This window comes from Heloderma suspectum, chromosome 2, assembly GCF_057233095.1.
Source record: "Heloderma suspectum isolate Gila_16-S chromosome 2, 16-S_ref, whole genome shotgun sequence".
NCBI lineage: Eukaryota > Metazoa > Chordata > Lepidosauria > Squamata > Helodermatidae > Heloderma > Heloderma suspectum.
In genome coordinates, this window is record NC_139459.1 from 55,326,701 (window position 1) to 55,470,879 (window position 144,179).

The 144,179-nt window shown below is 45.5% G+C and overlaps 1 protein-coding gene across 1 annotated transcript; it reads left to right on the forward strand.

Moving 5' to 3' along the window:
- The first annotated feature begins 30,690 nt into the window (after positions 1-30,690).
- Positions 30,691-113,830, forward strand: LOC146352263 (uncharacterized). The gene is made up of 8 exons (XM_084829649.1): positions 30,691-30,892; positions 61,675-61,791; positions 63,519-63,703; positions 63,798-63,884; positions 99,406-99,553; positions 103,167-103,225; positions 113,462-113,546; positions 113,638-113,830. The coding sequence occupies exons 1-7, from the start codon at positions 30,691-30,693 to the stop codon at positions 113,495-113,497; spliced, it is 834 nt and encodes a 277-aa protein (XP_084685775.1). The 3' UTR covers positions 113,498-113,546; positions 113,638-113,830.
- Positions 113,831-144,179: the final 30,349 nt, after the last annotated feature.

Sequence of the window (144,179 nt, forward strand, 5' to 3'; positions counted from 1 at the left end):
TAGTGTTTTAGGGAGTAGGATCCTGCAGGAAGATTTGCAATTCAGGCCACCTGGAGGGAGGAGGAGATGTAGGCCATTGCAGGACTGAAGATGCCAGGCCAGAGGTCTTATCAGAACTCAAGGTCGTAAACCAGTTCAGCCTGCCAAAGGGCCAGCACAGCTGGAGAGATGTGAAAAACCCAGCTCATCCTTCTTGAGGGAACGGAGGGGGGATGAAAGAACTAGAAGCTGGGCAGTGACTAGATAAAAGAGGCAAACAGCCACCCTTTTTTGTCCTTCGGTTTTCATTCAGTCCGGGTGGAAGGTGCTGGATACAACAAAGGATCCTACCACGAGGTGTGAGTAGCTAGGCTAGGCCAGGTAGACTTTTATTGTTTTATTCTATGTTGGGTTTCCAAACAGGGAATTGGTACTTCGGGGAATTCTAAATTGTTCTTTGTCTTGTTTCTCTTCCCATTTCCTTACCCCTTCATTTGTAAATAAATATCTACCTCAAACTATTGCTGCTATTTCTTTCCTGGGTCAGGGCTAAATTCAGTGGCTGCTGCTTTCCTCTCAAGGTTGGGAGAAGGTTAGGGGTTCGGAGAGGTGGTGGCAGCTGATCAAGGTGGCTAGTAGAGCCTGGGGGTCCCACCTTCCTTTACACTGAGGCATCACAAAGGGTAGAATCCAATGAAGCACCTATGCCCCCGCTGACTCCTTTCCTCTCTGCCAATTGCCTCCTGCAAGAGGTGAGTCCCACCGATTCCATTGCACAAGTAGGGCCCACCGCTTAGTCAAGGGAGATTTAGTGCTTCCTAGGGGAATCCCTGAAATGAGCTGAAACATTCATTTTGGGAAGGAGGCAGGTCAGTGGAGCTCCCTTAGGCAAGCTCCGCCAACCTGCCTCCTTCCAGAAAAGAGCATTTCTGCTCGTTTTGGGTTGCCCAAATATAAAATGTAAAATACAGTACAAATATTTAAAAGGATCAAATAAAACACAAAACAACAAACAGCACAGGAAATGCTACAGCAGCCATAAAAATCTAAAACATGAATAAGCAACTTGACCGGAGATTCTCACATTATAAGTGATATAAACTGTTAATGGAAAGGCTATATACAAGGAAATGGTCTGTTAGTACATGTGAACTATGGGTTAAAGCCAGTGTTGCACCAGAGGACATCCACACATGCAATAGTACTTCCTTGCTCCCCTCCCCCCTGCATTCCCCTGTGCACCTCCCAAATCTGCTCCAGATGATCCTCCAACCCTCTGGAGCAGATTGGGGGGGCACACAGGAGGATGCACGGGGGAGGGAACTCTATTCCACCAGCAGTTTCCATTCCACAGGCAGAAAACCAGCATTGGATCCAATCTGTCTTTATATATTCCGATGATGCAATTCAGTCAGAATGGCTCTGACAGTTTATTTCATGTGCTTCGTGATGAAAATCAGACCACCCTCTTCCTGTCTCACACATGCATATAATACACACAATGAGTGATAGCACACCAGAGGTATCATACTGTTGGCTGCAATTGCGAATTGAGTTGACATGAATGGGGTACACAGAAGGAGCTCTATCTACCATTTGCAAAAACAGCCTTTCCCTAAGTTGGGGCCTGTTCCATATAGCTTGGCATTTAATACTGGACTTTTGATTACAGAAACATCACATTGTTCCCTCTGTGGCATTTATTTTGGATTAATCGCTGCCTTCTAGTCAGACATATCTGATGCGATTACACTGGAAGGCTCTCAATGCAAGCTGTTAGAATGTGAATTGTTACAGACTGCACATGTTTATTTCATGAAGGTTGCCAGAACTCTAAATTAAGTCTCAGGGACACTGACGAATGTTCAGTAAAGGGGATAAATCGACAAGGTTTTAATTAGAATTGCTTTACAAAACCTATCGAAAACAAAATGGTTGTCCACCTTGCAAGCACTGCAATTATCCTATATAAAGGATAACCAGATGCATTTAGGATTGGACTGCTGCCTTTATAGGACATTTAAGGCTATGGTTCTATGCATGCCTACATGTGACTAAACCCCATTGAACATAGTGAGATTTACTTCCAAGTAAGCATGTGTCAGATTGTAATGTAAGAAATAAAAATAAATTTGGCATGTGCTTAGGCTCATAAGAAGAATACAGATTTTATAGAGGTGTCATAAAATAAAGGTCCTTGAAACTATCACCATTGTTGGTATGTCTCAGCACTGTAGCCACAACACCTTCGTTATTAGTAGAAGAAGTCTTCAGAGAGACTTGCTGGTGGTTCAGATGTAATGTCAAGTCTGTGAACAAGCCTGGAATGAGCTTCAGGTTGGCACTCTGCCTTCTCTCCCTCCCTTCTCCCTTCTTTCCTGGATCATTGTGTGGGATGTATGAAAAATTCATTTCAGTTCATTCATGATCAGAATTTACACTGTTCGCACTTCCTGAACTCAAATGCGAGCACAATCTGCAGTCAAAACTCGTGCATTCCCAGGCTTGTGATGCCTTTCGGGGGGGGGGGGGGCTGCACTCAGAAAATGCATTCAAAACTTAGAAAAACCCATATACAAATGTGTGCATTTTTTAAAAATTATGCACAAGTACACTTTAATCAAGGGGAGAGGATTGCAACTTTTGAATATGCAAACAAGCATATTCACATCTTAATTTTCATGCAAAAACAAAAAGGGGGGGGAAACCCTTGTGATCTGATGTGGACACAAGTTGAACCAAGTTTTGAGATGGGAATCAGAACACCTTGATGAGGCTGAGTTTTGCCAATTTCCATATCCCGAATTGTGGTAACTAATCGTTCATCTAAACTGGAAAATTATGATCAAACCCTCATTTATAATCCTGCTTTAGTCCCAAAGCTTGCCAGTTTGGAAGCAACAGCTAACAATGGCTTCCAACAAATGAAGAAAAAAGGGAGGTAATTACAGCATAAGAGGAAGGACATGAGTCCAATTCTTCCCTAAACAATGGGATTTCTAATCAAAAATATGTATTTTAAAGCATAGTTTCAGTACAGCAACACCGTTATATGCCACAGAGAAATCTTGTTTAGCTGCACCTCCCTGCAGTGCGTCTTTTGACAAAATAGAATCATAGAATAGTAGTGTTGGAAGGGGCTTACAAGACCATCGAGTCCAACTCCCTGCTCAATGCAGGAATCCAAGTCAGAGTATCCCTGACAGACGGCTGTCCAGCCTCATCTTGAATGCCTCCAGTGTGGGAGAGCTCACCTCCATTGTCGTATTGCTCTAAGAGTCAGGAAGTTTCCCCTCCCCTGATGTTCAGCCGGAATCTGGCATCCTGTAACTTCAGCCCGTTATTCCGTGTCCTGCACTCTGGATGATCGAGAAGAGGTCCTGGCCTTCCTTTCTGTGACAGCCTTTCAAGTACTTGAAGAGCGCTATCATATCTCCCCTCAGTCTTCTCTTCTCAAGGCTAAACATGCCCAGTTCTTTCAGTCTCTCCTCATAGGGCTTTGTTTCCGGTCCCCTGATCACCTTTGTTGCCCTCCTCTGAACCCTCTCCAGCTTGTCTGCATCCTTCTTAAAGTGTGGTGCCCAGAACTGGACACACTACTCCAGATGAGGCCTAACCAGTGCTGAGTAAAGGGGAACTACATGAAGTAGACCATAAAAAATACATGAAGAAGACCATAAAAACTTCAGAAAAGCCACCCACAGTGGCCTACAACAGAGTTAAGAATGATCATTCTGAGTTAGCCATAACAGGCTGGAGTTGTATGGATACTTTTGGAGTAAGCTCCATTAAACATAGTGGGACTTACAAAAACATGCATAGGAATGGCTACATTGCACAGAATGGTGGTTACTGTGGCTAAAGCTGTATGCAGATGGCCTCTCAAAATTCTCCACAATGATTCCTGGCAGAGAAATTGGAGGGACCATTTCACCAAATTTCACCATGGGGAGGAGAAATTCTCCAGTAGTTTCTCATGGCTGGGGCTCAGCATTGGCAGTAAATAGCACCACTTCTTTCTGTGTTCCTAAGGGTTGTTGTTGTTGTGTTGCTGAAGCTGCAAGCAGCAGCAATTGTTTATTTATTGCATTCTCCACAATGCCCCAGACTTAGCATTGTTCCCAGGCATTGGGGAAGGGGAAATGGTGGCCACCACAAAAATATGGTGGATAATGTTCTGTGCAAAGAGGCTTTTATTTCTGGGGGGTTGCAGAAAACAAAAATCTCACATATTGTCTCAGAAAAATGTCTTCTGACAAATTGCAGCTTAGCTTGAATTGTGTCTCATCTAAAGCAAACATTTGTAGTTCCATTATTTTTATTACCCTGCTTTTCTATAGTAAATTACATCCAAAGTGACATAAGATACGTTTGGCTTCCAATCCAAACTTTCAGAAAAGAGGGGCTGACAATCCCTTGCTTTCTACTTCTAAAAACCTCTACCCCATTGAACTCAGAGGGCCGTATTTCTGAGTAGACATGTATAGGATTGCAATTAAAACATTTTATCATTATTATATAAATTTCAAACACACTTGCATCTTATCTGTTTTATTAAAGAAACAACATCCCATAGACATAAAAACCAGAAAATAACAATTCTTAATAAACATAACTAATTATCTGGAAAACAAGTGAAATATGTCTTTGCTACTATATTCAGAGGCGGCAAAATCCACTTTGTATCTATCTCTGGTAAATGAAAGCTCAGCTGTAATCTTTTCTCCCTTTCTTCAGCTATGAAAATCCCCCTTTTGAAAGTAGCTGGTCAGACTCAGATCCAGATTTCAGCTATGGGAAAACTCAGTAATGGCATGTATTGTGAGCTTCAGCTGAGCAGCTAAGGTTTAGACTGGAGGCAAAGCTGCAGGCAACAAAAAGATTCAAGTGTCCTAAAATGATATCAGTGTAGAGCCTCATATTTATTTTGGCAGTCATCTTATGTTTTTCTATGGCCTTAGAGAGTCACTTCTTAATGCTTTCCCTGTAGAAATATCCATGCTTCTGGCATCTTACAGAGCCTGGCACTGTTTTGAAGCTGGGCAGGCAGGGAACCTGAGACCAGGAGTTGTGCCAAAGGAGGAGGAGAAAGCCTCTTCCTCATAGCACAGGCACAGCCTCCCTACTCAGTTTGCCTGTGTAGAATGAAGGAAGGAAGGAAGGAAGGAAGGAAGGAAGGAAGGAAGGAAGGAAGGAAGGAAGACTAAAGACAGTCTTCACATTTTTTCAAGCACAACTTTATTAGGGATGTACTGTATGAGAATGTCATTAAAGTTCACAAATCATACGAACATCCCATGATTGCAAACCCAAACATAAACACAAGCAGGAGAGCATGTTCTCCAGAAATGCTTGCAAATTCCTGAACTTGCATTTGCACTAAAAAAAGTGATATTTTTACACTTTATTCTATGGGGGGAGGGTGTGCACATTTTAAGTGTGCTCTTTCAAAAACGTGCATTTTTACCATTTGAACTGCATACTTTTCCAGTTCAGCCAAAATGAGAAAAGCACACAAATGTATGTTCATGTATTTTCCCTCAATGCACACATTTTTGTATGTATCTCCTGCCTCATGCGTGCATTTTTGTAAGCATTTTTCTGGAGTGGACTGGCGAACTGCATTACAAAATTCAGAGAACTGTAAAGACTAAAGGATAATTGTGCTATGGTTCACATATTAGTTTGGAAAAAGTGAATTAGATAGGTTTGTATTAAATTCAAACCAAATGAATTTCACCCCCACCCCTAGTGTTTACATCCCAGTTCTCCAGTTAGGGTGGCCTCTTATGCATCAACAAGAAAGTGGAAATGATCACAAAAAAGAGGATGAAAATAGATGCAGATTTGCCTCCCTGCTCTCCCTTCTTAGGGTTCTTTATCTTTAAATTGGACTTGGAGTGGGCAGCCTTTCAAACAGAGGACTGTCCTCTCTAAAGTGGGATATATGGCCACCCTATTTCCAGAGGTTTGCTCACATAGCCTTTCACAGTTGTGTGTGTGTGGGGGGGGGGGAATGGGGTCTTCCTTGGCACCACTTAATAGATTTGAAGGGAAACAACATTTTCATTGCTTTCTCCTTACCCATACATGAATATGTCCTAGCCGTTGCAGTTAATTTCATTTTCATTTTTTCCACTATGCATGGCTGAACATAGATACATTCATTGTATTTCTTCAAGTGCCCTTTTCTTCATAGGTCTAAAGTACTTTCAAATAACTTTGCTTTCAATATTCTTCTCCCATCTTTTTCATGACCATTCAATATTCTGTTCCATTGTCCTTATTGTTTGGAACACATGGAGTCTAGATGTTTTTGTTATGGATTTAGATGTGAGACCTTATTTAAAGCATAGTAAAGCATGTTTGAGCTCGGCAATTTTTTTAAAAAAAATGTACATTTAAAAAAAATGAATCCTTTCACACAGCCTTAAAGTAAGACTTGAATATTGAAACTTCATAGCAGTATTCCACAGCAAATGGCTAGGAATCACTTCCAAATTCTGCCCTAAGTCCTGAAAATGTACTAACCTAAAAATATTACTAGCCTAGCCTCACTGCCCTCACATTCACTAACTTTAAAACACAAGTGAGGCTGCAATCTGATACCCTCTTACCTGCCTGTAAGCCTCATTGAATTAAATGGCATTTACTTCTGAGGAAATATGTATAGGATTGTACTGTTAAAAAAGCATTAATCCTACACATATTTATTTAGATGTAACTCCCATTAAGTTTGGGCAGATTAGGCCTATGTGGATTTAGCTGAAAGGAAACAAGCATACTTGAAAATGATAACTCACCTTGTCACTTGGGTCTAACAGGAATTGCCCAGAGCTGAGCAGCTGGTTCCTCAATTTACTTCACATCTGTAGGTGACAGTAATACACTGGTTCAACCTTCAAGTGCACTCTCTGTGAAAATCTAGAACACTTGTACGAGGCATAAAGAGCTTTTCAACATGAGGCATTTATTGTGTGCTCATCATTCTGTACTCATGGTTGTTTATGGGTTCTTTAGATGATAGCATGACCCACCAGTTTCACCTCTGTTTGTATACAGTACTTTCGGTGTGTTTTTTAGATCAGGGAAAATGGGGTATTATTTATGAAGCAAAAGAAAATTCTGTTTCCACTTGTGTATTTATGCTATTCTGCTAAATTACAGTACCACCTAGAGGTCATGTAGCAGAAAAGCAAGAAAGGTAGGGATGTATGAAACTGACTTACCTTTGTTCCGTCCCTCCACGCAGAATCCTCGACAGAGGGGGAGGCGATCCGGCCCTCCTCCCCAGAAACCTTGATGGCTGGCTCCTCTGCATGGCCAGGCCGCAGAGCAGCCGGCCAGGACTGTCCACAGCCAGATTTCCGGCCGTGGACGGCCTGGTGCGGACACAAATGGCGGCCACCATAGCGCCGCCATTGCTGTCCTTGGAGCCAGCCGTGATAGGCTACATAAGAATTTACGTAGCCTATCACAGCTAACATAAAAAACCACACACACGCAGCGTACGCAAATGGCAGCAGCTACGGCGGCTGCCATTTGCGTGGCGTATTTTTCGCCAACTTATCTTACATCAATATTTACATAAGATAAAATGGCGAAAAAAAGGGGAACGCAAATAGCGATGTGGATGCTATTTGCGTTCCTTCCCCCCCCCTTCTGGCCTGCGTAAATATTTTATTTAAAAAAAACATTTACGTAGGCCAGAACGGGGAAAAATAGGCCACGCAAATGGCAGCCGCCGTAGCTGCTGCCATTTGCGTACATTGCGCCCAGATGCAGCCAGCCAGGAGACCAGCTGCCGCCGCCACCGCACCCACCGCCGCTGCATCCGCCCCAGGTAAGTACTGTCACGGGGGTTCCACAGGGGGGCGGGGTGGCAGGAGGCCGTTCTGCCACGGATTCCGTGGCGGAATTCTCTGCCATCCCTAACTGCTGGTGCCCCTGTCTGCTGAGCTGCGCCCGCCAATCTCCCCCCTGCTCGCTGGCCCTCCAGGCTGCAGTCGAGTGCCCCCTCCCTGCTTGATGAGCAGCCCGCAACTTACCTGGGACTGTTCGTCTGTGTGCCAATTGCCACCTTAAAAAAAAAGGCGATTGGCAGCACTTGCCCATAGAGTTATATGCAAAATAGCTCTGTAAACTAGAGTCTGTGGGCAATTCACAGCACTTTTTGCATATAAGTCTATGTGCTCACAGATGAGCTTCTAAAAACATCTAGTATCGGGGCTTGGCAAATTTCAGCTGCGAGGGCATTCTATAGGGTATGTCCCATGTTGCTATCCATTAGGCTTCAGACTGATAAGAAATCCTGAACAGGGCCTCAGAGGAATGGAGGAAGGAACATATGCAAGAAGCTTAAGTTACCCAGGTCTCAAGCTGGTTAGGGTTTTAAAGGTTAAAATTGGACCTTTAAGGTGTACCCGGAAGGTATTTTGGTACCACAAAGTCAGCTCAATGGGTGGGACCCTCTTCCTATCCTGTGGTGCTAAACATTATTAATGGGATTCTGCTTTAATTGCAACAGACCACAATCAATTTTCCACTCTTTCAAAGAACTGTGAGCATGATCCAGCCCTGTGTGGGCTCAGCTAGGGATGGGAGATACGTCATTATATCCCTGTGATTTCTACCAGATTCATGCTTGGAGCTGCCAATTCTTTTTTCTTTAACATAAATAATGATGGCCTACGCTACACCATGGGCAGGGAACCTTTTTTTTCTGTTCAGGGGTGCAGTCTGTCACTGATATGGTGGTGGTAGGTAGGGCCAGAGACAAAACTGGGTGAGCTGCTCCTTTTCTCTTCTCCTTTTCTCTCACATTCTCCCACCTGTCTTCTCTCTCTCTCTCTTCCTTCTACCCAGTGGGCTTCCAGGGAAAAGACAAATCACTCTTGCAAGAAATTTGAACTTAGTGCATGCAGAGGGCTTTTGAAATTAGGTTGTGGGCCACAGGTGTCCTATAATTATACCAATATGAACCACCCTATGTGCCAAATAGGAAATAGCTGTGCATTTATCAGGTTAACCATGTATCAGATGATCCAGACACACCATGTTCAGAGGGAGATTCTTTCATCTGATGTTTGATTAGAACCTCACTTAAATAGTTGTCTCATTCTAAACATTTCTGTATCGTAGTTGCTTAAACACAGCAATTATCTTTATTTCCGCAGGAAAGATAGAATTCAAACTCTTGGTCTTTGACTTCTTACTCATAAAGAATCCACTTACAAGCCTTTCAAGAATCAACCTCTATAACCTCATGGAACAGTTGGGCTTTCATGGCTGGTTTCTTGGTTGCTAGCCACTTAATCACCTTATTGTCCCCAGGAAATCTGTGTGGTGATCATGAGAAGGTTGACTTCTCCCCATGAAAAGACATCACACATTATATTCAGTCTTTGCACACTGTATCCAACATTATATTCTTAATTATGTAGACCTGGTAAAAAAAACAACAACAACCTGCTCTTATGTGAGTAGTTCATCTCAGGACAATGGGTACTATTATCTTTAGTTCATTTTAATATGCCACGAGTTTTATTCAGGCCAGCTACTTCAAGCATTTTCTTTTCTCCTATATCTGACTCTCCCACTATTCCAGCCTCTGGTACCATATCCCCCTGTCATAAGAGTCCTAATTTCCCCCAGTTCCTTTTCTGGTGCCATTGTATAATCCCTGCACCATCAAGTCATGTTTCAAGTAGGGCTGGTCTTTTTTCTCTCCAAAAAAGGCCCTGGCCTTTTAGCAAATCCCAGAACATGGAGAAGTGGGGAAGTCTGAAGTGGCTTGTACAATTTCAGGGAGAGGAGAGGGGGCATACAATGGCGATGGCGATGTGTCTTACTGTAGCAGCCATATCGGGGATCAGACTAAGTAGCCTCATGCAGTCTCATGCTTCATGTTCTTGCTGAGCTCTTTCTCCCTTGAATATATTGTTGTAAGCTGACGAGACACAGGAATTCCTTATCTTGTCAAAGGTCATACAATTGTATATCTTGTTCTCTGCTGTTCTCTTCTGTTCTCTCCTTATCATGGCTACCCTATAACCCAGTTCTTGTATTATAAACAATGGTGCTAGGAGAAGAAATGTTGAGGACTGCAACCCCACGCGGGAGGGGGAGGAGGAGCAGTTTCATATGTGTCACAATGTCTATAAAACCAATGTGCTAATGTATTTCAGGGCTTCTGGCTCTTTGGAAATGATTCCAGCCTTAAGCCTGCGCGTTAAATAAAGAATCTCTTTTTCGTTCACTCCGTGGTCTCTCTGACTCTGGGTTCTGCAACATTACCTTCCCCCTTTCTCCCTCCACTTTTATTTCTTTTAACTTTTAATAGCCACTGGCTGTTCCTTCTTAGAGCACCTGATGTGCACATGCATGCAAGTCTCCTCATCAAAAGCACTCCAGGAAGGAAGAATGACTAAAGCCAGAGCTCTGCTGCTGCACAGGCAACAGCTTTTGGAACCAAGAAAGAAGATGTTAGAACCCCCCTTGTTGCCACTGTAATCCCTTCCCTACAAAACTGTCTGTTTCAGAGCTCAAATTGTGACTGCAAAACCACAGTAAAACTGGCCATCCCCAATTCATCCCTGTGAAAACTGGGGCAGATGTTTTGGTCCACCCTTGGTGTCAAGACACTGCTCTGGCATTATTATCGATACGTGTGGTCATACTTAATTATCCCTGTATTGCAGGCAGGGGCAATGTCTGGGGATTGGGGGGTGGAGGTGGGGAGGGCACATTGCCCCCTGGAATCCATTGGGGGCTGCACTTCACCACCACCGCCCCTGAAATTGCTGCCACCTGGCTTCCAAGAGCACAATCCTGCTTGCAAACAAGGGAAGGGATGTGCCTTGCTTGTGAGATCACTCGTTTTTTTGCTGTCACCATTGCAGCAGCAAATTCAGTGGGAGCAGGGAAGCTACAAAATGGCCATGGTGGGTTAGAATGTTGCCCACCCTTGCTGTTTGGCACCATATGTCTTAGGAATGGGCCAGAAGTATCATTGTGGCAGAGATATGGGATCAACACTGAGCAGCACATGTGGCAGCGATGTGAGAGGATTCCTCTTTCCGTTGCACTGGCAGCTGGTCCCACCTTTGTTGAAACATTTATTTATTTATTTATTTATTTATTAAATTTCTTAATCGCCCACCTGGCCAGTCACCCGGCCAATCTGTGCGATGTACAACAGTACAATTTAAAACAGTTAAATTACACATTAAAACATTGTCTAAAAATATCCTAACCCACCCCAAATGCCTGCCTGTGAGTGTTGCTACTTCAATTGTGGCCGTGTCGGACAAGGCAGTTTGCTGGTTGGAAGTGTTGATTCTTGCGCTTAATTCTAAGGCCTCTGATGCTTCTGATACCAGCAGAGCATTCTGCTAGGTAAGGCGTTTCCCCTTGCGCTTAGTGGTAAATGAAGTGGAAATATTCAATTATTCACTGCTTGGCTCACACAGGATAGTGTGGCAGCTATTCCTGTACAAGTCTTTTCTTGCACTGAAAGAAAAGACAGGATCATTGAAACTCATTTACTTCTATAAGATAAATTGAATATTAATGCTAATGAGTGACTTCTGTAGAAAGACTTTGCAGCACTGCATATGAAGGGCTAGTCCACGCTTGGGTTTTGACACAGATCAGTGGTGGTTGTTGCCAATGTGACCGGTGGAGAAGAGTTAGCGGAGGTGGAGCAACGGGGGTCACTGGAGGCAGAGCCAAGGACACCTATTTTGCTACACAAGCCTTTTGCTACATAGTTCAATCCACCAACCCCTTCCCAGACTTATCCAGGGGAAAAACACAGAGAAAGCAATGTCTTGCAGAGCCCAGTTGTCCGAGATTGAAAGCATAGGGAGGTGGGAGAGCAAGAAACCCATTTCACACACAGGCAAGCTGGGGCAGCAAGCAATTTGATCGAGGAGTGCAAGAGAGAATGAGAGAGAGAGAGAGAGAGAGAGAGAGAGAGAGAGAGAGTGTCTAGGTTACATATTCACAGGTCTTTTAAAAAAGTGTGGCCCAGAAAGCATTAAACAGGATGCATTTAGCCAGGAAAAAATGTGTTCTAAGGCATTAATTTGCACACCAAAAGGAAGGAAAGGATTTTTAAAACCACATGTTCACAATGTGACTGAGATGCATTATATAGCAAAACATAATGGATGCCAAGCATGGTCCAGAATGAGATGACGTAATGTATGCAAAATGGAGGTCAAAAGCAGGCCCAAATTTACAAGCAGTTCATCCTCCCCTTTCCAGCAAATTCATCCAGGTAACAATACAGTGAAAGTAATTTGTGGCCACTTCTCCACAACTGAAAGCAAAGGGGAAGGAGGAGAGAGGGATAAAAACCCATCTCTCTCTCTCTCTCACACACACACACACTCACATCAGTTTCTCCAGAGCATGTAATGACGCAGGCAAAGCGACTTCTAGAAGAGCCCACTTCTGCAACATTTAAAGCACAAGGTAGAGAGCAATAAACCCGTTTCACACACAGGCAAACTCAGGCAGTAAGCAATTGGAGTCAATGACTGATAGAGAGAGAGAGAGTTTGCATCACATAATCACAGTATACTAAGTTCACAGAACCAACAGAGAGCAGGCTTTTCTTTTAAGTAGCTTAAAAAAACACCACCTCGATTTCTACAAAGTATGTAACAATGCAGAGAAAGCCATCTATAGTAGGGATGGCGGAGAATTTCTCCCCGAAACTTCGGGGGGCCGAGCGCCAACGTGTTCGGCCCCCCAAACAAGTTTCGGGGAGAAATCCTCCGAACCCCCCGCCCCCCGCCCCCCCCCCCGGGACGGGACTTACCTCCACCGAATGTCCCTCCCGGTGGCGGGTCCGGCCGGCGGTTCGGCGGGTGTTCGAGCGGGGCGGGAGCGGCAGCCGGTCCTTCGACCGGCTGCCACCACCGCCATTGCAATCAAAGAAAAAAAAAACGCCCCCTGATAGGCTACGTGACGATTCACGTAGCCTATCACGGCTAGATTTACAAAGTCAGCCGTGATAGGCTATGTCAATCGTCATGTAGCCTATCACGGGTGACTTTAAAAAAAAAAAAAAAGCGCGTACGGATAATGGCGGCCCCCATAGGGAGCCGCCATTCCCGTTCCTTATTTGGTCGCTGTAGTCTACGTAAATGTTTACGTAGACTACGGCGAAAATAAGGGCAACGCTATTTGCGTTGCCCTTATTTTCGCTGTAGTCTACGTCAACATTTACATAGACTACAGCGACTAAATAAGGAATGCGAATGGCGGCTCCCTATGGGGGCCGCCATTAGCGTACGCGCTTTTTTTTTTTTAAGTCACCCGTGATAGGCTACGTGACGATTGACGTAGCCTATCATGGCTGACTTTGCAGATCTAGCCATGATAGGCTACGTGAATCGTCACGTAGCCTATCAGGGGGCTTTAAAAAAAAAAAAAACTTTCGCGTTCGCGGCCGGGTGAGGCGGGAAGCCTCCTCCCCGGCCTGAATTTCGGCTGGGACGAGGCGGGAAGCCTCCCCCCCGGCCTGAACTTCGCGGGGGGAGCAGCAAAGCGCCTCCCCCCCACCGCGAACGTCCTTCGACGACAGGTAAGGGACTTTCGTCCACCCCTAATCTGTAGAAGAACCCACCTCTTCAAGTTTTAAAGCAAAGGAGTGGAGAGCAACAATAACCCACTTTTCACACGAGGGATGTCAGAGAATTTCATCACGAATCTCGGGGAGGCCCAATGCTAGCGCATTCGGCCCCCCGAAATCGGTGGCGGAACGGTCTGCCCCCCCGCCCCGCAGGGACGGGACTTACCTTGGGCGGATCTTCCTGGCAGCGGTGGCTCCGGTGGTGGTGCAGCGGCGGTGCGGCGGCAGTGGCGGCGGCCGGTCCAGTAAAAAAAAAAAAAAAAAAGTGATAGGCTACGTAAAGATTTACGTAGCCTATCATGGCTAGATTTTTTAAAAACACCGTGATAGGCTACGTAAATGTTTACGTAGCCTATCACGGCTGATTCAAAAGAAAAAAAAACATGCGCGTATGCAAATGGCGGCGCCCATGGGCGCCGCCATTTGCGTTCCTTACTTTGGCACGTCTTAGTCTACATAAACATTTACGTAGACTAAGATGGCGGAAATAAGGGGAACGCAAATAGCGTAGCGTCTATGCCATTTGCGTTCCCCTTATTTTCGCCGAAGTCTACGCAAATGTTTACGTAGACTAGACGTGCCAAAATAAGGAACGCAAATGGCAGCGCCCATGGGCGCCGCCATTTGCGTATGCGCCGGGTTGTTTTTTTTTAAACTTAGCCGTGATAGGCTACGTAAACATTTATGTAGCCTATAATGGTATTTTTTAAAAATCTAGCCATGATAGGCTACGTAAATCTTTACATAGCCTATCATGTTTTTGTTTTTGTTTTCAACTTAGAAATGGCGGCGGCGGCAGCCGGTTGGAAGACCGGCCGCCGCCGCTGCCACCTCACTGCTGCCGGAGCCGCCACCGCGAGGGAGATTCGCCCAAGGTAAGTCCCGTCCCGGGGGGGGGGCGGGGGGGCAGACCGTTTCACCACCGATTTCGGGGGGCCGAATGCACTGGCATTCGGCCTCCCTGAGATTTGTGGCGAAATTCTCTGACATCCCTAATTTCTCCAGACTCCCAAAACAGGGAAAGGAAAGATTTGGGGCAAATTAATTAGTCTAAGGCTCTCTTCACACCTGGCATTTTATCCCACTACAAACCAATCCTTTTTATTCTGGATCCTTTCCTGGATTTATACAGGCATCTCTCATAGCCCTTCCCTCGGATCTATACCTTTTCATGGCTGCACGAAAAAATCAGGACACAAGGCTGATCATTGGTTCCTGTAACATGATTGATGGCTCCATCCTGCCCCTCCACTCCATAGCAGGTGGGAAGCCAGAAGCCCTTCTAGTGACTGTAAAGGTGGGGGGAATCAAAGGAGTGCCTCCCTTCCTGGCATGTGCGCAAAGGAGGGGGGGGAATCTTGTTTTCATCCCTTAGCTTGTGCTATACTGTTTCCTCATAGCACCCAGGAAAGCTATGACTTACTTATGAGTAGACATAAGATCATGAAGTAATTCTGCAACCCTTCGCACACTTAGTTGGAAGTAAATCCCACTGAACTTAATGGGATGCTCACGACGTTGCTTCTGAGCTTGGTGGCGTGGGGGATCAGATCTGTCTCCCTTCATTGCAGGGAGGCATTTTACTCTCTTCTCCCTCCAGCTGAGAAATGTGCTCAAGCATTTACCTGGCAGACATGGAGATAGTGCAGTTGGCATGTGATTCTTGCCCTCACACCTGTCAAATCTGCTCAGTCTCCTTCTGTGGAAGGAACCCTCCCACCTGTTCTTCCCTCCTTGCCAAGAGGATCCCCACTCAGGATCTCCCAAGTGCAACATGCCCCATAGCCCATCCTCAACACTGTCGTCTCCTGTTCCGTGGTCTCAAAAAAATACTACTTTTTTTTTGTTTGGGGAAAATATGGGATAGGCTGGTGAAAATGATGGGAGACAATCTGGAGGTTCATGGCATCATCTAAATAGCCTGCAAACTTCCATGAGTGAGCCATCTCAATTAGGGATGGTGAGGGTGCCCAATTAAGTCCAGGAATCTGACAGACCTGCTCCTGCCCTCACCCCGCTTGCCGAGCCCCTGCCCCTGCTTGCCCCCTGCCTGCGCTCAGCAAATGGCCTGCACTCACCCCAGTGGCCTTGTCGAGCTTCGCAGTTGCCATTTTTTGAGAAATAAAATGGCAATAGCAAAAATGTGCATCTTTGTGAGTGTACATTTTTGTGTATGCGCGAAAAGTGCATTTTCCAAAAAATGCGCATTTTTGCGCACACACTAATGTGTGCCTTTGCAAAAATGAGCATTTTGCACACAAAAATATGTGCATTCACAAAAATGCGCAATTTTGCGCATACAGAAACATGCACATTTTTGGGATTGCCTTTTTTTTAAAAGGTGACGACGGATCTCAATGAGGCTGCTAGGGTGAATGCGGGCTGCATGCCGAGCATGGGAGGTGCTCAAGAGTAGTCTGGGGACCGGTGAGCAGGGCTAGGGGCTGGGTGGGCATCCGGAGGACCTGGACAGGGTGAATTCACACATCTCTACTCTTAATAGCAGGATCAAAGCTCCATGTGAAGAAGCCCTTAATCAGCCAGCCATAGATCACAGAATGAAAGGTTCTTTACAGAGCACTCCTATGTGTATTTACTCAGAGTTAAGTCCTTTTGCGCTGAATGGAATAGCAGCCTAAGGGTGCAATCCCATGCATGTTTAAACAGAAAAAGTCCTACAACTTCCAGCATTCCCCAGCCAGCCATACTGGCTAGTGGGTGCTTGGAGTAGTCAGACTTTTTTCTGTCTAAACATGCATGGGATTGTACCCTAAATGAGGACCACAATAGTGGAACTGGTGAAAGAAAAGAAGAAAAAAGTTGTGCTTAGGTAAATTATAACACCCACCACCACCAATAGACATCAATTTTAAAACCAATAACATACCAGTATAAATATGAAATAAAACCAACAGTCACTGTCTCTCTCACCTCCTCTTTCCTCTCCGCACACATGAAAATGGCTAGAGTGTACATGGAGGAGCTATTGCACCTCTGCTCAATCTACCTCTGAGCAGCATGCCTACAAGTAGTTCTGCTTAGGGACATCCATCATTTGAATACCCAGGACTTTTGGGACCTGACAGGCTTGGCTTACAGGCTGCCCACCAGGCTTGGCTTACATTTGCGAGCCAAGCCACAGGTTTCTCCCAAACTCCACAAACTTTTTTTTCCACCCTCCCGTAAATAGAAAATTGCGCAAATTCCAGGCAAATTACACAAATTCCAGGTGAAATTAGCACAAATTACACAAATTGTGGCTGCAATTTGTGCAACTTTCTATTTACGAGGGGACACACCCACCCCATGAAAATCTGCGAGTTGATCTGACTCAATGGAGATCGAGTCTGGCCAGCTTGCGGGGAAGCGAGCTGGAATCTGGGGGCCCAAGCTAATAAAAGCTTGGCAAACTCCATCCACCAGAAAGATTCTTCCTACATACCTAGTTCTTCTTGGCCGCTGACTGCCCAGCCAGCAGAGCCCACCTACACAGTTGTAGCCAACGAGCCAGTCAGCAATGAGCCCCTGGGCAAGGACTCCACCTCCGTTCCCTTGTGGAGGCAAGGGGTCTTTTCTCATTGGCTAGTTCAGGCTAAGAGCCTGAACTGAGACTGTTTTTTGGTCTCATTTCCCCCCCTTAATGAAGGGAGCTTGGACCTCCTGGTCCCTGGTGCCAGGCAGCCTCGGAAACCCTTTCCATTCCAGGTAAAGGCTGTGTGTGTGTGTGTCCGTGTGTGTGAGTGCACACATGTGCAGTTTCAAAAATGATGCTGCCGCATTGGACCAGGAGTTTCTGGCTTCAGCATAGCAGCAGCATCTGGCCGTTGCAATCGGAGAAGCTGGAGACAGTGCAGTGAAGATTTTTCTTTTAAAAAATACCATTAGGCAGGGGGGAGGGGGGCATGCACTTGCAGCAGCTGTGGCAGAGGTGGTGCATGGCTTGCCCACTTATCAGAACCACCCTGCTTAGTTGTTTAGTCTAGATCTACACTACTGCTTTATAGTGCTATTGAAATGCACTGATAATGGTTGGGGCACATTTGATATACTGCTTTTGCAGTGTTATTTCCTGCTTTTTATTCCACATTATCCAATGGACTGCAACAAATGTCATCATGTGTCCTATGAGGTATAAACGTGCAAGAAGGATATAGCATTATTGGGATCATAATGATATGACACAAGGTGTAGATCTGGCCCAAGTCTCATATTCAGCAGTAAAGCATTTCACGTAGGAATAGTTAAATCTGTCAGTTTCCGTTTCTCCCAGATAGAAATTTTTAAAATCTCAAAACCTTTTTGTCCCCAGTATGAAGAACTTCGCACATTTTGGTACATTCTTATCAAAACCAAACTGAAACGAAATTCTCTCCTGTCCCTTGTCTGAAGACTTTCAGTCTAGAAACAGATTTGCCACATCATCTGCTGTTTGTGGTAAGAATTACGTCTCTGTGACACTTAGGAATCCCTGTTATATTAACATGTCTAAAATGCTAAAAGAGGGAACATGCCTGTGGTCAGCAGTGGACAGAGTTCACTAAGCAAAACCACCCATGGCTGTTCTGTGGCGATGTCAGGTAGAGAATTCCTATCCCTAACTTTAAGGACCAGGTCGGGAGGTAGCAGTGGAGACAGGGGTTGCCTCAATCAGACTTTGCAAACTTTGCAAGTGCTGATGGTGATGTTATGACCTCGGTGTTAGGAGCACATCATGTCAATGTAAAGTGATGCTTTAATCAGGGACAAAAACTTAAGTTGTGAAAATCAGTGTTCATGTTGGATACTTTCACAGATGTAAAACAAGATGACTGACAAGTTGTATGATTCAATTTCTATTGTAGTGTAAATATACATCCAAACCTTCCTCATCCCTCTGTGTAGCATTTTCAAACAAGTAAACAACTACTGATAGAATGACAATGGCTATAGCTGTGTGCTAAAAGCATTTTTCACCCATTTGCGCACAATTTCACTTGAAATCAAGGTAACCAAAAGGTATTTGTTGTTCCTCTAAAACACCACAATAGGATGCTCATTTTACGTATAAATGCAGTTCAAGGTTAGAATGGCTAACAGCAGGCTTGAAGTGCAGATTTATTGGTCTTGCAAGGCACTGAGAATTCTACAGGTTTGAATAGGGTAAGAAAATAGTTAACAGAGAACTCTGTTTAGTGACTTTTTCTCTCATCCTGGTACCTGGATAGAACTACATAAACCTGCTTGTGTTCATTACATATTTTGGGCTGATCTGCACAGTGGCCTATGGGAATTCATTCACTGTAGATGGGGAAAGAGGGCCCAAACAGAGATGCGTCCTTCTCCTGGGGAAGGGATGTGCTGGCTCTATATATAGTGGCTTGCTTATGAAATATTTAATATTAGTGCTAGTGGACTCTGTGCTCTGTCACATTGTCTCATATTCCACCATTCATGCTCTGCCTTATAACATCTGAATTAGACTTGGGAACATAAGGGGAATTCTACTGTCTGTCTACACCTGGGTTAGCCAACGTTTGGAGGCCATTTTAGACCCCTGGACCATACCCCTTAGTGAGCCACACTCCACCCCCTGCAAGTTCAAAAAGGAGGGCTGTAAAAAATAATAAAGACCCCAAACAGCTGCTACAACGTCCCAAAAGGATCTAAATTAGGGCTGAGCAGAGCCCCCCCAAACCTACTTGGAAGCCACTTCATGGCTTCAGAGTCAGGCCTGATTTGGCTCGGGCTGATTCGGGGCGGGGGGGAGTGACCCAACTTGGCCCTGAACCTTGAGCAGAATTTGGATGCCAAACTCCACTTTGGGGGCCCCCCTGACACCCCCGCACAATCCCCCAGCTCCTTACCTTGCCATCACCTCCTCCGTCACTGCCTCCTCCTCCGATGCCACCACCTCTGCCACTGCCTCCTCCTCCTCCTCCTCCTCCACTGCCACCTCTACTGCCGCCTTCTCCTCACTGTCACTTCTCTACTGCTGCCTTCTCCACTGCCACTTCCGTCATCACTGCTGCCAGCTCCTGAGGCCTGGACATGCGCCGACTCTTATTGCAAAGAGTCACCATTTTTAAAATGGCAACCTTCTGGAAGTTCCTGGAAGTTGCCATTTTAAAAATGGTGTGGCTGGGCTGGGGGTGCCAAAGCTCTGAAGTGCACCAAGCACTTCAGGAAACCCCCAACCTCCTCTGGGTCACTTCGTGCCCCCTCCAGTTCACCTCAGAAGGGGCTCAAAGTGACCCAAAGCAGCCCGCTTCAACTCAGGGTTCGGGCCTCAGGCTGAAGTGGTACACAGCCCTAATCTAAATGAGCTGCTCCATAGCAGCTCTGGACACCATTTTCATTAGGGAGGGGGGAAATTGGGGTCCCCACAAATTTCGGGGGGGGGGAATACTTGTCTACACATTGGCCAACTAACCAGGAAAAAAAAACCTGGCATAGTCTGAAGAGATAGCAACTATATCTACATGTGTGTGTCTGTGTGTGCGTGTGTGGGGGGGTGTTATGATAAGTAAGCTATGGTATTGGGCCTAGTCAAATAGGCATATCCTTTGTGGAATAAGTATATTGAACCTGAGCATAATAGCAATGAATATTTTTGGGAAGAGAAGAGATGGTGCCCAAACCTTTATCTTGTTACCACCTAGCAATAATAATAATAATAATAATAATAATAATAATAATAATAATATAAATATAGGAAAAATATGGTTGTTGATTTTGTTTTACTGTTGAGAGAGCTTTTTCTCCAATGGTGTGATACTTCATCCTCTTTCTTCTGTCAACAGGTTGTGAATTGCCCCCAAGTTATTAAAATGTGTCATATCCAGTATATAATTCTTTCTCCAAATAATTCCATGGTAACTAGTTCCCTAATGTGTCCAGATACTTGAGTTCCTAACACTCATATAAATATGTCTGGCAAATATATATATATATATATATATATATATATGGAAATAATTTTCTCATAGCCTAGACTTGCTTTTAAAATATATATTTATTTGCATCCCATTTCACAGCCTTAATATTTGTGCAACAAAATATACAGTACTGTGAACATGAGATTTGCTAATTGCTTTCTGTCACAAGCTGTAGCTCTAAGTATATATATGTGTGTGTGTGTATTCACACACACATACACACACATATCACACACACACACACACACACATGGATTTGAGTGAAAGCTGTTTACTGATATTTCAGAAGTAAACATTTAGCGGGAAGGCTGCCAGATTAGACACAGAGACCACTGTAGCATAGTGTCATGCAATCTCTAATTTCTCTTCCCACCCCACTTCCTCAAGAATTTCAGTTATAAAAAATTACTGTGTACAACCAGAAGTAGAGAGGGGGCGGTGTAAAAGTTGGAATGGAATGGCCCCTTTATTAAAAAAAAAATGCCCAAAACAAGAGCACGTGTTAGAGACAATTGAGAACAATACTTTTAGGATTGAAACCCTTGCAGTATTAGTATTAACGTCATAATGCCCAGAACCCACACAGAAAAGAACTAAGTGGCCCAGAATGCCAACTTCCAAGTGAGCCAAGCCAATCAAATTTACCAGTCACACATGATTAGATGGGACTGATGCAATAAGCCACAGAAGTTCCACAAAAAATACATTTTGGTACCCATTCTGCCCAATAGCCCATATTCTCGAAAAGATGAAAATAGCCCAAAATGGCAACTTCCAAGTGAGCCAAATCAACCAAATTCACCAGCCATACATAACTGTATAGGTAGGATGCAATGAGCCATGAGACCCCTAGAAAAAACATGTTCTGATATATCTGGGCAGTAGTCCGTATTCCAGAAAATGGCTTGGAACACCAACTTCCAAGTGAGCCATGCCAGCCAAATTTACTAATCACACATTACTAGAAGGGAGTGATATAATAAGCCACAAAACTTCCACAGAAACCAGTTTTTGTTTTGGGCAGTAGTCCATATTCCAGGAAATGGCCTGGGGCAGCAACTTCCCAGTGAGCCAAATCAACCAAATTCACCACTCACACATAATTGTAGGGGCGTGATGTAATTTCATTTCATTTCTATACAGTCCCATAGCTGAAGTTCTCTGTGCAGTTCACAAAAATTAAAGACCATTAAAATACATTATATAAAAACCATTCATGTAAGGACATAAAACAGATGGCATACCCAACAAGTCAACAACATATATCTAAAACAATTTAAAACAATCAGCCATATACAATGCAGGACCTGATCAAAAAGACTCGTTATATGCTGCCAAATGCCTGAGAGAAGAGGGCAGTTTTAACCTGCTGAGAAAAAGATGACAGTGTTGGTGCCAGGTGGGCCTCATCGGGGAGATGATTCCATAAATGGAGGGCCACCGCTGAGAAGGCCATCTCCATTGTTGTAAGCCCCCGAGCCTCCCCCAGAATAAAGCAAAGAGCCAATGTTTCAAGGAAGCCTGATATAGTAGTAATGGGGGACTTCAATTTCCCTGATATTTCTTAGGAGACAAATTTTGCAAAACATGGCCCCTCCAAGAAATTCCTGACTTGTGTTGCGGATAACTTCCTCCTGCAGAAAGTAGAGGAAGGAACTAGAGGATCGGCTATCCTTGACTTCATCCTAACCAACAGAGATGACTTAATGGGTAAAGTAGCAGTTATGGGAACTCTGGGGGAAAGCGACCATTTTATACTTGAGTTCTTGGTTCTAAGGGAAGCAAAAGCCGAGTGTAGTCAAACGCGTACCCTGGATTTTAGGAAAGCTGATTTTAATAAACTCAGAACAATGATAAGTAAGGTCCCATGACAAGTGACTCTAATGATAAAAGGAGTCCAAGATGGGTGGGAGCTTTTAAAAAAGGACATTCTCAAGGCACAATTACAAACAATTCCAACAAGAAGAAAAGGTGGAAGACAACAGAAGAAGCCAATGTGGCTTCACAAAAAGCTTAGAGATGACCTGAAAACAAAAAAAAGCACACATATAGGAAGTGGAAGGAAGGCCAAGCTACAAAGAGTAAAGGCAGGTAGCACAGAATTTCAGGGACAGCGTTAGGAAGACTAAAGCTGAGAAAGGTCTGAGGTTAGCGAGGGATGCTAAAAGTGGCAAAAAGGCTTTCTTCAGATACATGCGTAGTAAAAGATAGAGGAAAGAAATGGTGGTTCAATAAGGATGGCAAAATGATAACAGATGACAAAGAAAAGGCACAAGTACTCAATTCCTACTTTGACTCAGTCTTCTCCCAAAAGAGGTTCTATGAGCCCCCTGGCAAAGGCGAAGTACAGGCTGAAGGGGCAGGATAGCAGCTTGAGATCGATAGGCATATGGTCAAGGAACACCTAATTACTTTGAATGAGTTCAAATCTCCAGGGCCAGATGAACTGCATCCTAGAGTAATAAAGGAACTGGCAGAAGAGCTCTCAGAACCACTGTCTATTCTCTTTGAGAAATCATGGAGGACGGGTAAAGTGCCAGATGACTGAAGGACGGCTAATGTTGTTCCTATCTTCAAAAAGGGAAAAAAGGAGGAACCAGGGAACTACAGACCAGTCAGTCTGACATCAATCCCTGGGAAAATTCTGGAGCAGATTATAAAGCAATACACCTGTAAGCACATTGAAAGTAATGCAGTGATTACTTGAAGCCAACACGGATTTGTCAAGAACAAATCCTGCCAGACAAATCTGATCTCATTCTTTGATCAGGTAACCTCCCTCGCGGACTGTGGGGATGCTGTGGACATAATATGCCTCAACTTCAGCAAAGCTTTTTCACAAAGTGCCCCATGATATCCTGATGAGCCAACTAGCTCAAAGTGGGCTAGAAGAAACAACTATCAAGTGGATCCATAGCTGGCTACAGAATCGGACTCAAAGAGTGCTTATCAATGGGATGTTGTCAAACGGGGGAGAGGTAATGAGCAGGGTACCACAGGGCTCAGTCCTAGGCCCAGTGCTCTTCCACATTTTTATTAATGACTTGGAGGAGGAAGTGCAGGGAATGCTGATCAAATTTGCAGATGACACAAATTGGGTGGGATAGCTAATACCTTGGAAGACAGAAACAAAATTCAAAGTGATCTTGATAGACTGGAGCACTGGGCAGAAAACAACAAAATGGCATTTAATAGGGATAAATGCCAAGTTCTGCACCTAGGAAAAAGAAATCAAATGCACAGTTACAAGATGGGGGATACTTGGCTCAACAACACTACAAGCGAGAAGGATCTTGGAATTGTGGTAGATCACAAGCTGAATGTGAGTCGACAATGTGATGTGGCTGCAATAAAGGCAAATGCTATTTTGGGCTGCATTAATAGAAGCATAGCTTCCAAATCCTGGGAAGTACTAGTTCCCCTCTACTCAGCTCTGGTTAGGCTTCATCTGGAGCAGTGTGTCCACTTCTGGGTGCCACACTTTAACAAGGACGCAGACAAGCTGGAGAGGGTTCAGAGAAGGGCAACAGAGATGATCAGGGGACTGGAAACAAAGCCCTATGAAGAGAGACTGAAAGAACTGGGCATGTTTAGCCTTGAGAAGAGAAGACTGAGAGGAGATATGATAGCGCTCTTCAAGTACTTGAAAAGTTGTCACAGAGAGGAAGACCAGGATCTCTTCTTGATCATCCCAGAGTGCAGGATATGGAATAATGGGCTCAAGTTACAGGAAGCCAGATCCTGGCTGAACATCAGGAAAAACTTCCTGAATGTTAAGCAATACGACAATGGAACCAATTTCCTAGGGACATGGTGGGCTCTCCCACACTGGAGGCATTCAAGATGAGGCTGGACAGCCATCTGTCAGGGATGCTCTGACTTGGATTCCTGCATTGAGCAGGGGGTTGGACTTGATGGTCTTGTAGGCCCCTTCCAACCCTGCTATTCTATGATTCTATGAAAGATAGGACATGTTTAATTACTTTTGTATGAAAACACAAAGTTGAGTTGCATTGGGCTTTGGGATTATATATTTAATTCCAGAATTCTCTTGGAGAAATCTAATTATTGAATTTCCTAAGTTTAGAGCAGGGGCAAGGTGCCGCAAATAGGAAAGGTTTGCCTGATATGCCACAGCTCCCAGAGACAGAAAGGCCAGGGCCACTATATATGGCCCACTCCTTCTACTCACATGTTCAGGCAAATGCCTGAACACTACAGGGCTTCAGTGCATCCCTGTTCTGAATGCATTCAAAATTAAAACTTAATAACTCAGCAAACAAGTAAATGCAATTTGTATCCATATTCCATAGCTGTTTGAAATTAATTTTTTACATTGGGTAAAAAATAGTATCCCATAAGAATTCAGTCAATGGAACAAAAATATTTCAGAAGTTAATTAGCCTAGCTATTTAAAAGTCACAGAAATCCCACATTTGAATGCGTAATAAATAATGTTAATTTCAGATTGCTGTAAATTTACAGATAGCTCTGTCAGCTGCCTTGGAGTGAAACTTGGAAGGCGCAAAGGTTTGACTTGTATTGATGTCATCTATAATTTGGTTGTGTACAAATTCTTTCAAAGGCCTTCTTGCATGACACCAAACGGTAAGTAAACACTGAATCATCCTAGTGGCAGGTAAAGACCACTGCGAGAAGCCTCTCTGTAATTTTAAACAAGAGTAATGCTTCCACCATCCATTTTTTAATACATTAGCCTGAACATAGGGAAATCCAGACTTATGGTATTGTAAAGGGGAAACAGACCGACCTGCTCATGGAGGATAAGGCTTACAGTGTCTACTAGTCATGATGGCTATATATCACTTCCAGAATAAGACACAGTATGTCTCTGTATGTCACTTGCTGGGGAACATGGGTGGGAGGGTGCTGTTGCACTCATGTCCTGCTTGTGGGCTTCCCACGAGCATCTCATTGGCCACCATGCAAACAAAATGCAGGGCTAGTTGGGCCTTTCCAGCATGACTTTCCTTATGTTCTTACGTTCATGGAAGGACACTGCTACGCCTGGTCCAATGGGGACCTGGCACTGGGTATATTCCCCAGAACCCTGAGTGTTTATTGGTGCCAATGGAAGGGCTTTTCTTAACTTACTTTCCATGCTGGGGGGTGGGGATGTGATTTTCAAGGGGGATTGTAGCTCCAGAGGGAAGGGTTAGCCCTCTGTACATTCTGCAACTCCCCCCAACTCAGAGTGCTTTTGGATTAATACTCTATAAATATTTTGAAACTCCATTTTGATGCAAACGTATCCATTCTTGGGGGAGAGGGGTTTGTGCATGTGTGAATTGCTCATGAAAAAACATACCAGCCACTCTCTTTTTTGCATTTCGCACAATGAAAAATTATTATAATTGAAGAGGAAGTACTGACTTGAGATGATCTGGGGTAGGGTGCAAATTAATGTATTTTATTTGTGGTTATTTGGATGAGAAATTAATTAGCTGGCTTTGCTTTCTGTAAAATTTAAATAAATCCTAATAATTATTTCTAAATTTGCATATATAGATATAAATTAGAATATACAAATTGTCCTGTGAGCCTGGCCACCAAAACTTTTAAGGGCCTAGCAATGCCCCTGTGCTCACTTTTTATGACCTATCCAGAACAGTCAGAGTGGGTGGGGGTTTAGGAGGTCTCCCAAGTAAAGCCTTGTAACTCTACTCCAGGTTTTTAATTAAAAATAAATATTTATTAAAGGTTCAGGAACAAAGCAAAGGAGAGAAAGAGACAATACAATGAAATAAAAGTAAATAGTATTTCCAACTGATCTTTATATCCTAAAAAGTGAGTTCAGTAAATTACATGTGAAACAACAGTACCCAATAGCTACCATCCTGGCAAGGAACAGGCAGTTCTTCAGTAGTCCCAACAAAGATGAAAACCTGTTCAAAACTAATCATAATTGTGATAGGGCTAGGGATGTACGGACTGTGTAAAATCCATTCCACCTGTGTTTCACAGATTGTCAGATGCCTTTTGTTCCATCATCTGTCCACAGATGGATGCAACTATTTTTTTTAGTCATGCAGAAAAATACGTAAATAATAATTATATAAGTACTTACGTAAGTATTTTCATAATTTACCTTGCTATGCAACATTTAGCATATTGTCCCCCATTCCATTCAACATTTCCTCAGTAGAAACGTACATATTTTCCTATGAATTTATATGTGTAAATTTCAGGAAAGTAAAAAAAAAACACATCTGAATTTATTTATTTGTTCGTTTGTTTGTTCGTTCATTCATTCATTCATTTCATTTCTATACCACCCAATAGCTGAAGCCCCCTGGGCGGTTCACAACTGCTTGAAAGTCCACGGACCCTGTGTGGCCTGCAGGGGTCACTCCACAGCAGATTCCGCAGGTCAGATTCTTAGAAATCTGAGCTCATTTTAGTCCGCCTCATATTTCTCCAGTATCCCTAGTTAGGACACAAGATGCGGGGGGGGCGGGGGCTGGCCTGGGGAAAAGCCAGCATCCAATCAAATATCTGTACACAAGGATAGGAAGCAACACTTAGCACATGCAAGTGGCTTGAAAAGGTGCAAACATTAGAACTTCTTTTTTTCTTCCTTTCCTCTCAGCCAGTATGGATTCAGGTGAAATGCAGCCTATGATTTGTTTGCTTTGAAGATTATGGACCAAAAAAAAGAGTCTTCCTCTCCTTGTTGAATGGAAGAAACATGGCATGACAAAGGATTTTCAAGAGGTTTCAGTTTTACTGTGATGCACACACATACATCACCAGATGGTCAATATCGAAATCAGATTGATTATGTCCTTTGCAACCAAAGATGGAGAAGCTCCATACAGTCAGTAAAAACAAGACCTGGAGCTGACTGTGGCTCAGATCATGAGCTGCTTCTTGCAAAATTTCGGCTTAAATTGAAGAACGTCGGGAAAACCACGAAACCGTTCAGGTATGACCTAAATCATATCCCTGATGAATATACAGTGGAGGTGAGGAATAGATTTCAGGGATTAGACCTGATAGACAGAGTGCCTGAGGAACTATGGACGGAGGTCCGTAACATTGTTCAGGAGGCAGCAACGAAATCCATCCCAAAGAAAAAGAAATGCAAGGAAGCCAAGTGGCTGTCTGATGAGGCTTTACAAGTCACTGAGGAAAGAAGGGAAGCGAAAAGCAAGGGAGAAAGGGGAAGATATACCCAACTGAATGCAGAGTTCCAGAGAATAGCAAGGAGAGACAAGAAGGCCTTCTTAAATGAACAATGCAAAGAAATGGAGGAAAACAACAGAATGGGAAAGACTAGAGATCTCTTCAAAAAAATGGGAGATCTCAAGGGAACGTTTTGTGCAAAGACGGGCATGATAAAGGACAAAGAAGGCAGGGACCTAACAGAAGCAGATGAGATGAAGAAGAGGTGGCAAGAATACACAGAAGAACTATACAGGAAAGATCTGAATGTCCCTGATAGCCATGATAGTGCGGTCACTGAACTTGAGCCGGACATCCTCGAGAGTGAAGTCAAGTGGGCCTTAGGAAGCATTAGTAACAACAAAGCTAGCGGAGATGGACAGTATTCCAGCCGAGCTATTTAAAATCCTAAAAGATGATGCTGTTAAAGTGCTGCATTCAATATGCCAACAAATCTGGAACACTCAACAGTGGCCACAAGACTGGAAAAGGTCAGTTTACATTCCAATTCCAAAGAAGGGCAACGCCAAAGAGTGTTCAAACTACCGCACAATTGCGCTCATTTCACATGCCAGCAAGGTGATGCTCAAAATCCTACAAGCTAGGCTTCAGCAGTATGCGAACCGAGAACTACCGGAAGTACAAGCTGGGTTTAGAAGAGGCAGAGGAACTAGAGATCAAATCGCCAACATTCGCTGCATCATGGAGAAAGCAAGAGAATTCCAGAAAAACGTCTATTTCTGCTTCATTGACTACGCTAAAGCCTTTGATTGTGTGGATCACAACAAACTGTGGCAAATTCTTAAAGTGATGGGAGTACCAGACCACCTTACCTGTCTCCTGAGAAACCTGTACGAGGGTCAAGAAGCAACAGTAAGAACCAGACATGGAACAACCGAGTGGTTCAAAATTGGGAAAGGAGTACGACAAGGCTGCATATTGTCACCCTGCTTATTTAACTTATATGCAGAGTACATCATGAGAAATGCTGGGTTGGATGAATCAGAGGTCGGAATTAAGATTGCTGGGAGAATTATCAACAACCTCCGATATGCAGACGATACCACCCTAATGGCAGAAAGCGAAGAGGATCTCAAGAGCCTCTTGTTGAGGGTGAAAGAGGGGAGTGCAAAAGCTGGTTTGAAACTCAACATTAAAAAAACGAAGATCATGGCATCTGGCCCCATCACTTCCTGGCATATAGAAGGGGAAGAAATGGAGGCAGTGACAGATTTTACTTTCTTGGGCTCCAAGATCACCGCAGACGGACTGTAGCCCTGAAATTAAAAGACGCTTGCTCCTTGGGAGGAAAGCTATGGCCAACCTAGACAGCATAGTAAGAAGCAGAGACATCACCTTGCCGACAAAGGTCCGTCTAATCAAAGCTATGGTTTTCCCAGTAGTAATGTATGGCTGTGAGAGCTGGACTATAAGGAAGGCTGAGCGCCGAAGAATTGATGCTTTCGAACTGTGGTGCTGGAGAAGACTCTTACGAGTCCCCTGGACTGCAAGGAGGTCAAATCAGTCCATCCTAAAGGAAATCAACCCTGACTGCTCCTTGGAAGGACAGATAATGAAGCTGAAGCTCCAATATTTTGGCCACCTAATGCGAAGAGAAAACTCCCTGGAAAAGACCCTGATGCTGGGAAAGACTGAAGGCAAAAGGAGAAGGGGACGGCAGAGGATGAGATGGCTAGATAGCATCACGGATGCAATGAATATGAACTTGAGCACGCTCCGGGAGATTGCGCAGGACAGGAAGGCCTGGCGTGCTATGGTCCATGGGGTCACGAAGAGTCGGACATGACTGAACGACTGAACAACAACACACACATACACAAATGAAAAAATACATAAATAATTAAACAAATACATATCTAACATTATGTAATTAAACATTTCACCTTCCACCTTCCTCAGGAGCACAGTTTGGATTTCAAATGAATACTGTGAGCCAAGGTTATAGCTTTATGAACAGTCAGAGTGGAATTATATATTAGGTTTGGTAGGAAAATAAACAAAGATAAATATTCATATTGAAATTATACCTGACCCAAATTGGATGCATCTTGCTTCAAAGGGGAAAGGTTTTGTTTTTGTTTTCATAATTAATCTCAGCTAAAGTTGGAGAAAGATCATATATTTGCACAACATTCTGGTTGCATGTATAGAAATTGGCAGCTTAATCCTCCAAAGGGCTGCACTGATAAATTGGTATGGGGAAATGAACCTATGTTGACCATGAACCCTCCAATGTGTGGTATATCTTGTTATCTGTGTGGGAGATGTTGAAAATGATGGCGCCCATGCTAATGTGAAGCCCCAGCCTCTGTACTACTGTAACAATTTGTGTTGGTGACAGGAGTTGTTAGACATATTTAGGCCCCCACAGAAGACCTCTTGAGTGTCCTGCCTTCAGCTGAGGTATAGTTAGCAGGCACAAGAGCGGAAACATTCTCAATAGAGGTGCCAGATTATGCAACATCTTCCCAAGATAAATTTCTCTGTACCATTAGATGCCTTTTGGTTTAAGCATACTTTTCAGTGATCCATTATTTGTTTTTCATTATTGCCTGCCATTTTTAATTATTTGTTTATTATTGGTGCTCCTTGGTCACAGAGAAGAAATCTTATTTTATGATATTTTTAAATGCAAGTTGTTAACCCTCTTGAGGACTCTATTGTGGAGCCTAAAGGTGGAATATAAATGATTGCATAAATAAAACAAAGGCACTATAGCCCAACGGTGGGAAACCTCAGGCCCAGAGACCAAATCTGGCCTTCCTAGAGTCCAACACCCCTTTCCCTTGACCCATCCCCTTTGCCCGAACCACCAGTCCTTTCAGCCCTATTCAGGCATTCACTTACTGGGGAGATCAAACATGCAAGGAGGGAGAGCTGTCCAGCCCAACCCCTCCCCTGTCACATTAATCTCCCTGTACTCCTGGAAGGCGATTGTCTGAAGAGATGAGCTTCCTGTATCCATGGAAGCTCTTCATGTGTTCCAGAACATGGTTTTCCAGCATTCTGGCTCACACCAAGAGCCTCCATGGAAAGAAGAGGCTTTCCTCTTCAGACAGTCACTCTTCAGGAGTAGAGGGCGATAAATGTGACAAGGGTGAAAGGCAAGGCTGGAACATTCTCCCTGCTCACGTGTTTGATCTACCCAGTAAGTGTACACCTGCATAGGGCTTTCTTCATTTTTGGGTGCAGTGTCCTGGACCATGTTTCCATGACAATGGAAGGAGAAGGGAGTAGCCCACCTGCATTTTTGTAGGAGACGCTTTTGGTCTGGGCAAGGCTCCATGAGGGTGTACATTGCACCATTCCAAGTGGCTTCACATAACTTACTTCTTGGTGGGGTGGTGGTTGGAGTAAACGTCATCTGAGTGGCAGGGGCTGCTCAACCAATAAGAGAGCCCCCCCCCCCGGCTCTGTAAGGAAGGTGAGAAGTAGTTACTTCCCCTTGTGCGCATTTGTACGACAAGTCTCCCAACGAGCCCCAAACCTCATTGAACACAATGGGTATTATTTCTGAGTAGACACATATATGCTTGTGCTGGGAAAGGGGGTGGGGAGAACACAGGGATGGGAAACCAGCCCCCTTTCTAACCAAACCAATACTGCACAGGAGTATCTCTATAACGAATCTGTGAATTAGTTACTTCCTAAGGCAATAAAGCAAACAATGGAAAATCCGAGCCTTGAGATGGTGCTCAGCCACAGTTAGGGAACTGGGCTTTAAACTGTGCCATTTCAGTCAAGGGGGATCTCTGTAAGTACTGATGTGGGCATTCAGAGGGCAAGCCTCATTCAGCACAATGGAAGTTACTTCTGAGGAGACACTAATGGGTTTGTTGTGGGAAAGAGAGCAGTAAACACGGAAACCAGCCCCATTTTAACTCACAGGATCTCTATTCAGGGGAGAAGCCTCATGGGAGTTACTTCTGAGTAGACACTAACTGGTTTGTGCAGGGACAGGAAACACAGAGGAAACACCCCTTGACTGCAGTCATGGTCAAAGGCACACCCCTGGGCAGGGCTAGCACACCCGAGGTCAATGCGGGGGTTGGGGCACACAGCAACTATACTGGGGAGAACCCGAATTGAGGAAAAGAAACGGACTTTGAGCAGTCTCAGGATATCTGGTTTTTCCCTGATAAGATCCGGGGCAGGATGGCCACAACATCATGTATCCCTAATGACCTCCACACGCAGCCAGTTCAGAGTAAATTGCTCATGGAAATGGGTCCCTGGTTTCCCAGCTTTTATGCTGTTTTTTCCCCATTCTAAAAAGGTGGAACTGCCTCCCCTAAGGCTTATTTATTGGCACTAAGCCCTTTAAGCTACAATATGCTGGTATTGTTTTGTATTTTGGCCCCTCCCCCTTTGGCTTTGGTCCCACGCCTTTTGGCTTCAGTCCCACCTACCACTAGAATGTGGCCCCCAAGAGCTTTTCCGAAATTGAATTCAGCTCTTGTACTGAAAGAGGTTCTGCACCCTTGCAATAGTCATAGCAGCTGAAACCATTCTGTGTGCCGTTAGAGCTATAATTCCCTGAATTCTACATATTCACCCACGCATATTGGATGACTATGAACATCAGCACATCAACTGAAACATGGCTAAGCCTGATCATGTGAATGTTTGCTGCAGCATACCAGCTTCTAGGATTGGAAATTTAGAAACAACTTGTGTGTTTATTTAGAAAGCTCTGAGAAATATGTTCTTTGAAAATCAAATTCTAAATAGTATTGTAGTCCTTTGTGATTTTCAGGATCATTTTGTTAAACAGATGGGCTGCAGGTTTAGATTTGTTTAGATTCTCTGCTGGTTCCAGCAGAAACCCAGAGAAATCCAACTCAACTGCATTAAAAGGCAGGGGGGGGGAGAGGGAGAGGGGGAAGAGAAAGAGATACAATCTCAGAAAACAAATTGCTAAAGAAATAGAGTTCATTTTCATGCTTTGGTGGGGTTATTTATTACAAATGGTAAAACTTGTTCCATACAGTTAAGCAGAATGAAAATTACTGGGGCAGTATTATTTCAAAATATGGTCGTTTTCCTCATGTGCTTTTTACTGTTAAAATGAACTTCTGATGTGACACCATTCAGCACTGGAGGAAAAAAAATTCTCTTAACATTTTCGTTTTTATGCTCATCTGTACTTTACTGAATTAGATTCTTAGAGTTTGAGAAGCAAAACAGCCAAATCTCACACTATCTAAATCACCAAAGCTCCTTATACTGCAACCAATAAGTTTGTTTTTACATGTTTGTTCAAACATATAAGGTAGCAATAAAGATGATTTTCCCCATTCCAAATCTTGCTTCTTTGCATAGATTTTATCTGCCAGTGTCCTTTGACCTTGATTCGTTCATAATGTACCATTTTCAGGGGACAGTCAGTGGCCATTTACACCAATGTAATCTCATTAAAGGCAAACCGATTACTACATTTGTGTTAAGGACTCAGAGAGCCATTAAACATTTGGGTTCAGTTGCAGTTCACATTCAGCAGCAAGCCTTTACTCTCTGGTTCAGTTCCAGTTCAGACACTAATTGTAAAAAATAAAATAAAAATGGTTTAGTAGTTACTTGAAACCAGTCTTGAACTAATTCTGATACAGTTGAGACAGATTAAATATCATCGGCCTTTTTTTTCAGAACTCCAGTTCTTCACACTATGGGCCCAAACAGGCATGACTTTAAATGTGTGTCCGGCAGCTGTCTTTTCCCCCCATTTTTACTCTACAGCCTGTGGGTGAGGGGTTTAGACAAGTTATCATCAAAAGCATGAGTCCCTGCGCTAATATAAGTCTTATTTCATGGGCAACTGCATTGTAATTAGAATATATTAAGATTAACCAAGCACATTAAGCCAAGCAAGAGTAAAGATGTATAGCACATCTGTCCTCAAATATCCACCATGGCCAACACATTCCCAGTAGAAAGTTTTAGGAAATTAGGGCTGCTATCACTTACTAGGGTGTATGTCACCTCATTACCAGTGGGACTTACTTCTGAACAAACATGGTCCTTGTAAGTCAAATAAGGTGTCATGTGAAAGAAAAAAAAGAGCTAACAGAGAGAAAGGAACTGACCATGAGTAGCAGTAAATGTGCTAGAGAAGCTACACCTAAGAAAGTGAAATCACAATTCAACCTTCCTTTTGCACAAATTGTTACCAGGGTGCTCCATCCAACCCCCTTTGATTATGTCAACCATACTTTATGAAGGAGCTCCATGGACAATACTTTAATAACAAATAGCTACATAGTAAATATTTGCAGCTGCAACTATGGAAGTCTTTATTTTTATTTATTTATTTAGGGAGTAAAGCTATGGCTGCTAGTCAGCAGCTAGCCATACGATACGATACGATACGTTGGTTTCCAGGAACCAGCCTCAGATCCTGCACACTGAGGTCAGTTCCCAGAGAACCGACCTCCCCCACCCCCCTTCACTGCCTCACAAGCAGCATGAAAGGGCAATGGACTCCAGGCTTGGAAGAGGAGCACAGAGCAGTGAAAATGGGGCATTCTGGGGGCATTCTAGCGTGGGGAGGGCAGAAATGCCGGTATAACACATCCTATGTGTCATATGGCAGCCGCTACCCCACTCTGCCTTCCCACAGTTAGATAGCCAAAACTGGATGTCTAGCCACAAATTCAGGGTGGCTGAAGCACGGAGGGGATGATCCCCTTGGCGCTTCTCTTGCCCTGCATTGGATAGGTGGTCACCTCTGAGTTCGGAGGTGGTTGCCTATCCCATAGGATTTCACCCTTAAAAAATGAAACTGATGTTACCTTTTGGAGAAGGAAATGGCAACCCACTCCAGTATTCTTGCCAAGAAAACCCCATGGAACGTATCACAAGGCTAAAAGATATGACGCCGGAAGATGAGCCCCTCAGGTTGGAAGGTGTCCAATATACTACTGGGGAAGAGCAGAGGGAATTTCCAAGTAGCACCGAAAGAGTGAAGCAGCTGGGCCAAAGCCGAAAGGACACTCAGCTGTGGATGTGACTGGTGGTGAAAAGAAAATCCTATGCTGTAAAGAACAATATTGTTCAGGAACCTGGAATGTAAGATCAATGAATCAAGGTAAGCTGGAGGTGGTCAAACATGAGATGGTAAGACTGAACATCAACATCTTGGGAATCAGCGAACTCAAATGGCCAAGCATGTGTGAATTTAATTCAGGTGACCATTATATCTACTACTGTGGGCAAGAATCGCTTAGAAGAAATGGAGTAGCACTCATAGTCAATAAAAGGGTGGGAAAAGCAGTACTGGGGTACAATCTCAAAAATGATAGAATGCTCTCAGTACGAATCCAGCGTAAACCATTCCACATCACAGTAATTCAAGTCTATGCCCCAACCACTGATGCCGAAGAAGCTGAGGTTGATCGGTTCTATGAAGACCTACACCTTCTAGAACTAACACCAAAAAAAGATGTCCTTTTCATCATAGGGGATTGGAATGCTAAAGTAGGAAGTCAAGAAATAACTGGGATAACAGGGAAGCATGGCCTTGGTGTACATAGGGATGTCAGAGAATTCTGCAACGGATCTCAGTGAGGCCAAATGCCAGTGCATTCGGCCCCCTGCAATCCATCACGGAACAAAGCCCCCACCCCCCCAACCCACGAAAGGCATGCGAAACGGAGCACTTACCTGATCCCGTCCGTGCTGCTTTGCAAATGGTGGCTGTCCTGCAGCCACCATTCACTTCTTCCTCTTCAAGCTGTGATAGGCTACATAAAATTTGCGTCCCTGCGGAGGCCATGATAGGCTAGATAAGTATTTACGTAGCCTATCAGGGCAGGGGGTGGGAAACCCCAGCATACACAAATGGCGGCAGCTACCGCCATTTGCATACACTGAGGTTTTTTCCCCCCTGCTATGTAAGGCTATGTAAATATTTAAGTATTTACGTAGCCTATCATGGCAGGGGAAACATTTTTTTTTCTCCCTGCCGTGATAGGCTACGTAAGTATTTACATAGCTTATCACCGCTCAATACAGGGACGTAAATGGCAGCAGCTATGACAGCTGCCATTTGCGTCCCTGCAGGGCTGCCCAGCGGCCGGATGTCCGGCTGCCGGTGGCCGGAGCCGGCCAGCGGCTCTGCGGCTTGGCCGCAGAGTAGAGCTTGCCGGGCAGGATTCTGGGGGGAGGGATGGAGCACCTCCCCCCCGTCGAGGATTCCAGGGGGAGGGATGGAGCGCCTCCCCCCCACCGCGGATGCCCCTCAGCGGAGCAAGGTAAGGGATTCGTACATCCCTAGGTGTACAAAATGAAGCAGGAAAGGCTAATAGAGTTTTGCCAAGAGAACATGCTGATCATAGCAAACACTCTTTTCCAACAGCACAAGAGGCCACTCTACACATGGACACCACCAGGTGGTCAATATTGAAATCAGATTGATTATGTACTTTGCAGCCAAAGATGGAGAAGCTCTATACAGTCAGTAAAAACAAGACCTGGAGCTGACTGTGGATCAGATCATGAGCTTCTTATTGCAAAATTTCAGCTTCAATTGAAGAACGTAGGGAAAACCACTAAACCATTCAGGTATGACCTCAATCATATCCCTTATGAATATACAGTGGAGGTGAGGAATAGATTTAAGGGATTAGACCTGATAGACAGAGTGCCTGAGAAACTATGGACGGAGGTCCATAACACTGTTCAGTAGGCAGCAACTCAATCCATCCCAAAGAAAAAGAAATGCAAGAAAGCAAAGTGGCTGTCTGATGAGGCTTTACAAGTAGCTGAGGAAAGAAGGGAAACAAAAAGCAAGGGAGAAAGGGGAAGATATATCCAACAGAATGCAGAGTTCCAGAGAATAGCAAGGAGAGACAAGAAGGCCTTCGAGGAAAACAACAGAATGGGAAAGACCAGAGATCTCTTCAAGAAAATTGGAGATCTCAAGGGAACGTTTTGTGCAAAGACGGGCATGATAAAGGACAAAGAAGGCAGGGACCTAACAGAAGCAGATGAGATTAAGAAGAGGTGGAAAGAATACACAGAAGAACGATACAGGAAAGATCTTAATGTCCTGATAGCCACAATAGTGCAGTCACTGAACTTGAGCCGGACATCCTAGAGTGTGAAGTCAAGTGGGCCTTAGGAAGCATTACTAACAACAAAGCTAGCAGAGATGACAGTATTCCAGCTGAGCTATTTAAAATCCTAAAAGATGATGCTGTTAAAATGCTGCACTCAATATGCCAATAAATTTGGAACACTCAACAGTGTCCACAAGACTGGAAAAGGTCAGTTTACATTCCAATTCCAAAGAAGGGCAACGCCAAAGAGTGTTCAAACTACTGTACAATTGTGCTCATTTCACATGCCAGCAAGGTTATGCTCAAAATCCTGCAAGCTAGGCTAGCAGTATGTGAACCGAGAACTACTGGAAGTACAAGCTGGCTTCCGAAGTGGCAGAGGAACTAGAGATCAAATCGCCAACATTCACTGGATCATGGAGAAAGCAAGAGAATTCCAGAAAAACATCTATTTCTGCTTTATTGACTATGCTAAAGCCTTTGATTGTGTGGATCATGACAAACCGTGACAAATTCTTAAAGAGATGGGAGTATCAGACCACCTTACCTGTCTCCTGAGAAACCTGTACGAGGGTCAAGAAACAACAGTAAGAACCGGACGTGGAACAACCGATTGGTTCAAAATTGGGAAAGGAGTATGACAACGCTGCATATTGTAGCCCTGCTTATTTAACTTATATGCAGAGTACATCATGAGAAATGCTGGGTTGGATGAATCACAGGTTGGAATTAAGATTGCTGGGAGAATTATCAACAACCTCAGATATGCAGACGATACCACCCTAATGGCAGAAAGTGAAGAAGATCTCAAAAGCCTCTTGTTGAGGGTGAAAGTGGAGAGTGCAAAAGCTGGTTTGAAACTCCACATTAAAAAAACGAAGATCATGGCATCTGGCCCCATCACTTCCTGGCATATAGAAGGGGAAGAAATGGAAGCAGTGACAGATTTTATCTTCTTGGGCTCCAAGATCACTACAGATGGTGACTGTAGCCATGAAATTAAAAGGCACTTGCTCCTTAGGAGGAAAGCTATGGCAAACCTAGACAGCATAGTCAGAAGCAGAGACATCACCTTGCTGACAAAGGCCTGTATAATCAAAGCTATGATTTTCCCATTAGTAATGTATGGCTGTGAGAGCTGGACTATAAGGAAGGCTGAGCGCTGAAGAATTGATGCTTTCAAACTGTGGTGCTGGAGAAGACTCTTACAAGTCCCCTGGACTGCAAGGAGGTCAAATCAGTCCATCCTAAAGGAAATCAACCCTGACTGCTCCTTGGAAGGACAGATACTGAAGCTGAAGCTGAAATATTTTGGCCACCTAATGCAAAGAGAAAAGTCACTGGAAAAGACCCTGATGCTGGGAAAGATTGAAGGCAAAAGGAGAAGGGGACGGCAGAGGATGAGATGGCTAGATAGCATCGCCGATGCAATGAATAGGATCTTGAGCACAGTCCGGGAGAGAGCACAGGACAGGAAGGCCTGGCGTGCTATGGTCTATGGGGTCATGAAGATTCGTACATGACTTAACAATTGAACAACAACAACAACAATGTTACCTTTAGCTAGCTTTGGGTTAATACTCGGGATGGGGGAGAAATCCATTTGGTTTGCATTTCAACCCAATATACGAACTGAAATTCAGTTATCCTTTGAAACTCACACTTCTCTGAATTTTGCAATGGAGTTCAAAAGATTCCATACAAAAATGTGCATATTAGGGGAAAGTCCTCACAAATGCATATATTAGTGTAATAATGTTCCAAAATGCATTAGATTAGGAATTTTGCTTGAACAGGTTGTTTACAGGCAAACTGTGTACAGAAATGCATGTATTAGGAAAAAGGGCACATAAAAATGCTTATGAATTTTCATGCACACATTAAAAAATATTTCTCAGTGTTTGGGATGAACTAAACTTAAGATGGGAAAAATGAGAAATGGAGATAAAATTGACAGATTTGACCATCCCTAGTTAAATGTCCTTCAGCAAAGGAGATCGTTACCTTGTCGTGGTGCTGGAGCTTGAGCACCTCAATGACGTCATGAGCTAAACCGTGAAGGGACACCCAAGACGGGAATGTCATGGCAGAGAGGTCAGACTAAATACGATTCCTGGGGAAGGAAATAGCAACCCACCCCAGTATTCTTGCCATGAAAACTAAATGGATCAGTACAACCAGAGATATGTCGGTATACCATCGGAAGGTGGGACTCCCAGGTTTGAAGATGGCCAAAATGCTACTGGGGAGGAACAGAGGATAAGTTCAACTAGCCCCAGATGTGATGACGCAGCTAGCTCAAAGCCGAAAGGATGGCTAGCAGCCGATGGTGCTGGTAGTGAACAATGAATCCGATGTTCTAAAGATCAGCACACCATAGGAACCTGGAATGTAAGATTTATGAGCCAGGGCAAATTGGATGTGGTTATTGGGAAGATGTCAAGATTAAAGATAGACATTTTGGGTGTCAGTGAACTGAAATGGACTGGAATGGGGCACTTCACATCAAATGACCACCAGATCTACTACTGTGGAAAAGAGGACCACAAAAGAAATGGAGTAGCCTTCATAATTAATAATAAAGTGGCTAAAGCAGTGCTTGGATACAATCCAAAAAATGACAGAATGATCTCAATTCGAATTCAGGGTAAGCCATTTAACATCACAGTGATCCAAATATATGCCCCAACCACAGATACTGAAGAAGGAGAAGAAGGTCAGTTCTATGAGGATCTGCAGCACCTACTGGATAGTGCGCCAAACAAAGATGTTATTTTCATTACAGGAGACTGGAATGCTAAGGTGGGTAGTCAAACGACACCTGGAATTACAGGCAAGCATGGTCTGGAACAAACACTCTCTTCCAACTAGGGATGGCGGAGAATTTCTCCCCGAAACTTCGGGGGGCCGAGCGCCAACGTGTTCAGCCCCCCGAACAAGTTTCGGGGAGAAATCCTCCGCCCCCCCGCCCCCCGCCCCCCCCCCGGGACGGGACTTACCTTCCCTGAATGTCCCTCCCGGCGGCGGGTCCGGCTGGCGGTTCGTCCGGTGTTCGAGCGGGGCGGGAGCGGCAGCCGGTCTTTCGACCGGCTGCCGCCCCCGCCATTGCAATGAAAGAAAAAAAAAAAAGTCCCCTGATAGGCTACGTGACGATTCACGTAGCCTATCACGGCAAGATTTGCAAAGTCAGCCGTGATAGGCTACGTGAATCGTCACGTAGCCTATCACGGGTGACTTTAAAAAAAAAAAAAAGTGTGTACGGATAATGGCGGCCCCCATAGGGAGCCGCCATTTGCGTTCCTTAGTTGGTCGCTGTAGTCTACGTCAATGTTTACATAGACTACGGCGAAAATAAGGGCAACGCTATTTGTGTTGCCCTTATTTTCGCCGTAGTCTACGTAAACATTGACGTAGACTACAGCAACTAAATAAGGAACGCGAATGGCGGCTCCCTATGGGGGCCGCCATTCGCGTACGCGCTTTTTTTTTTTTTAAGTCACCCGTGATAGGCTACGTGACGATTCACGTAGCCTATCACGGCTGACTTTCCAGATCTAGCCGTGATAGGCTACGTGAATCGTCACGTAGCCTATCAGGGGACTTTTTTTTTTTTTTACTTTCGTGTTCGCGGCCGGGCGAGGCGGGAAGCCTCCTCCCCGGCCTGAATTTCGGCCGGGCGAGGCGGGAAGCCTCCCCCCCCGGCCTGAACTTCACGGGGGGAGCAGCGAAGCGCTCCCCCCCACCGCGAAAAAGCTGCGAGAAAAGGTAAGTGACTTTCGTTCACCCCTACTTCCAACAACCTAAGACTCGAGACGACTTTATACATGGACTTCACCAGACGGTCAACACTGAAATCAGATTGACTACATCCTTTGTAGCCAAAGGTGGCAGACATCTATGCAGCTGGTAAAAACAAGACCTGGAGCTGATTCTAGTTCAGATCACAAACTTCTTATTGCACAATTTAGAATCAGACTAAAGAGAATAGGGAAGATTCACAGATCAGTTAGATATGAGCTCACTAATATTCCTAATGAATATGTAGCAGAGGTGAAGAATAGATTTAAGGGATTAGATTTAGTAGATAGGGTCCCGGAAGAACTATGGACAGAAGTTCGCAACATGGTTCAGGAGGCAGCAACAAAACCCGTCCCAAAGAAAAAGAAAACCAGGAAGGCAAGATGGCAGTCTGCTGAGACACTGGAAGCAGCCCAAGAAAGAAGGAAAGCAAAAGGCAACAGTGATAGGGGGAGATATGCCCAATTAAATGCAAAATTCCAGAGCTTAGCCAGAAGAGATAAGGCATTATTTTTAAACAAGCAATGCGTGGAAGTGGAAGAAGATAATAGAATAGGAAGGACAAGAGACCTCTTCCAGAAAATTAGAAACATCGGAGGTAAATTCCAGGCAAAAATGGGTATGATCCAAAACAAAGATGGCAAGGACCTAACAGAAGCAGAAGAGATCAAGAAAAGGTGGCAAGAATATATGGAAGATCTGTATAGGAAGGATAATAATATCGGGGATAGATTTGACGGTGTGGTCAGTGAGCTAGAGCCAGACATCCTGAAGAGTGAGGTTGAATGGGCCTTAAGAAGCATTGCTAATAACAAGGCAGCAGGAGATGATGGTATCCCAACTGAACTGTTCAAAATCTTGCAAGGTGATGCTATCAAGGTGATGCATGCCATATGCCAGCAAATTTGGAAAACACAAGAATGGCCAACAGATTGGAAAAGATCAACTTATATCCCCATAACAAAAAAGGGAAGCAGCAAAGAATGTTCAAACTATCGGACAGTGGCACTTATTTCACATGCCAGTAAGGTAATGCTCAAGATCTTGCAAGGTAGACTCCAGCAATTCATGGAACGAGAATTGCCAGATGTACAAGCTGGGTTTCGAAAAGGCAGAGGAACTAGAGACCAAATTGCCAATATCCGCTGGATAATGGAGAAAGCCAGGGAGTTTCAGAAAAACATCTATTTCTGTTTTATTGACTATTCTAAAGCCTTTGACTGTGTGGATCATCACAAATTGTGGCAAGTTCTTGGTGGGATGGGGATACCAAGTCATCTTGTCTGCCTTCTGAGGAATCTGTATAACGACCAAGTAGCAACAGCAAGAACAGACCACGGAACAACAGACTGGAGTACGGCAGGGTAGTATACTCTCACCCTACCTATTCAACATGTACGCAGAACACATCATGCGATGTGCTGGGCTTGATGAAGCCAAGGCTGGAGTTAAAATTGCTGGAAGAAACATTAACAATCTCAGATATGCAGATGATACCACTTTGATGGCTGAAAGCGAGGACGAGCTGAGGAACCTGATGATGAAGGTGAAAGAAGAAAGTGCAAAAGCTGGGTTGCAGTTAAACCTCAAAAAAACAACAACCAAGATTATGGCAACCAGCTTGATTGATAACTGGCAAATAGAGGGAGAAAACGTGGAGGCAGTGACAGACTTTGTCTTTCAAGGTGCAAAGATTACTTCAGACGCTGACTGCAGCCAGGAAATCAGAAGACATTTACTTCTTGGGAGGACAGCAATGACAAATCTTGATAAAATAGTGAAGAGCAGAGACATCACACTGACAACAAAGGTCTGCATAGTTAAAGCAATGGTATTCCCCGTAGTAACCTATGGCTGCGAGAGCTGGACCATAAGGAAGGCTGAGCGAAGGAAGATAGATGCATTTGAACTGTGGTGCTGGAGGAAAATTCTGAGAGTGCCTTGAACTGCAAGAAAATCAACCCAGTCCATACTCCAGGAAATAAAGCCAGACTGCTCACCTGAGGGAATGATCTTAAAGGCAAAACTGAAGTACTTTGGCCACATCATGAGAAGACAGGGTACCCTGGAGAAGATGCTGATGCTAGGGAAAGTGGAAGGCAAAAGGAAGAGGGGCCGACCAAGGGCAAGATGGATGGATGATATTCTGGAGGTGACGGACTTGACCTTGGGGGAGCTGGGGGTGGCGACTGCTGACAGGAAGCTCTGGCATGGGCTGGTCCATGAAGTCACGAAGAGTTGGAAGTGACTGACCGAATAAACAACAACAAAATTAAATGTAAGGGAAAAACTGGAGGCTAAAATTTCAGGGTTCCTGGTATTGATATCTAGGCACACTTATTTTAAACAGCCTCAGCTTCGCCCTGGTGTTGTAGGCGAGGTTCCTTTGGGAACCAAGATAGAGTGTTCACTTTAACTCAGATTTACTTAAATTTTACAAATAAGGACTAGAACAATGACATAAGTGAAATGCCTTTGTTAAAGAAAAATAAAGAAAAATAAAGTTTAACAAGCACACAAACCTTCCACTCAACAACAAAACTAAGATAAGGCATACTCACACATCCTTCAGCTTTTTGCCTAGCACTCATGGTTGTACTTTACCAGCAAGGGGATCCTCCTTTTTCTGGCAAAGATTTGGAACTTTCATTAAAATGCAGGACAGTCCTATTGGAGGTCCTGTCACCAAGAGAAAGACACCCCTATCTCATTATGCATGGACTTAAATAAACTTGGTGACCTCCTTCTTATTACATATTCTATAATCTTTACATCTGTTGGTCCACATCACATTATAGGTCTTCCTGTTCTCATAAAATCCATCCTTCTGTCCCCCATATCACCTCCTTCCTTAACCTAAGGTGTTGACTACAAAATAGGCCTTAATTCTCCTTTTATGTGGTCAACGGTGCCTTTTTTCTTTCCTTTCTCTCTAGGCAGTGGAATCTGAAATCACAACGTGTTCTTATCTGTGATCCCTTATTTTTTACCCAGTTTCCTTATAAGGAAGAGACAATGGATAAACTTCCAACTGACAAAAAAATCCCGTATAAGTTTACATATGGCATCTAACAAGCTTCTAATGCAATAAATCTTGCTCCCTTACTTAGCCCGTTATGCATTATAGCATTATCTCCCCTATAAGCACCATCTTTTACCCCTTAAACTATGAACTCCTTATATCCCATATTGTACCCAAATGTAAATTGCCAGCCCCAAGAAAAAAATCTTACAACTACTCATTGGAGATCATAGTATATAGGGTCATCATTTTCTGTGGTTGACAGAATTAATGCAGTGAATGTTGAACAACCTCCATTCCTCTGTAACATAATAAGTAACTACTATTTCCATTCGAAATCAGCTCAATACAACTCTGGTGTAAGAAACTGCCCCGAACTAAAGGAAAGTAATCAATGTGCAAATAGTAATTTTAAATAACATTGTTTGATTTAGGGTGGTGTTTTAGTTATATTTGTAGCTGAGCAACTGACTCAAGTTGAATGGTCCAAATGCATGTCCAGCTTACCAGCAACATATTTTTGTGCCTGTAGCCCAAGGTGGCTATTTGCTTTATTGTTATAAAGGAAGACTGCACAGCATTTCATGTGTCTTTGGAATATACAATAGCATCTAACTTGAATTATATGATTAATTTCATAAACAATACCAGGTTTCCATTAATGTATAACATTGCAGGGTCCCCCACGTTATGTAGTGTCATGAATGGTGAAAGATGCCAGTTGAATCAATTTGAGGCTCAAGTGGAAGAGAAATCTGGGTTTCATCAGCCTTCCAATGAAAGCTCATCTAATTTTTTGAAGGTCATGCCCAGTGGCAACATGAATATTGTACAGAGTAAACAGGCCACAGGATGTAGAGAAGTCTCCTGCTGACATACAATGGTATCTGTTTGTTGGATTAAAGTAGAACCAGTGTAATTAGTACTGCTCATTTGGTACTTAAATTGTTCCTGGCACAAGCTAGCTGATGTGATGATGTCACATCATTCAAAACATGAACATAAAACCTTGAAATTATAAGAAAATAGTTACTAGGTCAGACAGACTAGGAATCCAATAGCCTCCTCTTCAACAGTAGCCAGTTTGGGGTGCTTTGGGAAAACTACTTATTCACTCCCTATCATTTCCAGCTTCTGTTCGCAAACCAGCTAAAAGTGGGCTAGATGAAACAATTATTATGGGGATCCACAGTTGGCTACAGCATTGGACTCAAAGAGTGCGTATTAACTGGATCTTCTCAGATTGGGGAGAGGTAACAAGCGGGATACCTCAGGGCTCAGTCCTGGGCCTAGTGCTCTTCCACATTTTTATTAATGACTTAGATGAGGAGTGGCAGGGAATGCTTATCAGATTTGCAGATGACACAAAATTGGGCGGGAATAGCTAATACCCTGGAAGACAGAAACAAAATTCAAAGTGATCTTGATAGGCTGGAGCACTGGGCAGAAAACAACAAAATGGCATTTAACAGGGATAAATGCCAAGTTCTGCACTTAGGAAAAAGAAACCAAAGGCACATTACAAGATGGGGGAGACTTGGTTCAACAATACTGCAAGTGGAAAGGATCTTGTGATCGTTGTTGATCACACGCTGAATATGAGCCAACAATGTGATTTAGCTGCAAAAAAGGCAAGTGCTATTTTGGGCTGCATTAATAGAAGCATAGCTTCCAAATCCTGGGAAGTACTAGTTCCCCTCTACTCAGCACTGGTGAGGCCTAATCTTGAGTACTGTGTCCAGTTCTCTCAACCACACTTTAAGAAGGATACAGACAAACTGGAAAAGGTTTGGAGGAGGGCAATGAAGATGATCAGGGGACTGGAAACAAAACCCTATGAGGAGAGACTGAAAGAACTGGGCATGTTGAGCCTTGAGAAGAGAAGACTGAGGGGAGATATGATAGCGCTCTTCAACTACTTGAAAGGTTGTCACAGAGAGGAAGGCCAGGAACTCTTCTCGATCATCCCAGAGTACAGGACACGGAATAATGGGCTCAAGTGACAGGAAGCCAGATTCCAGCTGAACATCAGGAAAATATTCCTGACCGTTAGAGCAATACAACAATGGATGAAGCTGGACAGCCATCTGTCAGGGATGCTTTGACTTAGATTCCTGCATGGAGGAGGGGGTTGGACTTGATGGTCTAATAGGCCCCTTCCAACCCTACTATTCTATGATTCTAATGCTACAGGTTTGTGTAGTCCTGAGCCAAAAATTCTCCCCACTGAGAACTTTTGTGTCACACTATGTGCCACTGGGGATGGGGTGAAAGGGCTCTGGCAGCTCTAGAAAGTTTGGAGATCTGGCATAATTTTGAGGGGCAAAACTAGGGATGTACGAAAGTCACTTACCTTTTCATGGATGTGATTTGCGGTGGGGGGCTGGCGCTCCGTCCCTCCCCCTGGAATCCTCAATGGATTACCTGGCTGCAGCTCTGGCTGTGGCTTCGGCAGTGGCAGTGGCAGTGGTGGTGGTGGCTCTGGCTGCTGCCAGGCTGCTGTGGACACAAATGATGTCCTGAGTAGGGGAAACCATTTGCGTCCCTATGGTAGCCCGTGATAGGCTACGTAAATATTTACGTAGCCTATCACAGAGAAAACGGGAAAGCAAATGGCATAGGGGACGCCATTTGCGTCCCTGCTTTAGCTTATCACGGGCTACCATAGGGACGCAAATGGAGTCCGCTATTCAGGACACCATTTGCGTCCGCAGCAGCCCAGCAGCAGCTGGAGACCCCGCTGCGGGTTGGCCCGGCTCGCGACTCTGCAGCCTGGCTGTGGAGCAGAGCCAGCCGGTCAGTATTCCGGGGGGAGGAACGGATCACCTCCCTCCCCGTCGAGGATTTCAGGGGGAGGGGAGGGATGTCAGAGAATTCCGCCACGGATCTCGGTCAGGCCGAATGCCAGTGCATTTGCCCCCCCGAAATCCATGGCAGAATGGCCTGCCCCCCCACCCCCCCATGGATCCTCCCCAGGACAAGACTTACCTGGGGTGGATATTCCGGGCAGTGGTGGCTCCGGCAGCGGCTTCAGCGGCAGCGGTGGTGGCTGGTCTTCCGACTGGCTGCCGCTGTTGCCATTTGCACTCTGGTCGTTTTTTGTTTTTTGTTTTACAGACACGTGATAGGCTACATAAAGACTATGTAGGCTACGTAGCCTATCACGTCCCGGTTAAAAAAAAACAAACACGTACGCAAATGGCGGCGGCTACGGCCGCCACCATTTGTGTTCCTTATTTTTCGCTGTCTTAGTCTACGTAAATATTTATGTAGACTATTATGGCGAAAATAAAGGGGAATGCAAATAGCGTAGTGGGCACTATTTGCATCCCTTTTTGATTCACCGTTTTAGCCTACGTAAATATTTACGCTATTTGCGTTCCCCTTTATTTTCACCGTAATACTCTATGTAAATATTTACGTAGACTAAGTCGGTGAAAAGTAAGGAACGCAAATGGCGGTGGCCATAGCTGCCGCCATTTGCGTACGCCTTTTTGTTTTGTTTTTTTACCCAGCAGCCAGTCCGTGACCGGAAATGCGGAGAAATCTGGAGCAGAGCCGGCTGTCGAGGATTCTGGGGGGGGGGAGGACCGGATAGCCTCCCCCCCCGCCGAGGATTCCAGGGGGCGGGAACGGAGTGCCTCCCCCTCTCCAGCAGACATCGCCACCGGAACAAGGTAAGGGATTCGTACATCCCAAGGGGAGGGATGGAGCTCCTCCCCCCCACCGTGGATGTCCCTGGACAAAACCAGGTAAGTGTTTTGTACAACCCTAGCAGGGACACACATGTTGGCCACCGTAGCCACCGCCATTTGCGTCCCTGTTTTTTTCCGTGATAGGCTATGTAAATATTTACGTAGCCTATCACGGCTAAAAAAGGGAACTCAAATGGCGGCCACCATAGCAGCCTCCATTTGCGTTCCTTTTTTTTTTTGCCGTGATAGGCTACGTAAATATTAGGGATGTACGAAACACCTACCTGGCTCCGCGCCGGGCAATCTGTGATCAGGGGGAGGCACCCCGTCCCTCCTCCCGGAATCCTTCATGGGGGGGAGGCGATCCAGTCCTCCCCTCCAGAATCCTGCCTGGCTGGCTCTGCTCTGCGGCCAAGCCACGGAGCCACTGGCAAGCTCCGGCCACCCGCAGCCGGACATCCAGCCGCTGGCAGCCCTGCAGGGATGCAAATGGCGGCTGTCGTAGCCACCGCCATTTGCATCCCTGTATTGAGCCGTGATAGGCTACATAAATATTTACATAGCCTATCACGGCAGGGGGAAAAACTCCAGCGTACACAAATGGCAGTAGCTGCCACCATTTGCATTCGCTGGGTTTTTTCCCCCCTGCCGTGATAGGCTAGGTAAATACCTACGTAGCCTATCATGGCAGGGGGGGGAAAACCCAGCGTATGCAAATGGCGGTAGCCGGCACCATTTGCATATGCTGGGTTCCCCACCCCCGCTGTGATCAGCTACATGAATACTTATGTAGCCTATCATGGCCTCCGCAGAGATGCAAATGGCATCCCTGCATTAGCCATGATAGTCTACATAAGTATTTATGTCGCCTATCATGGCTATGAAGAGGAGGAAGCAAATGGCGGCCGCAGGACAGCCGCCATTCACAAAGCAGTGCGGACGGGAGCAGGTAAGTGCTCCATTTCATGCACCTTTTGTGGGTTGGGGGCGGTGGGGACTTTGTCCCACACGCCTTTCGTGGGTTGGGGGGTGGGGACTTCATTCCTCAATGGATTTTGGGGAGCTGAATTAGGGATGGCAGAGAATTTCTCCCCGAATCTTCATGGGGCCAAGCGCCAACGCATTCGGCCCCCCGAAATCGGCGGTGAAATTCTCTGCCCCCCCGCCCCCCCGGGATGGGACTTACCTTTGGCGAATGTCCCTCCCGGCGGCGGGTCCTGGTGGTGGTTCGTCAGCCTTTTGTTGGGGGCAGGGGCAGCAGCCAGTCTTCTGACCGGCTGCCGCCGCTGCCGCCATTACAAAGTGTAAAAAAACCCAAAAAAACCCATGATAGGCTACGTAACGATTAACGTAGGCTATCATGGCTGACTTTGGAAATCTAGCCGTGATAGGCTACGTTAATCATTACGTAGCCTATCACGGGGTTTTTTGTGTTTTTTTTACATTGTGTTTCGTGGCCGGGGAGACGGGGCGCTTCTCCCTGGCCTGAATTTTGGCCGGGTGAGGCAGGAAGCCTCCCCCCCCGGCCTGAATTTCAGCCAGGCGAGGCGGGACGCCTCCCCCCCCTCGCCTGAACTTCGGGGGGAGAAGCAAAGCGCCTCCCCCCCACCGCGAAGCACCCCTGCGAAAAGGTAAGTGACTTTCGTACATCCCTAAGCTGAATGCACTGGCATTCAGCCTCACCGAGATCCATCGCGGAATTCTCTGACATCCCTAGTAAATATTTATGTAGCCTATCAGCGCCTCCGCAGGGACGCAAATGGCATCCCTGCGTTAGCCGTGATAGGCTACATAAGTATTTACCTAGCCTATCACGGCTAAAATGGTGAAGCAAATGGCAGCCGCAGATGCAGCCGCCATTCGCAGAGCAGCGTGAAAGTCAGCAGGTGAGTGCTCCATGTCGCGCACCTTTCTTGGGTTAGGGGGGCAGGGGGCTTCGTTCTGTCATGGGTTTTGGGGGGCCGAATGCACTGGCATTCGGCCTCACCGAGATCTGTGGTGGAATTCTCCGTCAACCCTTATCTCCAGAGCTTTTCCCATTTTGTATTTAAACATTACGGTATCTATGTGGAGTGCTTACACAGATAAGGGATTTGTCTGTGAGTGTACCATCCTATTACCATGGGTTGGCTTTAGCATGTTAAAATAGTAGCTCACAATACATTTGTCAAATATGTCTATTTCTATTTACTTCTTTCAAACTAGATCCAGAACTTACAGTCAGTCATCACAGACCTTTCAGATGACTTTGGCAGTCAGTAATGTCGAGGCCAACCCCCAAATTGTGAAGAGATCAGACTCTATTTTTCTTATATGCTTTTCCCCACAAAGCTTGGAAAATTATAGAATGATTTCTCTCTCAGCAGAGCCTTATTTTCCATCAATTGTTACAATTGTGGCTAAATCACTATTGATCATTATCTCCATTTGATCAAAAGTGAAATGCAATAAAGGATTTTCTCTTTACTGCTACTTCTTAATAATCATGTTCACTTAATGAAGAATTCAATAGAAACAGCTGTACCTGTCATTTATTCTTTATTTTGTAAACCATTTATCTGGAGCTAAGAAAAGCATTTCAGTGGAAAGATTAATGAGCCCTGTGAGCAAGCAAATACTGATTGCTTTTCCGAGAAACCCAAAAGAAAGCAGTTCTTCAGAGACACCACAAAACAGTTTACGTCAGCAGGCATAGGTAGCATACAGGACCTGAAATACCAGTCTTCAAGGCTTTTTGCAATTATTCTTCTAGGCTTTCTTCGAATTCTATCCATGCCTAATACTGGTTGCATGATGTTCTGTATCTGTTAATGCTTCCTTCATGTCCTACAGTGCACTAATCTTCTGCTCAGTAGTGACAGATTTGTGATGACATCAAATGATGTAGAGAACACCCAGCGAGGAGTGTTTTAAGAATGTCACAATAAATACTTCAGGGCAAAGCAAAGTGAGCTAAAGCTAAGGAATCCATTGAAGTGAAGAGAAACATTTATTTTAGCTGGTTTACTTGTATACATCATAGTGAGAGAGGAAATTTCTTCACATGGCTTCACTCGTATAGAATGGCCTGACAAAAGTAAGTCATGGCTCCACTCCATTGTAAAGACAGACTGGGTTAGCATCAGCCTAGAGCTTATTCTGATTCCTTGTGACATCAATCAACAGGGTTTTATTAATATAGAAAGTTCAATTGTTGAGAGAGCTGTGCACATGTTTCAGGATCTGAAACTCATGGCTGCCCATGAGTCAGACTTGTCCTCCAAACATGGCAATGGCTCATAGAAGAGGTGGGGGGCCTTTTTCACTCCAAGGGCCAAATTCCAATGTGGCTGCACTTTCAAAGAGCATCCCTCCACTCAGAATTAAGCATGAGTATGAGCAGTATGTCTATTCGCAAGCAAGCAGCGCAAGCCTCTGCGTGTCTACTCAGAAATAAGCAGGACAAGCCCCAGAAACAAGCAGAACTGAATCACTCAGCATCTTCCTCCCCAGGCACCAGCAGGTGATCAGAGAAAGGGAACCTTTTCTAGTGTTTAGCAGGGAAAATCTCTTCCATCTGCCAGAAGAGGGAGATAGGCCTGGAGAAGAAGGTGGCAGGCCAGATGGGGAATCCCCATGGTCCATAGCCAGCCCCATGCCTGGCTTATAGAATGGGTTTAAGACCAACAGATGAGTCTATTACAGCTGTGCACAAACGGCCTCTCAAAATTCTCCAGCCTATTTGTGGGCAGAGAAATTGGGGGGACAATTTCATTGAATTTCTCCTGGGGACGAGAAATTCTCCAGCGGTTTCTCACAGACAGGGCTCACAATTGGCAGGGGTTGGAGCACAGCTCCTTTCTTTTTTCCTAAGGGTTTTTGGTGTATTGCACTGCTTCTGTAGGTGGCAACAGTATCAACTGTGTTAAGGCTTCCGCTTTTCCGAGGCAGAATTTTGAATTTGTTTTGGTGGCATTTTTGTGCTTACTTAATCACCATGAGGTGGCTGAGGGTGCCATGTGTGTTTTTCTCTCGATTTCATATCTTTCCATTACTCTGCATCTTCCCAGACCACCGGCACTTCCTGAACTGAAAAAGCCCCATGGGAGGAATTGCCTCATGATGCCTTCCTCATGATGGCTCAGGACAGGAAGGCCTGGCGTGCTATGGTCCATGGGGTCACGAAGAGTCGGACACGACTGAACGACTGAACAACAACAAGGAAGCCAAGGAGGCTACAGGCTGCCACAGAAATGACTGTAGAATGACAGACAGGACATTAATGCACACTCCTCAGCCACCTCACAAGTAAGATAAGCACAAGAAATCCAAACCCATGAGAATTTCTCCAAAATTTCTCCTCCCTTGATTTTTTTTTCAAAAGCAATTTCTTTTCTATCAAACTGAATGAGAATGGTTGACAAAAATTTGGGAGAAATTTTCAGCACAGCACTAGTATCTACCATTGTGTGCTGCCATTAGGGGAGCTCAAGGCCAACGGCATGGAAGTGTGTTTTTGGTAGAGTCTGGAAGAGTGCCCCATCTCTCTAGTCCTTTTCTCTGCACCACTCCCTACTCTCCCAACATTCCATCTCATGAGGATCTCCCTCAGGTTTCAGAAGGCAAATGCTGTTGTTGGACATTAAAAGACCTGAGACAAGATCTAGCCACAGTTAAGCAATTTTAAAACCCAGTGGTTCCAATGGCAGAAATTTACATGCATGCACAACTCTTCAACTGAAGCCTGTGGAATTTGGAAGTGGATATTATCATCTATGCATGCTTTATTGTTTCAGTTTAGTAATCCAACATTTCAATTCAGAAACAAATGGAACAGAATTAAGCAAAGTCCCCTTGTATCCAAAAGAAGTACCTACATCCCACCTATTGAAATAAACTGGATTTAGGAGTGCAACTGGATCTAGGTTTCAAGGCGTTGCATACTTGATGTCTCCAGGGACAATTCTAATTGAAATGCCTTACCGGAAAACAAAATTTGAGGTTCTCAGCAAAATCTTTTTTTTATTATTATTAAAAAATTTTATAACCTTTGTTGAACTTCTTTCAGTCTTCTTAGATTGTGAGCACAATGCACAAACTGTTGATGGGATTTGTCATTTGTGAGAACCAAAACTCAGAGCATTATTTGCAAAAGTTCACACTATTTTTGTAAAAATGACAGTGAAAATGAAGCTTTGCCAAAGTCCTTTTCATCAGAACCCAGCTCTTTGATGACAAGTATGAATATGAGACATGATTGAGCTCCCTAATTTATTAGATGAAGAATCTCTAAGAGGCTTTGCATATGTAGGGAAAAAAATCAATTTTGTTTCTTTCAGCTCATTATCAAAGAAAACTCTATTTGGCTGAGTGCCTTTTAATTTTCTCAAACCAGTTATATTCACATGATAATGTAAAACAAATTGTAAATATAAATTATATTCATCTGACTTACAAGGATGGTAGTTTTCTGAGAGTCCTGGGGGAACTAGCTCATTCTTCATTTAAAGTACTATTCTTTCAAAGTCAACCATGCTTGCTTTTCTAACAATGAAATTGATACTCTATAATGTGAGTTTTGTCATGTAGAATTAATTATTGGCTCAGTTCTAGAGAAGACATCCACTGCTTAGTTCTTTTCTTTTTATTGCTTGTATGTTTTATTTAACAAAAATATTTTTACAGGTCTACATTGCAAGCGGAGATAGGGAAATAAAGAGACGGACACAAGTGCTTGGGTTCAAATTGGGCCACATTTATTGATAAATCTGTAAAGGGTGAAACCCAGGATGGGCAACTGAACTGTGCCCGCAACTAGCTGGCACTGAAATGGGTGAAAACATTCAAAGCCTGTAGAGTGGTGTGTCATCTCACCACCACATAGGGCTACCTCTTTTGGGGGAGGTAGGCCTTTCCCTGTCACCCCCTCCTGGGCTGCAAAGCACCAGGTAGGTGAGGTGAGTCTTCCTCACAGGTAAACCTTATCCCCCCGATGAGCCACGAAACCCAGAGCAGGAGGCCTCAGGCATCACCTGTCATCAGAGCAGTGCCTTTGAATGCTCACCTTCCCTATTCACATCCCCATTGCCTGTCCTAGCAGCCAATGGGAGTGACAAGCCTCTTGGTTAGTCAAACTCCCCTACCTGCACTGAAGTACTTCCCGCAGGCCCCTTTGCAGATCCAACAAAAATATATTGTTTCCTAGATCGGACAGGTGCACACCAACCTGTCTACAAACCTCCCCCCACATCTGTATAATTTCTGGATGAGAAATGATCCATCACTGTACCTATATAGCCTCAAGGCTATTTCCCTGTTAACTTTCTGGTGGGCCCTTTCCACAGCCTGCTGGCTGGCTCCAAACATTCCTCCAAATAATTCTGGGAAGCAAACAAGACCAAATAATAGTTATCCCTGGCCAACAGTGCCTAATAACCTGAAAATCAGCCAAAGCCTGAGAAATGAGGCCCTTGTCTTTCAAACAACAGGTCATTCCTAGGGGTGGACGAAAGTCACTTACCTGTCGTCGAAGGCCGTTCGCGGTGGGGGGGAGGCGCTTCGCTGCTCCCCCTGTGAAGTTCAGGCCGGGGGGGAGGCTTCCTGCCTCGCCCGGCCGAAATTCAGGCCGGGGGGGAGTCTTCCCGCCTCGCCTGGCCGAAATTCAGGTCGGGGAGGAGGCGCCTCGCCTCGCCCGGCCGCGAACGCGAAAGTAAAAAAAAAAAAGCCCCCTGATAGGCTACGTGACAATTCACGTAGCCTATCACGGCTAGATCTGCAAAGTCAGCCATGATAGGCTACGTGAATCGTCACGTAGCCTATCACAGGTGACTTAAAAAAAAAAAAAAAGCGCGTACGCGAATGGCGGCCCCCATAGGGAGCCGCCATTCGTGTTCCTTATTTAGTCGCTGTAGTCTACGTAAATGTTTACGTCGACTACGGCGAAAATAAGGGCAACGCAAATAGCGTTGCCCTTATTTTCGCCGTAGTCTACGTAAACATTTACGTAGGCTACAGCGACCAAATAAGGAACGGGAATGGCGGCTCCCTATGGAGGCCGCCATTATCCGTACACTCTTTTTTTTTTTAAAGTCACCCGTGATAGGCTACGTGACGATTCACGTAGCCTATCACGGCTGACTTTGCAAATCTAGCCGTGATAGGCTACGTGAATCGTCACGTAGCCTATCAGGGGGCGTTTTTTTTTTTCTTTCATTGCAATGGTGGCGGCGGCAGCCGGTCGAAAGACCGGCTGCCGCTCCCGCCTCGCTCGAACACCCGCCGAACCGCTGGCCAGACCAGCCACCGGGAGGGACATTCGGTGAAGGTAAGTCCCGTCCCGGGGGGGGTGCGGGGGGCAGGGGGGGTGCGGAGGATTTCTCCCTGAAACTTGTTCGGGGGGCCGAACACGTTGGCGCTCAGCCCCCCGAAGTTTCGGGGAGAAATTCTCCGCCATCCCTAGTCATTCCCCTCCAAGATGCAGCACCAAATCCTGCAGGGGGACACGCACCAAACCTTGATGGAATAACATGGGTAAGAGGCGCTCCCACTGCATGCCGCATTTGATTTGACAAGCCACTGAATGCAGGCACACCGAGGCAGTCTGAGTGGAAGTCCACAGCCTGACCTGGAAGCCCTCCGACCAGCCCAGAACATCATGCTGTGTCCACATATGAGCACACGCACAGGTTCCCATCCATTCCATCAAGCTAAAGGAAATAAAGAAAAAAAGTAAGAGCAAGAAGAGAATAGGCTTACCACTGGTATCAAGGGAAAGCCCACACATAAGCCCTAAAGGCCTTGCAGCACCATCTGAACACCGCCTTCACTGGATCATGTGACAAACCCAATGATGCAGCTGTCAAAGCAGCCCCAATTTGGAAGGAATGTGTCCCAAAACAAAATTTACCCAGACCAAGAGCAGCCAATGCCAACATTGTAACAGCTTAAAATTGATATTTAGTTAACAGAGAACCATCCAAGTGACAGAACAATGGACCATCCGTGGGCCCCCTTAGGTCCAGAAAAACAGCTAATGCCCTGATGGGGCATAACCCCTCCACCTGTGCAGGAAGGAGGGACACCATTGTTCCCTTACCCATCTGGGCAGTCTTGGACCTCCTGAGCCGAATCCTGACAACATCCAGATGGCCTTGGATATCCAAATATCACAGAGCCCTTCCAGATACATGGATGCCACTACCAGTTTGGAAATCCTGGGGCCACCGAAGAAAGCTGTTAAGGCTGCCGCATGAAACAGTGATGCTTCATAGAGTGAAGCACAGATGGATGGCCACAATCTCTAGAGTCCTAAAAGGAAGTCCAGAGAAAGGGGGTGCCTGGAGTCTAAAGCTGCAAGTGACACCCTGGCCCAACCCTGAATGGTACACCACACCTTGAAATCTGCAGTGCTATCAGGTATGCCCTTGAATTTGGACCAAAAGGCTAATGCAGCCAGGTTACCGCTTATGGTCCTAGCCAAAAGCCCTCTATTCCTGGAATGCACACAGAACTGCAAGAGATGATCCACAGGACGCACTTAGACTAAGTGCGTCTTAGTCTTAGACGCACTTAGCGTCGCACTTGGAGTCGCGTAGGACCTGAAGATCTACCCACCTGCCTCTCCAGAGACACCAGCAGCCACAATACCAGCAGCAAATAGCAGCAGCAGCAGAGGGCAGCAGCTTTAAAGACAAGGGGAAGGGGCAAACGTGGACTATCTGCTCCTTCTTAGCTGCTGTTCTCTTTTATCTCTTTTATATTCTTTTAAACTGTTGTGTATTTTATATCTTAATATTTTAATATGTGCCTGGGAGGACTATTGGGCAACTCAGGGGGTGGGGGAGGTGCCACCATAACTGTGGTCACGGGCAGGGGGAGGTATGGCGTTGGGGGATTAACAGGCCAGCTGAGGAGAAGAGGGGCTAGACACCTTACAGCTATCCCCTCTTCTGGTTCTTTCCCCAACCTGATGGTTCCTGGCAGCCTTACCAGTCTGCCCTCAGGTCTGGTGGTGCTGCTGCTGAATGCCAGGTCGGCCCAAAATAAGACCTCCCTCATCCATGATTTGATTGTGGATGAGGGGGCTGACCTGGCATGTATTACTGAGACCTGGGTGGGGGAACTGGGAGGGGTCACTCTCTCCCAGCTGTGCCCTCCTGGGTACTCGGTGCAGCACCAACACCGACTTGAGGGTCGGGGAGGGGGGGTTGCCATGGTCTATAGGAATTCAATCTCCCTCTCCAGGCTTCCTGCTCATTCGAGTGCAGATCTTGAGTGTTTGTACCTTGTGTTGGGTACCTGGGACAGATTAGGGATTCTGTTGGTGTACCGCCCACCCCGCTGCCCATCAGACTCCCTGCCTGAGCTGACGGAGGTGGTCTCGGACTTGGTGTTGAGGACCCCCAGGATGATGGTCCTGGGGGATCTCAACTTCCACGCCGAGGCCGCTGTATCCGGGGCAGCTCAGGACTTCATGGCCGCCATGACAACCATGGGGCTGTCCCAACATGTCATCGGCCCAACGCATATAAAAGGACACACGCTTGATCTGGTTTTCTCGACTGGGCAGGAGGATGGTGATCTGAAAGTGGAGGAATTAACATCTGTCCCTTTGTCATGGTCAGATCACTTCCTGCTGAGGTTTAGACTTCTGGCGGCCTTTCCCCTCTGCAAGGGTGGGGGACCTATTAAAATGGTCCACCCCTGGAGATTAATGGATTCCGATGGATTCCAGAGGGCTCTGGGGGATTTTCCTGCTGGTATGGCTGGTGCTCCTGTCGAAGCCCAGGTCGCTCTGTGGAATGCAGAGATGACTCGGGCAGTTGACACGATCGCGCCCAAGCGCCCTCTCCCTCTGAGCAGAGCCCGGTCAGCTCCTTGGTATACACCTGAGCTAAGGGCAGTGAAGCAAGAGGGGAGACGGCTAGAACGCAGGTGGAGGAAAACTCGTGCTGAGTCTGACCGAACACAGGTAAGAGCCCACTATTGAGCCTACTCTGTGGTGGTGAGGGTGGCAAAGAGGCAGTTCTTTTCCACCAGCATTGCATCTTCTCAGTGTCGTCCAGCAGAGCTTTTCCGAGTGGTTTGTGGCCTGTTACATTCTGGGCCAGGGAGAGAGATGGTGGAACCCTCGGTAGCACGCTGTGACAAGTTTGCGCGGCACTTTGAGGATAAAGTCACTCAGATTCGTCATGAATTGGACACCACCATTACTGCAGTTCCATTGGTAGAGGCATTCAGAGCACCGTCTGGTCCAGTTTTATTGGATGAGTTTCAGTTACTGAGGCCTGAGGATGTGGACAAGGTGCTTGGCCAAGTCCGATCAACCACTTGTGTGCTTGACCCTTGCCCTTCATGGCTTATTAAATCAAACAAGGAGGGGTTGTCCGGCTGGGTCCAGGAGGTTATAAATTTCTCCTTGAGAGAGGGAGTGGTGCCTGCTGCTTTAAAAGAGGCAGTAATTAGACCACTCCTGAAAAAGCCTAACCTGGACCCAGAGGATGTTAACAATTATAGGCCAGTGGCCAACATCCCCTTCCTGGGCAAGGTGCTTGAGCGGGTGATTGTAGGACAGCTCCAGGCACTCTTGAATGAAACGGATTATCTAGATCCATTTCAATCGGGCTTCAGGCCTGGTTTTGGAATGGAAACTGCCTTGGTTGCCCTGTGGGATGACCTCTGCCGGGAGAGGGACAGGGGGAGTGTGACCCTGTTGATTCTCCTGGACCTCTCAGCGGCTTTCGATACCATCGACCATGGTATCCTTCTGGATAGGTTGTCTGGGTTGGGAGTTGGAGGCACTGCACTACAGTGGTTCTGCTCCTACTTGGATGGCTGATTCCAGAAGGTGGTGCTGGGGGATTATTGCTCTGTGCCATGGCAATTGTGCCATGGGGTTCCACAGGGCTCTATTTTATCCCCCATGCTGTTTAACATCTACATGAAACCGCTGGGGGAGGTTATCCGGAGGTGTGGGCTGAGGTGCCATCAATATGCGGATGACACCCAGCTCTACCTCTCTTTTTCATCAAAACCAGGTGAGGCAGTGGCTGTTCTGAACCAGTGCCTGGGCACGGTAATGGACTGGATGAGGGCTAATAAACTGCAACTCAATCCAGACAAGACGGAGGTACTGTTAGTGGGTGGTTCGTCTGCCCGGCTAGGTGATATTCAACCTGTTCTGGAGGGGGTTGCACTCCCCCTAAAGGATCAGGTTCGTAGTTTGGGGGTGCTCTTGGATCCAGAACTGTCACTTGAGGCACAGGTGAACTCAGTGGCACGGAGCACTTTTTATCAGCTTAGGCTGGTATACCAACTACGCCCTTATCTGGACAGAGATAGCCTAGCTACAGTTATCCATGCTCTGATAACTTCTCATCTGGATTACTGCAATGCGTTATACGTGGGGCTGCCTTTGAAAACGGTCCGGAAACTTCAGCTGGTCCAAAATAGGGCAGCAGGATTGTTAACAGGGACTGGCCTGCGAGCTCATATTACGCCAGTACTTTTCCAGCTGCACTGGCTGCCAGTCCATTTCCGGGCCTGATTCAAAGTGCTGGTGTTAACATTCAAAGCCCTTAACGGCTTGGGGCCAGGTTACCTGAAGGATCGCCTCCTCCCATATGTGCCTGCCCGGACCTTAAGGTCATCATCAGAGGCCCTTCTCCATGAGCCCCTGCCAAAGGAAGTGAGGCAGGTGGCTACTAGGAGGAGGGCTTTTTCTGTTGTGGCACCCCAGCTCTGGAATGAGCTCCCTAGTGAGGTTCACGTGGCGCCTACATTGTACTCCTTTCAGCGCCAGGTGAAGACCTTTTTATTTTCCCAGGCATTTTAGCTTTCTAAATTTTTATCTTTGCTGTTTTAAATCTGTATTTTAAACTCCTGTACTGCTGCTAGGTTTTATTGTGGTTGTATTGTTATATTGTGGTTTTAATGTTCTATATATTTTAAATTGTTTTATTGTGTGTTGTTTGGTTTTAGTTTTTGTGAACCGCCCAGAGAGCTTCAGCTATTGGGCAGTATAGAAATGAAATAAATAAATAAATAAATAAATAAATAAATAAATAAATAAAATGCAGGTAACTTTACAGGAATGCATTATTGCAAGAGTTTTCCCACCCAGGACAGAGAGCTTATCCTTTGGGAGCTGGCAGCACTGATTGACAGTGTACCACTCAATCCCCAAGAACATTAGAACTGCAGATGGACCCTCTGTCTTTTTGTGGGCCCAAGGAGCACTAAGCTGCTCCACCAAGGTGCCAAAGCCCCGCATCAAGTCAGCGCATTGTGTGAGATCCTTGGGGCTGGTGAACAAAAAATCATCCAGATAATGGACCACACTCTGTGCCCCTGTCCTATCTTTCACTGCCCATCCCAAGAAGGTGCTAAACTTCTCCAAGATGGCACAAGAGGTGGAACACCCCATAGGGAGGGCCTGTCCAGACAGAACATACCTTGGAAACAGAACCCCAAAAGGTCAAAATCCAAAGGGTTGATGGGTAAGATGCGAAAAGCGAACTTTATATCAATGCCCCATGCCCGAAAGCCCCAACCATAGACACTGCAGAGTCAAAAGATGTGTAGCACACCAAACACAAATGGTCCAGGATCTCATAATTCACAGAACCACCTTTGGGGAAGGAGAGGTTATGAATTAACCTGTACTCCCCTGATGCTTTCTTTGGAACAATGGCCAGAGGAGAAACCCGCAACATAGGAATTGGCAGTGCTGCAAATGGGCCTAGAGCCCTCCCCGCAGCTACTTCTTGTCAATTTTGGCTTTTATTAGCTGCTCCATGCTCAGAACTGAGTTCTGATTCTTAGAAAATTGGGCCCTTCACTGACCCTGAAAAGGAATTCTAAAACCATCCATGAAACCTTGCTCTAGGTAGGGTTGTACGAACCACCCATCTTCTGTTCTGGGGGGACAGGTCTCAGAGGGGCCAGTTGCACCACTCCTGGCCCCTCAAAATCCCCCAGATTGTCTCCTCATCTGGAGGATTTTACAGAGTGGCACTCCAGCTCCATCACGCAGGCGATACAGTAATGGCGACTGCCATTACCATATTGCTGGGAGAAATGCAGCCGTAAATGGCATATTGGATGCTACTTGCAGCTGTAAAGCACTGTTTTTTACCTAAATAGAGCCGTAAATGGCTGCAGTTATATGTCAAAGTCAGGGCTTTACAGCCACAAGTGGCATAGAATATGCCATTTGCATCTGTATTTGTCCCAGAGATAGGCTAATGGCAGCCGCCTTAAGCGTATTGCTTTGTATAGGGACCTGGAGAGCTGCTCCAGATGAAATCCTCCAGAGCTGGGGGTAAGTGGTGTCATTCCACCATGGAATCTGGAGGTCGGATTCTCTGGAATCCGGCCTTATCTGAGTCCATGGCAGAATTCTCTGAACTCCCTAGCTCTAGGTAAATGGCATCTTCCTTCCTCGGATACCACTTCAGGAGCTGCCGTAGGGGCTCGATCTTAACTGGGCTGGGTCCCTTTGGGAGGAGGTTGTTGCCCAGCCCTCCCCCAGATTTCCTACTACCCTGTTCATCCCGCATGGGGCCCCACCAACTTTAGTCCTGGGACACGTGGTGCATGGGTGCTGTCTGCCACAGATAGAACATTCATGGTAGAACTGGCATGGATTTGGGGAGCAGAAGCCTCTGGAAAAATATTTCCAGCAAAGCAAGCAGTGTTGAACTGCCTGTCCTGCACTTGGTCAAATGGCTGATGTGGGTAGCTGTTTGGCTAAAATGTGACCACTGTCAGATCTAACACCAACTCCTGGTCTGGCTGGGGCCATGAACTGAACCCAGAGGTCCCAGTCCTTGATGTCCCAGCAGATGGAGGGGTTGATGGTGGCCCTCATACTAAAGGCCTCGTTGTAGGCCAACCAGGCCCCTCCCTCATATTCTGTGTACACCTGATAAATAATGTCTATATGTTCAGTGGGAATCCACCCTCACTCTGGGAATTTCTGTTGCAATACACCCATGTAAACCGGGAAGCCTGGCAGCTAATTGTCTCAAGTACAGGCAACTTTCTTCTACCTGCCTTTGTCCTGTTCTTTGTCTCCAGATTTATCCTTGTCTTTAGATTCCAGTTCACAGAATAACAAGGAGATAACATCAATGAACTCAGAGAATTTTATCCCTTGTGGCGGTCATCAGGTGAAAAACTGGTAGTGTAGATGTACCGCCTGTGGGTATAGCATCCTTCCCTACATTAGCATATGGATCTGCATGCACAGAAGGAATTTGAGACTGTATTCCCTTGGCAAGTCCTGCTGGGCCCTGCCAAACCAATGTACAGGCCGCACTCACCATAGAGGGCTGCTGCAAGCCCGCATCTGGCAGTGTAACAGATGACACCATTGCAGGTCCCAAAAGGGGTGCAGCACCAGGGTCCAGCACTGTCCGGGGTGAAGTTGAAGCCTCCAGCACACCTGGGGCACCACGGCCACACACAACCCCCGGAGATGCTGCCAAGACAGGTGGTGAGGGCTGATTAGACACCGCAGATAGAGTCTCACTTCTGACTGCCTTTGGGTTAAACTGTTCTCTGGAAGGTGGAGAAAAAGGCCATTTAGAGCCAGTTGTCCATGGAAACTACCCCCCAAGGCCCCATGGAGCCCCAACCAGGCCAAGTGAGATTAGTTGCAGAAGGTGTCTTACCTGTATCTGGTATAGCCAAAGCTGGGTTTCCCAGAGCTGGACTGGATGACACTGCTCCCACTGCCTACGCCTGTGGCATAGCAGGTGTTGGTCCTTCCTCTGCCAGAGGACCTGGCCCAGAAATCTGTGTCATAACAGAGCTGGAAGACGCCTCAGTGGCATCCAAACACACTGCAAGGGAAAGCAACAATGTGCGCTGGTTCTCCCTCCTAGTCTCTTTGGGCTATGAGTAGGCATGGCGGAGAATTCTGCCATAGATCTAGGTGAGGCTGAATGCCAGCACATTCACCCCCCCCAAATCCATGGCAGAATGAAGCCCCCCGCCCCCCCCCCAAGAAATGGGCCCAGAATGGTCTTTCGAATGGACGTGATAGGCTACATAAATACTTACATATAGGGATGTATGAAATGTACTTACTTTTCCGTGGATTATGTTTATGGTGTGGGGGGGAGGCGTTCCATCCCTCCCCCTGAAATCCTCGACGGGGGGGAGGCAATCCGTTCCTCCCCCCCGGAATCCTCAATGGCCAGCTGTGCTCCGCGGCGGCTCCGCGGAGCAGCCGGCCAGGCCCAGGCCAGAGCCGTCCGCAGCCGGATTTCCAGCTGCAGAAGGCTCTGGGTAAAAACAAACAAGCAAACAAAAACCCCGCATATGCAAATGGCGGTGGCTACAGCTGCCACCATTTGCGTTCCTTATTTTTGGCCATCTTAGTCTACGTAAATATTTACGTAGACTATTACCGCGAAAATAAAGGGGAACGCAAATAGCACCCGCTACCCTATTTGCGTTCCCCTTTATTTTCGCCGTAATAGTGTACATAAATATTTACGTCGACTAAGACGGCCAAAAATAAGGAACGCAAAAGGCGGCGGCTGTAGCCGCTGCCATTTGCATACGCGTTTGTTTTTTTTTAACCCAGCCATGATAGGCTACGTAAATCTTTATGTAGCCTGTCACGTCTCTGTAAAACAAAACAAACCCCCCCCCCTCCAGACTGCAAATGGCGGCGGCGGCAGCAGGTCGGAAGACCAGCTGCCGCCACCGTCAAAGCCGCCACCGGAGCTGCCGCCGCCCGGAACATCCGCCCCAGGGGGGATCCGCGGGGGGGGTGGCAGGCCATGCTGCCACAGATTTCGGGGGGCTGAATGCACTGGCATTCAGCCTCACTGAGATCCGTGGCGGAATTCTCTGACATCCCTACTTACGTAGCCTATCACGGCTAACGCAGGGACGCCATTTGCATCCCTGTGGAGGCTGTGATAGGCTACGTAAATATTTACGTAGCCTATCACGGCAAAAAAAAAAAAAAAGGAACGCAAATGGCGGCTACGGCAGCTGCCATTTGCGTTCCCTTTTTCACCATGATAGGCTATGTAAATATTTACGTAGCCTATCACAGCTAAAAAAGGGAACGCAAATGGCATCCCCTATGCCATTTGCATCCCTGCTTTAGCCGTGATAGGCTACGTAAATATTTACATAGCCTATCATGGGCCGGTGTAGGGACACAAATGATGTTCCCTACACAGGACACATTTGCATCTGCAGCAGCCTGGCAGTGGCTGGAGGCCCCGCTGCGGGTTGGCCCAGCTAGCGGCTCCACGGCCTGGCTGCAGAGTGGAGCCAGCCAGGCAGGATTCCGGGGGGGAGGAACAGATTGCCTCCCCCCCATCGAGGATTCCTGGGGGAGGAATGGATCGCCTCCCCCCACCTGCAGAACCCGGTGGAGCCAGGTAAGCAGGGTTTCGTACACCCCTATCTACAAGCCTCCAGACGTACTTGGTCCCGATAATGGGGGAGGTGTAATCTCCTTATCTTTCTCCACAGCCTCCAAGCATGCAAGAATCAATGCCAAATTGGGTCCCTCCTCCCCCTCCAAGGAAGAGTCATGCCTTCATTGAGGCCTTTTGGCTGGTGAGTGAGCGGCCTTGCCCTTGCCCTTCTTGCCTCCTTGTCCTTTTTTAGGGGGCACACTACCAAAATACTATGGGCCAAAACAGTCGGCTTGAAAGGAGAGCTCCCAAGTGTCTACCAGTATAAGGTCAAACACTTGAAACTCTCCACAACCCTGCCCCGCAGCCGAGTAAACCAATTAAACCCTTGGTGCACTCAGCCTAATATTGTTTATACTACCTAGTGGCAGACCTCCAGGGTTTCAGTCAGAAGCCCTGCTTGTGATATGCCAGGGATTGAACCAAAGACCCTCAGCACACAGGGCCGGTGCTATATCACCAAGCTACTTGCTCCTTTGGATGTTCCTGAATTTAAAACTGCAAAAGTGTCCCCCATCCCAGGTAAAAGGACACCAGCCAAGGAGGGGATCTGCACCCACAGACTCTGCTTTAGCATCCAGGTAGTCCTCTCCACTGGGATGTATCTAAATTTAAGGTAGGGGTGTGCAAAATCACTCCTCTCTGGATTCTCCGGACGCCCTGCCACACTCGCTGGTCCCCGGACCATGCTCAAGCCCCTTCCATGCTTGGCAAGCAGCCCGCACTCACCCCAGGAGCCTTGTCAAGCTCTGCAGTTGCCATTTGGATCGGCAACAATGGCCATCCACATCTCCTCACCCCACCCACCACCAGCGACAGCACCCCCACCCTCGCGGCCAGGCAAGCTGGACATGGGGTAGGACATTTATTTTAGCAAAATGAATTCTAGCCAAAAGGATATTCAGCAACTCATTCTTCTCAATTATACATCTATATATTGAAAGTTGATTTGCATTTGGATTTAAATGATATGCAACCCAGTCCACTGCTATGGTGATACGTGTGTGTGTGTGTGTGTGTGTGTGTGTGTGTGAAACGGTACGGATCTATCGATCCACCTAGCTCAGGATCCTATCTTTGATAGTGGTTAGGTTTGAATGTTTTAAAGATAGCACATAATGGTCCAGCACATCCATTATTCTCCATTGTCATTTGGTTTAAGTATACCAGAAGATCCTGAGAAGGCAGCAGGCCAAAGGCCAGAAAGGTTGGAAGAAAGAGTGGTCTAGAGGAATAATAGGAAGAAGAGAAGAACACAGGGAGGGGACTGATGATGTAATCCTAAGCATGCTTGGAAAGGAAGTCACCCTGAGTTCAGTGTATCTTATTTTCTTGTGTTTCTGCATTAAATTGCAGCCAGAGAGGGAATGGTAAACTAAGAGCGTGGGCAGACAGGCAAGGTGCTCATATTCAAGAGCCAGAAAAGTGAAGAAGGCTGAAGCTTACATAGTTATATGAAATAATAATGCACTATCCAATTAGGACCTCCTGCCCATGCAAATGCTTGTGTCCCTGCAGCCCCCCACATGCCCTCAAAATCTTAACTGGACAGTCGGGGGACTCTCTGGAGTAAATGTACATGGGTGTGCAGGGGGCCTCAAGCAAGAGGAGAAGATCAGAAAGTTCCATAATGCAAGCAGAAGTCCCCTTGTGTAATGCTGAATTTCACCCTAAATGTTTAACAGTAGGACTCCAAAGGCTCCTTTAAACTCCAAACACTGTGAGGTCCAAGGGTGTCTTGTAGAGTTTTGATAACAGAGCAGTGACACACATTGAATACCACTCAGGTTCATGACACTAGAGCTCAGACTACCTGCTTTATCTCCAAAATAAACAGGACACATTTACCTACTTTATAATCCAGCTTTATAGTTGGTTTGCATAATTGCATCTCTAAGCATTTCTATTTGCGACTTAATTTTCCATGATTGCAAAAGAGATAAAATGCAGAGGGAAAGTCCTTTGGGCTGCCACTTTTTATTCCTCCTCTTCTCTTCAAATTTTAGCATAGCATAATCTACTGTATGTCTGCAGTCTAATTTCAATACTTCTTTTTAAAAAAACAAACAAACCAGCTACCTTTTTAAAACTAAGGCCGTGATCCTTAACACACTCCTGCAATAATCCTATTTAAACCAATGTGATTTATTTCAGAGGAGCATTTGGAGGTTTGGTGGGTACATTTTTATAAAAGCTGGAATTGTGCTTACATGATCTGTGCAGTAGGTGTGATGGATTTGATGATAGTTGGGTTGGTAATTACTGAAATAGGGAGACAGTTTGAAAGAGAGAACCAAAAAAGAGGGCAGGCAAAAGTGAAGGCTGCTGTTCAGAAGTGGATTGCAAATATCTTGTTGTCTGGTTTGCCAAACTATTTGTGAATTGCTCTTGTTGCTCTGCTTCAAGCTCAGAATATGGAATGGAATGTAGTTGTATTTTATCCAAGTCTCAGATTTGAATTTGTCTCCCTTCATAGTTGCCTGGTGTGAAAATATTTGGTATAGTTCAGCTTCTCTACCATATATAGTAGCCTCTATATAATAGTCATGTACCATCCTACTCCATGCTGTCAATACCTTGCCCTATGTTACATGCATCTTAAATATATGCCTTTCAGTCACTACACACACACACACACACACATTTGCTTGATCACCCAGATTATGTAAATTAGATCCACAAACTAACAGGCTTCTGCATAAATATGGCTTTTCTGCCATTTAAGGTGCAAAACAATGTGTTGTGTGTGTTGTGGGGGGGGGGGAGTGACTGGAATGCGGCCCTGAGAGTTTCTCTGAAATGGAATGTGGCCCTGCATCTCAAAGAAGTTCAACACCCTCTGCTGTAGAAGGTCCCAGGTATGATCATCAGCATCTCCAGGTTAGGCAGGAGAAATTCCTGCTTGAAATGCTGGAGAGCTATTGTTAGTCAGTGCTGAGTTGAAAATGCAGGCTGTAAGGGAAAAATTGAAGGTTAAAATGTCGGGGTCCCTGGTATTGGATACCTAGGCACACTTACTTTAAACAGCCTCAGCTTGGCCCTGGTGTTGTAGACAAGGTTCCTTTGGGGGCCAAGATAGAGTGTTCACATTCACTCAGATTTACTTAAATTCTACAAATAATGGCTAAGGCAAAGACATAAGCTAAATGTATTTATTAAAAGTGAATAAGAAATATTTAACAAACATGCAAACTGCCACTCCACAACAAAGCAAAGATAAGTCATACTCACACATCCTATGGCTGTATGCCTACCACTCATACCTGTACTTTACCAGCAAGGGTGAAGGGACTCTCTTCTTCTCCAAGAATGACTGGGAAGTCACTGAGGGATGTCAGAGAATTTCGCCATGAATCTCCAGCGCATTCAGCCCCCCGAAATCGGTGGCGGAATGGTCTGCCCCCCCGCCCCCCCCCGGGACGAGACTTACCTTGGGCAAATCTTCCTAGCGGCAGCGGTTCCGGCGGTGGTTCAGCGGTGGTGCAGCGGCGGCGGCCAGTCTTCCGACCGGCTGCCGCCACCGCCATTTCCAGTAAAACAACAACAACAGCAACAAAAACGTGATACGCTACATAAAGACTTACATAGCCTATCATGGCTAGATGTTTAAAAAACACCGTGATAGGCTACATAAATGTTTACATAAATGTAGCCTATCATGGCTGATTTAAAAGAAAAGAAAAAAACTGTGCATATGCAAATGGCGGCGCCCATGGGCGCCACCATTTGCGTTCCTTATTTTGGCACGTTTTAGTCTACATAAACATTTACGTAGACTAAGACGGCAAAAATAAGGGGAACGCAAATAACGTAGACGCTACGCTATTTGCGTTCCCCTTATTTTTGCTGTCTTAGTCTACGTAAATGTTTACGTAGACTAAGACATGCCAAAATAAGAAACACAAATGGCGGCACCCATGGGCGCCGCCATTTGCGTACGCGCTAAAGCCGCCACCATTTGCGGAGCCGGCCGGCCAGGATTCGGGGGGGGAGGGACAGAGTGCCTCCCCCCCGGCCAGAATTTCAGGGGGGGGAGGGACGGAGCACCTCCCCCCCCGCCAGAATTTCGAGGGGAGGGACGGAGCGCCTCCCCCCCCACCGCAAATGTCACCCTTCGAAAAGGTAAGTGACTTTCGTACATCCCTAGTAAGTGATAGGCTCAAAGTAACACCTCAGGTTCAGGGTGAAAGAAGAAAGATAGACCCATATCTCTTCCATGTATCAACTTAAAACACCTTCCCAAATTGGTAACCTCCTTTCTAAAATATATTCTCAAATCTTTACATCTATTGGTTCACATCACATCATATTCCCAGGAAATACAACCTTTTGTCTCCCAAATCACCTCTGTTCTTGAGGTAAGGTATTTAAGCCTCTCTGAGCCTTAGTTCTCCTTTTATGTGGTCAACTTCTCTCTTTTTTTTCTTCCCTTTATTTCCAGACAGGGGAATCCCAAACTAAAATGTGTTCTTTTCTATGACCCTTTACCCAGTTGTTGTTTTTAATAAGCAAGAGACAGTTGATAATCTTCCAAGTGACAAGACGTCTCTTACCAATTTATATATGGCATTTAGCAAGCTTCTAATACAATAGATTTTGCTATCCTAGTTGCCCCTTAAACTCTAGACTCCCCAGACCCCATACTGTACCCAGAAGTAGATTGCAAGGCCCAAGAAAATCATTACGGGGGGGGGGGGGGCTAGATGGACCAATGGTCAGACTCAGTATAAGGCAGCTTCCTGTGTTCTCATGTCCATCTAGTTCATAATTCCTAACCCAGGGGTGGGCAACTCACAGCCTGTGGGCTGCATGCAGCCCCCTATAGCCTAGAGTGCGGCCCCCGCCACTTTCACCCTATTGAAATTTGGTGGTGTAGCAGCGAAATAATTGGAGATTTGCTGGTGAAATTTGACAGCAAAACACTAAAGGTGACTCAAAAGTGCCAAATGTAGCTTGTTTGCAAGCTAAATGTGGCCTTTTTGCATCTCCGCAGCAGTTTGACACCACATTTTGGCAACAAACTGCTATGGGGTATTTTTTGCTGTTGCAGATGGTGTGGCAGCAGGAGTGGTGGAAATTGGTCCCCGGATCACCTAAGTGACCCCAGTCTACACTGACTGGAAGCAGCACTCCAGGATTTCAGAGAGGGGTCTTTGAAGAGGAGACTGGGTAATAAAGAGACAGACACAAGTGCTTGGATTAAAACTGGGCCACATTTATTGAAATATTTGCAAAGTGGAAACCTAGGATGGGCACTGACTGTACCAGCGTCTAGCTGGCACTTTTATGGGTGAAAACTAGGGATGTCAGAGAATTCCGCCATGGATCTCAGTGAAGCCGAATGACGGTGCATTCAGCCCCCCTGAAATCTGTGGCAGAACGAAGCCCCCTGCCCCACCACCCCACGAAAGGTGCGCAAAATGGAGCACTTACCTGGTAAATTTACGTAGCCTATCATGGCAAAAAAAAAACCAGGAACACAAATGGCGGCTACGGCGGCTCCCATTTGTGTTCCCTTTTTTTTTTTGCCGTGATAGGCTATGTAAATATTTATGTAGCCTATCACGGCAAAAAAACAGGAACGCAAATGGCAGTGGCTACGGCGGCCGCCATTTGCATCTCCATTTAGGCCGTGATAGGCTATATAAAATATTTACATAGCCTATCACTGCAAAAAAAGGGAACGCAAATGGCAGCCGCCGTAGCCGCCACCATTTGCGTTTCTGGGGTTTTTTTTGCCGTCATAGGCTACGTAACTATTTACATAGCCTATCACGGTAAAAAAAACAGGGGCGCAAATGGCGTAGCAGCTGCCATTTGCGCCCCTGTCTTTCGCCGTGATAGGCTACATAAATATTTATGTAGCCTATCACAGCCAAAAACAGGAACACAAATGGCAGCCTCCGTAGCCACCGCTATTTGCGTCCACAGGCTCCAGACGCCTGTGAATGCACCCGGCCAGCGGCTCTGCAGAGTTGCTGTGGAGCAGAGCCAGCCAGGTTAGGATTTCAGTGGGAGGTGAGGAGCGCCTCCCCTCCACCGCGAATCACCCCTGTGAAAAGGTAAGTGACTTTCGTACATCCCTAGTGAAAACATACCCAGCCTGAGGGGTGGCATGACAGCATCACCACCCTTCCAGACTGCCCCTTATGGAGGGGTAGACCTTCCCCTGTCACCCCCTCCTGGGCCGCAAAGCTCCTGGGTGAGTGAGGTGTTGGTCCCCCAGGCAACCCTTATCCCTCCGCCCAGCTGCTGAAACCGTTCAGGAGGCCTCAGGCGTCACCTGTCACCATAAGGTGCCTCTGAATGCTCACCATGCCTAAGCTCATTCTCCATTGCCCGCCCTAGCCACCATCTGTAATGTGACCTAGGCTGAGCAAGAATTAGACCAAATTTACCTAAAGGACATGCCCAACCCCATTAACAGTGTGAAGGAGGCAAAAAGATGCTCAGCCCAGGCCAGTTGGACTGTGAGCTGAAATTCCTACATGGCCCCCAAAAGGGCAACTGGTTGGCACTCACACTGCTTAAGGGAGGGCTGGAGGGAGCTGTGCGAGCGAGAGGCTGATGGGAGGGGCACGGAGCATAAAAAGCCTCTCTTGCCCCTCCCTTCGCCATTGGCACCACAGGGTTCTGCCGAAGGCAGTCCACCACGTCTGATCACCCCACCTGCCTGTAATGCCCCCCCCCCCATGGCCAGGCAAGCTGGACGTGGGGGTAGGGCATTTCCCAGCTTATGTATTGGTATGTGGATTTTTATGCTGTGATGGTTTTTAATGACATTGTGATTTCCGATGATTTTGTAAAAAAAAATGTTAATAATAATATACTAATAATAATTAGAATTATTTTATTAGCATTGTTAATGATGATTATTTTGTTAATATATTATTAATAATAATGTTAATAGTGATTATTATTATTATTATCTACTAGGGATGTACGAAAGTCACTTACCTGAACCCGAAAGTTGATTCGCGGTGGGGGGGAGGCGCACCATCCCTCCCCCCAAAAATTCTGGCGAGGGGGAGGCGCCCTGTCCCTCCCCCCCAAATTCTGGCCGGTGGGGAGGCGCCCCGTCCCTCCGGCCACGAATCCTGTCCTGCCAGGACGCAAATGGCGGCGGCCGTAGCCGCTGCCGTTTGCGTCCCTGCAGTCAGCCGTGATAGGCTATGTAAACGTTTACGTAGTCTATCACAGCTGAGTGGAAAAAAAAACCCGCACATACGCAAATGGCGGCGCCCATGGGTGCCGCCATTTGTGTTCCTTATTTTGGCACATGTAGTCTATGTAAACATTTACGTAGACTACGGCAAAAATAAGGGGAACGCTATGGGCGCCGCCATTTGCATACACGCGTTTGTTTGTTTTTTCTCACTCAGCCGTGATAGGCTACGTAAACATTTACGTAGCCTATCACGGTGTTTTTTAAAAATCTAGCCGTGATAGGCTACGTAAATCTTTATGTAGCCTATCACTTTTTTTTTTAACTTGGAAATGGTGGCGGCGGAAATGGCGCCGCAGCCGCCGCTGCCGAATCGCCGCTGCACTGCCGCTGGAGCCGCCGCCGCCAGGGACATTCGCACAAGGTAAGTCCCGTCCCGGCGGGGCGGGGGGGGCAGACTGTTTCTCCACCAATTTTGGGGGGCCGAATGCACTGGCATTCGGCCTCCCCGAGATTCGTGGAGAAATTCTCTGACATCCCTATTATCTACTGTTGTACCAAGTCCCCTCCACGCTTCTCCTGCCCTGCATTTTCAGCTAGACAGCCAATTGCAGCTGTCTAGCCATGGGAGGGCTGAGCAGGGGAGGAGACTGCTGTATGACACGTTGGATGTGTCGTACGAGCATTTCCACCTACCCCGCCCTGGAACACCCCCCAGAATGGCCCTTTTTGGCCACTCCATGCTCCTCTTGTGAGCACAGGCTCTGAGGTCAGTTCCCAGAAAACCAGATACCTTATGGCTGTCTAGCCTCTGTCTAGTGGCCATAGGATTGCTTCCTCCATATATAAAATAATAAATACTTGGAGATGACAGGAATTGAACCAGGAATTTTTGCATGCAAAGCATACACCCTACTACTTTTGACCCTTTCCCTAAATTATCCCCTCTACATACAGACACACAGATGATCAGTGCTGTCAGCAGTTGCAACCTCTCTCTTTCATCAAGATTGCAGATAATTTGTTTGGTTTGTATTTTAATACAAACTGACCAAACTTGGACTTCCTGAATATACCAGAATGCAACTTTCCTTCTATTTTCCCACTTCCCTGAATTTTGCAATGTAATTCCCCAAGCCAAAGGTGTGTACAAAAATGCATACATTAGATCAAATTGCACACAAAAAGGCATATATTGGGGAAATTTAATTACAAAAAATGTATGTGTATTGGGGGCAAGGGGAAGTGTACAAACATGCATATGAACTTCTCTGTATATGAAATTGCACATGAAAATGTGTTCACATTTTTGTGTGGACATCTTCAGAAAGCATTCACAAACTGGCATGAAATGGGACAGAATGAAGTTACGCTTGAAAAAAAATGAAAACATTATAGAAAGCAAAACAGATAGCTTTGTCTGTCCTTAGTTTTTCTTGCTATCCTAAACTACCATTGGCTGTCATTGGAACTGAGTTACTCTGATTTTGTCTTGTGACACACTACTGCATAAAATGTAACAGTTCTAGCCATTATATTGAATGGCCTACTGGCTAGGGATGCTAATGAAATCTGAAATGGACCCAAATGAATCCTGATTTCTTGTAATCCAGTCTGTGAATTCCTTGCCAGAGCAGCATCTGCCCATCAGGTGCATTCCACGGACATGTGACTTTTTTCTTTAAATTTACGGAAGCACCAACTTCTTTATAAATTTAGAGGGACGGGGAGTATTGTGCTTCCTGGTAACATAACAAGCAGTGTGGGTGTTTTGTTTTGTTTTTCAGTTAAAATCCTAGTCTTCTGTTATGTCTCCCATGGTGGTCACTTCCTGGAATTCCATAAAAGGACTCTAGTTCCTTTCATGGGCATTCCAGAAACGTTCTTTGCTGTGAGGTTGCCAACACCCATTGATAGCATTCTTGCCTTCCATTTTATACACACTTACCTGAAAGTAGCTGTCATTGAAATCAGTAGGACTTACTTTTGAGTAGACATGTACAGGCTTGAGCTGTAAATTCCACACGGTTTCTCTGAGATCCCACTGAACATAGCAATGCTTACTTCTGAGTAAACACATTAGCTGTAAGCACATTGAGTAAACACCTTGGCTCCCTGGGTGGATGGGGGAGTCTACTTGTTCAGTTAAGCAGGAGACAGCTGGCTAGGGAATGCTGGGAGTTGTAGGACTTTTTTCTGTCTAAACATGCATAGGATGGTGCCCTTAGTGCCTTTTCCCCCATCCCTGGATAAATTCATCATTCAGAGCTTGGCATGGTCGTCTTTAAGAAGGGTGTTTGTTTGTTTGTTTGTTTGTTTGTTTAAGGAGTTGCTTTAGGTAAGGCACTACTGCTTAGGTGGGAAAGGGGGTCTCCATTGCCTCCAAATCAGAAAGAAACCTTGAAGGCAATTTGCTTTCAATGCAATTCTCCTCCCTCCTTGAAAAGATGCAGGCACAGGCAAACTCAACTCCACGGTTTGCAAACGGTGGACTGGAAAATGCGGACCAAATGAAATACACTCCTTCCCATCCCTTGGACGATGGAATGAAAGATGTCTGACAAGCCACGAAACAGAGTGGAATGGATTTAACAACATCCATGCATTCCTACTACTGGCCCAAAAAACTTTTTGGCAATTCCTCCCTCTCTGTACTTAGGATGTATGAGAAATTTGTTTCAGTTAATTTTTTATCAGGATTTACCTAGTTCACACCTTGCAGAGTGAGCATGGACTTGGATGCAATCTGAGGCTGAAGTCTGTACATTTCCTAGCTTGCAATGTGATTTGCAGCCCCCCCCCCCAATGAATTTGACAGTGTACATTTGAAAAATGTGCATGAAAAAAATGGGTACTTTTGAAAAAAAGATGTGCACAAATTTGCTTTAATCAATGGGAGGAGGATGTGTATATTTCAAAGATACTCACAGTTGATGTGTACATTTGGGAAAACAGTATGAATATATACATGGATTTTCATGCAGAAAAAAGAAAAAAACAAAGCTTGCAATCTGATATGGACTCAATTCAGAATGACCTTCAAGACAGAATTTGGTAAACTTTGGTGAGATCGACTTTTGCTGTTTTGCACATCCCTACTCTGTACCCATGTATACATGCCACATCTGGGTGACTCTGCATGCACCTGATGAAGTGGGCTCTAACCCACGTAAGCTTATGCCACACTAAATGTGTTAGGCTTTCAGGTGCAGCACAATAAAAGGATAGCATCCAATCAATACAGTTCTAAAGAAAGTAACAGCCACAAACACTAGAATGTATTAACAATCCCAATCCATACTGAGATAAAATATATCCTTCATCAGGGGAAAGAGCACTTTAATGCATGAGATATGCACTTGTGTTTTTGAATTAAAAGAGCTAAGTTGTTGTTGTTGTTCAGTCGTTCAGTCGTGTCCGACTCTTCGTGACCCCATGGACCATAGCACGCCAGGCCTTCCTGTCCTGCGCTCTCTCCCGGAGCGTGCTCAAGTTCATATTCATTGCATCCGTGATGCTATCAAAAAAAGAGCTAAGTATCCCTTGATAAAAAGTGCTTATCAGTTCAATACACATCAAAGTCATAAATATATATTTTACTGTTTCCATCTATTACTTATTTTCTTTGCATCTTTAGGCTAGGGATGTACGAATCCTACTCAGCCTTCTGTTCTGGGGCATCGGCGGTGGGGGAAGGTTCTCTGTCCCTCCCCCCGGAATCCTCCCTGGACTGGGTCTGCTCTGCAGCAGCTCCGTGGAGCTGCTGGCTGGGGTCGGCCGCAGATGGAGTTCCGGCCACGGCTGGGCTGCTGTGGCAGCAAATGGCAGCCGTCGTAGCTGCCGCCATTTGCATGCTTGCAGTCAGCCATGATAAGCTACGTAAGTATTTACGTAGCCTATCATGGCAAAGAGCAGGGATGCAAATGGTGGCCACTACGCCATTTGCGCCTCTGCTCTTTGCCGTGATAGGCTACCTAAGTATTTACGTAGCCTATCATGGTAAAGGCAGCCACGCAAATAGCTTAAATACTTATGTAGCCTATCACGGCAAAGAGCAGGGGCACAAATGGCGTAGCGGACACCATTTGCGTCCCTGCTCTTTGCTGTGATAGGCTACGTAAATACTTACGTGGCCTATCATGGCTGACTGCAAGCACGCAAATGACGGCTGCTATGACGGCCGCCATTTGCGGCCGCAGCAGCCCGGCAGCAGCTGGCTGGGAGACCAGCTGGAGCCGCCGCTGCCACCGCATCTGCCATCAGAGCCTCCGGAGCTGCATCTGCCGCCAGGTAAGCTCCACCCCGGGGGGATTCCGCTGGGTGGTGAGCGGGCGAGGCCATTCCACCATGGATTCCGGGGGGCGGATTCTAAAGAATCCGGCCTCACTGGAGTCTGTGGTGGAATTCTCTAACATCCCTACTTTAGGCTATAATCTTATACACTGGAGAAGGCAACCCATGGGCTGCATGCAGCTTCCGGTCTTTGTTGTGGTCCCCACTGGTTTTGCCCACACACTGGTCTTGCCCACTTCCTCTTTTGAAAGAAATTAGACCAAAAAGACAAACAGAAAGACAAAAATAAAACACAGACTGTCGAACTAAAGAATTAACACTATTTAAAAGCATGGCTTCTGTCAAAGGATCCTAAACTGTGATGGATGGACTGAATAAATATTTGGTTCCACTGTAGATGCCACTAGTGAAACCACTGGGACATCACATACTACTGTTTAGTGGCACTGTTAGCACTACACCACATGACGAAGGTCTGGGGCCCTGAAGGTCTGGGGCCCATTCAGACGGCCTCCAAACAGAACCAGAGAGAACTAAAAAGCCATAATGGTACCCCCTCCCAATTATGGAGTAATCTCCCTGATGCCAGCATTGTCATCTTTTTGGTGTCATGTTAAAACTACCCTCTTCTCTCAGGCATTTGGCAGCATATAAGGAGTATCTTTAATTGTCCCTGGCTGATTGTTTTAAATAGTTTTATATCTATGTTGTTGTTGTTGTTGTTGCTGTTGCTGTTGTTGCTGTGTGTGCTATTTGTTTAATGTCATTATGTGAATGGTTTTATACTTTGTATAATGTATCTTAATGGCTTTTAATTTTTGTGAACTGCCCAGAGAGCTTTGGCTATGGGGTGGTACAGGAATATAATACAGGAAATGGAATGAAAAGATACATTAGGGAAAGAAGTGCTGCAGCAGCTGAGGTTTCAGCTGCACTCCACTTTAATTTAAATAATTTTCCCCACAGCAAGAGTGGCAGTGATTTAAACCAATTAGACACCACCTTTGGGCTTGTGCAGCCAATAAGAGCACTGGAGCAGCAAGGGGGCAGGCCAAACCCCATTGCCCACCCTCATGCCACTCTGGTACCCTCATTGACTTTCACATAAGAACATAAGAAGACCCATGCTGGGTCTGTCTGTTCACACAGACAGACCCAATATTCTGTTCACACAGTAGCCAACCAGATGCCTACGGGAAACCCACAAGCAGGACACAAGTGCAACAGCACCCTCCCACCCATGTTCCCCAGCAATTGGGGAACATAGGTATCCCTAGTTTGTTTGGATGCCATTTAGGAATGTATGAGAAGAATTCCATTTCTATAGGGTGAAATCTCAACAGATTTTAGTAGTTTGGTCCTAGCAGATTTCATTCTGTTTTTTTCCAACTAGCATCAACATGATCTATAGCAAGTTGATCCAATACATGGATTCCAGATTTTTTTTTTAATGGAGGCGTCAATTTGTGCAAATTGAATTGTGAGTTTTTAATTATAATTTTTCCATATATTCCATATTTGTCAAATAACATGTCAGTTTCATCCTCCACTTCCTGAGTGAAAGGGAGAGGAGAGCACCAAAGTGGAGGATAAAAGTGACAAGTTCTTTGACAAGTACAGAATATGGGTCTACCTGTCTAAATGAAGCAATGCTGGAGAGGATGAAATTGACAAGGCTATTTACAACAGGACATAGTGGACAGGCAGACTTGTGAAAGAGCACAATATACATACATACATATATACAGAGAGAGAGAGAGAGATACACACACACACACACACACACACACACACACATGATGATCCAATTTGTGCAAATATAAAGACCAAAATGATAAAAATAATATATATTTAAAACCATGATCCCATTTGCACAAATTTAAAGACCATAGATAGAAATATAGATATAGATATAGATATAGATATGGATATGGGACCACCTCCCCCCAAATGTGTCTATTTAATGTGCACAAAAAAGAAAAGAACATTTCTGGAATTGGAAAAAAAAAATCTGCTACAGTCCACCACTGCTCATTGGAACAGAAACACTGTGAAATCCCATTGGGCTTAAACTTAACAGAATTCTCAGTGTTACACACCCCTAATGCTATTATCTTATAAATTAGAGTTGTACACAAATGACTTCTTAAAATTCTTCTCCCTATTTGTGGACAGAGAAACTGGGAGTGGGGGTACCAAATTTCTCCAGTGGGAGGAGACATTCTCTAACAGGTTCACACAGGTAGAGTAGAACTTATGAGTTAGCAGAGGTTGTAGTATAGGTAGGGATGTGAGAACCCATCCCAGCTTGGGTTCTCCGAGCGCCTGCGGAAGTATGGCCTCTGCTCACCCCCCTCCTGGACCTGCACTTGGACTGCCCATAAGTTCGGTGAGTTGCCAGACTCACCACGATCCTGTCCAGTGAGTGCCCACCAATTTTCTGCCTTTGTTGTGTGTGCAAAAAGGAAGTTAAAAAATGTCCATATTTAAATATGCACAGTTTGGGGGCCAGGAAAGCTTAGTATGCACAATATTAGAGGCATTATGTGCCCTCCTTGAAAGCCCTGTAGGAGATGTGACAGGGGGTAATGTTCCAAATCCGGGAAAGAGGTGGAGCTAATGCTGTGCCAAAATCTGCCATCCAATTTCCTTAAAATTTTCTTCCTCCATGGAAGAGGCTTCCATTTTCATTCCTCTTTCTCAGGGCACTTTATAATTTATTTTGAACTTCTTTTGGTGGTGTTTTAAGCTTACCTAATCACTGTGAGGTGGCCAAGTGTGCTGTGCATTTCTTTCTTTCTTCCTCTTATACATCTCTCCATTGCTGTGCAGCTCTCAGGCTGCCCACATTTCTTAATCTGAAAAAGCCCTATGATTTCACAGTGTCTTCCCCTGGACTTTAACTGGAGTGCAGGAAGCTGAGGGGGCTACAGGCTGCCAGAGAGGTGATTGTACAATGAAAGACAGGATACTCATGCAAACTCCTCAGCCACCTCAGAAGTAAGGTAAACACAAGAACCCCAAACTCAGTCCAATAGAATTTCTAATTTTCTCCAAATTTTTCTTCTCCTTTGAATTTCTTTTCAAAGTCAATTTCTTTTCTATCAAATTGAATGAGAATGGTTGGAAAAATATGGGAATTGAGGGGGGCACCTTGCTATTATAAATAGTGTGACAGAGTGCATTGCCCTCATGACACCAAGTAAATATTGGTGTCAATATTTACACCACCCAATACACAGTTTCCAAAGGTGGCTTCTGGCTGAAACTCTATGTATCATCATACAGCAAGTTTTGCTTTTCCCTTTTATTTTTCTTAAAATGAGGATGCATTAAATGAGATGCATTCCAAAATACAACAGTTCCCCTGTGGTGGTTTTAGCAGATTACACAAGTTGCTGCAATTCTTCTTCTTAATTGAGCTTAGCATGCTAAAATTATTGTCCCAAGACCCTTCAACAAGCCAGCCAAATGGAACACAGTTTTCTTTAAAAATCACCTTTCACATAAACTACTGATTTCTCTTCCACAATCTAATCCCAGCCTCTTTTTTTTTTTTTTACAACTTTAGCTTTGCAAGAAAACTTCCAAAGAAAGCTTCAACCCCTTTTTAGAAAAAAAATAAAATAGAAAAGTCACTTGCTTAGTAAGTGGTTATAAATATATTCACTGGTATTTATGATTGCCTTGCATTAATGTAATATATTGAGAAGACTTTCACTCAAAGAATGGTATAGTAACCTTTGTAATTTTGATTATAAACATAAAAGAACATTCCGAAAATGCTGTTGGGAAATAATAACATTTCAAAATAATCCAAATGTCAGTCTCTTACATAAAGTAACATTTATAACAATATTATTGGGTATATTCCACATGCAAACAAATTTTATCTTGTGGCCTTTATTAAATTACACTATGTTTTCCAAAAACCGATTCTGTAAATGGCAATTTGGAGCAATTTCTCTCTGGGGTGTGAGTGTGTGTGTGGGGGGGGTTGTTTACTCGTTTGACCTCACAGGAGGAATTGGTTTTTTTAGAAGAAAGGCAAGCCAACATCAATATTAACATTATTTTATTGTGGGTATGAAGCACTGTGGAGTGTATGATCCCTTCCCCTCTTGACCTAACACACCTTGTTTGAAAGAAAAATATCCCCTAACTTTTGTACTTTTAAAACACTGATTGGTTGGTGCTGTTTGGTGTTGTCTTTTTAACAGACTGATCTATAGAATAGATTTACTTTTTTGTTATTTTTAAATTAAAATTTTGTTTTTAACCTGGATTTTATTGTTAGTAGGAAAGCAACGAGCTTGAGAAAGTCCAGGAGGAAATTCAGCACAGCATTAATATAACTATGTATTTTTGAACATATTTTCTCATAAAATACTCATTTCTAAACATATTATACCCAAATATATGCACTTCTAAATATATTTGATCATGACATTGTAAAAAATACACATTCTGGATACATTTTCAGCTAAGAACAGCATTGCAAAATTCAGGGAAATGAAAAACCTGAGGATCATTATATTCCTATCCTCATATTAGTCCAAGAGTTAAGGATCAGGTAAGTTAGCATCACAATTCACAAAGATCCAATTCTCAAGCATCCCTGCCTAACAGCTCTTTGGACTGGATCCCAGCCAAGGGCTTTGAAATTACTACAAGCCAACAAAGTTAGGCATACTTCAGTTCAGTTAGGGAATAAGAAATTCAATTTTTATCATTTTTGATCATGATTTGATCATTTTTATTAAGTTTTCACCTTCTGGACCAGACTTGAACTCAATCTGTGGTTGAAGTCCATCCATTTCCATGCTTGCAATGTGATTAAGCCCCCCCCCCCGCCTCGCTAATGTATCTGACAGCATGCGTACATTTGTAAAACACACACAAACAAACTTTAATAGATGGGAGAAGAATGCATATCTTTCAACAGTGTGCAGAATTGATGTGTAAATTTGGAAAAATCTGCATGAAAATTCACACAAATTTTCATGTGTAAATAAAAAACAAAGCTTAAAATCTGATATGGACACAAGTCAGAATGAACTTTGAGATGGAATTCAGAGAACTTCAGTGAGTTTTTGGTTTGCTGATTAACACATACCTAAGTTTAGTGGACTCAAGTGGTCCTGGATTGTGTTGTAGTAGTTCACAAATCTTTCATTCCTAATCTTCCAGTGTCAAGAAACAAATGTCTGGAAATCAGAAATCAAAGGCCTAAAATGTTAAAACCCTACATGTCAGCTAAACTGTGCATTGTAGAATGGCCTTAAAATCACTGAGCTTGGATTTTCCATATCAGATTAAATGCCTACATTACTATGAAGACACAGGAACTAGTTAAACAGGGATGTGTACATTGATATTTAATAAAATAATTCCCAGACAACCGATTTACACATTCATGGAAACATGGGAGCCACTTGAAAATGACTCATAGTGCATTTTTAATAAGTGCACCACTTACCTTGGGATGAGATCCTATTTGCTGTGATAAGAACAGCAAATTACTTTTTATCCTGTAAAGCCCTATAAATAATTAGAACACTGGTATTCAATGCTCAATTTATCATCACATTGAACAAATCCAGAAAAATAAAGAGTTCACCTCTTCCTATCCTGCAATGCTAAAATTCTCAAACTATATTCACTGAGAACCAATTCTAACAAGGCTTCAGGTTTGTCTTAAATTACTATATTTAAAGGCTAGAACTGGAGAGAATTGTTAGCAGAAAGCCATATAATTTTGTGCCACTTCATGCAGTAAGGAAAAGGCTACAGCTATTCAGTCAGAAGTGAATCATATAGATTTATACTTGTTCTTTAAAAACAAAGCAAAACAAAATCAAAAATTAAATCCCAGCTTAAAATTGTATGCACTTAGTGCTTTGACAATTTTGGATACATTTTTTTTTAGTACCTTTATTATTTCATATACGTCAACAACATGGAAAATGATATGGGAAATAAAATGTATTTCATTGTGTGCATTCATTTTAAACAATACTTAAGCTTCAATACAGAAGAGTTATAGCTCTCATTTTCTCCTTCAAGAATTAATATGCTATATGAGGAGTCATTTGGGACTGTATTGTGCTCACAATGTCACAGATTTACTATACAGTGGGTCTATCTCATAAATGAAGTTTGCTTTAGGTTGCAAAACATTACAAAGCTCCTGGAATTCTATTTACAATTAAGACCCATGTTGATTAGGCATATACATTTAATCTTTGAGTAAAGTAAATGAAAAAAACTGTAGGCATTTCTCTTTGCAAAGTATGCAGTCATACCATTTTATCAGTTATAACTACTTAACAGTATGAAAGCTTCTTTGGCAATAAGAACTGCTACCCAAAGCATATCAGTTTTTAAACAGGGATTTATAGTGTCCACCATGGGCTAAAATTGAAATTGTTTTCGAAGTAATACCAGAAACACCCTGCCCTGAAGTAGGATCCCCACCTCTTGACATTCCTCAGAGATATAATCTTGGGGCCAGAACAGACATTACTTTAAAGCTGTATCTAGCAGCAATGACCTTTTTTTTCTTTTTTTTTTACTCTTGAGTAGGTGCAAGTGTTGAATATGGGGTCTTTACCTCCCCCCGCCATGTGACGGGCCCAAACACTCAAAGAAAAATATCCAGTTTCTTTTTGGAGGTGAGGTGGCAGGGCCACACGCGTCCCTATATGTGACATGACACTTATCTTAATTGTTAAAAATAAAACTACTTCATAATAGCAGAAAAATGGGAATGATCTCCACCCTCAGTAAATAAATCACATCCCTTATGAAACAAGAAACAAACGTCATTAAAACTTTGCCCTTGGAAAAGCCCTTTTATTATATCCACTTCCTTCATCAGATTAATTCTATTGAGCAAGAAGGTTGGTGTAAGCATGCTACACTGTAAAAGTTAATAAATGAAAGAAATGCGTAGTGTCCCCAGGTGATTCTTAAAGAGAATTTGGTCTGAGATGGCATAGTGCTTTTTTCCCAGTGCTTATTCTTTATAATTCTTATTTAACAACAACAACATGAGTTTAGTTCTGCAGGGGATTTATCTCAAGTTAAATTAATCTCTCATTGAATTCAGTGTCTGGTCCAAAGGGACTTCTTTCTCAGTATATTGTCAAATAGTTTTGTTGCATTAATATGTTAAAGGGTTGCCTTTGCATTTTTCTGTATTTGAAAACTGATAAACAGAGACTGTTTTATATTATCAAAGTATTATATTTAATATTTCTTGGCACCCAGTTTCCTAAGAAACATTCTTGGGAAGGCCACTTTGAGTCAGAAAGGCTGCAGGGGATCAAAACTACAAATGCTATTATGAACCAGGGATGGGGAAATTCAAAATGGCCTAAAATGAGCTCGGATTTCTAAGAATCGGACCAGCAGAATCCACTCTGGAGTGACCCTCACAGGCTGTGCGGAGTCCGTGGACTTTTGGATGATTTTTTTTACTTTCCCAAAATTTATGCATATAAATTTGTAGGAAAATATGTAAGTTTCTGTTGAGGAAATGTTGAATGGAATGGGGGACAATACACCAAATGTTACATAGTAAGGTAAATTAAGTAAATACTTACGTAAATACCTACATAATTATGCATTTATGCATTTTTCTGCATGACGAAAAAAAAATTCACATCTATCTGTGGACAGACAACAGAACAAAAGGCACCTGACAAACCATGAAACACAGATGGAGCACATTTTATACAGTCCGTACATCCGTATTATGAACTTCACAAAATCTAAAAGGCATAACCTAGTGCCTTCAGATATAAAGACTTTTGAAGCCAGAGTATTTAGAGAAATTATTTTTGATGCTAAAATATGGTGAGGGGCAAATGTCAACTGGTTACAGACAGTTCATACTGTTCTTGTTCTTTTTTAGGTCTATATTTGTGGGAGAATCAAAGCCAGATGATGCTGGCTACTTAGGAGGGATGGATGAAGCTGTCAATTTAGTTTCCCTCAGTTTCTCATTTTTCCAGTCTTAAGTTTAGTTCATTATGAAAATTTGCATGTATTTTATGCACATTTCTCCTAAAACATGCATTTTTGTATGCATTCCTGCCTACTATTACTATACATATATTTTGCAAGCAATTTCCCTAATACAATGCACTTTTGAACATTGTTTCCTGTAATATATGCATTTTTGGTAGGCATTTTTTATTGCAACATTTGAAGGAGCGCAAATTTTGAAGGATTACTGAGATTTGGTTCTCATAGAGTTTCAAAAGTGCAAAGTTAGGTACACATTAAAATGCAAACTGAACAAATTTTTCTGACATCTCTGCTTCTCAGGATGGCTGATGGTGATCCTGCCTTCCTTCTCTGCCTTGCTGCAGCCCAACCTATTATGCAGGGAAATGGCTGGTGGAGATTTGCTTTGGGGCTGAGGTACTCTTGCATCTAACCAGAGTCTCAAGGAGCTATCCAAGGTACTGAGACCTATCCCTACAATGGGTCCAGCACCTTGGATAGCTCCTTGAGACTTCTGAGTGGTTGAAACTAAAACCCAGAATGAAATTCCCACCCCACCAAAACTGGAGCCACCAGCGTCCCTACATCTAACTGGTTTTTCTGGAGGTTGGCAGTCTTGCAACAGATCTCACGTCATCCATCAGGTTGCTGGATGTGGTGCTTGTATACTTTGACAGATCTTTGAGCACTGGTAATCGCAGTATTCACTACCCTGGAGACCATATGTCCAGCCCGACTGCAGTCATGAAGATCCGGGGGGAGGGGTTGAGGTAAGCTTTGCCATGACACTGGTCACAGTGATTCTTTATCATCTTCAAGGCCACTGACACTTCTAGGTGAAGACTGATTGAGTTCTAAACTTTATCAGTCACCCTATAGCTGAAAGCTCTGCAAGCAATGTACAATGTACAATTACAAAATAAAATCCACAAAAGTCAAATAATAAAACATATTGAAACAGTGATCAATTAAAAGCAGCAGAGACCAAAACAAGCACTACAACAACTTCTAAAAATGCCACAGACATAAAATGACTTAAAATAGTGCTGTGCTGAAAAATTTTCTGACATATTTTTGACCATTCCCTTTTAATTTAATAGAAAACACATTGCTTTCAAAAAGAAATGCACTGCAGAAGAGAAGTTCAGAGAAGTTCTCATGGAGTGGTTTGGGGTTCTTGTGCTTACCTTACGTGGTTGAGGAATGTGCACAAGTGTCCCACTTTTCATTTCACAACATCTCTCCATCAACCTGTAGTCTCGTTGGCTTCCCAGATGTCTGTTAAAGCCCAGGGGGAGACGTCATGAGGCAATTCCTCCCAGAGGGCTTTTTCAGATCAGGAAGTGCAGGAAGCCTTAGAAGTGCAGAGCAATGGAAAGATGTATAATAGAAAGATAACACACATGCAGGCCCCTTGGTCACCTGGTGGCGAGTGTGTAAGCTCTAAAACACCACCAAAAATAAATTCAAAATAAATTATAAAATGCCCTGAGGCTGAGACATAAAAATGAAAACCTCTTTCATGTGGGAAGAAAATGTTTCACGGTAGAAGACATTGGAGGACAAACTTCGGAACAGTACTAGCACCACTCCTTCTCTGGAGCTTGATATACAACACTGCCCCCCTCACACCAGTATTATTTTGGAGGATGCAAAATGGGGGCCAGGTAGGAATGTCAGAGAAATCTGCAATGGAACAAAATGAGTTCAGATTTTGATCATTCTGACCTGCAGCAGACTGGCTTTTCCCCTGTCAGTTGGATTCCACCGACTTTTGGACCATTCTTCTAACTTTCCTGATTTTGAAGAAATTTTGTCATTAAAAATATACAAAAACATTAAAAACTGGCCAAAAATGTGCATTTTCCCATAGGCTAATGTGTGGAGATGCACATTTGGGGGGGGGGGGTTTGTACATTGGTGGGGAATTAGCATTTTCACAAGTGTGAATTTGAGCAAATGCATATTTGTTCAAACATGCATTTTTGCAAATTCCGGAACTTTTGAAAATCAGTTTCCATCAATGGCTGCACTGTAGAATGAAAGGCACCTGACAATCCATGAAATACAGATGGAATGGATTGTACACAACCTGTACAGCCCTAGGGCCAGGCTGCCAACACAGTTATCACTTGCAGTTGCAGGCTTGCAGCACAACTCCTCCCTCCCTTAAAAAATAAAAAAAAAACCTTAGGAAAAAAGAAGCTGTGCTACAGCCCTTGTCAATGGTAAGTAGGGATGGTGTGAGCATCTGCTTGGGACACAAAGCCCAGCGAGAAATTGCCGGTTCAGCCTTCCAGATGCCAGTTTGCGGACCCAAGCTCTTGCCTGACTCACCATGTGCTGAGTCGGGCAAGAATGCGGGCGCCCGGTCCCTCAGCAAGCCACCTATTGTCGAGGGGGAAAGAACGGAGCGCCCACTTACTACAGCAGCAGCAGCAGTGTGGGGCAGGCTGGTTATTTTACTTAAGTCTCCTACACTTACATGAAATGCCTGTTCCTCTCTGCTGTCACTGTAGCAAGGATGGGGAAGGAGGAGAGGTGCTACTTTCTTCCCCTCTTGTCCCTGCTACAGCCATGTTGGTGGTGGTGAGGAACAGGCTTGCCATTTTATGTAAGTGTAAGACACTTATGGAAAATGACCAGCTTGTCCCTTGCCACCACTGCTGTAGCAGGTGGGAGTGGAGGGAAGAAGGAAGCACCTCTCCTCTTCTCTCCACCCCCATGCCCAGCTACATTGTTGGCAGGGGTGGGGCAGGACAGGCCGGTTGTTTTACGTAAGTCCCTTACACTTACATAAAACAACCGGCCTGTCCGTTGCCGCCTCCACTGTAGCAGGGGTGGGGGGAGAAGATGGGAGCACCTATCCTTTCCTCCCCCCTCCCAGTGGAAGCAGCGGGGACACCCCTGCAGCCACCCATGCCTCGATGCGAGCCTCCATCTTGTGTAAAAATGACAGCTCGCATCGAGGAGCAGGAGCTGTGGGAATTTCCTGGACTGCTCGCCAAGCCCTCCAGGCATGGTGCAGCCCAGCTCACAGGGGTAGGTGGCGGCAGACACTCTGCAAACACCTGTGCTCAGTGGGTGCAAGTGAGTTCTCACATCCCGAATGGTGAGCCCTACCTGTGTTAGAGTTCTTATCCCCCACCCCACCCAGTTTCTCTGCCCACAAATAGGGTGGAGAATTTTGAGAGGCCATATGTGCACAGCTTTACTCGAAAATGCAGCATAGCAGCAGGAATACAAGGACTGAGAGAATAAAAAAGGTCTTCACCTGGCACTGAAAAGATAACAAAGTAGGTGCCTAGTAGACCTCCCTAGGGATGGTGTTCCATAAGTGGGGAGCTACTACAGTGCATAATCTTGCACTTGACGCCGAGCTAGGTCTGATTTGCTAGGTCTGATTTGATTAGGCATCATGTCTCCTTGCTTCACAGGGATGAGCATGCTGCAGAGTGGGCACACAGGGACCTGCACATGCTTCTTCTAAGCAACAGTGCATTTGGTAACATGTCAGTGCAGAATAGCTGTTCACAAGGGTCACATTTCAGGGTGAGAAAGTCAAGGTGCTTGCAGGATGGTGCTGAGCAGTAGGTCCCTAAATCTGTGAATAGGGATGGACAAACCCACCCCCATCCAGCATTGGTGGGCACCTGCTGAAGTGCTGCCCCCACTTGAGCCTCCCCCCCCCCGGACCCGCACTCAAGCCTCTATGAGCCACCCGCACTCACCTTGGATCCCGTCCGCAGGCGCCCATCATTCATGGACCATTTATGCCTCTTATATTGCATAGATCAAGCTTTCCCAGCCCTAATGTGTACATACTTAATTATGTGCATTTCAACTGACTTGATAGGTATAACTGAGACTTGGTGGGATGACTCTCATGACTGGAATACAGCAATTGAAGGTTATAGCTTGTTCAAAAAGAACAGGAGGAACAGAAAGGGAGGTGGGGTTGTTATGTATGTGAAAAATACATATCTCTGCACAGAAATACAGGAAGATGAGCTTGGAGGCTCCATCGAGAGCATCTGAATCAAAATAAATGGAGCAAAGAATAAAAGGAACCTGGTGGTCAGAGTCTACTACTGGCCACCCAATTAAGGAGAAGACGAGGATGAAACTTTTGAAAACAAATTGCCAAGGTTTTAAGGAAGCATGATGTAGTAGTAACGGGGGAATTCAATTTCCCCGATATTTGTTGGGAGACAAATTCTGCAAAACATGGCCCCTCCAGGAAATTCCTGACTTGTGTGGTGGATAACTTCCTCCTGCAGAAAGTAGAGGAAGGACCTAGAGGATCGGCTATCCTTGACTTCATCCTAACCAACAGAGATGACTTAATGGGTAAAGTAGCAGTTATGGGAACTCTGGCGGAAAGTGACCATGTTATACTTGAGTTCTTGGTTCTAAAGGAAGCAAAAGCCGAGTGTAGCCAAATGCGTACCCTGGATTTTAGGAAAGCTGATTTTAATAAACTCAGAATAATGATCAGTAAGGTCCCATGGCAAGCGACTCTAACGAGAAAAGGAATCCAAGATGGGTGGGAGATTTTAAAAAAGGACATTCTCAAGGCACAATTACAAACAATTCCAACAAGAAGAAAAGGTGGAAGACAACAGAAGAAGCCAATGTGGCTTCACAAAAAGCTTTGAGATGACCTGAAAACAAAAAAGGATACATATAGGAAGTGGAAGGAAGGCCAGTTAACAAAGGAAGAGTACAGGCAAGCAGCACAGAATTGCAGGAATGGCGTCAGGAAGGCCAAAGCCGAGAACAAGCTGAGGTTAGCAAGGGATGCTAAAAACAACAAAAAGGCTTTCTTCAGCTATGTGCATAGTAAAAGGCAGAGGAAAGAAATGGTTGTTCAGCTATTAAATAAGGATGGCAAAACGATAACAGATGACAAAGAAAAGGCAGAGGTGCTCAATTCCTACTTCAGCTTAGTCTTCTCCCAAAAGAGGTTCTATGAGCCCCCTGGCAAAGGCGAAGTACAGGCTGAAGGGACAGGATTGCAGCTTGAGATCAATAGGCATAGGGACAAGGAACACCTAATTACTTTGAATGAGTTCAAATCTCCAGGGCCAGATGGAGTTCAAATCTCCAGGGCACCCTAGAGTAATAAAGGAACTGGGAGAAGAACTCTCAGAACCACTGTCTGTTCTCTTTGAGAAATCGTGGAGGACGGGGGAAGTGCCAGATGACTGGAGGAGGGCTAACGTTGTCCCTATCTTCAAAAAGGGTAAAAAGGAGGAACCTGGGAACTACAGACCAGTCAGTCTGACATCAGTCTAGGGATGTACGAAAGTCACCTTTTCACAGCTTGGATTCAGGTGGGGGGGAGGCGCTCCGTCCCTCCCCCTGGAATCCTCCCTGGGCTGGCTCCACTCCGCCTCTTCCAACCCTAGTATTCTATGATTCTATGATTCTATGAACTACCTCCTTTTCCCATGAAAATAAGCTCGGCACAATGGCAGGCACTCATGGACAGGTCCAGGTGAGTGTGGGGAATGTTCAGGAGAGCATGAGAGGGGCGAGCAAGGCCAGAGGCTCAGCGAGTGCTGTCTGGGGGTTCGGGTGTGGGAGGGGAGCCCGATGGACTCCCAGACCCATTTGGGCATCTGAGTTATCCCTATCTGTGAATTCCAAGGTGGCTGGATCCAGTGAAGGGTGGATGGGGGAAGAACTCGACCCAAATTGTAATCTGAACTGATGTAGTCTTGCTCTCCTTCCCTAGTAGTTAGAGCACTCCCAGAGCAGCATTCATGTGCCAGGGAACCAGGAAAATTTAATTCTCCAGATTCATTGTAAGAAATCAGGCACACTCGAGAGCTACTTTTCCCAGAGGCTCTGGCACCTGGACTGCTGCTATGGTAATATTCCAGCCACCATGGATAGAGTTGCCCAAAACACCCCTGATATTGTCTGTTTGGGAGAGAGGAAAGGGGCAGTAGGGCAGGCTTTAGGGGCCTGTGGGAGGTTGAGGGGGACAGGCCCTAAATCACATCACCAGAAGTGTGACTTAAGGTCCAAATTCAGAATTGGGCTAAAAAATATATGTTTTGTGAAATAGCTTACTTTGCTAAGAAAAGGGGAATTCACCTGTCATAATGTTGTTGCCTCTTGGATGAAAAAAGACTGTACCGCGCTAGTAGTAAGACAACCATTACCCCTGGCTAAACTGAAGAATGGCAATGTTATTGTTGCAAAGGAGAAAATTAAACACAGAATGAAAGATCTAGCTGTCCAGAAGACCAGGACTTTATCAATACTTTGAGAATCTCTCAATAGTATTGTGTTCTAAAATTATATTATGATACCACAGCATCTCTGTTCTAACTGACCAGTTTTCCTTTGAGGATGCATTTCTGTCTCTTCGCTTTCCATTCATGCCATCTGGTTATCTGCAAATATACCTGCAAAAAAGACCTCTTAGTTGTGTTCTGGAGAGAATCTTGTCCATTATAAGTTGCATGGTGTTTTATTGTCTTACATGGACAAATATTTTTTTGCAGAAATGGTCAATATCTCAGTAACTAAATTCATTTGTGAAGATAAGAGTAGGCAGTGAATATGTTATCCTGAACTGATGTGGTAAACATGAGGCTCTCTCAAGCGTCCTTTGCATTGGTAGTACAAAAGATAAAGATTAGAAATAAGTTTGCTGCATAGCATCTGGTTAGGTACTGTGCAGACCAATCTTACTAATGTTTTATAGGCCACTCAACATCTGGTGCTTTTATTATTAGTTTGTTTTTACATTGTTAACTATATAGCTGGTTTTATGTTTTCATTTATATATTGGGTATTGTATGCTGTCTTCAAAGCCTAAAAATTGTTTCTCAGTTTTGTAGTGATCAATGGTCATAAGAAATAAAGAATGCTGACTGACCGATCTCATTCTAAGTACCAAGTTCCCCATTCACTACTGAATAGACTATTCAAATTCTGGCCTGGTGAGCTTCTAATAAGATGCTCCCTCATTCTGAAATTAGCACATATTTATACTTTTTTGTGAAGAAATTACTTCATAGCTAATTTAATGTTGTTGTTGTTGTTGTTCAGTAGCTAGGTCGTGTCTGACTCTTCGTGACCCCATGGACCATAGCACGCCAGGCCTTCCTGTCCTCTGCTCTCTCCCGGAACATGCTTAAGTTCATATTCATTGCATCAGTGATGCTATCTAACCATCTCATCCTCTGCCGTCCCCTTCTCCTTTTGCCTTCAATCTTTCCCAGCATCAGGGTCCAATTTAATCTACTGTCCCATAAATTAAGGCTCACAGTCTTAATTATCTCATTGTTATTAAACATTCTTTAAACAATTAGAACATACAAAAAGGGTCAGACATACACCTTTCAGGCTAGAAATGATAAATTTTGAATGATACCCTTGAGCCTTACTCAAAATGTGCCAATTAAACCTAAATATATAATTTTTTCTAGGCATCTACATATATATCAAACTTTTTGATGTGTATACCTTACATAATATTTTTTTTGCTCAGTAACTGATAAGAAAACACTTTAAGTGCATTTTTGACCTGGAATAATACAGTCTCACACCTGTTCACTATTCAAAAAACATTTTGGCCGAAGTGATAGTGCTTTAACTCAGCATTTTCACTTTGGATACCATCCAGGTCAACTTTACCATGATGAACCAGCTGGTGTCTCTGTGTTGTTTTCCCTTCAGTACAATTACTACTTTTCGCTTATTTACCTTTTTTAATTCTTAATTATTTATCTTTAATATTTGGCATTTACATTTCATAATAAGACATCCTATATTATTTTTTAGAAGGTGGAACATTTTTTTCAATAGTCTTCCCAGCAAGTCTAATAAAGCAAAATCAGCTATTTTCTAAAAATCCAGGACATTTGGATAACCACATTTTGAAGTAAATGTATAATACACATTACTATCTAAAGAAAACCCTATAAGACCCTTAAATCCAGTGTATAACATTACCTGATTGCACCACTGTCTTCAGCATTGCAAATGTCTTGAAAACAAACTTTAGTATTCCTTGACTGTCTGAGAAGTAACACAGTTGTAAAGGGGAGGAAGTATTCTTTTTCTAGATATTAAAAAACAAAACACCACACCTTGGACTTGCCCTTCCAACCTCATGGGTTATCACAGAATGTTCTACACAATAGGATCTCATACCTGCAACAGTATTAGACTCTGCACAAGACACAGAAAAGTAGGTTAGCTTTTCTCTTTTTTAAACTGATACATGTCAGGAACATCTATACTTGTTCATTTTCCAGTTCAGGGGTTAAAAAATGAGACATAATTTGCTTCAGAGGCACCATTTAGAAAGAAAGGCATAGAATGATTGAATAGTAGGGTGGGAAGGGGCCTACGAGACCATTGAGTCCAACCCCCTGCTCAATGCAGGAATCCAAGTCAGAGCATCCCCAACAGATGGCTGTCTGGCATCATCTTGAATGTCCCCAGTGTGGGAGAGCCCACTACCGCCCTGGGTAATTGGTTCCATTGTCGTATTGCTCTAACAGTCAAGATGTTTTTCCTGATGTTCAGCTGGAATCTGGCTTCCTGTAACTTGAGCCCATTATTCCATGTCCTGCACTCTGGGATGATCAAGAAGAGATCCTGGTCTTCCTCTCTGTGGCAACCTTTCAAGTACTTGAAGAGCGCTATTGTATCTCCCCTCAGTCTTCTCTTCTCAAGGCTAAACATGCCCAGTTCTTTCAGGCTCTCTTCATAGGGCTTTATTTCCAGGCCCCTGATCATCTTTGTTGCTCTCCTCTGAACCCTCTCCAGTTTGTCTGAATCCTTCTTAAACTGCGGTGCCCAGAACTGGACACAGTACTCCAGATGAGGCCTAACCAGTGCTGAGTAGAGGGGAACTAGTACTTCCCAGGATTTGGAAGCTATGCTTCTATTAATGCAGCCCAAAATAGCATTTGCCTTTTTTGCAGCCACATTGTTGGCTCATATTCAACTTGTGATCTACCACAATTCCAAGATCCTTCTTGCTTGTGGTGTTGTTGAGCCACATATGCCCCATCTTGTAACTGTGCATTTGGTTTCTTTTTCCTAGGTGCAGAACTTGGCATTTATCCCGATTAAATTTCATACTGCTGTTTTCTGCCCAATGCTCCAGTCTATCAAGATCGCTTTGACCGCCCAATTTCGTGTCATCTGCAAATTTGATTAGCATTCCCTAGAACTCCTCCTCCAAGTCATTAATAAAAATGTTGAAGAGCACTGGGCCCAGGACAGAGCCCTGTGGTACCCCGCTTGTTACCTCTCCCCAGTTTGAGAAGATCCCATTGATAAACACTCTTTGAGTCTGATTCTGTAGCCAACTGTGGATCCACCGGATCGTTGTTTCATCTAGCCCACTTTGAACTATTTGTTCATCAGCATATCATGGGGCACTTTGCCGAAAGCTGTGTTGAAGTCAAGATATATTATGTCCACAGCATTCCCACGGTCCACAAGGGAGGTTACCTGATCAAAAAATGGGACCAGATTCATCTGGCAGGATTTGTACTTGATCTATGTTGGCTTTGAGTAATCACTAGGGATGGCGGAGAATTTCTCCCTGAAACTTCGGGGGGCCGAGCGCCAACGTGTTCGGCCCCCCGAACAAGTTTCGCGGAGAAATCCTCCGCCCCCCGCCCCCCCCGGGACGGGACTTACCTTCCCTGAATGTCCCTCCCGGCGGCGGGTCCGGCTGGCGGTTCGTCCGGTGTTCGAGCGGGGCGGGAGCGGCAGCCGGTCTTTCGACCGGCTGCCGCCCCCGCCATTGCAATGAAAGAAAAAAAAAAAGTCCCCTGATAGGCTACGTGACGATTCACGTAGCCTATCACGACAAGATTTGCAAAGTCAGCCGTGATAGGCTACGTGAATCGTCACGTAGCCTATCACGGGTGACTTAAAAAAAAAAAAAAAAGGGTGTACGGATAATGGCGGCCCCCATAGGGAGCCGCCATTCCCGTTCCTTATTTGGTCGCTGTAGTCTACGTCAATGTTTACATAGACTACGGCGAAAATAAGGGCAACGCTATTTGCGTTGCCCTTATTTTCGCCGTAGTCTACGTAAACATTGACGTAGACTACAGCAACTAAATAAGGAACGCGAATGGCGGCTCCCTATGGGGGCCGCCATTCGCGTACGCGCTTTTTTTTTTTTAAAGTCACCCGTGATAGGCTACGTGATGATTCACGTAGCCTATCACGGCTGACTTTCCAGATCTAGCCATGATAGGCAATGTGAATCGTCACGTAGCCTATCAGGGGACGTTTTTTTTATTTTTTTTTACTTTCGTGTTCGCGGCCGGGCGAGGCGGGAAGCCTCCTCCCCGGCCTGAATTTCGGCCGGGCGAGGCGGGAAGCCTTCCCCCCCCGGCCTGAACTTCGCGGGGGGAGCAGCGAAGCGCTCCCCCCCACCGCGAAAAAGCTGCGAGAAAAGGTAAGTGACTTTCGTTCACCCCTAGTAATCACTGCATTGTTTTCAAGGTACTTACAGACTGATTGCTTTATCATCTGCTCCTGAATTTTCCCATGGATTGATATCAGACTGAGTGGTCTGTAGTTCCCAGGTTCCTCCTTTTTACCCTTTTTGAAGATAGGGAAAACATTAGCCCTCCTCCAGTCAGCTGGCACTTCACCCGTCCTCTACAATTTCTCAAAGAGAACAGACAGTGGTTCTGAGAGTTCTTCTCCCAGTTCCTTTATTACTCTAGGGTGCCCTGGAGATTTGAACTCCATCTGGCCCTGGAGATTTGAACTCATTCAAAGTAATTAGGTGTTCCTTGTCCCTATGCCTATCGATCTCAAGCTGCAATCCTGTCCCTTCAGCCTGTACTTCGCCTTTGCCAGGGGGCTCATAGACTCTCTTTTGGGAGAAGACTGAGCCAAAGTAGGAACTGAGCACCCCTGCCTTTTCTTTGTCGTCTGTAGGGATGGCAGAGAATTCTGCCATGGATCACGGTTAGGGATGGCGGAGAATTTCTCCCTGAAACTTCGGGGGGCCGAGCGCCAACGTGTTCGGCCCCCCGAACAATTTTCGGGGAGAAATCCTCCGCACCCCCCCGCACCCCGCACCCCCCCCCCGGGATGGGACTTATCTTTCCTGAATGTCCCTCCCGGCGGCGGGTCCGGCTGGCGGTTCGTCTGGTGTTCGAGCGGGGCGGGAGCGGCAGCTGGTCTTTCGACCGGCTGCCGCCCCCGCCATTGCAATCAAAGAAAAAAAAAAAAACGTCCCCTGATAGGCTACGTGACAATTCACGTACCCTATCACGGCTAGATTTGCAAAGTCAGCCGTGATAGGCTACGTGAATCGTCACGTAGCCTATGACGGGTGACTTTAAAAAAAAAAAAGAGTGTACGGATAATGGCGGCCCCCATAGGGAGCCGCCATTCCCGTTCCTTATTTGGTCGCTGTAGTCTACGTAAATGTTTACGTAGACTACGGCGAAAATAAGGGCAACGCTATTTGCGTTGCCCTTATTTTCGCCGTAGTCTACGTAAACATTTACGTAGACTACAGCAACTAAATAAGGAACGCGAATGGCGGCTCCCTATGGGGGCCGCCATTCGCGTATGTGCTTTTTTTTTTTTTTTTTTAAGTCACCCGTGATAGGCTACGTGACGATTCACGTAGCCTATCAAGGGATTTTTTTTGTGTTTTTTTTTACTTTCGTGTTCGCGGCCGGGCGAGGCAGTAAGCCTCCTCCCTGGCCTGAATTTTGGCCGGGCGAGGCGGGAAGCCTCCCCCCCGGCCTGAATTTCGGCCGGGCGAGGGGGGAAGCCTCCCCCCCCGGCCTGAACTTCGCGGGGGGAGCAGCGAAGCGCTCCCCCCCACCGCGAACAAGCTGCGAGAAAAGGTAAGTGACTTTCGTCCACCCCTAATCACAGTGAGGCCGAATGCCAGTGCATTCGGCCCCCTGAAATCTGTGGCGGAACGGCCTGCCCCCCCACCTCCCCACGGATCCCCCCCGGGATGAGACTTACCTGGGGCGGATCTTCCGGGCAGTGGCGGCTCTGGCGGCAGCTCCAGCGGTAGCTTTGGCGGCGACAGCTGGTCTTCCAACTGGCTGCCGCCACCGCCATTTGCAGGTTTGTTTGTTTTTTTTACAGAGACGTGATAGGCTACATAAGTTTTTACGTAGCCTAAAACGTCTGGGTAAAAAAAAAATGGCGTATGCAAATGGCGGCGGCCATAGCCGCCGCCGTTTGCGTACACGGTTGTTGTTGTTTTTTCCACAGAGCCCTCCATGGCCGGAAATCTTGCTGCGGATGGCTCTGGCCTGGCTGGGCCTGGATGGCTGCTCCGCCGAGCTGCTGCGGAGCACAGCCGGCCATGTAGGATTCCGGGGGGGAGGAATGGAGCTCCTTCCCCCCCATAAACATAATCCGCGAAAGGTAAGTGACTTTCGTGCATCCCTAGTCATCTGTTATCATTTTGCAATCCTTATTTAATAGCTGAACCACCATTTCTTTCCTCTGCATTTTACTATGCACATAGCTGAAGAAAGCTTTTTTGTTGCTTTAAGCATCCCTCGCTAACCTCAGCCCGTTCTCAGCTTTGGCCTTCCTGATACCATCCCTGCAATTCTGTGCTACCTGCTTGTATTCTTCCTTTGTAGCTTGGCCTTCCTTCCACTTCCTATATGTGTCCTTTTTTGTTTTCAGGTCATCTCAAAGCTTTTTGTGAAGCCACATTGGCTTCTTCTGTTGTCCTCCACCTTTTCTTCTTGTTGGAATTGTTTGTAATTGTGCCTTGCGAATGTCCTTTTTTAAAAGCTCCCACCCATCTTGGACTCCTTTTCTTCAAAATCTGATGCAATTTCTTCATAGCTCCGCTTGGCAGTATCATTTGTTCCCACATGGATGAGAAGAAAGGGATACCTGTCAGTGGGCTTTATGAGCACAGGCAACCCTTCAGGCACATCTCTAAACTGTCCTGCCAGGAGACAGCATAGCTGGCAAGTCCACGGGTCTTCTCGACATACTTGAGTTTCAATCCCACACAACAAGGAGTCTCCCACTACTACTACTCTTCTCTTCTTGTTGTTGTAGGCCTGGGTTTCATTGCCTCTGCTTGACTGACCTTCAGCCTCTTGCTCACTCTCATGCAGATTCCCCTTTAATTCTTCCTCTGCAGGCTGTCGTCCAGTCTCATCTTCAAGTACCTGGAAACGGTTCCATAGATCCACTGCTTCCACTGGTGCAGAGTGGCTTCTAGTTCTTCTGCTCCTGTCACCCTTTTCCAAGGAGTTTCCTCTACTTCATTTTTCCTCACCTCAGCATTTCCTACTTCTGCCCCAGCTTGCTGTTGCTCTTCAAGCTTCTGTACTTTGCTTTGCTGCTGTAGTTCCACCATTCTGTCCAGGAACTCTTCATGTTCTCTTATTCCCTGGAGGGTCAACAATCGCTGCTCCAGTCCTCTTACTTTTTCTTCCAGCAGTGTGATGAACTGGCACTTGTTTCACCTGTAGGCCATGTTGTTCTCAGGCAAGAAAACAAACATGGCACACACCTTGCAGGTCACCATGACTGGAGAGTCTTGTCCTTCCATAGCCTCTTTTCCCTTTCTGTGTCTAGCTTTCTGATAGTTCTAGTGTAGCCTGTACCTGGTCCTCTGCTCACTGGATGTTAAAAACAGAGTCCTACTGGTATGGAAGTGTGTGTTACAAGGCAAATATTTTTTTTTTAAAAAGGGGGGGAAGTATTTTTTTAAAATGTTAGGGGCCTCCCCCTTGACCCGCCCTTCTGAACTCCCCTGGCCAACTTCTATTTGGTCCCCCTGTCCGCTTGCTCTGATTGCTCGCTCTCTGGGAGCTTGCTTGCTTGCTTTTATAGTCCCTAGACCAGCTGGAGCAGCTTCCTCTATTCTGTTCTGCTCAGCTAGGAGGCGGGAACCAGACTGAAACTTCCTGCCCACGCAGCTGCTGGGAGTACTCAGGCCACACACCCTCAATTTGGTTGGAGCTCTCAGGAGCACCTTGTCAGCTCACAGCCACGCAGAAGGAAAAGGACAGCTCCCTGGGCTTCCTCCAGCCCACTTACCTCTTTACCTTTGTCTCCTTTCCACTGCAACTCCCCTGGCCAACTTCTGTTTGCTCCTCCTGTTTGCTCCCCCTGTTCGCTCGCTCTGATTGCTCACTCTCTGGGACCTTGCTTGCTTTTATAGTCCCTAGACCAGCTGGAGCAGCTTCCTCTGCATATTCTCCCTTCTGTATTTCAGACCAAATATTTCTGAGGAATATCTCTGGCTAATATTAGTTTTAACAAATAAGCACAAACAATGCTCTCAAAATATACCTTTAAAAAAATAAGGCTGTGAAGTAAACACATTTACCTGGCAATAAGTCCAACTGAACTCAGAGGGGGCATACTTCTGTGTAGTGATGTATAGGATTGTACTGTTAATCCACTGTTAATCTTCTTGCATCCAAGAGTCTTCGAACTTTGTTGTAATTCTTAACCTTTCCCATTTTAATCTCTTTGTTTCCTCTAACTAAAGTCTAAAGCGGTGTCCCTAGTGTGCTTGTGTGGTTGTTGAAAATTTCTGTGCAAAGACTTCACAGGTAGAACATTACTGGCCTTTCTGATTCAAGCAGGGTCACAAAATACAATAACGGTGTTTCAAAAAACAAACGGAGAAAGACATCCTGAATGTCACAATCTCCAACCTGCTTATTGGTCATGTCAGCACTAGAAAAACTACGTAAGATAAACTTCTGAGTTTCTCATGGATTATGATAAATTTCTAGTGTTAATATTCCATGCCTGAAACAACTTATCTCAAAACAAAGCATACCAGAATATATGAAATGAAGCTAAATATATGAATTGTCCTCAAATTTAATTTTTGTTTTTTGAATTTTAAATGTGAAAATTTCCCTCACAATTTGAATTCACACATGTTGGCTTGTCATCGTTTCTTTTCTTTTTAAAGGCACAGCAACAAGTGTGCATTTTTGGCAGGGATCAAATATCACAGTATTTAATATTACAGTTGCAGTTTCAATAGTCTAAAACATCTGTGATGGAAGTGAATTTGCACAGTCTGATAATGTTTCTCAGCTCGTTTCTAAGACACTTAGCTAGGTTTTTGGTATCTTCAGAGAAGATACTAAATTGAGTTCCAAATTATGATAACATCTTGTTTCTGTAGGCATAATAATATATGTACAATTTGAGTCATTTAATTAGTTTACAGTTTATATGGAACAATTTTAACAAAATATTCTAATTTGTACATTAGCTGAATACAAATGAATATTCATGAAGTGAAAACTGCGATCCGCAGTGTCTTTAAATATATTACTTCCCTCTTTGCAGCATATACTTTCAACTTATCAGAAGTGGTTGAATTTGTATTGACAAGTTAGTTAGTTTTTTTTCCTGAAAATGTGGCAAATGGTTTATGCTATGGGATTAGGGATGTACGAAAGTGACTTACCTATTGAGGATTATGTTGATGGTGGGGGGGAGGCGTTCCGTCCCTCCCCCTGGAATCCTGGCTGGGGGGGGGAGGCACTCCGTTCCTCCCACTGGAATCCTCGAACGGCTGGCTGTGCTCCACTGCAGCTCTGCGGAGCAGCCAGCCAGGCCCGGCCAGGCCCGGCCCGGCCAGGCCAGAGCCGTCCGCAGCCGGATTTCCGGCCGCGGAGGGCTCTGGGTAAAACAAAAAACTGCGTACGCAAATGGCAGCGGCTACGGCCACCGCCATTTGCGTTCCTTCTTTTTGGCCGTCTTAATCTACATAAATATTTACGTAGACTATGATGGCGAAAATCAAGGGGAATGCAAAAAGCGTAGCGGGCGCTATTTGCGTCCCTTTTTGATTCCCCGTTTTAGCCTACGTAAATCTTTACATAGGCTAAAAAGGGGAATCCAAAGGGGACGCAAATAGTGCCCACTACGCTATTTGCTTTCCCCTTTATTTTCGCCATCATAGTCTATATAAATATTTACATAGATTAAGACTGTAAAAAGAAGGAACGCAAATGGCGGTGGCCGTAGCCACCGCCATTTGCGTACACGGGTTTTGTTTTGTTTTTAAACCCACCCAACCATGATAGGCTACGTAAAGATTTACGTAGCCTATCACATATTTTTTTTTTAAACCTAGCCATGAAAGGCTACGTAAATCTTTATGTAGCCTATCACGTCTTTTTTTTTTTTTTTTTTACACAAGCCTGGAAATGGCGGTGGTGGCAGCTGGTCGGAAGACCGGCCGCCGGAGCCGCCGCCGGAGCCGCCGCCGGAGCCACCGCTGGAGCCGCCGCCGGAGCCACCGCTGGAGCCGCTGCCGGAGCCGCCGCCACCTGGAAGATCCACACCAGGTGAGTCTCGTCCCAGGGGGGATCCGCAAGGGGGCAGGCCGTTCTGCCACAGAGTTCAGGGGGCTGAATGTACTGGCATTTGGCCTCACCGAGATCCGTGGCAGAATTCTCTGACATCCCTATATGGGATAACAACAGCAGAACTGGACAACAACCACCCGTTTGACCAACATACCTTTAAAAACAAGTTGAAAAAGAGTTGCTACATTCTATATGACTTTTAAGCAGGAGCATCTGTACAGCCTTATTCAAGGTGATTAATTATCTATTGCAACAGGGGTGGGGAACCTCAGGCCCCGAGACCAAATCAGCCCACTAGGGTCCCAATCCAGTCCTCCAGGGTCCCTCCAGGATGAACATCATGGCAAGAGGGAGACAAAGCTAGCCCCATACATTGGCCTGAGAAGGAACAGCTTCAAGGAGCTTGTTTTATCCTTCTCTGCCAGAAAGAACACCTTAATAACTTTGAAACTAAGAAACTGTGTTTTGCTTTTTTCCCTCCTCCTTCCCAATCCCTTTTCCTTTTGTGTCACATCTTTTATATTGTAAGCCTGAGGCAGGGCCTGTCTTTGTTTCTTTTTTGTTGGTGGTGGGGTTTTTTAATGCTTTTTTATACATCAAATTAATATTGAACTTAATTTGATTTGTATTAGAGCTGTGTGCAAATGGCCTCTTGACATTCTCCAGCTTACTTGGGGGCAGAGAAATTTGGGAGACACTTTCACCAAATTTCTCCAAGGGGAGGAGAAATTCTCAACAGTTTCTCCCAGGCAGGGCTCCCTATTCATAGGGCTAGTAGCACAGCTTCTTTCTTTTTTGGTAAGGGGTTTGGGGGGTTTTGTGCTGAAACAGCATCAACTGTCTTGGCAGGCTGGTCCCCAATTTGCATCCACTGCAATGCTGGTGGGGGAAGTGTTTTGTCTAGCTCCAGGGATGAGGTGGTGTTAGTGCTCTGACAAAATCTGTCCTCTGATTTCCTGAAAGTTTTCTCCCCATGTGAAAGAGGCTTCCAGTATTCTGCCTCATTCAGGATTGTAATGTACTGTAGGGATGGACGAATCACTTACCTGGTTTCGTCCAGAGACATCTGCGGTTGGGGGGAGGCGCTCTGTCCCTCCCCCCGAAATCCTCGATGGGGGGGAGGTGATCCGTTCCTCCCACCTGGAATCCTGCCCAGCTGGCTCCACTCCGCAGTGGCTCCGCAGAGCCGCCGGCCAGGGCCGTCCGCAGCCGGAGTTCCGGCCGTCGACGGGCAGCTGCGGACGCAAATGGTGGCCGCCGTAACGGCCGCCATTTGCATCCAGTGAAGCTGCCGTGATAGGCTACGTAAATATTTACGTAGCCTATCACGGCAAGCAAAAAAAACACAGCGTACGCAAATGGCGGTGGCTACAGCAGCCACCATTTGCGTTCCCTATTTTTAGCCATTTTAGCCTAAGTAAATATTTACGTAGGCTATTACAGCTAAAAAAAGGGGAACGCAAATAGCGTAGTGGGTGCTATTTGCGTTCCTTTTTTTCCGCTGTAATAGCTTACGTAAATATTTACGTAGGCTAAAATGGCTAAAAATAGGGAACGCAAATGGTGGCTGCCGTAGCCGCCACCATTTGCGTACGCTGTGTTTTTGTTTGTTTGTTTGTTTGGCTTGCCGTAATAGGCTACGTAAATACGTAGCCTATCACAGCTATGATGAAGAAGTGAATGGCAGCCGCAGGGCGGCCGCCGTATTCACAAGTCAGCACGGATGGCAGCAGGTAAGTGCTCCATTTCATGCGCCTTTCGTGAGTTGGGGGGCGGGGGCTTCGTTCCACCACGGATTTCGGGGGGCAGAATGCAGTGGCATTCGGCCTCACTGAGATCCGTGGCAGAATTCTCTGACATCCCTAATGTATTGCTGTGATGGTTTTGAGCTTACTGAATCACAGCTAGCTTACTGGGCTGCCTGCACATCCTGATCTGAAAAAGCCCCATGGGAGGAATTACCTCATGGTGCCTTCCACTGGGCTTTAATTGAAGTGTAGGAAGCTGAGGAGGCTACAGACTGCCAGAGAGATGATTGTACAATGAAAACCAGGATGCTTTTGCTCACTCCTCAGCCACCTCCTAAGTAAGGTAAGCCCAAGAAACCCAAACCTAACGCATGAGAATTTCTCCAAAGTTTCTTCACCATTGAATTTCTTTTTGAAAGCAATTTCTCTTCTATCAGGTTGAATGAGAATGGTCTAAAACCCTGTGGGAGAAGTCTTCAGCACAGCACTAATTAGTATACAACCAGTAATAAAATATATGTAACAATACATAACGCCTGCACTATAAACATTATAAATAAATTTACCCATCATATAAAGTATTACAATATTACAAGGCAAAAACTTGTATTCTTATCACTATCAAAATGGTATCTCAATTTCATTAAAGAAAAGAAAGGAGTCCATAGGCTTATACTCAAGATTCACGGCTCTACTTTGTGCATACGTCTATCGGCACATTCTGCCCATCACCATTTTTTTATATTTGAAAGAAAAGACATGGCGATTGGCAGGGACAGGGAGGAGGTGAATGGCTCTGGCTGGCAGGAGGGAAGGTAAGCAGCCCCCAAGCCAGTCCCCCCCCCCCGGAATCCTTGTGGAGAGGAACCTCTCTGGAGGACTCCTGGGGGAGAGGAATGGATTGCCTCCCCCTTGCCAGAATGGACGGTGGGGAATCCGTACACCCCTAGAGGCCTGGCTGTGTGCCCACTCTTATTGCAGGGAGTCACAAAATGGCAACTTCCTGGAAGTTCCTGGAAGTTGCCATTTTAAAAATTTTAAAAATGGCAACTCCCTGCAATAAGAGCTGGCGCGCGTCCAGGCCTCAGGAGCTGGTGGCGGCAATGGCAGAGGTGGAGGCAGCAGCGGAGGGGACAGAAATGGCAGTGGTGGTGGCAGAGGCAACAGAGGTGGTGGCGGCAGTGATGATGATGGTGATGGGCGACTCCAGTAAGGACCTGGAGGTGCTGACACAGCTGGGCTGAGGGTGTCAATGCTCCAAAGTGCACTGAGGCGCTTCGGAGAGCCCCTGACCTGCTCCAGGTTGCTTCGTGCCCCCTCCGCTTCATCTCAGAAGGGGCTCAAAATGGCCCAAAGCAGACCACTTTGACTCAGGCTTCGGACCTCAGACTGAAGCAGTGCACAGCCCTAAGAGAAATGTACATTTTTTCCGATTTAAACAACAACAAAAGCTTGCATTTGGGAACATGGGTGAAGAGGTCTGAGCTTTTTCAAGGCTCAACTCAGAGAACCTCAACAGGCTTGAACCTGACTGATTCTTTCATCCTTAGACTGTGCTTGAAAATGGGAGAGACTGTCAGGGACAGATCTCTGGCAGCCAACCCATTCTCTGGCCTACAATTGTGGTAGGCTCAGCTCATAATGTATTCTGGGGAAACTTGACTTGTCTGTTTACAGCACCCACACAGCATTCCAAACGTTGGCAGCCTCACTAATGGCATGAAAAAAATGTGCCTACCATGCTTGTCCTTCTTAGTGCCACTTCATATAATCCAGCTCAGATTATGAGCATCTGGGCTACATTTTCTTTGTGGATACCATATTGTGTAATTGCTTCACTACAGGAGCAGATCTTGCAATTCAGACCAGATCCATTACACCAATGAAAATTTTCAAAGCTGAGGTGAGTATCAGTTTGCTAAATCTGGCTGACATTTGTGCTCATAGCAATAATGTCCTCTTTTTCACAAACCAAATGCAACCCACATTCTGTCAACCCACATGCCTTTCATGACAAGGATATGTCATACATCCAGTTTCTTAAAGTGAAAGGATGTGGTGAAATGGGTTCAAAAATAGGGAAATGGGGGATTTCCTCTCCCCAGCACTGCCACCACCTATGGGGGAACTGCTCCTTCACTGGGCAATCCCACCTATGGGGTTTCTTATTTTTACCCAGTGCTTATATTTCAGGGCCTAAGGAACTCTCTGCCAGGGTTCTCCAAGCTGACCTTTTTCCCTGCCACCCATTCTCTTAGAATACTTTAAAACCTCTTAGTAGCTTTTATAAGAGACTTAGATGGGCACCAACACTAGAGACTAAATGATCTTTTAAACAACAATTTATTAATTGTTAATATTAATATTAATCGGAAGAGGAGCATGGAGCAGCCAAAACAGGGTGGTCCAGGGGGGGCATTCCGTGGTGGGGAAGGCAGAAATGCCTGTACGACACACCCTGTGTGTTGTCTGGCAGCCTCCTCCCCTGCTCCACCTTCCTGCAGCTAGGCAGCCAAAATCGGCTGTCTAGCTGCAAATGCAGGGCAGGAGAAGCATGGAGAGAATGATCCCCTCTGTGCTTAACCTGTCCTGCATTGGATAGGCAGTCGCCTCTTGAGTTTGGAGGTGGCCGCTTATCTCCATAGGACTGTGCCCTTAATGACTTCCTTTACCTCAGGTCAAATACCCTAAACCTCCACTCCAGCCAAATACACTCACAACCAGGTCCAGCTCTTGGGTACATTTTTCCTCTTACATCAAAGATCCTCCTGGTGTGCTAGCAGCTGCTTTGACAGTGTATCTGGGGTTTTGATGCCTGCTTGATTAACTTTCTTCTGGCAAGATTTTAGGACAGCTTCCTGGCACCACACAGCCACCTGCTCCCTACAACTGATCTTGACCAGCCACATATGGTTATCACACAGAGAAGGAAAAGCTTAATATCCAGGCCTTAACTACTCATTTTCTCCTCAGGTTTCTCCTAGTCCTTCTATAACTCCATGCACCAACCAGCAGACCTTCTCCTTCACTCTCTACCCACAGGCTGACTAAATCCTCAACTGTCAACTCCTTAACTGTTATTTTCCACCTAGGTAGAAACTGTTCTTTTCCACCTAGGTAGAAACCTCAGCCTATCAAGACTGAATTTACCTGATCCAGGCCCCATATAACAATAATCAAAGCAATTGTCTCTCTCTCCCCCTTTAGAACATCACTAAGCAACTACTGCACAGGCTTTTGACAGTAACAAAGCAAGGCCTCAGGCCTACTGAGATAAATTATTGCCTCTTAAGGCCACACAAAGTAAACATTACAGAACAACAACCATTATTTACATGGCATTTCTTAACAGGGATGTACAAGAATTTCATGTCCATTCACAAAACAGTTGAACAAGCCCCATTTGCAACCCTAAATATGAATGTGTGCACATTTTCAGAGAAAACATCTGCACATTTCCAAACTTGTGAACCCATTCAAAAAATGTGCATTTCTGAAAATGCTCATTTTTCATTCTTTGCTAAATGGGGAGAGTGTGAACTTCAGGTGTGCACATTTTAAAATATGATTTTTTCTCAGTTTGCGGGGGGATGGTCACATTCGGGAAGGCGAACAAGGCAAACTGAGCTTTGAGGAGGAATTTGGAGAAACTTGATGAGCTTGAACATCACGGTTACTCAAACATTGCATGGTTTTCAAAGAAGATATAATAGGATATGCAGTATACAAAGCTTTTTATTTACTCTATACACCATGAGATGAAACAATATTACTAATGTAAATTGCATTGCACTAGGTTAAGCAACCTCTAGCTAGGGATGGCAGAGAATTTCTCCCCGAAGCTTCGGGGGGCCGAGCGCCAACGTGTTCGGCCCCCCGAACAAGTTTCGGGGAGAAATCCTCCGCCCCCCCGCCCCCCCCCCGGGACGGGACTTACCTTCCCTGAATGTCCCTCCCGGCGGCGGGTCCGGCTGGCGGTTCGTCCGGTGTTCGAGCGGGGCGGGAGTGGCAGCCGGTCTTTCGACCGGCTGCCGCCCCTGCCATTGCAATGAAAGAAAAAAAAAACACGTCCCCTGATAGGCTACGTGACGATTCACGTAGCCTATCATGGCAAGATTTGCAAAGTCAGCCGTGATAGGCTACGTGAATCGTCACGTAGCCTATGACGGGTGACTTAAAAAAAAAAAAAAAGTGTGTACGGATAATGGCGGCCCCCATAGGGAGCCGCCATTCCCGTTCCTTATTTAGTTGCTGTAGTCTACGTCAATGTTTAAATAGACTACGGCGAAAATAAGGGCAACGCTATTTGCGTTGCCCTTATTTTCGCCGTAGTCTACGTAAACATTGACGTAGACTACAGCAACTAAATAAGGAACACGAATGGCGGCTCCCTATGGGGGCCACCATTCGCGTACGCGCTTTTTTTTTTTTTTAAAGTCACCCGTGATAGGCTACGTGACAATTCACGTAGCCTATCACGGCTGACTTTCCAGATCTAGCCGTGATAGGCTACGTGAATCGTCACGTAGCCTATCAGGGGACGTTTTTTGTTTTTTTTTTTACTTTCGTGTTCGCGGCCGGGCGAGGCGGGAAGCCTCCTCCCCGGCCTGAATTTCGGCCGGGCGAGGCGGGAAGCCTCCCCCCCCAGCCTGAACTTCGCGGGGGGAGCAGCGAAGCGCTCCCCCCCACCGCGAAAAAGCTGCGAGAAAAGGTAAGTGACTTTCGTTCACCCCTACCTCTAGCACAACACCAGTAGTATTTGCTGGCATGACAGGTTTCTCTGGAAAACCAATCATGCCAGCAAATGCTAGTGGCATTGTGCTAGAGATCACTCAACTTATTTTAGTGCAAGTTTAGAGTTTGCGTTAGTACTAGTGTTGAATTAGATACTGCCCTTAGTGCTGGCTCCAGGTTTTTGAAGGCCCTTGGGCAAGACACCCCAAATGCCTCACCTGATTCTACCCTCTCACCACTGCTATTACCAGCTAGAGATCTCAGAGGAATCCATCCAGAGCAAGTAGGCAGTGGCTTCTATTGTTTCTCCTTCTTTCCACCGCTGTTGTCTAGGGATGTCAGAGAATTCCGCCACGAATCTCGGGGAGGCCGAATGCCAGCCCATTCAGCCCCCCGAAATCGGTGGTGGAATGGTCTGCCCCCCCACCCCCCCCCCAGGATGGGACTTACCTTGGGCGGATCTTCCTGGCGGCGGCGGCTCCGGTGGCGGTTCGGCAGTAGTTCGGCGGTGGCGGTGGCCGATCTTCCGACCGGCTGCCGCCGCCACCATTTCCAGTTAAAAACAAAACAAAACTAAAAAAGTGATAGGCTACGTAAAGATTTACGTAGCCTATCATGGCTAGATTTTAAAAAAACACAAAAACACGTAAATGTTTACGTAGCCTATCATGGCTGATTTAAAAGAAAAAAAAAGTGTGTACGCAAATGGCAGCGCCCATGGGCGCCGCCATTTGCATTTTTTATTTTGGCACGTCTTACTCTACGTAAACATTTATGTAGACTAAGTCGGTGAAAATAAGGGGAACGCAAATAGCGTAGTGTATACGCTATTTGTGTTCCCCTTATTTTCGCCGTCTTAGTCTACGTAAATGTTTACATAGACTAATTATTATTATTATTATTATTAAATTTATTAATCGCCCATCTGGCTGGTCACCCAGCCACTCTGGGCGATGTACAACATACAATAAAAACAGTTTAAAACAATAAAATTCTACAATAAAAACATTTTCTAAAATACCCTAACCCACCCCAAATGCCTGCCTGAACAACAACGTTTTTAATGCACGACAGAAGCTCATTAAAGAGGGGACATGACGGAGTTCCCTAGGGAGGGAAAAGGCCCTCTCCCTCGTCCCCACCAGTCTAGCTGTCCTGGCTGATGCGACAGAGAGAAGGCCATTCGAGGCTGATCTTGTTAAGCGGCCTGCCTGGTGCTGCTGGAGGCGCTCCTTAAGATAAGCTGGGCCAGAACCATATAGGGTTTTAAAGGTCAAAACCAACACCTTGAATTTGTCCCGGAAAACAACTGGTAACCAGTTCAACTCCTTCAGCACTGGAGTGATGTGATCTCGCCGGCGGCTGCCTTTAATCAGGCGAGCCGACGTGTTCTGTACCAGCTGCAGTTTCCGAACCATCTTCAAGGGTAACCCCACGTAGAGAGCATTATAGTAGTCTAAACGAGAGGAGACCAGGGCATGTACTACCGATGGGAGCAGATGGTCGGGAAGGAAGGGGCGCAGCCGCCGTATCAGATGGAGTTGATACAGCGCTGTCCGGCTCACAGCTGACACCTGAGCCTCCATGGACAGCTGGGAGTCCAAAATGACCCCCAGGCTGCAGACCTGGTCTTTCAAGGGTAGCCATACCCCATTCAACACCAGGTCAACATCCCCCAGCCTCCTCTTGTCTCCCACCAAAAGTACCTCGGTCTTGTCAGGGTTCAGCTTCAGCCTATTCCTCCCCATCCAGCCACTAACCATCTCCAGACATTTGGACAGGGATTCTACGGCCAACCTTGGTGAAGATTTAAACGAGAGGTAGAGCTGCGTGTCATCCGCATATTGATGACACTGCACCCCAAACCTCCTGATGATAGCCCCCAGCGGCTTCACATAGATGTTAAATAGCATGGGGGAGAGGATGGAACCCTGTGGCACCCCACAAGTATGTGGCCACAGGTCCGAAACCTCGTCTCCCAGTGCTACCCTCTGGTACCTGCTGGAGAGGAAGGACCAGAACCACCGCAATATGGTGTCCCCAATGCCCAACCCCTCCAGGCGGTCCAGGAGGATACCATGGTCAACGGTATCGAAAGCCACTGAGAGGTCGAGGAGAACAAGGAAGGAGCATTCACCCCTATCCAGAGCCCTCCTCATATCATCTACCAAGGTGACCAAGGCCGTTTCTGTCCCATGCCCAGGCCTGAAGCCCGACTGAAATGGGTCTAGATAATCAGTTTCTTCCAAGTGTGCCTTCAACTGCACCGCCACCACCCGCTCAATCACCTTGCCCAAAAATGGCAGATTTGAGACTGGGCGAAAGTTGTTCAGAACTTGAGGATCCAAGGAGGGCTTCTTTAAGAGCGGTCTTATCACTGCCTCCTTGAGGGCTGATGGCATCACTCCCTCCTCAAGGGAGGCGTTCACCACCGCCTTGATCCCCTCACCCAGTCTCTCTCTGCAGCTCATAATGAGCCAAAATGGGCAAGGATCAAGTAAGCAGGTGGTCGGCTGTACCGATGAAAGCACCTTGTCCACTTCATCAGGAGGAAGAAGCTGGAACCGATCCCACAAAACCGGTTTGCCACAGGCCGCCTCTTGCTCACTAACTGTATCCACAGCATGCAGAGTAACACACCTAATCTGATCAATTTTATCTGCAAAGTGCCTTGCCAAGGCCTCACAGGAGGCCTTAGAATGCTCCAGTGGTTCCGGAGCCACAGGACCGACCAGGCTCCGGACCACTTGGAACAGCCTCCTGGGACAGCACTCTGCAGACGCGATGGAGGCAGCATAATATTCCTTTTTTGCTGCCTTCACCGCCATGTGATAGGCTGAAGATACAGCTCTAGCCCGTGTCTGATCGTCTTTGGAGCGAGACTTCCGCCACCGGCGCTCTAGCCGTATCACCTCCTGTTTCAGAGCTCGTAACCGCGGATTGAACCATGGTGCAGTCCGAGCCCTGTTCAGGGGGAGAGGGCGTTTCGGAGCCACCTGATCTAATGCCCCAGTGATTGCGGCATTCCAGCCACCCACCAGGGTCTCGACCGAGTGGCCATTGGCATGCCCCAGAGAATCCCCAAGCGCGTTCAGGAATCCATTTGGATCCATAAGACGCCTGGGGTGGACCATTTTAATGGTTCCTCCACCCCTGCAGAGGGGTTGTGGAACCAAGAAGTCCAACGTCACCAGATAGTGATCTGACCATGACAAGGGGGTGGTGGATATACCCCCGACTTCCAGATCACTCCCCACTTCTCCAGAAACAAAGACAAGATCTAGTGCATGCCCGGCTACATGGGTGGGCCCAGTTAGAATATGGTGCAGCTCCCCGGAGGCCATGGTCTCCATGAAGTCCCGAGGTGCTCCTGTGAGGATGGCCTCTGAATGTACGTTGAAGTCCCCCAACACCAATAAGTTAGGGGACTGTACATGCACATCAGAGACCACCTCAAGCACCTCAGCCAGGGAGTCAGTCGTGCAGCGGGGTGGACGGTACATGAGCAGAATCCCCAGACTGCCCTTTGGGCCCAACCTCCAGTACATGCACTCAGCAACCTTGGTCTCCCGGAGAGGGGGTCTGGTGAAGACCAAGGACTCTCGGTAGATAACAGCCACTCCCCCTCCCCGATCCCCAGCCCTCGGCTGCTGTGCATATGAAAATCCAGCTGGACACATGGCTGCAAGGGTTGGAGCAGCAGCCTCAGCCAGCCAGGTCTCCGTAATACATGCCAGGTCTGCACCCTCATCCAGGATCATGTCATGGATGAGGGAGGTTTTCTGCGTAACAGACCTGGCATTGCAGAGCAGCAAACGAAGGCCAGAAGATGGGGTCACGCCTCCCCCAGCCATCCTTTGGCTCTGGACAGGCCCAGAGCAGGGGACAGATACTACACATCTCTCCCTTGTTCCCCTTACCTGGCATGGCCTGCCCCTAGCGCTCCGCCAGTGCCTGCCGCCCAGCCTCGGTATCTTCTGGCCCCCAACACTCCCCCCACTGCCTCCATCGGGTGGACACATGCCCCCTTGCTCCCACCTATCAGGCAGGCTACCCACCCCCAGGAAAAAGAAAACACACACACACAAAACAATTAAAAATCCCCTTAAAAATAATGCCAGGCCGGAGTCCACAGGGATGGCCAGGTGGTGGTGGTGCCGCCGCCGCTGCTGCTGCCGGCCCAGCAGCAGCAGGCGCGCCTCTTCCCCGGTGATGTTGGTGGCCTCTCCTGCAGGCCCTGGCTCTCCCAGGCCACCTCAGCAAGCCAGCTTATGTAGCCCCTCCAGGGAGGGCAGGTGGAGCAGCACAGCTGGCTCGGTACCTGGGGGCCTGGTCCTGCAGAGACTGGCGGTCTGCCAGGCAGAAGTCTCCAGGGAAGGCCTGGTGGTGGGGGCAGCAGCGGCGGCGGCAGCAGCAGCAGGCCCAGCAGCAGCAGGCCCAGCAGCAGCAGGCCCGCCTCTTCCCCGATGGTGGTGGTGGCCTCTCCTACAGGCCCTGGCACTAAGACGTGCCAAAATAAGGAACGCAAATGGCAGCACCCATGGGCGCCGCCATTTGCGTACATGCATTTTTTTTTCTTTTAAATCAGCCGTGATAGGCTACGTAAACATTTACGTAGCCTATCATGGCTGACTGCAGGGACGCAAACGGCGGTGGCTATGGCTGCCGCCATTTGTGTCCCTGCTAGCCAGCGGCCGGATGTCCGGCCGCTGGCGGAGCCGGCCAGCGGCTCCGCAGAATCCCTGCAGAGCGGAGCCGGCCGGCCAGAATTTCGGGGGGGGGGGAGGGACGGAGAGCCTCCCCCCAGGCCAGAATTTTGGGGGGAGGGATGGAATGTCTCCCCCCCACCACGAATGTCACCCTTCGAAAAGGTAAGTGACTTTCGTACATCCCTACTGTTGTCTGGGCTGGAGAAAGAGGCAGGTGAACAAGCAGGTTGCAGTGGTGAAGAGCAGGAGCAAGTTGAGGGGGTTCTTGTCAGTGGGCCCCTGCTGGGGTGTGGGCCTTTAGCAGGTGCCCAACCATGCATACCTTTGATGCCAGGCCTGACTGGCCTTCATGTCCAGGCTGTGCAGGTGCAGAATCATGGAATAAAATCTCACAATTTGATTAATCCACAAAGAGGAAATAAGAAACTTACTGAGAAAATAAGAGTAAGGCAGGAAAACTGCTCTGACAACTCACTTTCCTCTGACTAGCAAAGGATTTGGGGATGTGGTATGAGTGTGGTGGCACTGTGTCTAGCTCTGGATGAGAGCAGGGCATGCAGACGTCAGCATGTGTGTGTACACCATGCTTGAATGTTGGACAATGTGTTGGCAGGGCACCCATTAATTTTTTTAAAAGAATTTCTAGACTTCATCCCAAATGGATTCCAAGGTTACAAACATAGATGGGTACTTAAACCTGGCTCTTGCCCTCACCAGCTTCTGTTGCTGTTTGTCTCATTGAACAACCAGCTGTCAGAGTGTAGGTGATCACAGAACAGCTGAGTAGGCTTCTTTTGCCCACAAACTAGGACAAGGGAGGGTGATTTTTGCCTACTCTACACTGAGTACCTCAAGTGGATTAATAATTAGTGCTGGGATGGTGGGGGAGGCCAGTAAACAGAAGAGAGAATTGGTCACAACCAGGAGATGTGTGCAGGGACAAGTACAGTCATTAAGCACCAGAAAGCACCAAGACGGTGAGTGGGGATTCTTTAGGCCTGCAACTCAGGGCTTTAGGACTTGGGTGGGGACCCCACTGGGTCCTTACCTTCTTCACACACCCAGCATGTTGGGGCTTGGGAGATTGTGAGCTGGGTGGAGCTTTCTTAAAGACTGGAAGAGGAGTGGGCAGATGGGGAAGAATCAATCAGTACACTGTTTTCAACACAAGGAAGGCTCTGGCTTTTATTTACTTCGTGGCACCTACCATGTGGTTATTTTATTTCTGCTTTGCTTTTGTTAGGCCAATATTTAGTTTCCTTTGTGCAAGAAGGCTGCAAGGAAAGCTTAGAACATAGCCGTGTATTAACAACAGCACTTTATTTAACACACAGACTAAACATTTTGTGCTAAATTTCATCTCAAGGATTGTGATTATTGGATAGGGATGTTGCAAGAGTCTGCAGGGGGGTGAAGTCCAACAGATTCCCCCTTGCCTGCCCTTGAGGACCCTGCTCACCGAACCACGGGGTGCTCGCAGACCCACTTGGTGAACACCCTAGGACTCAGTGAGTGCCTGGCAGTTGCCCATCCTCCCTAGCAAGCCACTATGGGGCACAACCATGGCAGCTTGGGCACTTCGGAGTAGATAATGTTGCGTACTTGACAGCTGTAAGGGCCCCATTTACACAACATTACAGGTGTAAATGGAGCATTCATGCCTGTAATGTTGCATAAAAGGAGCCTTTACGGCCACGACGTATGCGGCATTACCTACCCAGAAGAGCCCAAACTGCCATGGTTGTGCCCCATGGCTTGCTAGAGAGGATGGGATGGGTGGCCCTGCTTCTTCACTGAGTGCTCACTGGGCTGTGATGAAGCTCATGTGGCACTGTGAGCAGGGAAAGGCAGAGACTCAGTGAACACCCAACGAAGCCAGGCACAGGTAAGTCCATTCATTCCTATTATTGGTTGAGTTCATTGCATTTTGGATTATTTTAAACATATGTGGTAAATAGTAATGTATATTTACATAGCTTTCTCTGTTTTTCCAACAATGGTACTCCTCTTAAATACTGGGATGGGAAAGAAAGCTACTACTATAGTATTTTATGCCCCCCCCCTTTCCTGAGTAGTAAGAAGTTCCAGCATGAATCCAACATCATAGCTTCATAGCCCCACACCCCAGCTGCTACCAGCAAGCCAGCTGCCAAAGATGTACGAGCACCCTGCAAATAGCTACACATTATTTGATTTCTAGGTGATAATCCTTGGGATTCTGTAGCCCAAATTCCCTTTTATAAGTCTTCTAACCAGCCACTATAATCAAGATTCACGAATCTGTTCAAATCAAACATTAAACATTTTCAGAACAGTTAAGCTTGATTTAGTTCATGAGATATATGGTCTGTGATCCAAATAAGTGATATCAAAGGGAGAACTGTTCATTCAGTTGGCCTTTGCTTTTTCTACCACTGCAAAAAGTGCCAAAGAGACCAGTTATAGCTATGCTTTAAAAATGGCTTGTCTCTTCAGTAGGGTAAACCACCGGTACAGAGACATCAAGTATTCTGCTGCTTATATAGTTCTCCAAGACATAAACAGGCTTGCCATTCTTCTGGACTATGTTCTTGGTGCCTTAATAGCCTTTTGGGTTATGTTATGTATGACAAGTTCTCCATTTTCTACACCACAGTGAGTATCACCGTTTATTTGAAAATTAACATATATGTATGCATTTATGCTTTATATTTCAGACCCTCCATCAATTTGGATCTGCCAGTTTTGCTTAAGTTTTCTTCTTTTTTTTTTGCCACTGCAGTATTTTGTCAGAACTGACAGGTAACACCTGATGGCAATATTTGAATTAAGATATCATGCTTCTGTGGCTACTTACAGCTAATCTCTGTCTCCCTGCTGCATTTTTCCTCAGTGTATTTCCCCCTATTGCAAAAGCACAAAGACTACACTTGAATGATGAGTGGCATGAAGAGATCAATTTTTCAAGGTGTAATGGCAGAAACACACAAGGCTCATGCTGCATTAAGAATGCATTCTATTAATGTTGGCACAATCCTTCCATTTTATTGTATCTCCTGACTTTAAAAAATAAATAAATGGCATGTTATTTTTTTTTACTTGACATTTATACCATTTCCAGGGCCTAATCTGGGACTATCCATGTACTAAAAAAAGGTAAAAGGTAAAGGTGTCCCCAGCCAGTCGTGTCTGACTCTAGGGGGTGGTGCTCATCTCCATTTCTAAGCCGAAGAGCCAGCGCTGTCCGAAGACGCTTCCGTGGTCATGTGGCCGGCATGACTGAACACCGAGGTGCACGGAACGCTGTTACCTTTCCCGCCGAAGCGGTACCTATTTATCTCCTTGCAATTTCTTGCTTTCGAACTGCTAGGTTGGCAGAAGCTGGGACTGAAGATGGGAGCTCACTCCGTCATGCAGCACTCGGGTCTCGAACTGCTGTCCTGCCAACCTTCCGGTCTACAGTTCAGCGTCTTAACCACTATGCCACCGCAGCCCCATCCATGTACTACATAATCACAATCTTGGCTTGGTTTTTACAAATCATGACATTTGGGCTGTGTTGGGGCCAAACTATAAAAGGCAGTTCTTGCCCACTCCTTGGCAGCCATGCCATCCCAAATTTAGGTCAGAAATTCACTTCTTAGAGCCTTTGGCTGAGCCCTATTCCTATAGTATTGTGGACTAGCCGGTACTTGCTGTTTTGGGGGGCTGGGGTCAGTCCCAGCCATCATACATTGTGGATGGGCTGTTTGACCTGGTGGGCATGCTCCCATTGTGCATGCTCCCTATACACTATTTCTTTTTTCTCTCAGTGCCTTCAGTAATCATTATTTATTTATTTGCAGTATTTATATACCAGTTCTCATAGGAATAAATCCCAAAAATGGTGCACAAAAGGAATACCTCCCCCCCCAAAATACTGGTAATACCCCCCAAATAATGGTAATATATTAGAGGTTTGTTCAAAGACTACTCATGGTTGGGGAAAAGTCAAAGTAAACAGGTGTGTTTTCAACAAATGGCTAGAACACACCAGAATTGCAGCCTGACATACTTCAGAGGGCAGGCACTAGCACAGGCATGGGCAATGAGGCCTCGCCCAATGATTGTAGTGGCCTGGGGGTATGGTATAAGGGGAGATGTTCCTTGAGGTAACCGCCTGGTCCTGAGCTGTATAGGGCTTTTTACACTAACACGAACACCTTAAACCTAGCTTGTACATCTGAATGGTAAGGCACCCCAGTCAGTAACCTAGCCACTTCATTCTGCACTGGTGGTGGCTGCTTCTGAACCAACCCTAATTATCACCATTAGCATCAATGTCCTGTTAATATAAGTAGCTATGAAGAACTTCTGAGGTGCATGATGACCCTGTAGGGTGCTCCAAGGCTGCATTTGGTAATGGTGTTGATTTGCAGTATTGAAGCACAATGACATTGAGACTGCCCCCCCCCCCAAGGCTCGCCACTGGAGCAACTCGCTATGCAAACCACCAGCTGTCTGTCACCTTTGGCGGATAGAGGAGGGCAGGGTCATAATGCCATTATCATTCCATTTTAGGAGGCGGTGGGTGAATGGATAGTCACCCCAATGAAATCAGGAAACCATGTCTGTGCTGTCTCAGCATCTGTGTGCTTGTGCAGTGCTGACTTCAGCACCCCACACTTCCACTGCCGTCTCCTGACACAGAAAGGCAACAGGGAGATAGCCCCTTCCCCACCAGTTAGTGGTGATCACTGGTTTCACCTACAAAAAATCATGTCACTGGTCCAGGGAAAATCTTTGTCATCTTTTTTCCCCCAAGCAAGCAGGTATTATAGATCTATGCAGGCATTTACCCACACCACACATAGACCTAATTTGAGGATAGGACTCAAGCATGCAGACTGTGCCATGCCCCCCAAACAATCTCATGCCCCTGGCTACCTCATAAACCTTTGTGCATTGGGTGGGAAAGTCTGTATTGGGGTTTGTGAGCATGTTCAAATGAATGCACTTGCACAGCTCCTGTGACTGGGAACTCTGATAAGGCAGGAATGCAGGGACATTTGGAGGTGGAGTGTACATGCTCCCACACGTATCAACCCCACCTTAGCCCTATGCGCCTTGCAAGCTAATGCCTGTACAGGGCTATTGTTTCACAAATGTCCTCACTGAATTTCCAAACTAACTTGATACACAGTATAGAGATCCTGCCATTTCAGAAACACAAGTACAAATATGAGCATATTTAGCCACTGGACATATTGAGCTAGTTGTGCAGATCTCTATATTGTGATGCAGATCTCAGACTGTCCATAATATAATGAGAGCAATCCTTTATAGAACAGCAGCAACATAGACCTAGAAGAGACCAAGGATCATATTGTCAAATCCCCATAGGACTATATTCTCCATTCCACTCTACGGATAGCCAGCGCATGGTGTCAACATAATACCTGCTACTTCAGTAAAATAAGATTATAACTTCGGCTTCAGCAAAAAGTTGTAGAAGGAAGACAGGCTATAAAATGATTAAGACCCTGCACAGCCACTGACCAAGTGTGATATGTGAATTTCATTGCTCATTCAATTACCTTCTTCCTCTCCAGCACAGAGCATGCCATAACTGTTTTTGGTAGTCGATGATGATGGCATGCTCTGTGCTGAAGCATTTTGTTCTCAGTCTTTTCCATACATGAGGCTCTTAGAGAAGATCATCTCTCATAGCAAGTAACTCCCCCAAGTTTGAAAGAACCCATGCAACCTGATCCTATTTATTCATGTTTATTTGGAAATAGGAGCAGCTCAGTTCAATGGGGATTATTTCCTTAGAAGTGTGAATAGGATTGCAACCTTAATTTATTTAGCTGAAGTTAATACAATTCTGAAGAAAATTCTCTTTTCCCATTTGAAATCAGTGGGAAAATATTAAGTAATAATGGTATGGCTGTTAACATTTTGTATTAAAGAAGAAAGCCTTATATAAAATAAGTTACAAGTTACATAACTAGGTTATGAAAGTTTGTGTTTACAGCAAACGTTTATATATCAACTTTATGGTGTCCTGAAGATAAATACTCCAAACATGAACAGTATAGAATTCCTAGAAAAAAGTTATGATTAATATGAGGTCATTTTATTTCGCTAAATCAAAACCTGTCCACATTTGTTGCTTTAATTTAATTTCTTTTTTATTGATGGAAATTTAATCTCATTTACCCTCTAGAACATTAAGCAATGAATCAAAGCTGATAAGTTAAAATGAGGGAGACAAGCCCTGGACATGAATAAAGTTCTTTCTATGCTATCATTATTCACCAGCAGAAGCTGCCATATAGTTAATGCCAAGCAGAGCTTTTGTGTTGAATTCTGAAAATTCCATACATTTAAAATATGTTAGCCCAAAGCCTCTACAGAAGTTGGCAGAGAGCTAGAAACTTGATCATTTGCTTTGGTAGGGTTTGAACTAGGGCCGTATGAGAATTTAGTTTCTGTTTACAAATAATGTAAACATGTCCCATTCTCAATGCTGAATGCAAACACACGTAGGTACACTTTTTTTCAAAAAATGTTTGCAAATCGCTGAGTTTGCAATCAGGTTTGAAAAATGTTTTTTTTTTATGTACACTTTAAAATGTGCATTTCCCAAACAACGTGCTTATTTTCATGTTTTAGTCGATGGGGGAACAGTGTGTAGTTTTGAAAAAATACACATAGAAATGTGCACTTTTCCCATTTAAACAAGCCAAAACACAGTTTGAAAATGTATACAGGAGCAAGTCAGGATGAGGTTCAAAGTGATTTTTGGAAAATTTATTTAGGTGAGCTCAAAAAATAGCTGGTTCTGCCATCCCTACTTTGAACAGAGCTACATGTTTTGACTTTGAGGTATATGGGACTGCCACAGGAAATGACAGCCTCATTTTGAGTACCTTTCCCCCTGTTTCCATAACATGTAAAAACAACTTACTGCATGGCTTGACATCACTGTAGTTTAGATGTCTCTGCTTCCATGCCATATCAACTGGTTACCAGTGGCAGGGGTGGGGAAATGCACCTCATAATGATGTCAGGACATTGGGTCAGTAGTACTACATGATACAGAGGGGGAGAAGTCAATATGGGGCTGCCATTTTTTTGATCTTCACTCCTTTTGCTGTTTTGTTTAGCAATTGATGACATTATGCTCTTTTTGAAGGGAAAAACAACTTACTTGATTCATTTGAACCACTTCTAGAGGATGTGGGTAATATAAAACTCATGTTTTGAAGAGAGAAAAAAATGTTGTTGAGCAACACAGAAATACACTCCAAGGCAAACTCAATTAGCCGGGGCTGCACATACTTTGCTCCGATTGCACACTGTGTGTGAATATCACAATCGGCTGTTCAGTCCAGGAGGGGAGAACAAAGGACTAAATCCAACCTAATCCCAAACAGCTGATAGGTAGTATGGGAGTATATAACCAAGTTTTCACATGAACAGTCTCTACTAGTGGATTCTAGGAGGAAAGTAGTGAGAGAGAGAAAATTCTGTTCTTAATGTAATGAAAGGCAGATAATGTTTTAATGGTCATCCTTCTGCTGAGTTGTGTTGAGGCACATGGCATCAATTTTCACCCATCTGTGCATGCATGGAAAGCTGGATCATGAAGATAAGATTCAAGAGATATTGGAGATGGCTCTGTCCCCAAGAATGCCCCTAGGAACAATGCTATAGATGGGAGCTTGAAGCTGTGGCAAAGCTTTTTTTCTGATTGTTTAAAAAAAAAGTGGGAGAAGGCCTCAGCCACCTAGGTAAGCCACTTTTATTAAAAATTCAACTGAATTCAAATACAACCTTCAGGAGGTGTTTTACTCTATCCCAGCACTTACAATTCAAGACATAAAAAAGAAGAATTCTTGGGGAAAAAACAGTTCTGGAAATTGTATACGATACAAGATAATAGAAAAATCTTCTACTCTCAATCATGTGTGAATGGCATTTACAACGCATCACTTTATATAATATTGGGTGTTTTTGATAATTGGTAATAGTGTGTTCTTGCATGGCCTGAGAGCACAGGATGCAGCCACTTTGCTAAAGCTAAACTGGTTTGGGCCTGATAAGTGCCTGGAGCAGAGACCACCTGAGGATACCATGTATGCTAGTTTGAGTTCCACCATGGCAGAAAGGTTATACAAAAGTATTAAAAATTAAAATTTAAAACAAAACAACATGAAATTGTGCTTTGAAGTGTTAGGTACTAGTGACAGAATAGCAGAAAATGAGAGATGAGTGAACATCCCAAATGTCACCCCTTGGATTAACTTGGATGTTTTGCCCAAGTTGTTCTGAAAAAAACTGGTATCTTTTTCTGAGCCAGTCCAAGGACTGGGCTGTACTTCCTACTCCATAAGGCTCCCTAGTTCATATGTGGGTGAGAAAAAGACTCTGTGGAGGCCATATTCTGGGGGTCAGGTCCAAAAACCACCATCACCTGGGTCATCCAGATTTTTCTCTTGCAGCTTTTAGAATCGGCTCTATGTAATGTAATGGAGCAACCTTGCCCCATTACATTGCATCTAGCATTGGCAGCTGAAGTAATGTTAGGCTGCGAAAAAGCCCATGACCCCTGGCTCAGGGAAGCTGGTAGTTCTTCTCCTGCTCAGATTTCAGTCTGAACAGGAAACAATTTTGGAAGCATTAAAGTCTTGCCTTTTCTTGCAGATGGACTTTAAGGAGGCCCCGGATTTCTTTTCTGAACCTTGCACAGCAGAACATTGTGTGGACACCATGACATCCATTTCTGCGTGTGAGGCAATTAGCAGGGCTGTGCACCGCTTCAGTCTGAAGCCCAAATAATGAGTTGAACTGGGCTGTTTCACAGGCGCCTCTGTGTGGTACGAGATGGATCAGAATAGCAATGAAGCACCCTGGAGCGAAGTGGCTTGTCTATGAAGTGCCTCGTCCGACTCGGTGATTCGTTCTGAGCAACTCAGACAGCCTGGCGCCAAAAGTATCAACTTCAGGAAGTTCAGCAACGGGTGGAGGAGGAGGAGGAGGGAGAGAGCTTTAGCAAATGGAAACTCTAGTTGTCAAATCAGGGCTGAACGTAACCCAGCAATCTCCAGTCAAAGACAGTGGTGGAGGAGGGGGGAAGATTGAATAACTGGAGAAAAATGGCTGTGTTTCAGAGACAGAGAGGTGTTACTCAGGGGTATGAGAAGTGAGAAAGCCCCCCCAGCCCCCCCAGCCCCCCCAGCCCCCCCAGCCCCTGCTCCACTTGCTAGTTCCTCTGCCACAATCGCCATGTTCTTAAAAAACATGGCAATTGGAAGTCTATGGGCACATAGACTTATATGCAAAAAGCACTGTGAATCGCCCAGGCAGGAAAGGGGGGTGAGGTGCATGTCCCTTGCTAGCTGTCTCCTCCTTGTGAGCAGGAGATGGCTAGCAGTCCTTGGGAGTGTTTCCACCAGAGATTTACCCCCTCAGTTGACAAGACACAATACCCATTCATTATAGAGGTCCTGAGGGTTAAAATGGGGGCTGGTTTCCATCATTGTGTTGGAAGAAAGTAAAACAAGGAGCCATGAAATCAAAAAGGGATCCTCATGTTTTCATATGGTTTTTAAAGGGGAGACTCCCCAAACAACCATCCAGTCACAGAGCACATCTGCTTCCACGGACTGAAGCAGAAGAATCATGGATCTGCCACTCATGGGCACAGCCATGGAGCAAAAACAGGGATCTGAGGCAGGGATCTTGATTTCATATGATTTTTCATACCATTTGAGGTGAAGCAAAAGATCTGGTATCTGCTGGGAGGTAGCAGATCTGGATTTTTAGTGTGCATACTTGGACAGATGAATTCTGTGCTTTGATGTGGGGGTGGGCATTGTAAAAATTCAGAGCATCCATATTGAATTGGGCATCTTATCCATGGCTTTATAACATGCTATGATTCCCAAAATCTATGGTTTTTGTCATTCAGTCCATGGGCGTAGATGTGCTCTGCGATATGATGGTGATTGGGGGGTGTCTTTCTTGTAAAAATCATTAGGGTCCCTGCCTTGAATCCAATTTTTTCCATGATGGCTGCGCCCAAGACTGAGTGGTAGATCCATGCATTTTCTGCTTCAGCCATGGAGGCAGATGTGCTTTGTGATTGGATGGTGGCTTTGTGGGTCTCCCATTTAAACATATGAATCAGGAGGATCCCTTTTTATTTTTTGGATCCTCATTTTACCCAGTCCCCTTTGTGTTTACTGCTCTCTCTTTCCCAGCACAAGCATATGTCTGTCTACTCAGAAGTAACTCCCGTTGTGGTTAATGAGGCTTGCTCCTGAAGTGCAGGCGTATATTTGGACTTTCAGGGGAAAGGAGAAAGGGAGGGGGAAGTAGGGGGAAGCCTCTCTTATTGGTTGAGCAGCCCCTGCCAGTCAGATGATGTTCACTCCAACCCCCACCCCTGCCAGGCAGTACGTTCTGTGAAGCGATTTTTACTTGTGCAGAGAACCTGCTTGAGGAGCCCTACATAGACCACATTGCAGCAAAGCTGATTTCTTTTAAATTAAAATCCAGTACTCCTCCATTAGCTTCTCCTTCCATTATCATGGAAACACGGCCATAGACAGCCAAGCAGGCAGGGAGTGGTGGTGGCACGGCACTGAGAGGTATAGCTTTTTGCTTTGAGAGTTTTTGTGGGAAAACCCGAAGTTCAGCCACACCTAGCACAAAGAGTACTGGGCCAAACTGTCTGAAATGTGGCAGGTGGGATCCCCTCCATGTCAGAAGAGAGTTCCCCAAGTTTCATGTATTTGTCATGAAAACTGAAAAACAAAATGGCCATTTGTGTTTTCCCATGCAAGTCAATGGGAAAAAGCCCAAACCAAGTGGCCCGGATATCCGAATCTCACAGATCCGGAACCAAGTCCAAGTGGAGGGGTTCAAATCAGTCTGAGTCGAAGTGGGGCTGATTAGGAGGATCTGAAGCAGCATCTGAAGTGGATTAGAGGGGTCCATGCACAGCCCTAGAAATTAGGGATGGAGGAATCTGTCAGTTTTGGTTTCTCTTAGTTTCTAATTTTTCTCATCTTATTCAGTGACAATTTTTTTTAAGCCCATATGAAAATCCATATACATTTTCATGTGCACCTCTCCTAATAGACAGACTTTTGTACACAATTTTATCTAATATACACATTTTCCAGATGATTTTGTGCATTTTTATACTTGCTTTATTTTGTTTTAGTTTTTAGTATAATGTTACAAAACGTATGCCAAACCTACATCCACATATGTATGTTTAGAACAGATCTGAGGAAAATGGGCCCAATGGTGTATATATGTATATTATGTCTTGGAGTATAGAGCCTGACTTATTCCTTGTGGTTTGTACCCATGTGCTTCCATGAACCTCATTCCCACTTTCAGCTTGGAGCACACCTGAGTCCTGGTTTATGATGGCCCCTCCATTGTTGTCTAGTTTGCTGGGCTGCCAATTTCCCCCTCTCTCTCACTCACTAATGCACAAGCATGTCCCTACTTTCATAATTGAAATGTTGGAGGATATGCCATAGACAGATACATACAGACAGATGATTGCAACCATTTGTTTGCTTGCTTGCTTTTGGAGAAATTTGAAGCTTCCCTTTTGCCCCCATGTACAGGCTGGCAGAGCAGATGTGATGTCCTCTTTCATCATTCAGTTTCTTTTGATTCTAGCCTGCCTCTGACATTTTAATAGCAAGATGTTACTTTCATTTTACAGAGTTACAGCATGAGTTCTCCTAAACGGCTGCAGTTTGTCCTTTGTTGCCCCAACTCACCATATTTCACTTCCTTTCTGACTTTATGTCTGCAGCTATATTTTATGGATTAATTTTTTTAAAAAAACCACAAACTTTTCCAAAAGTGCACTAATGGTGCACGTTCAGTTTAGTTCACGCAAGCATGGGTGGTTCAGCCTTGGTCTGTGTGTTATCCAAAGTAAAATGCCCATTCTCAATTCACATGTAACAATTACATTAGGGTTAAATGGGGCTATAAATCCATGTCTAACTTTGAAATATGGTGATCAAGGATAAGGCAATTGGAGAACTCAGTTTCATGCAAAAAATAACTCAGCTACAACAAGGTGTGTGTGTGTGTGTGTGTGTGTGAGTGAGAGAGAGAGAGAGAGATCAAAATCAAAACTTCTCACTAAGACTGCAGCTCACAAAGATGTTTGTCTGTTTGCGAGCGGAGATGGGTCAAAGAAGATGCAGACAACAAGCTTGGGTTGAAAACTGGGCCACATTTTATTGAAATATTTGCAAAGGGGTAACTAGGATGGGCACCTAACTGTGTCAGCGGCTATCTGACACTTCTTGGGCGAAAACACACCCATCCTGAGGGGTGGCGGTGATCTCACCATCCCTCTGGACTGCGCCTTCTGGGGGAGGTAGACCTTCCGGTGTCACCCCCGACCTCTGCATGCACACCATCCCTACTCCCTTTCCTGTTTTGCCCGTCCTAGCCACCAAGTAGAATGTGACCGATGATATAGACCGTATTCCCCTATAGGACACACCCACCACGCATAACAGTGTGATGTAGGCAAAAAAGACCCACAGTCCTAGGCCAATCGAACTGTGAGCCAAAAAATTCCTACATGGCTCCCAAAGGGGCAACTGGCAAGAACCCACACTGCCTAAGGGAGGGTGGAAGGGAGCTGCGTCAAGCCAGAGATAGGGAGGAGGTCGAGTTTAAGACAACTCGGCCTGCAACTCCCCGACTGGCGGTGCGACTGGACTGCACCAGTCAGTGGCCCTTACGTCTTGTCACCCCACCCGCCCGCAAAGGGGGCGGGTGGGGTGACCCTTTCAGCCAGACAAGCTGGCGCTGGGTAGGGCATTTCTTCTGATTAATTGCATTTCAGCATTGGCTTTGTGGGGGTGGGGGATAAAATAATATGGTCATGTTAATTTTTAAACAATTATAGTACTCCCCAAAGGTCACAGATTTTTCCCAACCTGTCCCTATTAAAATTTCATAGGATGCAATTAAAATGTGGCTGTCAACGGATTATAATAAACGACAATAATGAGCTAAATTAGTCTTCTTCAGTGTAATTTGATTGACCTCAATGGAATTACAGCAGGGATACAATTTGGACCACTGATTTATGATATTATATAGTGATATCACTGACATGCCTCTTGTTCTAAAGGAATACCTGAGTATCTTCCCAACATCTTACCCTTCTAATTATATTTATTCAATTAAATACATTCTCTCTCTCTCTCTCTCTTTCAATGGTAGCATGGGTTCTCTCACCACTTTTGAAATGTTCACACTGTTCCATTCTAAATTCTGCTGTAAATTAAATGTGATCATTATCTGGGGTAATACATATACACACTTCCTTGTTATAGAGGGCAACATTTACCACTGTGATTGCCACTGATGGCACACCTGGGGATAGTCGAGCTTCGATCAAATAATGTTGCAGCTAGGAGGCTTGTACATAGATCCAAAATTGTGGCAAAGCTCCCTTCCCCAACCCACAGAAGGACTTGGTCCATCAGAAAAATCATGTTCCGAGTTTGCCCCTGTCAAGTATGTTACCCACATACCCAGCTGATGGAATATGTAGCTGAAGCATACGCTTGTTTACAGTAAATAACATATCCTTCATGGTCTGCTCTGGAATGATTGCTAAGGCATATGGGCTACAGAATGGTAACTACATATATTCCACAGAATAAATCTTCCACTTCTCATGGAATCATTGGATTTTAGAGTTGGAATGGACAATGGGGGTCATCTTGTCCAACCCCCTGATAGATACAGGAATTCTGCCGAAGACAGCATCCCTGGCAGATTGCTGCCCAGCCTCTGTTTAAAATACTTCCAGCAAAGGAGAGCCTTCCACCAGCTAAGGCAGATACTGATCCACTGTTGAACAGCTCTTACCATTGTGGAACTTGAACAGAATCCCTGCAATTTCCACCCATTAGTTCTAGACACATACCCTGGAACAACAGAAAACAAGTCTGCTCCATCTTCTATGTGACAGCCCTTCAGGTATTTGAAGACAGCAATCGTGTCTTCTCTTCTCCAGGCTAGACATCCCCAGTTCTTTCAACCATTCCTCAAGGGACTTGGTTTCTAGACCCCTCAACATCCTGGTTGTCCTCCATTGGATAATGGATATGCTCTTGTTTGTCAGCATCCTTCTTAAAATGTCCATTCTTCCATTCATTCATCCGGAGTATAACATTTACAGGATCCTGGCCATGTTATGCCCCTGGCTCATTTTCTCTAAATGTATGGGGGAGTTCCCAATCCATCAGGGATTGTGAAAGTGCCTTTGCCAGTGGGCCTGATCCAGAGATCATTGTGCATAGCCATAGGCTGCATGGACGATGCTGCAATGTGAATTTGCATATGCATATCTTCCAAACAGATGGTTGATCAAATACGTTTGGATAGCATCAGTCACCTATTTGGCATCAATTCTAGGCTAAATTAATTGCCCTCCAGCATGTGGTGGGCACTGTTGCAACTTGCATCTGAACATACTGCCATCTATTATAGGATAGGATATAGGCACTTGATCCAATATCATGTTCATAGAGGGTTGTTAGCATACTCCTCAGCCTTGCTACTGCAACATGCTCACTCAACACCCCAGACTGTGGCTTCAATAAAGAGATTTGTTTTTTGGAGTTTTTATTTGTTACTTTTTTGAAACACATCACAGATACTGCATGTTATACCTAAATGATCAACCAGCAACAGCAAAATATCAAAGCTGCCCTAAACTAGTCATTTCACAGTTTTTGTTAGCTGTTCCCCTCAATAGATGTACCACCTGTAATCACCAAACAATTTAGGATTAATTCACTTTCATAGATAATGTTATAATGAAAATGTCATAGGTGCATGTTGTTTGCTATATTTAAATTTAAACCAGGATATATTACCAGTTAGAATATATATATATATATTTTCCCATATTGGGTAAACCCATTCCCCATTTCAGCTTTTATTTACTTACATTTTTTTCTATCACCAGTACAACCAGAGTACCCTGTATTGTTGCTCACCCAATAACTAGGGTTGTGCACTGCTTTGGCCCAAGGCCCAAAGCCTGAGTCTAAGCAGGCTGCTTCGGGCCCCTCCTGAGGTGAAGTGGAGGGGTGATGAAGTGGCCCAAAGTGGGTCAGGGGCTCTCCAAATCTCCTTATCTGAGCCATCACAGGAGGAGTCATTGTTGTTGCTGCCACTGTCACTGCTGCTACCACCTCCACTCACTGCCCCCACTGCCGTCACCACCATTATTACCCCCCACTCTCATAGCCACCACTGCCAGCTCCTGATCCCTGGATGCACACCGGCTCTTGTTGCAAGGAGTTGCCATTTTTGAAAATGGTGACTCCCTGCAACAAGAGCTGGAATGCATCCAGGGATCAGGAGCTGGCGGCAGTGGGCGGTGATGGTGGCAGCAGTGATAGCAGTCGCAGTGGCAATAGCAGTGATGCCAGTGGCGGCAGCAGCAGCAATGGTGGTGGCAGCAATGACGACGGTGACTCCTCCTCATGATGGCTGCCAGCACATGCCCCAAGGGCCCCAGTAAGGAGCTGGAGTTTGTGCAACATGGTGGGGGCATCAGGGGGGGAAGTGGGATCCAGCCATCTGAATCTCACTTCGGATTCAGGGCCGAGGCAGATCAAGGCACCCCCAAATCAGCCCAAAGCAAATTGGGCCTGCCTCAGAAGCCCCAAAGTGGCTTCTGAGTCAGTTTGGGGGGTCCATACACAGCCCTGCCAATAAGTTCTGCTAACTGCAACTCTTATTGTGTGCAAGTAGTGGGACAGAGGAGAGATTATGGGTGCTTCCAGACTGAGTGCTCCTTGTGCTGCCAATCAAAGGGCATTCTGTATAGGAGTGCACGAAAGCCACTTACCTGGTCTCGCAGCTTTTCGCGGTGGGGGAGCGCTTCGCTGCTCTCCCCCCGAAGTTCAGGCTCGGGGGGGAGGCTTCCTGCCTCGCCCGGCCGAAATTCAGGCCGGGGGGAGGCTTCCCACCTCGCCCGGCTGAAATTCAGGCCGGGGAGGAGGCGCCTCGCCTCGCCCGGCCGCAAAATAAAAAGTTTTTTTTAAAAAAAAAAAAGCCCCCGTGATAGGCTACGTGATGATTAACGTAGCCTATCACGGCTAGATCTGCAAAGTCAGCCGTGATAGGCTACGTAAATCATCACGTAGCCTATCACGGGTGACTTTTAAAAAAAAAAAAAGCGCGTACACAAATGGCGGCCCCCATAGGGAGCCGCCATTCGCATTCCTTATTTGGTCACTGTAGTCTACGTAAATCTTTAGTTAGACTATGGTGAAAATAAGGGCAACGCAAATAGCATTGCCCTTATTTTCGCTGTAGTCTACGTAATCTTTACGTAGACTACAGCGACCAAATAAGGAACGTGAATGGCGGCTCCCTATGGGGGCCGCCATTAGCCGTACATGCTTTTTTTTTTTTTAAGTCACCCGTGATAGGCTACGTGACGATTTATGTAGCCTATCATGGCTGACTTTGCAAATCTAGCCGTGATAGGCTACGTTAATCATCACGTAGCCTATTACGGGGGCGTTTTTTTGTTTCTTTTTACTTTTATTGGAATGGCGGCGGCGGCAGCCAGTCGAAAGACCTGACGAACCGCCGCCAGGACCCGCTGCCAGGAGGGACATTCGGGAAAGGTAAGTCCCACCCCGGGGGGGGGGTGCGGGGGGGTGCGCAGAATTTCTCCCCAAAACTTCTTCGGGGGGCCGAACACGTTGGCGCTCGGCCCCCCAAAGTTTCGGGGAGAAATTCTCCGCCATCCCTAATTCTGTATGTGGAAAAAAAAATGTACATAAGCATGCTTTAGGAGAAAATGTGTACATTTCAAAAACACACACAATTTGATATGTACACAATATATGTACACAATATGAATGTGCACAAATGTTCGTGCACAAAAATAAAAGCTCACAATCTCATATGGACTTGACTTGTAATGTACTTCAAGGTGGAAATTGGAGAACCTCATCACATTTTGATGAGTTGCACATCCCTAGTATGGAGGGATGCCCTATTTGCATTTTGTTGAACATCCACATAACTATGTAAAGGGCATTCTTCCAATGACTGAGAAGCCTGTTTTTTTCTGACTTCCCTACAGAGTGGAGATAGCCCTATGTACATACAGTTGTACATGCATGGATGCATTGAAAATGTTCAGCTGGACATGTGTAGGTTATGGGTGGGGCCTGCTACTACAGTCTTTCTCATCTTGGATTGGTCATCTGCTTAGGGCTTTTGTGAAAAAGGAATGGTATTTGCAAGGCAGCACTTTGTGCCAGCACTGCAAACAAACTCGCACAGACAATTTACAGGTAATTTACAGATATGTACAGATAATTTGAGGACTGACTGTTGCCTGTTTCTTCCATACCATTGAGCTGTCTATGCTGTCTGCAGTGCTAAGACTAGAGAGCTTAGTTTTACAGAATTCTTCTTTTGCTATCTATGTTCTGTTCCCTCATATTAACCTTTCTCCGTGGATATCTATTTTCATCAGTGTGATCCATGTGAGCAGAACAAGTGCTGAATATGCAATAGACACCTACTTTGGAGTGATTCGGAACACAGATTTCTCCTGCTTAATGAACAATTTGCTATAGTTCTCAGTACAACATGCACCGAATAATGAAAAATGTGACCTTTCTAAACAGCAAAGCTACTTAACTATTCTCTGGATAACACCCTAAAGTCTTATTAGCACATTTACTCTGCATTCTACAATAAAAAGTATGTTGTTTGAGGTCCTTATTCTCCAGTTTATATTTACTGCAATGTGTCCCTTGAGGTAGTTGGTGTAAAAGGGAAAGGTGCTGGATTCCTACATCCTAATTCTGAATTCAGGTAACCTAATTTAAATCTAAAGTAGCGCAATGATATGGAAACATCATACTTGAATATAATGTTGGTTTAACAGAAATCTTCATTGTAATAAAAGACTTCATGTGGTGATGATAGAAAATAAAATTACATACTTTAAAGTCCCATTGATTTCAGTGGAGTACATTTAGATGTATGTGTAACTCTCTGTGTTTAATTTTGACTGCAATTAGGGATATATGAAAAATTTGTTTCAGTTTGGTTTTGATCGGGATGTACCCAGGATGCACCTTCCAGACTGAACACATTGAACACAATCTGTGGTCAAAGTGAATCTGCAGTCCATTTCATTTCCAAGCTCGCAATATGATTTGTAGACTCCCAAAATTATGTTCAGCAGCCTGCATACATTTGAAAAATAGACATAAAAAATGCATACTTTTGAAAAATGTGCACAAACATGTGCACAAACATCAATGAGAGAAGAATGTGTATGTTTCAAAGATGTGCACAATTGATGCATACATTTTAAATAATATACAGAGTTCCATGTGAAAAGAAAAACACCCACAAAAATTGCAATCTGATACGACAAGAGATGGAAAGAACGTTGAAGTGGAATTTTGAGAACTTTGACAAATTCAAGTTTTACTTGTATGCATATCCCTAGATGAAATATGTCCCTTTTTCATTGTATTCTAAATGTTGCTATGAATTAGGGTTGTAAGAACCCCCCAATGTCCAGTCCGGAGAGGGGGGTCTGCTGCAGGGCAATTTGGGCTGCTTGGGGTCCTGTGGTTTCCTCTGGAGCCCTGCCACGTCTGCTGTAGTTGGCTGAGGGGCTCTCCAGCTTTCTAAAAAATGTGATATGGTAATGGCAGCAGGAAAATTACATATTTTACTCCATTTGCAGCCGTAAAGCACTTCCTTTTACCAAAGTTGCAGCTGTTTATGGCTGTATTTAGCTAAAAGTATGGCCAATACAATACACCATTTATGGCTGCAATTTTCCTGCAATAAGCTAATGGCAGCTGCCATTAGTGTATCACATTTTTTAGAAAGCTGCAGAGCCATCCCACGAGAACTGTTTCAAAAGTGGAGGTGAGTGCAACTGGTCCACTGCAGACTCTGGAGGTTGGATTCTTTGGAATCCGGCTAGGGATGTATGAAACACTGACCTTATTCCGCGCTGGGGCATCCACGGTGAGGCGCTCCGTCACTCCTCCCAGAATCCTCCCCGGCTGCTGCAGCTGCAAATGGCAGCTGTTGTAGCGGCCGCCATTTGCGTCCTTGAAGACAGCCGTGATAGGCTACGTAAATATTTACATAACCTATCACGGCAAAAGGCAGGGACGCAAATGGCGGCCGCTACGCCATTTGCGCCCCTGCTCTTTGCCGTGATAGGCTACATAAGTATTCACATAGCCTATCACGGTAAAGGCAGCCATGCAAATGGCTGCTACTTATATAGCGGGAGACCAGCTGGAGCCGCCACCGCTGGAGCCGCTGCCACCACATCTGCCCCAGGTAAGCTCCATCCTGGGGGGATTCCGTGGGGTGGGGGGGCCCGTTCTGCCACAGATTCCAGGTGGCCAGATTCTTTAGAATCCGGCCTCACTGGAGTCCGTGGTGGAATTCTCTGACATCCCTAAATCCAGCTTCATTTGAGTTTGTGGCAGATTTCTCCAGCATCACTACTGTGCATTGCTATCATATTGCACAACAGTAGGAAGCTTGCAAGCTACATCATACCCAACAAGCACCTTTAAGCCCTCTACTCTTCCTTTACCATCCCTCTCCCATTTCGCCTCTTTGAATGATACTCTCAACAGCAGTCCTTACTGCTATATATTGGTATAAAGGTGCATTAAGAAAACATAACAGCTAGGACTGCAATGCTGGAAGAGAAGGAAATGTAAGACCTTTGCTTCTTCCTTGAGCAATGGATTATCTCAATCTAGCTTGTTCTTATTCTAGAACAAGCTAGATTGTTCTGATGGTTTCCACCAGACCCAGGATGGATCATTGGTATCAACAGCAGCCAAGATGTACTTCTGTGATCTAAGCCAGAGGAACTGGTGCACCTTAACCATGTGACCATTTGAACTGGTTCATAATACTGCCTTTGTTCATGTATTCTAGAAGAACTGGGAAGCAGATGCTTGGGTCAGCTGAGTTCTGGGACACTCAGCAGCTGGGTCCATCAGCACCCCAGGGCTTGGCGAGTGGGGTCCAGGAGACCAGATGGGGAGAGAAGTCCATCGGACTTCACCTCTTTTTCAGACTCTTGTGCCATCCCTATTTCCAATTCCTTTCCTAATTGCAGCAGCTACACACTGGGTTAACATTTTCATCAAGCCGTCCACCACAACCCAAAGATCCTTTTCTTGGTCAGTCACTGCTAGCTCCGATCCTGTCACCTTCACCTTGAAGTTGAGATTTTTGGCCCCACTGTGCCTCACTTTACACTTGCTTACATTGAACTGCATTTGCCAGTTTGATGCCCATTCTCTCAGTTTGGAGAGATCCTGTTTGGAGAGATGAAGTTTTATATGGCAGAGTACGAGGTCAAGAAACCCCTTCACCACAGCCAATTAAGTTCTAGGGCCAAAATATTTCTCTTCACCCTGGTCAGCAATTTGCTAGTACTGAAACTCATTGCCCCATGATGAACAGAAGGCATTGTGAAAAGTGGTTTGGGCTGAGTACATTTTAAAAAAGTTTTAAAAGAATGGTTGGGCTCTTTTGCATTGCCAGACATGCCCCCTTGACCTCTGTCAGCCATGCTGGCGTGGGGCTCCCACTCCTGCCTCCTTTGCCATGAGCAAACCTGCCAGCCTCAACACACACAATTGCCACTAGTCACTGAACTCCATTGCCAGCAAGGACCAAAAGCCCATTTCAGACTGATGGGTTTGATGGCTTTTGTTGCCATAGTAATATTATTCCCTGTATTTAACCTTGGCAGAAATAAGGTTCACTGGAGAAAAGGCTAGTGAAGGGGCAGATCACTCTCTGCATAGAATTAATATAGTAGAGTTGATTATTATTCTTGAACAGAAGCTTGTCCTTACAGTAGATTAGTTGCATGCTCCAAATTGTGAGTGTTTCCTGTCCTGTCTCCAGCTGGGAAACTGGCATCTCTGTGTTTATGGTAGGCATGGCGCAGGAGTCTGAAAAGGGGGTGGAGTCCAATGGATCCCGCTTGTCTAGCCCTGAGGCTCTGATGGGCCCAGCCGTCTGGCCCAGCACCTTGGAGTTCAGTGCTGTCACTTGAGAGTGCTCTCACTTGAGCAGGCCCAAGTGAGAGCACCATGGCACCCCAGTGCTCTCACTTGGGCCTGCTCAAGAGGAAGGGGGCCTCCGCTGGCTGTCAAGGGCTTCCTTAACAGCTGGCATGGGGAGATAGGGCCTTGGCAGCACCCAGCACTCTCACCCTGGCCTCCTCAAGAGGAGGCCAAGGTGAGAGTGCTGGGGGCTGGCCGTGCAGGGGCCTGTCCTGCCTGTGCTGGCTGTTAAGGAAGCCCTTGACAGCTGGTGTGGGAAGGAAGGGCCTCGATGGCACCCCAGCGCTCTCGCCCTGGTCTCCTTGTGAGGAAGCCAGGGCAAGAGTGTTGGGGCTGGCTGCACTGAGGACTCAGAAGTCAAGCCCTTGTGCACATAAAGCACAAAGGCTTGACTGCTGGCATCCTTGGTGTGGAGAGGAGGGGCAGCATGGCTGGCAGGCAGGGTGAGCAGGGAGGCTCACCGAGCAGATCTGGGCTGCATGAGCAGCTCATTGAGCTCTCCCCACCCTGGATGGAGATTCATCAGTCCATCCCTAGTTTATGGTCAATCATATATAGGTTAAGCACAACTAGTATATGCTTGCTTTCTGGAGCAAAATAAAGGAACACGTCTAACTAAGGTTACCTAATGCATTTAAAAATTGTTCCAGTCATTCCCTGCAGAAAATATAACCATGTATGGGTCTCCATGTCCATGCTTTTAAATTTTCAGTGCTACTTCCAGATGTCATTTGAGGCACATAAAATTTTTAATGGCTCAGAACATGGGTACTTCTAGCATTTTAAGTGCAATATTGTATTTAAACCATTGGGTCTTTAAGCTGTGAGGACCCTTAGGTAGGAGCCTTCCCTGAAGAAATGTGAATTCACCTGCAAGCCTTGTTCTGGCTGTAAACCTACCAGTCTCAGGGAATTTCTTTTCCCCTGCAATCTCCCTAACAGAGCTTACCTCCACTTGTACATGGGGATGTCTGTCACAGGGAAATTCAGCCCTCTTGGGGCTCGATGGATTTCCCCAGAGCCCCCAGGTCAGCTTGTGTTTGCGAGGCAAGGTGCGGGCTTTGAGGCTGGAACTCACGGATGTCCCCCCCCCCATAAAAATGGCAAGATAGGTAAATTGCAGCTGCAATTTGCATAACTTGGGGAAATTATGGCCATAATTAGCCTAATTTGCTGTGAAGTGCTTAGTTATGTGCAAATGGCAGCCTCAGTTCATTTACCTACCTTGTCATTTTTGCAGGGGAAGAAAAAAAACACTGCAGTGCACAACTCTCCCTCTATCCCTGCCAGCCAACCCTGGCAAGGAGAGTGGGAGAATTGTGCATGGTGGCAGCAATACCAATAGGGGCAGGAAGGGAGGGCAGTGCCATGGCTCCTCCCTACTGCCACCTCTGCTATCGCTACCAGTGTGTGACACTCTCCTGCACTCCCTGTAGGCACTGGCAGGGAGAGAGGAAAGGTTGCATGCAGTGGCAGTGGCAATCCGCAAGCTGGCCCGACTCATACAGATTCAGTCAGGCCAGGCCACAGACTGGCAAGTCAGAGTCTGAGGCACCAAGCTTTCCACAGCTTGGCAGATTTCACCTCCTAGATGGAATCCTCCAACATCCCTACTTATACTACCACTTCCAATCACTCTAGACATTCCATACCCATCAGGGAAGTCACAAAAGTGAGACAAGACAAGGGCCACATTTTAACTTTCATAACACACTGCAGAAGGTAAATGACTGTGGGTACTGCCGTTCTGATGGAGATGCAGGCAACTCCACCTGCTAGGAAATCAGGTGAAGCTGTCTCTGCTTAGAGGGAAAGGTGGGAAGATTAGTTCCCTTCCCAGTCCTTCCCCCAGACCACATCCAAAGGTGTGGAGTGAGCCTTCCTGGATCACTCTCCCTCAGTGCCACACAACTCCAGGTGGGTAAGCCAGGTTAGCTCTAAAGGCCACTGTTATCCTGCCTACAGTGTAGGGATTTCCATCACTTGGAAATTCAGCCCTTTTGGGGTCGATGGACTTCTGCTGCCTGCCCAACGTGGCTTGCATTTGTGAGCGGAGCCGTGGGTTTTCCCCAAACTCCAGGGTCTTTTTGTGCATTTTGTTGCTGGGCCGCAATGTGCACAAATAGAGATTTGCACAAATTGTGACTGAAATGTGTGTAATTTGTGCAAATTGTGGCCTGACCAAAAATATGCAAACTGTTGATGTAACTTCCACAAATTAAAGAACATGGGAAATCTGCCAACTGGCTGACTTGCTGCAGACAGAAAATGGACCGAAGTCCAGGGTAGGTAGGGATGTACGAAAGGCACTTACCTTTCGCGGATTATGTTTATGGTTGGGGGGAAGGCGTTCCGTCCCTCCCCCTGGAATCCTCGCCGGGGGGGAGGCGCTCCGTTCCTCCCCCCCCCCCCGGAATCCTGGCCGGCCGGCTGTGCTCTGCAGGGATTCTGCGGAGCCACCGGCCGGCTCCGCCAGCAGCTGGACATCCGGCTAGGGATGTCAGAGAATTTCTCCACGAATCTCAGGGAGGCCGAATGCCAGCGCATTCGGCCCCCCGAAATTGGTGGAGAAATGGTCTGCCCCCCCCGCCCCCCCGGGACATTACTTACCTTGTGCGAATGTCCCTGGCGGTGGCAGCAGCGGCAGTGGCGGTTCGGCGGCGGCCAGTCTTCTGACCGGCTGCTGCCACCGCCATTTCCAAGTTAAAAAAAAAACAAACCATGATAGGTTACATAAAGATTTACGTAACCTATCACGGCTAGATTTTTAAAAAAGACCGTGATAGGCTACATAAATGTTTACGTAGCCTATCACGGCTGAGTGGGGAAAAAAACCCGCGTGTACACAAATGGCAGTGCCCATAGCATTCCCTTTATTTTTGCCGTAGTCTACGTAAATGTTTACGCCGCCATTTGCGTCCCGGCAAGACAAGATTCGTGGACGGAGGGATGGGGCACCTCCCCTCCGGCCAGAATTTTGGGGGGGAGGGACGGGGCGCCTCCCCCCCACCGCGAATCAACTTTCGGGTTCAGGTAAGTGACTTTCGTACATTCCTACATCCGGCTGCTGGCTAGCAGGGATGCAAATTGCGGCGGCCGTAGCTGCCGCCGTTTGCGTCCCTGCAGTCAGCCATGATAAGCTACGTAAATGTTTACGTAGCCTATCATGGCTGACTTAAAAAACAACAACAACGCGCGTACGCAAATGGCGGCGGCCATGGCCGCCGCCATTTCCATACGCACATTTTTTTTTTTTTAAAGTCAGCCGTGATAGGCTACGTAAAGATTTACGTAGCCTATCACTTTTTTTTTAAACCTAGCCGTGATAGGCTACGTAAATCTTTATGTAGCCTATCATGTTTTTTTTTGTTTATTTGTTTTTAAACTGGAAATGGCAGTGGCGGCAGCCAGTCGGAAGACCAGCCACTGCCTCTGACACCACCGCCACCGAACCGCCACCGGAGCTGCAGGAAAATCCGCCCAAGGTAAGTCTCGTCCTGGGAGGGGCAGGCTGTTCCGCCACCGATTTCGGGGGGCCGAATGCGCTGGTATTCAGCCTCCCCGAGATCCGTGGCAGAATTTTCGTACATCCCTATGGGTAGGGATGGCGGAGAATTCCGCCACGGACTCCAATGAGTCTGGATTCTAAAGAATCTGGCATCATTAGAGTCCATGTGTCAGGGTGGAAACTGAGCCTATAGAGCCCCAGAGCAGTTCTGATTCTGAGGAGGAGCAGCAATCCGTGGGAGAGGAGCCTGCTCATCCCTCACAGGCACAGCAGCTGGCAGAGATTCCTCCTGCCGGCATTCCTGAGATAGATAGTGATCCTAGCAGTGAAAAAGTGCGGGAACAAGGCAGGCTTGCTAGATGCTCGACGCAGACGCAGGGAGCGACGAGCAATGGAGGGCGCGGAAAGGAGGTGTAGTGCCCATTTGGCGCACAAGCAACGGCTGCCTCCCATGGACCCAAGGGAAAGAGGGAGGATCTCTCCCTAGCCCACAAGTTCTGGGTCTTCAAATGACTCTCTTTCAAACGATGATCAACTGCCTACCTGAAGCTTAGGCCACTCTGCTGTTCATTGCTTAGTCGCTGGTGATTAGCATCTGAAAGAGTCATTAAGTTGTAAAACGATTAACGCTTTGAAAAGAATCCTTTCATCTGTGTCTTGAGTTGGCTATTGGAGTCTACTGAAAGAGGCCGCCAGGGCGCTCCTGACACCATGGCAGAATTCTCCCCAGAGTCCGTGGCAGAATGGACCACTCCCCTCCGCCACCCCGCAAAGTTCTCCCTGGATGGACCCTACCTGTCACCAGCCAGTCCGGGTCCATCCACTGCCATCCACTGCCCTGGTATGTGGCTGGCTGCAAATGGCATCCAGCATAGTGGATGCCATTTGTGTCCCTGCTTTAGCCGTGATAGGCTACATAAATATTTACATAGCCTATCACGGCTAAAGCTGGGATGCAAATGGCGTCGGCTACACTGGATGCCATTTCTGTCCGCAGACCAGCAGCGGACAGATGTCCAGCTGCGATGGGCCCAGCCGGTGGCTCCACAGACTCGCCACAGAGCGGAGCCAGCCAGGGAGAATTCTGGGGGGAGGGACAGATCACCTTCCCCCTCCATGGATGCCCTGAACCAGAATGGTGAGTGGGGTTCGTACACCCCTAGTCCAGGGGTCCAAGCCAATGAAAGCTTGTCAATCTCCATCCCCCAAAATGGATTTCTCCGACAAGTCTCAGGATTGGCCAGTCACCATAAAAGTACCTCAGACGGGCTCACCGAATTGAGGGCCTACCTGATCAATCTGCTCATTTTTGTCAATGTGACCAAATTGGAACCAAATAACCTACCTAGCTGGAACCAGATTACACTACCAAGACTTTAGTGCAGAGTAGGCACTGCCACCCCCCTAAATTGGGCCAATCTGTTAACTGTTAGTAGGAAAAAAAAGTCCTACTTGGCCTCCTAAAGGACAAGCTAACCCTAAAGTGCAAGCTAATCCTGCACTCAAGACTAAGGAGTGGAGGGCAGGTGCCACCAGAAAGAGGGCCTGAGAGGGGGAGTACCTGGCTTATATTAGCCCTAGCTCCACCCCCCAACATCAGTTTGATGTGCAGCCATACATCAGTGCTGCATGCCCCTGCCACCTTTCCCTCTACCACAAAGGGGTCTGCATCCATTAACCTCTGGTCTGGGTGGGGGAATATTCTTGCAGATGGAGTGGAAATAAAGAGACAAGACATGAAAGTTGGATAGAACTAGGGCCATATTCATTAATTTCTTAATGAACTGCAGAGGGTAAGTGACTGTATCCTTTCTATAACGGGCATTATTTAAAACCTGGATAAAAAAAAAACAGATTAGAGAGGAAACGTGTGGCCTTGTAGATTATAAAATAAAATAATTGAAGTACATGAATTCTGTTCAAAGGGTTATATGTTAGAAAGAGTGTGGGTGGCAACTTGCATGAATTATCCATCACTGAAAGTGGATGGTTATATATAATGATACACTTTAAGTTAAATACTGTTATTTCTGGACTTTGGAAAGTTATTTCTCTCCCTAGTTCTAAGTAAAGAATATTTAAATTTATGTGACATTTCAAGAGGCATAAATATGATTTTATGTGTGCTTTATTACGCATACATTTTCCTTGTGAAGCAATTTGTATAAGAATGCTAAGAATGTGTTATAGGGGAAAACATTGTTATTAACATGGTCTTGTAAATATTTTAGGGCACAGTCCTGTACCCACGTATCATGGTGTGAGTCCCATTGAACTCAGTGGGGCTTACTTCTGAGTAGACATGTACTGGATTGCCCTGTAAATATCTGAAACAGACAGAATACTATGGTGAATTAGTACACATTAGTTTAGTATAATTAGTATAAATATAAAGTTGTTTTCATTCTATTTGTGTCATGTTCAAATATTTGCTTAAACTATACAAGTTTCCCAGAACAAGAGCACAGCTGAAAATCAACATACTTTGGATTTTTAAATTAATTTAATTGATGTATTATATTTTAAATCTACTGAATAATAATGTCTTCTCTAGGCAGATTACAAAAGCTGACAGAATAAAAGACAAGACAAATAACAGACAAAACAAAACAACAAACAGCGTAGGAATATAAAATATATATTTAAAAAACAGCAATACAATTTTTTAAAAAATCCTCTAAAATGCCTGGGAGAAAATAAAGGTATTCATCTGGCTTTGACAAGGTAACAAATTAAGCCCCACACTAGCTTCCTTGGGGAAGGCATTCCATAAACAGGATGCAACACTGAAAAGGTCCTCGGTCTTGCAAGCCACCCACCGGTGGTGACACCTAGAACAGGACCTCTGAACATGACCTAAGAGTTCGAACCGGTACATACAGGAGGGGATGGTCAACACCAACACTTTGAATTGGGCTCATAAATGGATTGGAACCCAGTACAGCTGACAAAGTATTGGTACCACATGATCACAGCACACAGTTAGTAGCCTAGCAGCCCTATTTTGAACTAACATTTCTGATTCATCTTCAAAGGTAGCTCCACATACAAGAGAAGTCCAACCAGGAGGTTACCAGAATGTGAATAACTGTCGCCAGGCTCTATTTTAAAAGTGTAATGCAATTTTCACCTTGTACACTTGGATTTTGCTTTCAGGGGCGGGGGGGGGGGTCTTTTTCTTTCTTTTTTTCAATGGTCAGCTTTCTATTTCAGGTTACATACCAGTTTTTAAATTAACACCGTTTTGTATTCTTTACAGTTTGAGCAATTTGTGTTTTACATGAGTGCCTTTTTACAGATTCAGATAACGGCTATAGCTCAGGGACAGTGAACATATTTTGCATGCAGAAGGTCCTAGTTCATTCCCTGTCATCTAAAAGATTTCAGGTCAGCAGGACTGGGAAAGGCCCTGCCTGAAACTCTGGAGAGCAGCAGTCAGTCAGACTAGTCAATATACCAGGCTAGATGGACCAAAAGTCTGCCAGAATAAGGCAGCTTCATGTGTCCATTAATTTCCATTCAAGTTGCCCAGATCTATACTCTTTTCTGTTATCATTACTTACGTCAGATTCTCAAAGCCATATTCACCAACTGATCATCATGATATATTTCCTTCCCTGATTCTTCACAGTAGTTTGAGAGAATCCAGTATACATTGTGGAAGGAGTGGGATTTGCAGGGATTCATATACTCCTACCTAGTGCCACCACAATTGTCAGTATATAATAAATCTAACTTATTTCCATCTCTCTCTCTCTCTCTCTCTCTCTCTCTCTATATATATATATATATATATATATATATATACATACACACACACACACACACACATATATCCTCTGCAACCATTTAACTTCATTAAAATAAATACTCATTTGATTTCATTTTTGTTGTTGTTGTAGCCTCGTTAATATACTTCAGCATGAGACTGACCCACAACTGGGACAGAGTTTAAACTAGGGCTGTGCACCGCTTCGGCCCGTGGCTCGAGTTGAAGTGGGCCACTTCGGGCCACTTTGTGCCCCTTCTGAGGCAAAGCAAAGGGGGCACGAAGTGGCCTGGAGCAGGTCAGGGGCTCACCAAAGCTGGTGGTGCACTTTGGAGCTTTGTCCCCCAGCCCAGTCCTCCTGCCTGATGCCCCATACAACCCCCCAGCTCCTTACCTGGGCTGCCTCCTCCTCTGCTGCTGACTCTGTCACTGCGCTGCTGCCTTCTCCACTGTGCCGCCACCATCCGCTACTGTTGCTGCTGTCGTCATCTTCTTTGCCGCTGCTCCCGCTGCTGCTGCGCCACCGTCTCCTGAGTAGGGATGGCGGAGAATTTCTCCCCGAAACTTCGGGGGGCCGAGCGCCAACGTGTTCAGCCCCCCGAACAAGTTTCGGGGAGAAATCCTCCGCACCCTCCCCGCCCCCCGCGCCCCCCCCGGGACAGGACTTACCTTCCCTGAATGTCCCTCCCAGCAGCGGGTCCGGCTGGCGGTTCGTCGGGTGTTCGAGCGGGGCGGGAGCGGCAGCCGGTCTTTCGACCGGCTGCCGCCCCCGCCATTCCAATAAAAGAAAAAAAAAAAAAAGTCCCCTGATAGGCTACGTGACGATTCACGTAGCCTATCAGGGCTAGATTTGCAAAGTCAGCCGTGATAGGCTACGTGAATCGTCACGTAGCCTATCACGGGTGACTTAAAAAAAAAAAAGTGTGTACGGATAATGGCGGCCCCCATAGGGAGCCGCCATTCCCATTCCTTATTTGGTCGCTGTAGTCTACATAAATGTTTACGTAGACTACTGCGAAAATAAGGGCAACGCTATTTGCGTTGCTCTTATTTTCGCCGCAGTCTACGTAAACATTTACGTAGACTACAGCGACTAAATAAGGAACGTGAATGGCGGCTCCCTATGGGGGCCGCCATTCGCGTACGCGCTTTTTTTTTTTTAAAGTCACCTGTGATAGGCTACGTGACAATTCACGTAGCCTATCATGGCTGACTTTCCAGATCTAGCCATGATAGGCTACGTGAATCGTCACGTAGCCTATCAGGGGACTTTTTTTTTTAACTTTCGCGTTCGCGGCCGGGTGAGGCGGCAAGCCTCCTCCCTGGCCTGAATTTCGGCCGGGCGAGGCAGGAAGCCTCCCCCCCCGGCCTGAACTTCGCGGGGGGAGCAGCGAAGCGCTCCCCCCCACCGCGAACAAGCTGCGAGAAAAGGTAAGTGACTTTCATCCACCCCTACTCCTGAGGCCTGGACGTTTGGCGACTGGTCTCCTTCCAGGAAGTCACCATTTTTAAAATGGCAACCTCCTGGAAGTTTCAGGAAGTTGCCATTTAAAAAATGGCGACTCCCTGCAAGAAGATTCACCACGCATCCAGGCCTCAGGAGATGGCAGCGCTGGTGGCGGTAGCAGGAGCAAAAGAAGGAGTGACACACCGCTGCTGCTGCCCACCACTGCCCGCTGCCATCTCCTGAGGCCTGGGACACATGGTGACTCTTCTTGCAGGGAGTTGCCATTTTAAAAATGGTGACTTCCTGGAAGAAAACCAGTCACCACATGTCCAGGCCTCAGGAGATGGTGGTGGCAGCACAGTGAACGAGGAGGAGGCGTGGCGATGGAGGCGGCAGCAAAGGAGGCATCAGCCCAGGGAAGGAGCTGGGGGTTGCATGGGGGTGTCAGGGCCCTGTGCCATGCAAACCCCACTTTGGGGCCGAGGTGGGTCAGGGCGGCTGAATCCGCCTGAGCTGGATTGGGCCTATCTCAAAAGCCACCAAGCAGCTTCCGAGTCAGATCTGGTGGGTCCCTGCACATCCCTAGTTTAAACATGAACGAAGATAATACAGGGCAGGACAGCCTTCCCCAACCTGCTGCCCTCCAGATGTTTTCCACTTCAACTGCCATCATCCCCAGCTAGCATGGCCAATGGTCAGGAATGTGAGGATTTTGTTCAAAACATTTGTACGGCACCAGGGAAGGGAAGGGTTATATAGGGATTAATATGTGCACATGGTATTAATCTAAAGATCACAGGATATTATATGTTGGAACAAAATGTGTTGTATATATATTCAGCTGTCCTGCCTTATTTATACTTGGCATAGTTACAACAGAATATAGGAGTCAACTTTGTTTAGTTAGCCACCTATTTAAAACAAGTGCCTACTTCCTCTGCCTTTCTCACCTTAGCCATCACTCACGCAAGTTAGATTCTGGATTGAAGTCTTCTCTCAGATCCAGCCTTGCTCTGCTTCTCCTTTGGCCTGATGGATGTTCAGTCTCAATGCAGATTTCTTTCTAATGAGAAGCTTTTACCTGAGTCAGGACCATCACACAGAAGTCTCTGGCTTTAGATCCTCAGGAGCTTCCTGCTTCCATAACAGAACTTTTCTGAAACTCTCTGTCATCAACTACTGTCTTTCAGTCTTTCTTCTCCCAGCCTCATTTCAGGCTATGAATCGTCCTCTTGAGCTCAGCTTTATTCTCTTCAACTTTGCCTTTTCTTCTGCCTGCTCTTCTTCCTTGCCCCAGTGTTCTGTCTTCATCTCTCAGGCTTTTCTCCACCTGACCTCTGCTCAAATTGACTGACCCCTTACATTGCTGTGTTTGTTTTTTTCGTTCTCTGCTGCCCACTGGTAAATAACGTGTCCACCTCACAGCACTGCCTTTTACTGGTATTTATCCAAGGACCAATAGATGCTCTTTAAGAGTGACCCCCCAAACACCAATCAGGTTAGCTCCTTCTATTGTCCCTGATTAATATAAATACCATTGACTTTCACTTTCACTACTGTTAACTGCCAAAGGTGCTGGCTTCCTTAGCAACTATAATCCAGGCCTCTCTTAGCAGTCAAGTTCCCATATATTGTAACATTTGCAGAGGTTCTGAGGCCTAATCAAATGCACATTTACTTCATGTTTCACTTCAAGTGAGGTATTTAACCACCTATAGTACAAAAACTAGAACCTCATAACCCTGAATACCTGTCATGTACATGAATAATAATAAATAATAAACAGTTTCTTCACATAAATAATACAATTATTTTCTCTCCAGCACATTTCAACTTTTTTTTTCATTTGTAAAACAAAATGAATACCCACCCACCCCACACAAAATACCTGGAGTCCTCTTTCTGAAATCAGTGCTCTTTCTCAGCACATTAATAGCCATACCATGTGTGACAAGTTGAATTGTTTATTTAGTTTTATCAAGACACTTATAATCTGGTAAAGGACCTAAAGTAGCGTCTATTAGCAGTTAGCGCTAATAAAAACAACCATCTATCTCTCTTATCAGCAACTTAACATAAGTATAAATATCACTATGTTCAAAATGGCTCTAAGCTTAGGTACAAAGTTAAGTACTTAACAGGGCTGACCTTGACATAAACTGACATGAGGCAGGCATTTCAGGCAGCAGATGCCATAACAGTCTCCATTTTCCTGCCTTCCATCTCTCTGGGTAACAATAATTCCATCTCTTTGTCAGGAAACACTATAGCCATCCACCCCTAGTGCTAGGGAATAGAACAGCATACTACTTTTTTTTTTTTAAAAAAAAAAAGGAAACTCTTGGTAAGAACAAATTAAGTAAGACAACTGTCTTGCAAATAATCTAAATAATCATATTGAGAAATTTAATTCCCTTTTCCCATCCATCCAGAGTCAAAGAAGCCTACAGCTAGAAAATATATCAATGGTAATCTAGTCTACCTACTGATACAGGAAATCCACAACTACAGCATCCTTGATAGGAGGGGCCATCCAGACACTACTTAAAAACCTCTAATGAAGGAGAACTCATCACCTCCCAGGGTAGTCTGTTTGTACCATTTCTTTTAATTTGAACCTGCTGGTCCATGTTCTGCCCTCTGGAGCAATAGACACCAAATTTGCTCCATCATCTTTCTGACAGCCCTTCAAATAAGAAAGACTAACAACAGAGAATTCAAGGAATATATTTAAGCTAAATGTTTCAGCTTCTGCCCTCATCAGTAGTTGTGCTCTTAAATAGATATCAGGAATGGCAGTTTGGAATGCTTGGAGATGAAAGTTCCTTAGGAGTAAAAAAGCAAAGGTATGAGTGGTATAATGCCTATGAATTATCCTCCAGATTAAGGCCATTGTGACAAGGAGTTCTCAGTCTATAGGTCCAGAAATTTTCCCTTTTGTGTCAAGCATGTCATTGTCTTTAGTTTGTTCTATAGAAGCAACTGTAAATCTGAAAGACTATGTGAAGGTGAGTTGAAATATCTTGCAACAGGCTGCTCGAGGGTCTTTTTTTGGGGGGGTTAAGAAATACAGATTTGTGGTTGTGGAATCTTGTTCTTAGGTCCATTGTAGTTTTCCCTACCTATTGCATAGGACATCCTTTTAAAAAAGTTTTCAATTAAATAAACCGCATTAATAGAAGTGCATGTTAACGATTGCCCAATGCAATACATTTTGTTAGTAACTGTCCTGAAAGAAGTGGTTACTTAGAGGTAGCTGCAGGTAATGCAACACATTGGTTTACAATTATATGTTCCCGGGTTGCAAGTATCTTGTTTAACTGCAGCCTTAACTAACAATTTATGCAGATTTATGGTGGTTTTCTGAATGCAATGCATTGTGGAGAATTAACGGCTTCCATTTACACACACACACACACACACACGTGTGTGTGTGTGTGTGTGTGAGAGAGAGAGAGACAGACAGACACCCAATGGGAAGATAACAATGAACTATAAGCAGATAATACTATTAACTATGAACTGATTGAGGAAG

Coding starts and splice junctions, on each gene's coding strand:
- LOC146352263 (XM_084829649.1), top strand. CDS start 30,691: ATGAGCTTCCTGTATCCATGGAAGCTCTTCATGTGTTCCAGAACATGG. Junction 63,704..63,797: donor GCAGAACCCGGTGGAGCCAG/GTAAGCAGGGTT, acceptor CTTTCTCCACAG/CCTCCAAGCATGCAAGAATC. Junction 103,226..113,461: donor TGAAAATTTTCAAAGCTGAG/GTGAGTATCAGT, acceptor TTTATATTTCAG/ACCCTCCATCAATTTGGATC.